At 44.4% G+C, this 121,562-nt stretch overlaps 1 protein-coding gene across 1 annotated transcript; it reads left to right on the top strand.

The window, feature by feature from the left end:
• The first annotated feature begins 3,341 nt into the window (after nucleotides 1-3,341).
• On the top strand, nucleotides 3,342-102,125 carry LOC124007735 (NACHT and WD repeat domain-containing protein 2-like). Its single transcript, XM_046318466.1, is given in 8 exon segments — nucleotides 3,342-3,498; nucleotides 35,499-35,587; nucleotides 67,091-67,207; nucleotides 81,316-81,519; nucleotides 83,976-84,126; nucleotides 91,239-91,828; nucleotides 97,319-99,436; nucleotides 99,438-102,125. Coding segments are annotated over 8 exon segments (5,202 nt in total). The 5' UTR covers nucleotides 3,342-3,347; the 3' UTR covers nucleotides 101,220-102,125.
• Nucleotides 102,126-121,562: the final 19,437 nt, after the last annotated feature.

Consider the following 121,562-nt stretch of genomic DNA (forward strand, 5'->3'; position numbering starts at 1 on the left):
TCACTGTTGACGTTGAGACTGGTGTTTTGCGGGTACTATTTAATGAAGCCAGTTGAGGACTTGTGAGTCATCTGTTTCTCAAACTAGTGTCGTGGAAATTTCCTGTATTACCATATCTTGACAGAGCAAACCACACACAAGTCAGAGTTATCATAAAGTCCATCTTTAATGAGCTGAAATAAAAGATCACAGAGATTTGACATTTTACAAAACTTATTTTGCAAAAATATTGCGTACAAATGTATTTTTATCTGTCTTGTAAGCATTTCTGTTGAGCAAAACGTAATGTATCGTATCAAAATGTGAAATGTAAAGCACCAGTCAAAAGTTTGGACACACCTACTAATTCCAGAGTTTTTTTTATTTTTACTATTTTGTACATTGTATTTTAAATTTGAGATTCTTTAAAGTAACCACCCTTTGCCTTGCTGACACCGTTGCACACTCTTGGTATAGTCAAAATAAAGAAAAACCCTTGAATGAGTAGGTGTGTCCAAACTATTGACTGGTACTGTATGTATATATATATATGTATCGATTTTTATTTGTATTTGTTTTTACACATATTTAACCTGTTATCTTTGTTGGCACAAAACTGCTTCCATAATTTCATTCATTTGAATGGGTTACCTTCAGATGAGTCCCATGACACTTGAAGAACACCATTGTGTTCGTGAGAGTCTCCCCTTTGTAGTTTTGAGATGTCTCATGGTTTGACAAAAACTGCTGTAGCTCGGCCACCTTCCACCGCAGATGCGAAAGGGTAACATAAGCGGATGCCATGGATTAAGATGCAGCCCATTCAAACTGATATGTCTAGATTAAACAGACATATTTGTGACTTAGATTGAAGTACGGATGCAGCTACAACATGCATGGTCGTTTTGTCAGATAAATTCCTTCTTTATATCCCAAAAAGTCTGTTTAGTCGGCGCCGTCGATTTGAGTAATCCACTCATTCAACCTGCAGAGAAAGGAATCCAAAAAGCTACCACTAAACTTTGTTTCAACAAGTCAAACTGCGTTTTTATCTAGTCCTCAGATACCCTAAAATGTAATTAAACTAGAATATTTCATACGGAAAGAAGTATGTTCAATAGAAAAGTAAAATTAGCAAGTGCGCATCCTCGTTGTCGCACGCGCACACAGACTGATTTCCAACTGAGTCCCAGTACCAAAACTCAAAATGTGTACTCGTTTGGGAAGAAACAAGCTTTTCTGTGGATTTTCTCCTACCATATCAATTGTTTTGTAGTCTCATACATTACTTTAACATTTCTACAGACTTCAAAGTGTTTTCAATCCAATGGTACCAATTATATGCATATCCTGGCTTCTGGGCCTGAGTAACAGGCAGTTTACTTTGGGCATGTCAGTCAGACAAACGGAAGGCTCTTGGTGCAAGCCGAGGGGCCCCAGGAATAGACACACACTGGCATAAATTCACACCAATGATCCTCGAGAGCAGTAGGCCTGAATCTGAAAACATGATGTGTGTTGAATTATTGATTTTAAATAATGTGATTAATGCAATGACTGTATTCCTAAATATCATGGTTAGTCTACATATTAATTTCATAAATATGTGTACAAAAAGTGCACCTATCAATTACTTATGAAGTTCTAATAGTGGTGTTGTTATATTTAAAGGTGTTAATTTCTAATTAATTGGAATTAATTCAAGGAAATTGTTGCTTTTTCTTTAAACTCTGGGATTTAAAGATATATGGCAGAACAGCACTGTAATCATTTAGGCTATACACTCTGGCCTGCTCGTCTCCCTACCACTGAGGAAGTACAGTTCCCGCTCAGCCCAGTCAAAACTGTTCGCTGCTCTGGCTCCCCAATGGTGGAACAAACTCCCTCACGACGCCAGGACAGCGGAGTCAATCACCACCTTCCGGAGACACCTGAAACCCCACCTCTTTAAGGAATACTTAGGATAGGATAAAGTAATCCTTCTCACCCCCCCTCCCCCTCTTAAAATATTTAGATTCACTATTGTAAAGTGGCTGTTCCACTGGATGTCATAAGGTGAATGCACCAATTTGTAAGTCGCTCTGGATAAGAGCGTCTGCTAAATGACTTAAATGTAAATGTTAAATGTATATTTAGGAGAAATCAAATGCACTTAACTTCCAGAGCAAATAACAGGGGGCTGCAGAAGAGAGGTACATTTATCGATAAAATAAATAATACCAACTAAATTCCTCCTCCCGTGAAACGTTCAAATCGACTGGCTCCTCCAATACAGAGAAAAGGAGTGAAACACCTATGTCACACACTCACTCATTGACCAAGCGGTACATAGACATTTGTATAATTCTTTCCGGATAGTGAACGGTGAGGACCACTGAAGGAACCGGAAGAGAGAGAGGGAAAGAGCGAGATAAAGAAAGAGAAAGATGAACAGACGGTATTTGGAAAACTCTCCAGCCCATACTGACCCCAGAATGCCAAGAAAACCAGTGCTCGCTCGCAATGAGATGCTGAGCGCCGCTCTTTGCATACCGGCTGCTGTTTCTCCAGGGGCAGACTCTCGGTGAAGAAAACTCTAGATGGGCGTTTTTACCGTCTCTGTTGATTCTCAAGAATCCACGGCTCGATTTTTTCGAAATGAAGAGAATGAAAAATGTGAGGATCGAGAAGTGTTGTAGTGTGTATCCGCAGCCTCCTCACCCGCAACAGTCAAGTCCACTGAACGCAGTGATTCAGTGATTGAGTATGTATTTTCATGATAAATACGAAAAAGGATTTACATTTTGATATTAGGACTTCCCAACTTTGCCGTGTTTCGTTGTCTGTTTTGCAGTCTCTGTCTGTGAGACACAGATCTCAGGATACATCAACTCCGTGGAAAAAGCGACTTGAGATATTCCCCAGACTGAACAACAATTTACTGCTGTTTCACCCCCCGCACACACCTCTCTCCCTCTACAAGCATCTCCTCTGGGTGGGATTGCTCCCGATGCTTGTCCATTGTTTGCTTTTTGTTCTGTCTTGTCATTTGTTTGTGTGTTTCACATTATGGTATGATGATTAACATGCTTAGCTATAATAGCCAAGGAAATTATTTTAAATTGTGCATGTACACGTGACAATAATGCGTTTTGTAATGCAACATTCCTATGACTGAATGAAAAAGCAAGCATGGGATTATTATATGGGTCTTTTTTGGGGTTGCCTTTTTCTACGACTTGGCAGATCCATCCCAACTTGATTTGTGTGTGCATACGTGTGTGTGTGCATGCATTCTTGTCTGTGTGTGGCCACTGATAACCCCTTTAGAAGGCACTAAAGACCTGTCTGTGTGTACCTGGTTTCAGTTACGCTGGAAGTCGCCACCCATGTGGCGCTCGGGAGTGGGGAGCAGGCAGCCCTGTCCGCGGGAATCGGCGCTCCGCAGGGCAGCCATCAGTGGCAATGTCCTCGCACTGCCGCAGCACCATGTCCCCACTGGCAGGAGTGTCCGGGTTTTCATCTGCGCCAACCCCGACGGTAAGACGGTTCTGGCCAGGGAACAAATGTGCGAGTCCTTGGATGACTCATGGAGTAACTTTTAAATTGATGACCCAATCTGCAGAAAAGTGGGTTGCTGCGTATTTTAGGCCTATATTCCTATATTACGCACAAGCAATGATAGGCCTAACCAAATCAGTGCAATTACAGACATACAGATTGATGTAGATTTCACACCGCTCATAAGAACATTTTATTCATCTAATTTCAAAGATTATGTCAGATCTTTCCAGTTCTAGAGAAAAAAAGGTGCATTGAACAAGGGGATATGTAGGTCTGTAATTTGTTTCCCCAATTGTAAGAGTCCATACAAATGACAGGACAGTAGAGTGACATATAACAATGCTCTACCAGCCCTATCCTTGACTAATGTATTGAGGAAAGCACAGGGTGTGATACGGAATGGTCCCCGGTTCAACTATCACAATAGCCTTGTTCAATTCACTTAGGATGCGCACCAGAGCAGTAGACAGTCACAAGCCACTCAACCAAAGAGGGTAGACCAAGATTATGCTTGTAGTATTCTAGGTGGTCTACCATTCAGTCAATGATGGTCATAATGGGTCAATAGTCAATTATAATACGTCACTTTGTTTTGAAGTGCTATTTTAATTGTTATTCAGGTTAGTCTCAAGCAATGTCAGAGACTTTGAGGTAGGGATACTCCATAAGGTGTGTGAGAAAACATCAATGATGCACTAGGCTATGGGGTGGATAGGTGGGTTGTGACAGCATTGTACAACACAGAAGTAAGACTCTGGGCCATCAACCTGGTCTCAGAGCATTTCATATTATTCTGCATGTAAATCTGAGACACTCCATTTAGTATGATATGTCCCAGATATGGTATGTATTCATTTGTGGATGTCCATCACCCATTTGGTATGATATGTTATGAATTGCTATTCCTATTATATGTTACAAATTTGCAAAATATACAATATATGAATATTTGCACAATATACAATATATCATGAATTTTCTAAACATATATTATGTGATGAATTAGGTGGCTGACGTTAGCTAGCTGGATAACGTTAGCTAGGCTAGGGGTTAGGGTTAAGTTTAGGAGTTGGGTTATAGGGTTAGGGGAAGGGTTAGCTAAAATGGTTAAGGTTGGGAGAAGGGTTAGCTGACATGCTAAGTAGTTGAAAAGTTGCTAATTAGCTAAAATGCTAAAGTTGTCAGTGATGAGATTCGAACCTGCAACTTTTGGGTTGCTAGATGTTCGTGTTATACGTCAACCATCCAGCCCGACCAACCGCCTTACTTTAAGTAAACATCTGTCTTATGTAACCTTATCATTGGTAACATACACTATATATACAAAATCATGTAAACACCCCTTCAGTGGATTTGGCTATTTCAGGCACGCCCGTTGCTGACTGGTTTATAAAATCGAGCACACAGCCATGCAATCTCCATAGACAAACATTGGCGGTCGAATGGCCTTAGAACTCAGTGACTTTCAACGTTGCACCGTCTTAGGATGCCACCTTTCCAACAAGTCAATGTTGGCTAGAGTGATGTAAAGCTCGCCACCATTGGACTCTGGAGCAGTCGAAACGCATTCTCTGGAGCGATAAATTCACCAATTGGCAGTCCGACGGACCAATCTGGATTTGGAGGATGCTAAGAGAATGCTACCTGCCCCCATTGCATAGTGCCAACTGTAAAGTTAGGTGGAAGAGGAATAATGGTCTGGGGCTGTTTTTCATGGTTCGGGCTAGGCCCCTTAGTTCCAGTGAAGGAAAATCTTAACGCTACAATATTCAATGACATTCTAGACAATTCTGTGCCTCCAACTTTGAGGCAACAGTTTGGAAACTGCCGTTTCCTGTTTCAGCATGACAATGCCCCCATGCACAAAGCGAGTCCAAACAGAAATGGTTTGTTGAGATCGGTGTTGAAGAACCTGACTGGCATGCACAGAACCATGACCTCAACCCCATCGAACACCTTTGAGATGAATTGGAATGTTGACTGCGAGCCAGGATTAAGTGCCTGACCTCACTAATTCTCTTGTGGCTGATTGGAAATGTTCCAACAGCAATGTTCCAACATCTAGTGGAAAGCTTTCCCAGAAGAGTGGAGGCTCTATTAGCAGCAAAGGGGAGACCAACTCCATATTAATGCCCATGATTTTGGAATGAGATGTTTGATGAGCAGGTGTCCACATACTTATGGCCATGTAGTGTATCATACTAAGTTCAGTGTCCCAGATTTACATTTACAACGTTATGTCTAGTCTATGAGACCAGGCTGAGGCTACAGGACTGCTGAAGGCAGTTTAAGTCTACAGCCACCCTGGTGCACATAATCCTCAGTCTTCTTGAACCTACAAAATAATTACTCCAGTCAAAAGCAACGGATTGTTATGCTGGAGTCAAAGTGTTCTGCAGTGCGTTGCAGTAGGTCGAGAAGCTGAGGTGTGACAGCGAGTTTGAAGCCATTTGGGAACAGTACAGTGCCAGCTGGCACTGAAGCACCACCAGCTCCCAGAAAACAACGACCTTATGGAAGTACAAATCTCCAGCAATACCTGGTGAACAGTACAGTAGGTCAGCAGGACAGAGGTGAAGACACTGAGTGTAGATTTCGCGCAAACCTGCCACTTCTTGGTCAAAAGCACTTGGTATTTGAACTTTATGTTTATTGTGGTATAGCGTGATTTAAATCAGAATTCAATATAATTCCAATGAAAGAACCCCCCAAAATTGTGCCCGCTCACCGATTTCAACTAACCCCTTAGTCACTTTATCCTGGCAACAGGTCGAGAGGTGCAGGCATTCTCTTGCAGAGTTGCTCTGTTTGAATACAGTCTAGGGGAGGGGGATAAAAATAGGCAAGAGGTGTAGTGTAAGACACAAACACAGAGAGGGCAAAGATGGAGGGTGGGATTAAGGGAAAGCGGGAGAGAGGGAGGATGGCACACCCATAGACAAAAACAGAACCAATCATGCATGATTCCCCTGAAAATACAATAAATGTCAATAGAGTGATCAAATGACCTAAAATTCCTCTTATTTTGTACCGGTTTTATCCATATCCAATGGCACACATAGTAGACTTAATTTGCCACATTGCTCATAGAATCATTAGTTGTGGGCAACATGCAAATGTTACTAGGAAGAGCATGTACAGTATCTCTAAAGATGCTTAGGAATCAGAGGTCCAATATGAATGGATGGAAAATTATGTCTTTGTATGGCTGTACATTTGACACTGTTTAAGGAAAGATATTGACACACTGTTGACAAACTGTTACCCTACAACCAAATAGTTATATCACGTTACAGCATACAGAACTAGACACTTTATTGTGAATTCCTGATACGGCTGCATGGATCTAGCCTCCACATTGAAATAAAAGAAAAGAAAGAAAGTTCTTCAGGCCTTCTGATTCTGAATTAACACCTTCAGTATCTGTGACCAGCACCAAATGAACAGCACCTCTTATGGACTGGAAAGTGCTGTTCCACTATGGGCTCTAGAGGGCGCAATTAATGCACTACATTGAGTTACAGTGGTTTGTCATAACCATGGCAAAGCTGGAATAAATATATGATTGCCTACACCTGGGTACCACCAGGTGTTTTTAATATCAGGTGTCCAAACATAACTAGATGAGCTTTTGTTGTTGTCTCATACCCATTCAATTATTTTAATATTCAGACAATTAGGCTACACACTTTCTCTTGACACTTGAACCCTTCATGCAATATGACATATTATAATTTTGTTAACCTGACATGTTACAACTCTTAATTACATCTACTATGTCAGCCTTATGACTGATTACCTAGGTCTTATGACATATGGCTTAAGTAGTGTTGCCACCTCGGACCTCAGGGAAAAGTGATCTTAAAAGATCAGGCACACTAGGGAAACAAAATCTCTTCAGATATAGTGTTGTAACGGTTTTGACTTGAGGTTATTATTTATAGGGGTGCCAGGTAGGTTGTGCCTACCAGAGAAAACATTGGTTTCTCCTTTTAGTTTGGGTGGGAATGAGTCCCATCTGGTCCGTCAAGTCTACACCAATACAAAGGACTTATGTAAAAGTCAGGATGGAAATAAACTTTTCATAAACCCTTAAAACATTGGAAAGAACTTCAAAAACAACTATACTCTTTTGCGTGGGTTGTATTAACAACATCAATGATTACACACACATATAATAATATAACACAATGAGTTCTGGTTCCTCCAGAAATGTCCTGTACCTCGGGCCTAAAAAGAGTCCTGCCCGGTAGAGTTCAGGGAACTCAAGTGACTTCTGTCACGCAATGTTTGTCCGTTCATTCCGTGTAGCATAAACCCAGTATTAATCATACAATCAATAAAACAATAAGTTTACCACAGAACTTTAAAGCGTATCAACTCTTAATAAGTCCTCAACTACAACTTAACTACATAAATCACAGTATACATCACATCAAAACAAATGAAATACCGTATACAAAAAGGTGGTAGTCAGTCGGTCAGACAGACAATCTAGGTCTCCCGCAGAGAAAGGCCACGAAGAACGGAGAGGTGTAGTCCAGGGACGCAAAGAGTGGATCCGATCCTGGGTAAACTCTATTAGGCAACAAAACACACGTTTAACGGCAACATAACAACGGAATAGAGAAGCTTCGGGAACTGAGGGTTGAACACATCCTCAGTCACGTCTCCATCACAACCCCACTTTCGTGCAGCTGATGCTGGCTATTTAATTGGGAATTAAAGGGAAAGCGCCCTATTGGAAGGAGCTGCACTGAGACGGTTCAGAAAAATTCAGGGCCGTCACACACCCCCTCCCCTGGAAAAAGCCGACCATTGCCCTGGAAGGCACATCTTGGTCGGGGAAACCGAGAAAGGTCTCATCGCTTTCCTCTACAAAAATATTCATGACTTTTTGGAGCTCACGCTCCTCAGCTGAGGGGTCACAGGCCTTAAGGTGTGAGACTTCTGGGTCTGGGAATCCGTGAAAAGTCTCCTCACTTTCCTCTTCAAAGATATCCAGGACCTTGCGGCGCTCAATCGCCTCCAATTCCTCAGCCGAGGGGTAACAGGCCTTAAGGCGTGAGACATGGACAACGCGCATATCTTCACCTGTGTCCTCTTTCACCACTCGGTAGTTCAAAGGGCCCATCTGCTCCACAATCCTATATGGTCCTTGCCATTTAGGAGCGAGCTTGGCCGAGAAGAATTGTTCAGATTTCGAGTAAGGATGAGAGCGAAGCCACACCCGATCACGAAGCTGGAACTGCATGTCTCGTCTGTTCTTATCATAATTTCTCTTCTGCTTGAGTCGAGCCTGGATCATGTTCTTTGAGACAAGAGCTCTCAAGTCATGGAGATGGCCTACCTGATCATAGCAAACAGAGTCTGGAGTAAGCTGCTGGGGCTGTAGCACCTTATCCAAGGGTCCTCGGAGAGGACGACTTAGGTTCAGCTCTGCAGGTGTGACTCCAGTGGACTCTTGCACAGCAGAATTCAGGGCAAATCGAAACTCGTGAAGGTGCTTGTCCCAGTGTTTGTGCTGGGTCCCTACATAGGAAGCAATCATTGTCTTCAAGGTTCGATTTACTCTCTCAGTGAGATTGGTCTGTGGGTGATAGGCCGTGGTCAACTTCTGTCTCAGGTTCCATCTTTGGCAGGTGTCCTCAAAGAGATCAGAGACAAATTGGGAACCTCGATCAGACAGGATGTAATCAGGCACTCCCCAGCGAGTCAGGATCTCTTCCGTAAGGATGTGAGAGACGGTCCTTGCTGTGGCCTGACGCAGGGAAAAGAGCTCCACCCACTTTGAATAATAATCAACAAAAACAAGCATGTACACATTCTGATTGGAGCTTCTAGGAAATGGACCCATCAAATCCACTCCTAACATTTCCCAAGGTCGGGTAACCACCGTTTGCTGTAACTTGCCAGCAGGCTTTCTACCTTCTGGTTTGTACATTTGACAAACCTGACAGTTTCGGATGTGTGACTTCACATCCATGCTCAGATGTGGCCAGTACAGTAACGCTTGCAACCGCTTGTAGGTTTTGAACCTGCCCAAATGACCAGCTAATGGGTCTTCATGGAAATGTTGAAGCAGTTGAAGGCGTAGAGTTTCAGGTATGTACATTTGGTAGAGTGTTCTGTGAGGTAGTTGTACAACTCGGTAGACTTTGTCTTCCATGATGGTCAGCTTTGTGGTAGGATTGACCATCTTTTCTCCATCTTCCAGGATAGTCTGGTACAAAGCCTGTACTCCTGGATCATCCTGTTGGGCTTTCCATATGGCCTCATCAGAGATGGGAAAGTCCGTTTTGGGCGAGTCTCGACTGCTTGACAGGACAGTAGCACATGTAAGATGAGGGCCACCGTTATCACAAGCAGGAGCTCTGGACAAGGCATCTGGAACAGTGTTGTATTTTCCTTTCCTGTATTCCACTGCAAAGGTGAACTCTTGCAACCGTAGAGCCCATCTTATGAGTCTGGTGCTTGGTTTGTTGGTCTTGAACACCCACACAAGGGAGGAATGGTCAGTGACCACAGTGAAGTGTCTACCCTCCAAGTAGTACCTCCACTTTTCCAAAGCCCAGACAACTGCAAGGCACTCTTGCTCGGTTGTGGAGTAGTTCCGTTCTGCTCCATTCAATGTCCGACTGGCGAACGCTAGCACTTCTTCAGTGCCAAGTCCAGTCTGTTGGACTAGGACAGCACCAAGTCCAACATCACTTGCATCAGTGTAAACAACAAAAGGGCAATCAAAGTTGGGATGACCTAAAATGGGAGGTGTGACGAGATGTCGTTTCAGGGTTTCAAAGGAGGTCTGGCACTCTGCCGTCCATTGGAATTTCGCTCCTTTTCGCTTCAACGCGTTGAGGGGTTCTGCCACCTGGGAGAAGTTCGACACAAACCGATGGTACCATCCAGCCATACCAAGGAACCGTTGAAGGGCCTTGAGTGTGGTTGGCACAGGGAAGTCTTGTACAGCCTTTGTCTTTTCAGAATCCACATGAATGCCGTCGAAAGACACAATATGGCCAAGGAACTTCAGGGAGGTTTGGCAGAAGTTGCTCTTCTTCATATTCAAGGTCAGACCAGCTTCTCGTAGCTTGTCCAACACTGCTTGAAGATCTTGAAAGTGTCTTTCTCTGTTCTGAGAGTAGATAATTATATCGTCCAGGTAGACGAAACAGATCTTCCCTTTGAGCTCACCTAACGCAATCTCCATGAGTCTTTGGAAAGTGGCAGGGGCATTCTTTAATCCAAAGGGCATCACCTTAAAGGAAAACAAGCCCTCAGCACAGACAAAAGCAGTCTTGTCCTTGCTTTCCTGGTCCATCTCAACCTGCCAATAACCACTATTGAGGTCAAGGGTAGTGAACACAACAGCGCCAGACAATGACTCCAGGATCTCATGGATGGTAGGAAGAGGATAGGCATCAGTCTGAGAAACATTGGTCTTCCTATAGTCCACACAAAATCTAAGACCACCAGTCTTTTTTGGGATGAGGACAACAGGAGCAGCCCAGGGAGAGGAGGAACGTTCTATTATATCTTGTGCTAACATATCATTTATGAGTCCCTTTTGGATGATTAGCTTCACTGGGGACAAACGATATGGCTTTTGCTTGATCGGCATTTCCTGTGTAAGGAATATTTTGTGCTTCAGGAGCCCGGTGCGTCCTAGCTTTGAAGTACATACATCAGCATTATTCTGCAGCTGTTCCAACAGCCGTAACTCCTCTGGCTGTTCCAGCTGAGCTCTTCTCACAGCCTGTAAAAGGAGATCGTCAGAAGGATTATCAAGGGTTAGTGGTACCGGAGCAACGGCAGAGAAGAGTGCCACATTTGAACCCCAATCATGTAACTTTTTAGCTTCTGATTGGTGCGGTATTAACTGAAAGGAAGGGGATGTCGATGGGAGGGCGTAGGCAGTGACTCTTGGGGTTTCAGCTCTGGTTAAAGCACCCAGAGAAGGATGGTCATTGCTGCGAAGAGAGTTAGGTGTGTTGGCCTGTTGTGATTTGTGGTTTCTGGAAGGGTTTACTTGATACGGTCTTGGACATGTAGCTGAAGAATGTCCCTTTTGGCTACATCTCCAACAGAACATGAGAGAGGTCTTGGCTGGAGACTCTGGCTGTTGTTGATGGTCTGTCTTGGGCAACTGTTTGGGTGTCTGTTTCTTTCTCTGGTCATATTGCTGTTGGCATTCTCTGTCCTTCTCAAACTGCTGTCCCAAGCGAACCAGTCCATCGACAGTGATGACTGTAGCATGGCCTTTTCTTGGCTGTTCAGAGGTGCCAGCTTGGCCCTCAGTGGTCTGAACAGAAGTGGACACCAGAGAAACTCTGTGTAAGGAGTTGTGCCTAATGGAGGCCATGTCCACAGACACGTCATCCAACATTTTAACACAATTAGAGAGTTCTCTCTGCAAGTGGCCTACAGTGTTAACCATGGGAGAAAAAACAGAATTAACGTCCTTGAGGACCTCAGTGTGGTGATGTTGCAGGCGCCATTGGAGAGTGGCAGTGAGTTGGTTTCGTTGGTAGTCAAACTGCCTGTCCAGGGCACCAGTAATTTCCCGTCTTCCACTCTCACTGAGCTCTGTCAGCATGTGGGTTAGAGTGCTCAGTGAGTTTCTGAATTCCATTGTACTCTGTTGTTGCTCTTCCCTCAGACATTTGAAATTATGGTGGATAAGAGTTTGGAGATGTTGTTGAGTCCGACGAATATCAAGGATGTCACCTTGAAGTTGTAAGACTACAACCTCTGGAGATAAACCAGACAATGGAGGAAGGTTGGGTGTCAGAGGGAGGGCTAGCTCAGTACTTCCACACAGATCCATGTCAATAAGTGAGTAACTGGTTAGACCTCCTGTGGCCTGTGGCTCAGGCCGAGCATTCAGATTCCCAGGGCTCTGGCCCAAATCAACTCCATTATCTCCATTCACATTATGATTTGTATTGTCAGCTTGATGGTCAGAATGGCCCTGTGTATTCCCATTGACAGGTATGACATGGATGAGCACATTATCTTGGGGTGAATCCATTGTTTTAATTCCACACAAAATATTTGCTTTGGTTAGTTCTCAATGTTGAGCTGTCCCATCTGGGGTGCCATTTTTTATGTAACGGTTTTGACTTGAGGTTATTATTTATAGGGGTGCCAGGTAGGTTGTGCCTACCAGAGAAAACATTGGTTTCTCCTTTTAGTTTGGGTGGGAATGAGTCCCATCTGGTCCGTCAAGTCTACACCATTACAAAGGACTTATGTAAAAGTCAGGATGGAAATAAACTTTTCATAAACCCTTAAAACATTGGAAAGAACTTCAAAAACAACTATACTCTTTTGCGTGGGTTGTATTAACAACATCAATGATTACACACACATATAATAATATAACACAATGAGTTCTGGTTCCTCCAGAAATGTCCTGTACCTCGGGCCTAAAATGAGTCCTGCCCGGTAGAGTTCAGGGAACTCAAGTGACTTCTGTCACGCAATGTTTGTCCGTTCATTCCGTGTAGCATAAACCCAGTATTAATCATACAATCAATAGAACAATAAGTTTACCACAGAACTTTAAAGCGTATCAACTCTTAATAAGTCCTCAACTACAACTTAACTACATAAATCACAGTATACATCACATCAAAACAAATGAAATACCGTATACAAAAAGGTGGTAGTCAGTCGGTCAGACAGACAATCTAGGTCTCCCGCAGAGAAAGGCCACGAAGAACGGAGAGGTGTAGTCCAGGGACGCAAAGAGTGGATCCGATCCTGGGTAAACTCTATTAGGCAACAAAACACACCTTTAACGGCAACATAACAACGGAATAGAGAAGCTTCGGGAACTGAGGGTTGAACACATCCTCAGTCACGTCTCCATCACAACCCCACTTTCGTGCAGCTGATGCTGGCTATTTAATTGGGAATTAAAGGGAAAGCGCCCTATTGGAAGGAGCTGCACTGAGACGGTTCAGAAAAATTCAGGGCCGTCACAGTGTGCACTAAGGAAGATATGATCTTTTAAATATGGTGTGCCTCATACTTTCCCAGAGATAAGTACAGTATCATAACAGTTTCACTGCGTTTTTTACTGTGTCTGGGCTTCACAGGTTTATGTGCTCTCTGTCTGGTTGTGGCTGTAGCCTATAATGCACCATACTGTCACTGCCGAGACTAGTATATCCAAAGATCATAGACCATCTTCTCACTCTCTTATTGATGATTCTGCCTTTAAGAAGTCTCTTACCGACCACTGCAACAATGTGTCTGCCACTACTTCAAGGGGCAATCTGGGATTCAGGAGTTTAAGAATCAATGGTTAAATCATTAATTTCAAAGTAGAAAAATGTATGTACCTTTTAAAATGTCCCTTTAAAAGGACTCATTGTATGTAGCAGTGGAGGCTGCTGAGGGGAGGACGGCTCATAATATGGATGAACACATAAAAAAACTGTTTTTGATACCATTCCATTTACTCAATTCCAGCCATTGTTATTAGCCATTCTCCCCTCAGCAGCCTCCACTGGTATTTAGGGTGCACATTAAAATATTGAAGCCGAGATGAGTTTGCTGAAAGACAAAATTCAAATTGTGGTGAACAGAGTTTTGTCACAATCTTACAATCTTGCTAATGAATCATTCGGACTTCAGGCTGGGCATTCATTTTTATTTTCAGAGCAGTGCACTGCTCAACCTGTGTGTGTGTGTGCGTGCCTGTGTGTGTGTGTGTGCACGTGTGTGTGCGCATGTGGGTGTGTGTTTGCATAATCTGCCATGGCTACTTTTCCTGATCAATTAAAAACGCCCCCTTATCGCTCCGTCACTTCCCAGACAGCTGTATGCCGAAGAAAAGGCTATGGCAATTAATCTTATTCCCAATATCTATAGCCATTAGACGTTGTGTGTGTGCGGGTATAGGTGTTGCTACGTGTGCATGTGTATGCGAGTTTTTACTCAATAAACCTATCTACAGTTTTTAGCTCCATATTATCTCCATAGACGATGCCTTGGGTGTCTTAAAGCATTGGTGGCGTGTATGCAAGCTTGAGGGTGGTTCCCCTTGGGATACAATGCATAAAGTGATCTATTCCTCCACATACACACTATATCTATATCCATTTAAACCTGGATTTCATTTTTTTGTAGTTTAAACATGCTTTTTAGTTAGACTATTCAAGGTCTTGTCATGTTTGTCATTTATTATCATGTCTTGTCCCTGTGCTCCCCATGCTGTTCGTTTCCCTCTGCTGGTCTTATTGGGTTCTTTCCCTCTTTCTATCCCTCTCTCTCCCCCTCCCCCTCTCACTCTCTCGCTCTCTCTTCTCTCTATCGTTCCGTTCCTGCTCCCAGCTGTTCCTATTCCCCTAATCATCATTTAGTCTTCCCACACCTGTTCCCGATCCTTTCCCCTGATTAGAGTCCCTATTTATTCCTTTGTGTTCCGTTCCTGTCCCGTCGGTTCCTTGTTTTGTATTCACCATGCTGTGATTGTGTTTCGCCCTGTCCTGTCGTGTTTTTGCCTTCATCAGATGCTGCGTGTGAGCAGGTGTCTCGGTCCACTACGGCCTGCGCCTACCCGAAGCGACCTGCAGTCTGTGGCCGCTTCTCCAGTTATTCCCCTCTACAGACTAGAGGATTTCTGTTATTCCCTGTTTGGACATAAATAAACTCTGTTTCTGTTAAGTCGCTTTTGGGTCCTCTTTCACCTGCATGACAGAAGGAACCGACCAAGGAATGGACCCAGCGACTTCAGACGCTCGTAACACTGCCGTCGAGATCCAAGGAGCCATGCTCGGCAGACACGAGCAGGAATTGTCTGCTGCTCGCCATGCCGTGGAGAACCTGGCCGCTCAGGTTTCCGACCTCTCTGGACAGTTCCAGAGTCTACGTCTCGTGCCACCTGTTACTTCCTGGCCTGCCGAGTCTCCAGAACCTAGGGTTAATAACCCACCTTGCTACTCCGGGCAGCCCACTGAGTGCCGCTCCTTTCTCACGCAGTGTGAGATTGTGTTCTCTCTCCAACCCAACACATACTCTAGAGAGAGAGCTCGGGTTGCTTACGTCATTTCACTCCTTACTGGCCGGGCTCGAGAATGGGGCACAGCTATCTGGGAGACAAGGGCTGATTGCTCTAACAAGTTCCAGAACTTTAAAGAGGAGATGATTCGGGTTTTTGACCGTTCAGTTTTTGGTAGGGAGGCTTCTAGGGCCCTGGCTTCCTTATGCCAAGGTGAACGGTCCATAACGGATTATTCTATTGAGTTTCGCACTCTTGCTGCCTCTAGTGAGTGGAACGAGCCGGCGCTGCTCGCTCGTTTTCTGGAGGGACTCCACGCAGTGGTTAAGGATGAGATTCTCTCCCGGGAGGTTCCATCAGATGTGGACTCTTTGATTGCTCTCGCCATCCGCATAGAACGACGGGTAGATCTTCGTCACCGGGCTCGTGGAAGAGAGCTCGCATCAACGGTGTTTCCCTGCTCCGCATCGCAACCATCTCCTCCTCTGGCTTTGAGACTGAGCCCATGCAGCTGGGAGGGATTCGCATCTCGACTAAGGAGAGGGAACGGAGGATCACCAACCGCCTGTGCCTCTATTGCGGAGTTGCTGGACATTTTGTTAATTCATGTCCAGTAAGAGGCCAGAGCCCATCAGTAAGCGGAGGGCTACTGGTGAGCGCTACTACTCAGGTCCCTTCATCTAGATCTTGTACTACTATGTCGGTCCATCTACGCTGGACCGGTTCGGGTGCTACATGCAGTGCCTTGATTGACTCTGGGGCTGAGGGTTGTTTCATGGACGAAGCATGGGTTCGGAAACATAACATTCCTTTCAGACCGTTAGACAGGCCTACGCCCATGTTTGCCTTAGATGGTAGTCATCTTCCCAGTATCAAGTTTGAGACACTACCTTTAACTCTCACAGTATCTGGTAACCACAGTGAGACTATTTCTTTTTTGATTTTCCGTTCACCGTTTACACCTGTTGTTTTGGGTCATCCCTGGCTAGTATGTCATAATCCTTCTATTAATTGGTCTAGTAATTCTATCCTATCCTGGAACGTTTCTTGTCATGTGAAGTGTTTAATGTCTGCCATCCCTCCCGTTTCTTCTGTCCCTACTTCTCAGGAGGAACCTGGCGATTTGACAGGAGTGCCGGAGGAATATCATGATCTGCGCACGGTCTTCAGTCGGTCCCGAGCCAACTCCCTTCCTCCTCACCGGTCGTATGATTGTAGTATTGATCTCCTTCCGGGGACCACTCCTCCTCGAGGTAGACTATACTCTCTGTCGGCTCCCGAACGTAAGGCTCTCGAGGATTATTTGTCTGTGTCTCTTGACGCCGGTACCATAGTGCCTTCTTCTTCTCCGGCCGGGGCGGGGTTCTTTTTGTTAAGAAGAAGGACGGTACTCTGCGCCCCTGCGTGGATATCGAGGGCTGAATGACATAACGGTTAAGAATCGTTATCCGCTTCCCCTTATGTCATCAGCCTTCGAGATTCTGCAGGGAGCCAGGTGCTTTACTAAGTTGGACCTTCGTAACGCTTACCATCTCGTGCGCATCAGAGAGGGGGACGAGTGGAAAACGGCGTTTAACACTCCGTTAGGGCATTTTGAGTACCGGGTTCTGCCGTTCGGTCTCGCCAATGCGCCAGCTGTTTTTCAGGCATTAGTTAATGATGTTCTGAGAGACATGCTGAACATTTTTGTTTTTGTCTATCTTGACGATATCCTGATTTTTTCTCCGTCACTCGAGATTCATGTTCAGCACGTTCGACGTGTTCTACAGCGCCTTTTAGAGAATTGTCTCTACGTAAAGGCTGAGAAGTGCTCTTTTCATGTCTCCTCCGTTACTTTTCTCGGTTCCGTTATTTCCGCTGAAGGCATTCAGATGGATTCCGCTAAGGTCCAAGCTGTCAGTGATTGGCCCGTTCCAAGGTCACGTGTCGAGTTGCAGCGCTTTTTAGGTTTCGCTAATTTCTATCGGCGTTTCATTCGTAATTTCGGTCAAGTTGCTGCCCCTCTCACAGCTCTTACTTCTGTCAAGACGTGTTTTAAGTGGTCCGGTTCCGCCCAGGGAGCTTTTGATCTTCTAAAAGAACGTTTTACGTCCGCTCCTATCCTCGTTACTCCTGACGTCACTAGACAATTCATTGTCGAGGTTGACGCTTCAGAGGTAGGCGTGGGAGCCATTCTATCCCAGCGCTTCCAGTCTGACGATAAGGTTCATCCTTGCGCTTATTTTTCTCATCGCCTGTCGCCATCTGAGCGCAACTATGATGTGGGTAACCGTGAACTGCTCGCCATCCGCTTAGCCCTAGGCGAATGGCGACAGTGGTTGGAGGGGGCGACCGTTCCTTTTGTCGTTTGGACAGACCATAAGAACCTTGAGTACATCCGTTCTGCCAAACGACTTAATGCCCGTCAAGCTCGTTGGGCGTTGTTTTTCGCTCGTTTCGAGTTTGTGATTTCTTACCGTCCGGGTAGCAAGAACACCAAGCCTGATGCCTTATCCCGTCTGTTTAGTTCTTCTGTGGCTTCTACTGATCCCGAGGGGATTCTTCCTTATGGGCGTGTTGTCGGGTTAACAGTCTGGGGAATTGAAAGACAGGTTAAGCAAGCACTCACGCACACTGCGTCGCCGCGCGCTTGTCCTAGTAACCTCCTTTTCGTTCCTGTTTCCACTCGTCTGGCTGTTCTTCAGTGGGCTCACTCTGCCAAGTTAGCTGGTCATCCCGGTGTTCGAGGCACTCTTGCGTCTATTCGCCAGCGCTTTTGGTGGCCGACTCAGGAGCGTGACACGCGCCGTTTCGTGGCTGCTTGTTCGGACTGCGCGCAGACTAAGTCGGGTAACTCTCCTCCTGCCGGTCGTCTCAGACCGCTCCCCATTCCTTCTCGACCATGGTCTCACATTGCCTTAGACTTCATTACCGGTCTGCCTTTGTCTGCGGGGAAGACTGTGATTCTGACGGTTGTCGATAGGTTCTCTAAGGCGGCACATTTCATTCCCCTCGCTAAACTTCCTTCCGCTAAGGAGACGGCACAAATCATTATTGAGAATGTATTCAGAATTCATGGCCTCCCGTTAGACGCCGTTTCAGACAGAGGCCCGCAATTCACGTCACAGTTTTGGAGGGAGTTCTGTCGTTTGATTGTTGCGTCCGTCAGTCTCTCTTCCGGGTTTCATCCCCAGTCTAACGGTCAAGCAGAGAGGGCCAATCAGACGATTGGTCGCATACTACGCAGCCTTTCTTTCAGAAACCCTGCGTCTTGGGCAGAACAGCTCCCCTGGGCAGAATACGCTCACAATTCGCTTCCTTCGTCTGCTACCGGGTTATCTCCGTTTCAGAGTAGTCTGGGTTACCAGCCTCCTCTGTTCTCATCCCAGCTTGCCGAGTCCAGCGTTCCCTCCGCTCAAGCGTTTGTCCAACGTTGTGAGCGCACCTGGAGGAGGGTGAGGTCTGCACTTTGCCGTTACAGGGCACAGACGGTGAGAGCCGCCAATAAACGCAGGATTAAGAGTCCAAGGTATTGTTGCGGCCAGAGAGTGTGGCTTTCCACTCGCAACCTTCCTCTTACGACAGCTTCTCGTAAGTTGACTCCGCGGTTCATTGGTCCGTTCCGTGTCTCCCAGGTCGTCAATCCTGTCGCTGTGCGACTGCTTCTTCCGCGACATCTTCGTCGCGTCCATCCTGTCTTCCATGTCTCCTGTGTTAAGCCCTTTCTTCGCACCCCCGTTCGTCTTCCCTCCCCCCTCCCGTCCTTGTCGAGAGCGCACCTATTTACAAGGTACATAAGATCATGGACATGCGTTCTCGGGGACGGGGTCACCAATACCTAGTGGATTGGGAGGGTTACGGTCCTGAGGAGAGGAGTTGGGTTCCGTCTCGGGACGTGCTGGACCGTTCACTCATCGATGATTTCCTCCGTTGCCGCCAGGATTCCTCCTCGAGTGCGCCAGGAGGCGCTCGGTGAGTGGGGGTACTGTCATGTTTGTCATTTATTATCATGTCTTGTCCCTGTGCTCCCCATGCTGTTCGTTTCCCTCTGCTGGTCTTATTGGGTTCTTTCCCTCTTTCTATCCCTCTCTCTCCCCCTCCCCTCTCACTCTCTCGCTCTCTCTTCTCTCTATCGTTCCGTTCCTGCTCCCAGCTGTTCCTATTCCCCTAATCATCATTTAGTCTTCCCACACCTGTTCCCGATCCTTTCCCCTGATTAGAGTCCCTATTTATTCCTTTGTGTTCCGTTCCTGTCCCGTCGGTTCCTTGTTTTGTATTCACCATGCTGTGATTGTGTTTCGCCCTGTCCTGTCGTGTTTTTTGCCTTCATCAGATGCTGCGTGTGAGCAGGTGTCTCGGTCCACTACGGCCTGCGCCTACCCGAAGCGACCTGCAGTCTGTGGCCGCTTCTCCAGTTATTCCCCTCTACAGACTAGAGGATTTCTGTTATTCCCTGTTTGGACATAAATAAACTCTGTTTCTGTTAAGTCGCTTTTGGGTCCTCTTTCACCTGCATGACAGGTCTCGAACTTTCCTCTCTGTATATATATTTTCTCTTTCACTGTCACTTTCTCTGGTTTAGATTCTCTGTTCAATCCTCTCTTCGTCTTTCCTCTGTCTCTCTCTCTGTCTATCTAGCCTTCACTTCCCTCTCATTCTCCCTCCATCCTTTCTTTTTCTCTTCCTCCTTCAGATCTGGCTATCATCGTCAATCATGTCAGAGGTTTAACTGTGAAATCTATAAAGCCAGTGAGAATGTTACAGCCTGGGCCATTTCAGGATCCAATCTTATTTAATATCTCTCTCTCTCGCTCTCTGGTGTGCACTAGGGCGTCCTTTTCTCCCACCTCTCCTGAAGCCTGGTGCTAAGCCCAATACCAGTGAGACTCTTCTCAGGCGATTTTGGCACCTTGCTGCCACTTAACTGATCTACTGTTACCGAGGGACAAATTTTCTGAGCGTAAATGAACCTGTAGACCTATCTACCTGTATCTTTCCAGAGGTAATTAAAGCATAGATACAATGAGGACCAAGATACCTTGTTTTGGTGTTGTGATTTTATGACTAGCATTAGAGTTTAAAGTGTGCTACTTTCCCTGTTGTGTTATCATGAAAGGAAAAGGCACAGGTCTCGCTTTTCCAAAGAATTTATATTTTGGCCATGTTGACCTTTTATATGACAGCAAAACAAACTGCATACAATCAATTAGAAATTAGCATCAGATGCTGTTATGTGGCAAGTATATTTTGGCAGTGTGTATTTGTCACATGCTCCAAATACAACAATTGTAAACCTTACTGTGAAATGCTTACTTACAAGCCCTTAAACAACAATGCAGTTCAAGTTGATAAACGTGAACTGCATTTAATAAAATATTTACTAAATAAACTAAATGTAAAAAAAATCCAATCAATTAAAAAGTAACAAGAAATGTACATAACCATAATGAGGCTATATACACTGCTCAAAAAAGCAGGGAACACTAAAATTACACATCCTAGATCTGAATGAATGAAATATTCTTATTAAATACTTTTTTCTTTACATAGTTGAATGTGCTGACAACAAAATCACACAAATTATCAATGGAAATCAAATTTATCAACCCATGGAGGTCTGGATTTGGAGTCACACTCAAAATGAAAGTGGAAAACCACACTACAGGCTGATCCAACTTTGATGTAATGTCCTTAAAACAAGTCAAAATGAGGCTCAGTAGTGTGTGTGGCCTCCATGTACCTGTATGACCTCCCTACACTGCCTGGGCATGCTCCTGATGAGGTGCCGGATGGTTTCCTGAGGGATCTCCTCCAAGACCTGGACTAAAGCATCTGCCAACTCCTGGACAGTCTATGGTGCAACGTGGCTTTGGTGGATGGAGCGAAACATGGTGTCCCAGATGTGCTCAATTGGATTCAGCTCTGGGGAATGGGCGGGCCAGTCCATAGCATCAATGCCTTCCTCTTGCAGGAACTGCTGACACACTCCAGCCACATGAGGTCTAGCATTGTCTTGCATTAGGAGGAACCTAGGGCCAACCGCAACCGCATATGGTCTCACAAGGGGTCTGAGGATCTCATCTCGGTACCTAATGGCAGTCAGGCTACCTCTGGCGAGCACATGGAGGGCTGTGCGGCCCCCCAAAGAAATGCCACCCCACACCATGACTGACCCACCGCCAAACCGGTCATGCTGGAGGCTGTTGCAGGCAGCAGGCAGCAGGACGTTCTCTACGGCGTCTCCAGACTCTGTCACGTCTATCACATGTGCTCAGTGTGAACCTGCTTTCATCTGTGAAGAGCACAGGGCGCCAGTGGCGAATTTGCCAATCTTGGTGTTCTCTGGAAAATGAAAAACGTCCTGCACGGTGTTGGGCTGTAAGCACAACCCCCACCTGTGGACGTCGGGCCCTCATAGCACCCTTATGGAGTCTGTTTCTGACCGTTTGAGCAGACACATGCACATTTGAGGCCTGCTGGCTCTGGCAGTGCTCCTCCTGCTCCTCCTTGCACAAAGGCGGTGGTAGCGCTCCTGCTGCTGGGTTGTTGCCCTCCTACAGCCTCCCCCACGTCTCCTGATGTACTGGCCTGTCTCCTGGTAGCGCCTCCATGCTCTGGACACTATGCTGACAGACACAGCAAACCTTCTTGCCAAATTGATGTGCCATCCTGGATGAGCTGCACTACCTGAGCCACTTGTGTAGGTTGTAGACTCCATCTCATGCTACCACTAGAGTGAAAGCACCGCCAGCATTCAAAAGTGACCAAAACATCAGCCAGGAAGCATAGGAACTGAGAAGTGGTCTGTGGTCACCACCTGCAGAACCACTCCTTTATTGGGGGTGTCTTGCTAATTGCCTATAATTTCCACCTGTTGTCTATTCCATTTGCACAACAGCATGAGAAATGTAATTGTCAATCAGTGGTGCTTCCTAAGTGGACAGTTTGATTTCACAGAAGTGTGATTGACTTGGAGTTATATTGTGTTGTTTAAGTGTTCCCTTTATTTTTTTGAGCAGTGTATATTGTCAGGTCGCAGTTGCAAATGAGAACTTGTTCTCAACTAGCCTACTCATTAAATAAAGTTGAAATTATTGTTTTGTTTTTTAAATACAGGGGGTACCGGTACTGAGTCAATGTGCAGCGGTACAAATTAGTCAAGGTAATTTATGAAGTGACTGTGCATAGATAAAACAGTGAGTAGCAGCAGTGTGAAAACAAAGGGGTGGGGGGGGGTCAATCTAAGTCCGGGTGGCCATTTGATTAGTTGTTCAGAAGTCTTATGGCTTGGGAGTAGATGCTATTAAGGAGCCTTTTGGTCCTAGACTTGGCGGTCCTGTACCGCTTGCCGGGCGGTAGCAGAGAGAACAGTCTGGACTTGGGTGACTGGACAATTTTTTGGGCCTTCCTCTGAAATGTCTAGTATATAGTTCCTGGATGTCAGGAAGCTTGGCCCCAGTGATGTACTGGGCCGGACGCACTACCCTCTGTAGCGCCTTACGGTCAGATGTCGAGCAGTTGCCATACCAGGCGGTGATGCAACCGGTCAGAATACTCTCGATGGTGCAGCTGTAGAATTCTTTGAGGATCTGAGGACCTGTGGCAAATTTTTTAAGTCTCCTTAAAAAGTATTTCCGTCTTCACAACTGTCTTGGTGTGTTCGGACCATAAATAGTTTGTTGGTCATGAGGCCACCAAGGAACTTGAAACTCTCTACCCTATCCACTTCAGTCCCGTCAATGTTAATGGAAGCCTGTTTGGCCCTCCATTTTCTATAGTCCACAATCAGCTCCTTCGTCTTGCTCATACTGAGAGAGAGGTTGTTATCCTGGCACTATACTACCAGGTCTCTGACCTCCTCCCTATAGGCTGTCTCATTGTTGTCGGTGATCAGACCAACCACTGTTGTGTCACCAGCAAACTTAATTATGGTGTTGGAGTCATGCTTGGCCATGCAGTCGTGGGTGTCCAGGGCGTACAGGAGTGTTCCGGTTCCGGTTGGAGCGAGTGGTCGCATCTGCACGTCGCTCCAACGGGTAGTATAACTTTTTCATTATATTTCATTATATCACAACGGTTTGATTTGTCTTATCTTAGCAATTTCTTCTCAGCTAGCTACATAGCCGTCTTTGTATCAAAGATAATTGCGTAATTATCGTATTTCGCCGTCCTAACGTAGTCTTCACTAGCCAGCTAGCTAACGTCCACTGATTAGCTGCACTGAGAAACTATTACTATTACACTCAACTGAACGACTTGATTAGTTTAGTGTTAGCTACCTACATAGCTGTCTTTGCTGTCTTCGTATCATCGTATCATCGTATCCAAGATAATTGTGTTGTTTAGGTTTAGAGTGTGTAGTCTTAGAGTGATTATCTTAATTTACCGAGGTTAGCTAGCCAGCTATTTGTCGTCCTTAACGTAGGTGACTCTGCTAGCTAGCCAACAGCTAGCCAACGCTAGCCAACGTCTTCTGTATAGAACTCAACTACCCGGTCGCATTCACAGGTTGTATCACTTTTTCACTTCATTTCACTACAGTACAACGGTTTGATTTGTTTGATCGTAGCTAGCTACTTAGCTAGCTACATAGCCGTCTTTGTATCAAAGATAATTGTGTAGTCTAGAGCGATTTTCTAGGTTCGCTAGCCATCTATTGTCGTTCTTTTAACGCAACGTAACGTAAACAACACTGCTAGCTAGCCTGCTAGCCCCCGAATAGCAACACTGCAGAAACTATTACACTCAACGGAACGACTTGATTAGTGTAGTGTCAACAACGCACCCACTGCCAGCTGGCCTACTTCAGCAGTACTGTATCATTTTAATCATTTTAGTCAATAAGATTCTTGCTACGTAGCTTAACTTTCTGAACATTCGAGACGTGTAGTCCACTTGTCATTCCAATCTCCTTTGCATTAGCGTAGCCTCTTCTGTAGCCTGTCAACTATGTGTCTGTTTATCCCTGTTCTCTCCTCTCTGCACAGACCATACAAACGCTCCACACCGCGTGGCCGCGGCCACCCTACTCTGGTGGTCCCAGCGCGCACGACCCACGTGGAGTTCCAGGTCTCCGGTAGCCTCTGGAACTGCCAATCTGCGGTCAACAAGGCAGAGTTCATCTCAGCCTATGCCTCCCTCCAGTCCCTCGACTTCTTGGCACTGACGGAAACATGGATCACCACAGACAACACTGCTACTCCTACTGCTCTCTCTTCGTCCGCCCACGTGTTCTCGCCCACCCCGAGAGCGTCTGGTCAGCGGGGTGGTGGCACCGGGATCCTCATCTCTCCCAAGTGGTCATTCTCTCTTTCTCCCCTTACCCATCTGTCTATCGCCTCCTTTGAATTCCATGCTGTCACAGTTACTAGCCCTTTCAAGCTTAACATCCTTATCATTTATCGCCCTCCAGGTTCCCTCGGAGAGTTCATCAATGAGCTTGATGCCTTGATAAGCTCCTTTCCTGAGGACGGCTCACCTCTCACAGTTCTGGGCGACTTTAACCTCCCCACGTCTACCTTTGACTCTTTCCTCTCTGCCTCCTTCTTTCCACTCCTCTCCTCTTTTGACCTCACCCTCTCACCTTCCCCCTACTCACAAGGCAGGCAATACGCTCGACCTCATCTTTACTAGATGCTGTTCTTCCACTAACCTCACTGCAACTCCCCTCCAAGTCTCCGACCACTGCCTTGTATCCTTTTCCCTCTCGCTCTCATCCAACACCTCCCACACTGCCCCTACTCGGATGGTATCGCGCCGTCCCAACCTTCGCTCTCTCTCCCCCGCTACTCTCTCCTCTTCCATCCTATCATCTCTTCCCTCCGCTCAAACCTTCTCCCACCTATCTCCTGATTCTGCCTCCTCAACCCTCCTCTCCTCCCTCTCTGCATCCCTTGACTCTCTATGTCCCCTATCCTCCAGGCCGGCTCGGTCCTCCCCCCCGCTCCGTGGCTCGATGACTCATTGCGAGCTCACAGAACAGGGCTCCGGGCAGCTGAGCGGAAATGGAGGAAAACTCGCCTCCCTGCGGACCTGGCATCCTTTCACTCCCTCCTCTCTACATTTTCCTCCTCTGTCTCTGCTGCTAAAGCCACTTTCTACCACGCTAAATTCCAAGCATCTGCCTCTAACCCTAGGAAGCTCTTTGCCACCTTCTCCTCCCTCCTGAATCCTCCGCCACCTCCCCCCTCCTCCCTCTCTGCAGATGACTTCGTCAACCATTTTGAAAAGAAGGTCGACGACATCCGATCCTCGTTTGCTAAGTCAAACGACACCGCTGGTTCTGCTCACACTGCCCTACCCTGTGCTCTGACCTCTTTCTCCCCTCTCTCTCCAGATGAAATCTCGCGTCTTGTGACGGCCGGCCGCCCAACAACCTGCCCGCTTGACCCTATCCCCTCCTCTCTTCTCCAGACCATTTCCGGAGACCTTCTCCCTTACCTCACCTCGCTCATCAACTCATCCCTGACCGTTGGCTACGTCCCTTCCGTCTTCAAGAGAGCGAGAGTTGCACCCCTTCTGAAAAAACCTACACTCGATCCCTCCGATGTCAACAATTACAGACCAGTATCCCTTCTTTCTTTTCTCTCCAAAACTCTTGAACGTGCCGTCCTTGGCCAGCTCTCCCGCTATCTCTCTCTGAATGACCTTCTTGATCCAAATCAGTCAGGTTTCAAGACTAGTCATTCAACTGAGACTGCTCTCCTCTGTATCACGGAGGCGCTCCGCACTGCTAAAGCTAACTCTCTCTCCTCTGCTCTCATCCTTCTAGATCTATCGGCTGCCTTCGATACTGTGAACCATCAGATCCTCCTCTCCACCCTCTCCGAGTTGGGCATCTCCGGCGCGGCCCACGCTTGGATTGCGTCCTACCTGACAGGTCGCTCCTACCAGGTGGCGTGGCGAGAATCTGTCTCCTCACCACGCGCTCTCACCACTGGTGTCCCCCAGGGCTCTGTTCTTGGCCCTCTCCTATTCTCGCTATACACCAAGTCACTTGGCTCTGTCATAACCTCACATGGTCTCTCTTATCATTGCTATGCAGACGACACACAATTAATCTTCTCCTTTCCCCCTTCTGATGACCAGGTGGCGAATCGCATCTCTGCATGTCTGGCAGACATATCAGTGTGGATGACGGATCACCACCTCAAGCTGAACCTCGGCAAGACGGAGCTGCTCTTCCTCCCGGGGAAGGACTGCCCGTTCCATGATCTCGCCATCACGGTCGACAACTCCATTGTGTCCTCCTCCCAGAGCGCCAAGAACCTTGGCGTGATCCTGGACAACACCCTGTCGTTCTCAACTAACATCAAGGCGGTGGCCCGTTCCTGTAGGTTCATGCTCTACAACATCCGCAGAGTACGACCCTGCCTCACACAGGAAGCGGCGCAGGTCCTAATCCAGGCACTTGTCATCTCCCGTCTGGATTACTGCAACTCGCTGTTGGCTGGGCTCCCTGCCTGTGCCATTAAACCCCTTCAACTCATCCAGAACGCCGCAGCCCGTCTGGTGTTCAACCTTCCCAAGTTCTCTCACGTCACCCCGCTCCTCCGTTCTCTCCACTGGCTTCCAGTTGAAGCTCGCATCCGCTACAAGACCATGGTGCTTGCCTACGGAGCTGTGAGGGGAACGGCACCTCAGTACCTCCAGGCTCTGATCAGGCCCTACACCCAAACAAGGGCACTGCGTTCATCCACCTCTGGCCTGCTCGCCTCCCTACCACTGAGGAAGTACAGCTCCCGCTCAGCCCAGTCAAAACTGTTCGCTGCCCTGGCCCCCCAATGGTGGAACAAACTCCCTCACGACGCCAGGACAGCGGAGTCAATCACCACCTTCCGGAGACACCTGAAACCCCACCTCTTTAAGGAATACCTAGGATAGGTTAAGTAATCCCTCTCACCCCACCCCCCCTAAGTTTTAGATGCACTATTGTTAAGTGACTGTCCCACTGGATGTCATAAGGTGAATGCACCAATTTGTAAGTCGCTCTGGATAAGAGCGTCTGCTAAATGACTTAAATGTAAATGTAAATGACTAAGCATGCACCCCTGAGGGTCCCAAATGTTGAGGATCAGTGTGGCAGATGTGTTGTTGCCTACCCTTGCCATCTGGGGCGGCCTGTCAGGAAGTCTAGGATCCAGTTGCATAGGAAGGTGTTTTTTCCCAGGGTCCTTAGCTGACCGATGAGCTTTGTCGGCATTATGTTGTTGATTGCTGAGCTGTAGCCAATTAACAGCATTCTCACATAGGTGTTCCTTTTTGTCCAGGTGGGAAAGGGCAGTGTGGAGTGATTGAGATTGCGTCATCTGTGGATCTGTTGGGCGGTATGCGAATTAGAGTGGGTCTGGGATGATGGTGTTGGTGGGAGCCATAACCAGCCTTTCAAAGCATTTCATAGCTACAGATGTGGTGGTCTGATCAAAACATGTAGCTTTTACAGACTGGGTCAGAGAAAGGTTGAACATGTCAGTGAAGACACTTGCCAGCGCATGCCCTGAGTACGCATCCCAGTAATCCATCTGGCCCTGTGGCCTTGTAAAAGTTAGCCTGTGTAAATGTCTTGCTCACATCGGCTACGGGTAGCATGATCACAGTTGTCTTAAACAACTGGTTCTCCCATTCATGGTTCAGTGTTGCTTGCCTCAAAGCGAGCACAGAAGGCATTTAGCTCGTCTATAGTCTCACGTCAGATAACTTGAGTGTGCAGAACTATTCACCCACCCCCAAAGTCAATACTTTGTAGAGCCACCTTTTGCAGCAATTACAGCTGCAAGTCTCTTGGGGTATGTCTCTATAAATCTCATTTTGGATAGCCCCCTTTTTTTCAATTTTCACCTAAACGACATATCCAAATCTAACTGCCTGTAGCTCAGGCCTTGAAGCAAGGATATGCATATTATTGCTACCATTTGAAAGGAAACACTTTGAAGTGTGTGTAAATGGGAATGTAATGTAGGATAATATAACAATAGATCTGGTAGACCATCAATCAAATGCAACAGAAAGGTCACAAATCTAGCCATCACTCTGGTTGTAATTCCGATGGTGCCCACAAGATGGCAGCAGTGTATGTGCAAAGTAATAACTTGAAGTATGAGCAAACTACATGACAGTTAGTGTGAAGTCACCCAGGTACATTTGGGTAAATGGTGAAGGAGACGTTTACATTCACATTACATTTTTCTGCAAGAATATCGTCACATCTGTATACTTGGACTTTGATTTAGCTTTCCAAGTATTAGTGGCATATTATAAGTTCAACATTAGCAAAACACCCAGTTTTCATAACTTCATAACTTTCCATAGTCTTATAATTGTTGTCAAAAAGGAAAAGGCTTGCTGTCGCACAAGGTTAGCAGCAACATTTTACTGTAAATTGGACAGTGCAGTTATATTACCAAGAATTTAAGCTTTTAGCCGATATAAGACACTTATATGTACCGACATTTGTTGTTTCTCTAAAATCTTAGATCGTGACACACAGCGCTGCATGAATTACAACTGCTCCACATCTGTCAAGTAGGATGGGTTGCGCTGGTATACAGGAATCTTTAAATCATGCCACAGATTCTCAATTGGATTGAGGTCTGGGCTTTGACTAGGCCAGTCCAAGATATTTAAATGTTTTGCCTTAAACCACTTGAGTGTTGCTTTAGGAGTATGCTTAGAGTCATTGTCCTGCTGGAAGGTAAACCTCCGTTCCAGTCTCAAATCTCTGGAAATTCCCTCAAGAATTTCCCTGTATTTAGCGCCATCCATCATTCCTTCAATTCTGACCATTTTCCAATATATTTTTTCTGGCCACTCGTAAAACCCAGCTTTGTAGAGTGTATGGCTTAAAGTGGTCCTAAGGACAAATACTCCCATTTCCGCTGTTGAGCTTTGTAGCTCCATCAGGGTTATCTTTGATCTCTTTGAAGCCTCTCTGATTAATGCCCTCCTTGCCTGGTTCGTGAGTTTTGGTGGGCGGCCCTCTCTTGGCCGATTTGTTGCGGTGACATGTTCTTTCAATTTTCCAATAATGGATTTAATGGTGCTCTGTGGGATGTTCAATTTTGAAATATTTTTTTAGAACCCAACCTTGATCTGTACTTATCCACAACTTTGTCCCTGACCCGTTTGGAGAGCTCCTTGGTCTTCATGGTGCCGCTTGCTTATTGGTGTTACAGACTCTGGGGCCTTTCAGAACAGGTATATATATATATACACTGAGATCATGTAACAGTTTATTTGACACAGATTGCACACAGGTGGATTTTATTTACCTAATTATGTGACTTCTGAAGTTAATTGGTTTGCACCAGATCTTATTTAGGGGCTTCGTTGCAAAGGGGGTGAATACATATGAACACAACACTTTTCCAATTGATTCTTTTAATTGTTTTATTTCGCTTCAACAATTTGCGCTATTTTATGTATGTCCATTACATGAAATCCAAATAAAAATCTATTTAAATTACTGGTTGTAAATGCAACAATATAGAAAGAACGCCAAGGGAGATGAATACTTTAGCAAGACACTATCAAAAGTAAATGTTATTGGTCTATACTTAAGTACCCAAAGTCAAAGTGTATATAATTTCACATTCCTTATACTAAGCAAATCAGACAACATGATAATTTATTATTTAAGGTTAGCTAGGGGCACACTGAAATACCTAGATATAATTTACAAACGAAACATTTGTGTTTAGTGAGTCCACCAGATCAGAGACAGTAGGGATGACCATGTGTGTGAATATGACAATTTTCCTGTCTTGCACTTTCGAAATGTAACACGTACTTCTGAGTGTCAGGGGAAATGCATGGAGTAAAAAGTACATTCATTAAAAGTAAAAGTTGACAAAAATATAAATAGTCATTTAATGTACAGATAGCCCAAAAAACTACTTAAATAGTACTGTAAAGTATTTATACTTAAAGTATATATACTGCTCAGGACATATTGCAACACATGGTGACACGTACAGCATATTGCCCGTCGCATGTTTCTTTCACTCCTTTGTAGCAGTACATTTACTATGCTGTACATTCACTATATGTGATTCTACCCTATAGAATGTGCCAGTGTGAATGACAGTGTCCCATGACTAATATTCTTTGCTGAAACATTGGGTTTATGAACTGGGCCACTGGCTAAGAATGTTTAAAATGTAAAAATAAATAAACACTCAAGGATATGCTGTACACTGAGTTCTGAATTTTTTTCAGCACTGTTTGGCATTATATCCTCACAAACACTTCCATGCAGCAAAGCTTTTTGCTTAGTTGACAATGTCCTGTATATGGTTTTCAACATGTGTCTTACACAGTACTCTTGCATTTTACCATTATTTAACCTCAAATTGGTCAAATTGTTGTGTGTGCTACTTTAGCCCTGGTTATCCTGAAAAGAAAATGGTAAAATGCTTAATTGTGAGGCTAAATATACAGGCTGGACATGCAAATAAATGAAAATCTTGGGATCTCGGGACTGCTAGGATTAACTAACTGACACTAATACACTGTACATGGCTGTAGACAGACAGGCTTCTCACATACACACTGTGTGCTGTGATTGTCACGGATCCCGCCGGTATTGATGCTCATTCTGTTCACCAGTTCCGGAAGTCTACGTCACTGGCTTTCTAGGCTTCACAGATCCACCGGATTCATTATCATCAACCACGGACTGTCTTGTCTGATTACACACACACACACCCACCTGGTTCCCATTTCACCTGATACATGTGCCCTCTGTTCCCTCTGTCTTTGTCGGTTATTGTTCCCATGTCCATATATGGGACGATACCCATAATACACACACATATATATATATATATATGTATGTGTATGTGTGTGTGTGTATTATGGGTATCGTCCCATGTCATTCAATGAGGTTTACCCTCTTTTGTTTGGGTAAAGCCCAGTGTTTTTTAATACGTGTTTGCTTTGGGTGTATTAAAAACCCTTATTGTGTATTCCTGCGCCTGTCTTTAAAAAATCCTTTATACCAGCGTGACAGGGATGTCGTTGATATTGACCATGGCCTCATTGTCACATTGCTGTCGGCCATGCTGAGAGACTTGGTTTATCGGACACATCCTCTCTCTCATATGGATGATAGGCCATGGGCTCAGGTGGTTGATGTCCTTGCTGATCTTTTTGGCCTTTCTGTGACATCGGGTGCTGTAGGTGTCCTGGAGGACAGGTAGTTTTCCTCCAGTGATGTGTTGAGCAGACTGCACCACCCTCTGGAGCCCTGCGGTTGTATGCAGTGCAGGCAGTGATACAGCCTGACAGGATGCTTAGGGGCCAAGCCAAATTAGGGGCCAAGCCAAATTTCTTCAGCCCCCTTCACCACACTGTCTGTGTGGGTGGACCATTTCAGATCATCAGTGACGTGTACGCTGAGGAACTTGAAGCTTTCCACCTTCTCCACTGCGGTCGTGTCGATGTGGATAGGAGGGTGCTCCCTCTGCTGTTTCCTGAAATCCATGATCAGCTCCTCTGTTTTGTTGTCGTTGAGTGAGAGGTTATTTTTCCGGCACCACTCTCCCAGGGCCCTCACCTTCTCCTTTTAGGCTGTCATTGTTGATAATCAGGCCTACTACTGTTGTGCCATCTACAAACTTGATGATTGAGTCGGAGGCGTGCGTGGCCATGCGGTCATGGGTGAACAGGGAGTACATTAGGGGGCTGAGCACACAACCTTGTGGGAACACTGTGTTGAGGATCAGCGAAGTAGAGGTGTTGTTTCCTACCTTCACCACCTGTGGGCGGCCAGTCAGGAAGTCCAGGACCCAGCTGCACAGGGCGGGGTACAGACCCAGGTCCCCGAGCTTAATGATGAGCTTGGAGGGGGGGGGGTGCTACGATGTTGAATGCTGAGCTATATTCAATGACCAGCATTCCTACATAGGTATTCATCTTGTCCAGATGGGTGCAGTGTGATGGCGATTGCATCGTCAGTGGATCTATTGAGGCGGTAAGCAAATTGAAGTGGGTCTAGGGTGTCAGGTAAGATAGACATGATTTGATTCTAAACTAGCTTCTCAAAGCACTTTATGATGACAGAAGTGAGTGCTATGGGGTGATAGTCAAATAGTTCAGCTACCTTCAGTTCAGTTACCAGTTAGCTTTCTTTGGTACTGGAACAATGGTGGATATTTTGAAGCAAGTGGGGACAGCAGACTGGGATAGGGAGAGATTGAATTCTGTAAACACTCCAGCCAGCTGGTCTGCTTATGCTCTGACGACGTGGCTAGGGATGCCTTCTGGGCAGGCAGCCTTGAGAGGGTTAACATGCTTAAATGTCTTATTCACGTTGGCCACGGAGAAAGAGAGCCCACAGTCGTCGGTAGAGGGCCGTGTCGGTGGCACTGTGTTATCCTCAAAGCAGACGAAGAAGGTGTTTAGGTTGTCCGGAAGCAAGACGTCTGTGTCCGCGATGTGGCTAGTTTTCCCTTTGTAGTCCGTAGACCCTGCCACCCTGTCTAAGCCGTTAAATTGCAACTCCACTTTGTCTCTGTACTGAAGTTTGACCTGTTTGATTGCCTTACAGAGGGATTAACTACACTATTTGTATTTGGCCATATTCCCAGTCACCTTGACATGGTTAAATGCGGTGGTTCGCGCTTTCAAGTTTTGCACAAATGCTGCCATCTATCCACGGTTTCTGATTTGGGTAGGTTTTAATAGTCACAGTGGGAACAACATCTCCTATATGTTTCCTGATGAACTCAGTCACCATATCCGTGTATTCGTCAATGTTATTCTCAGAGGCTACCCAGAAGATATACAATTCCGTGTGATCAAAACAATCTTGAAGCATGGATTCCAATTGGTCAGTCCAGCATTGAATAGACCTTAGCACGGGTACTTCCTGTTTGAGAGCCTGCCTATAGGAAGGGAGGAGCAAAATAGAGTCGTGATCAGATTTGCAGAAGGGAGGGCCTTGTAGCCATTTAGAAAAGTTGAGTAGCAGTGGTCTAATGTTTTCCCTGCACGAGTACTACAGTCTATGTTGGTAGAACTTCGGTACCGTTTCCTCAGATTTGCATTGTTAAAATTCCCAGCTACAATAAATTAGGCCTCAGGATATGTGGTTTCCAGTTTGCATAAAGTCCAGTGTAGTTCTTTGAGGGCCGTCGTGTCATCGGCTTGAGGGGGAATATACATGGCTGTGAGTATAACCGAAAACAATTCTCTTGGGAGGTAATACGTTGGCATTTGCTTTGTTAGGTATTCTAGGTTGGGTGAACAAAAGGACTTCTGTATGTTATCACAGTCATACCTTGAGTAGTTAATCATGAAACAAACACCCCCTCCTTTCTTCTTGCCGGAGAGTTCATTATTCCTGTCTGCACAATGTACTGAGAACCCAGCTGGCTGAATGGATGGGGACAGTATAACCCAAGAGAGCCATGTTTCCGTGAAACAGAGTATGTTACAATCCCTGATATCTCTCTGGAAGGAGATTCTTGCCCTGAGCTCATCTACTTTATTATCCAGAGACTGAACATTAGCGACTAATGTGCTTGGAAGTGGTGGATGGTGTGCACGCCTCCTGAGTCGGACTAGAAGTGTTTTGGAGTAGCCTCTGGAATAAGTTCAATTTCCCTGGGGGGTATGAACAAATAATCCAATTCGGGAAAGTCGTATTGCTGGTCGCAATGCTGGTGAATTACGATCACTCTGATATCCAAAAGTTCTTTCCGGCTGTATGTAATAACACAAAACATTTTCTGTGCTAATAATGTAAGAAATAACATACAAAAAATACTGCAAAGTTTCTTAGAAGCAGAGCTACCATATCTGTCGGCACCATCGCTCTCTCTCTCTCTTTCTCAGAAATGATGGCAGAGTGAGAGGAGTAGCTGTCAGTAAGACCTGTGGCATGGAATTAAAGAGAGAGACTGTGTGTGTGTGTGTGTGTGTGTGTGTGTGTGTGTGTGTGTGTGTGTGTGTGTGTGTGTGTGTGTGTGTGTGTGTGTGTGTGTGTGTGTGTGTGTGTGTGTGTGTGTGTGTGTGTGTGTGTGTGTGTGTGTGTGTGTGTGTGTGTGTGTGTGTGTGTGTGTGTGTGTGTGTGTGTGTGTGTGTGTGTGTGTAAGTCGCTCTGGATAAGAGCGTCTGCTAAATGACTTAAATGTAATGTAAATGTGTGTGTGTGTGTCGCCGAGATAACAGGCGCTTCTGCTCTGCCATACACACTTTACACATGCATCTCTGTGCCCTGCCGACGTCAACATGCATAACCTCATCATTTCTGGTTAGAGAGCTGTGGTTTCCATACAGTTCAGCTGGGCCAAGCAAGGAAGAGATGAATAACAAGAAAAGAAGCCTGTGTCATCCAAATACAAACAAAATTATCTAACCGTAAAAATTGTGCCCTAGTTTTGTAGCATGACACAGTCTTGAGTGGAGGACACATTTGAGTGTGACACATTTATTTTGATGATGTGTTCCATCATCAAAGGGACTGTGGCTCTCCTGGGTATGTTCTGTTTTGAACTGTCTGTCCATCAGACCTATCCCCCTGGAGTTGTGGGGGATGGTCCCTGTCCTCTCCAATTATTGTAACCCAAGGGAGGGCAGTGGAAAGGAGAGAAAGGAATTAAAGTAGGACAGAACAATGACCCATAGGCCCTCACTAGTATGAGACACCCCACAGACCCTAACTATGCCATGACATGTAAATATCCTATAACAACCCCATTAACCTAATCTGTTAACACTGCCATTGTCGACCCTTCTCAAATTATGCCCTCCATTATAACATAATAATAGCCTTTTAGAAGACGCTTCTATCCAAAACAACTTACAGTCATGCATTTTTTTTAAATGGATGGTCCCAGGAATATAACCCACTTCCTGGCGTTGCAAGCACCATGCTCTACCAACTAAGCTAAAGAGGACCATGTTGCTCATATTTGGAAGTCTGTTATAATGGTATCAATGAATCTTTATACAAATCAATGTGTTCACTTTGTCATTTTGTTTCCAGACACAGAAGCAGAGAGGAATGCACTGAAAGAGCATGTATATCCCAAACTACGAGACTTCTGCAGAGAGAACTATGGGATTGAGTTCCAGGTAATACAACATTTACAATCTTTCTCTTTTGCAGTCTTTCAGTGCAAGAAAGTTGTTTTTAACATATCCCCCAAAGGTTTCCATTATTGATCAAAGAGGTTTCAAATTATTTCAAATACAACTAACAGTGAAATGCTTACTTGCGGGCCTTTCCCAACAATGCAGAGAGAAAGAAAATAGAGAAATATCAGAAAAGTAAAACACATAATAATAATAAAAGTAATAATAAATACACAATGAGTAACGATAACTTGGCTATATAGAGTCAATTTGAAGGGGTAGCTTTGCACATATAACTAGGAATAAAGTGACAGATAATAACAGTAGCAGCAGAGTAAATAACGAGTCAAAAAAAGTTAGTGCAAAAAGGGTCGATGTAGATAGTTAAATAGTTCACCAGTTAATCTGGTTCAGGTTATTAATCAACCTACCTGTGTTTACAAACACTACATGAACAAGATCATCCACATGTATTGATAAAATATTTACCAATACTAAACTCAGCAAAAATTGAATCCTCTATTTTTCAGGACCCTGTATTTCAAAGATAATTCGTAAAAATCTAAATAACTTCACAGATCTTCATTGTAAAGTGTTTAAACACTGTTTCCCATGCTTGTTCAATGAACCATAAACAATTAATGAACATGCACCTGTGGAACGGTCGTTAAGACACTAACAGCTTACAGACGATAGGCAATGAAGGTCACAGTTATGAAAACTTAGGCCTCTTTAGTGCCCTTTCTGACTCTGAAAAACACCTAAAGAAAGATGCCCCGGGTCCCTGCTCATCTGTGTGAACGTGCCTTAGGCATGCTGCAAGGAGGTATGAGGACTGCAGATGTGGCCAGGGCAAAAAATTGCAATGTCCATACTGTGAGGCGCCTAAACAGCGCTACAGGGAGACAGGACAGACAGCTGATCGTCCTCGCAGTGGCAGACCACATGTAACACCTGCACAGGATCGGTACATCCGAACATCACGCCTGTAGGACAGGTACAGGATGGCCACAACAACCGCCCGAGTTACACCAGGAACACACAATCCCTCCATCAGTTTTTAGACTGTCCGCAAAAGGATGAGAGAGGCTGGACTGAGGGCTTGTAGGCCTGTTGTAAGGCAGTTCCTCACCGGAAACAACGTCACCTATGGCCACAAACCAACCGTTGCTGGACCAGACAGGACTGGCAAAAAGTGCTCTTCACTGACAAGTTGTGGGTTTTGTCTCACCAGGGGTGGTGGTCAGATTCATGTTTATCATCGAAGGAATGAGCGTTACACCAAGGCCTGTACTCTGGAGCGGGATCAATTTGGAGGTGGAGTGTCCGTCATGGTCTGAGGCGGTGTGTCACAGCATCATCGGACTGAGCTTGTTGTCATTGCAGGTAATCTCCACGCTGTGCATTACAGGGAAGACATCCTCCTCTCTCATGTGGTACCCTTCCTGCAGGCTCATCCTGACATGACCCTCCAGCATGATAATGCCACTAGCCATACTGCTCGTTCTGTGTGTGATTTCCTGAAAGACAGGAATATCAGAGTTCTGCCATGACCAGGGAAGAGGACGGATCTCAATCTCATTGAGTACGCCTGGGACCTGTTGGATCGGAGGGTGAGGGCTAGAGCCATTCCCCCCAGAAATGTCGGGGAACTTGCAGGTGCCTTGGTGGAATAGTGGGGTAACATCTCACAGCAAGAACTGGGAAATCTGGTGCAGTCCATGAAGAGGAGAAGCACTGCAGTACTTAATGCAGCGAGTGTCCACGCCAGATACTGACTGTTACTTTTGATTTTGTCTCCGGCCCTTTGTTCAGGGACACATTATTCAATTTCTGTTAGTCACATTCTGTGGAACTTGTTCAGTTTATGTCTCAGTTGTTGAATCTTGTTATGTTTATACAAATATTTGCACATGTTAGGTTGGCTGAAAATAAACGCAGTTGCCAATGAGAGGAAGTTTATTTTTTTGCTGAGTTTATATAACTTTCTTCTAAAGCTGTATCCATACCCATTGGATGTACTGATCACAATATAGTGGCTATATCCAGGAAAGTTCCAATAGCTGGGCCTAAAATAGTGTATAAGAGATCATACAAACTATTTTGTTGTGACTCTTATGTGGATGATGCTAAAACAATATTTGTTGGTCGGATGTGATTAATATGGAGCATCCAAATGCTGTACTTGATACATTTATGAAATTGCTGTTCGAACTGTTAAGGCTCCTTGGATTGATGAGGAATTTAAAAACTGTGTGTCCATGTATGCTGATGATTCAACCATATTCACCTCAGCAACCACAGATAATGAAGTCACTGAAAAGCTTAACAAAGAGTTGCAGTCTGTTTTGAAATGGGTGGGCAGTAATAAATTGGTCCTGGACATCTGTAAAACTAAGAGCATTGTATTTGGTATGAATCATTCCCTAAATTCTAGACCTCAGCTGAATCTGGTAAAGGCATGGTGTGGCTGTTGAACAAGTTGAGGAGACTAAATTACTTGGTGTTACCTTAGATTGTAAACTGTCATGATCAAAACATATAGATTCAATGGTTGTAAAGATGGGGAGAGGTCTGTCTGTAATAAAGAGTTACTCTGCTTTTTTGACACCACACTCCAAAAAGCAAGTCCTGCAGGCTCCAGCTTGATCTTATCTTGATTATTGTCCAGTCATATGGTCAAGTGCTACAAAGAAATACCTAGTTAAGCTGCAGCTGCTCCAGAACGGAGTGGCACATCTTGCTCTTCATTGTAATCAGAGGGCTGATTTTAATATTATTCCTACGTCTCTCTTGGCTAAGAGTTGAGGAAAGACTGACTGTGTCACTTCTTGTTTTTATAAGAAACAATGTTGGAAATTCCTAATTGTTTGCATAGTCAACTTACACACAGCACTGACAGAAGTACTCATCCCAACAGACATGCCACCGGGGGTCTTTTCACAGTCCCCAGGTCCAGAAGAAATTCAAGGAAACGTACAGTATTATACATGCTTCTACACCTGCATTGCTTGCCGTTTGTGGTTTTAGGCTGGGTTTCTGTACAGCACTTTTGAGATATCACCTGATGTACTATTGCACTATTGTAAAGTGACTGTTCCACTGGATGTCATAAGGTGAATGCACCAATTTGTAAGTCGCTCTGGATAAGAGCGTCTGCTAAATGACTTAAATGTAAATGTAAATGTATGTAAGAAGGGCTTTATAAATACATTTGATTTGATATACAGAGTCATGCATGAGAGAGTGCATGGAACTCCCTCTCCTCCACGTGACCTACATTTTGTGTGTATGTACTTACGTGTGTGTAACTGATATGCACATACAGTACATGTTCATGTTTTTAAATGTATGTAAATTGTAAAGTCTTTTCTCTGCAATGTATTTTATATGTCAGACCCCAGTAAGACTAGCTGTCGCCATTGGCATCGGCTAATGGGAATTTTAATAAATCAAAAACCAAATAACTTAAAGCACTGAAGCGAGAGAGCGAGAGAGAGAAGAAAAATAAGTGGTGGTAGTTACTCAAGACTGGAAGTATCTCAATCCCTCCATCTGTTCCACGAATTGGTTTGTAAATTAGACTAACAAAAAGCTTCACAACAATGTTGCTAATACTCCATGAGAGCCATGCTTAAGGTTGTTGTCCTGTTGGAAGGTGAACCTTCGTCCCCCGCCTGAGGTGGTGGGCACTCTGGAGCAGGTTTTCATCAAGGATCTCTCCGTACTTTGCTGCGTTCATCTTTCCCTCGATCCTGAATATTCTCCCAGTCCCTGCCGCTGAAAAACATGCTGCCACCATCATGCTTCACCATGAGGATGGTGCCAGGTTTCCTCCAGACGTGCCACATGGCATTCAGGGCAAGAGTTCAATCTTGGTTTCATCAGACCAGAGAATCATGGTTTCATCAGACCATTTCTCATGGTCTGAGAGTCTTTTGTGCCTTTTACTGAGTGGTTTCCGCTTGACCACTCAACCTTAAAGGACTGATTGGAGGAGTGCTGCAGAAATGGTTGTCCTTCTGGAAGATTCTTCCATAGGGTTCTTGGTCACCTCCCTGACTAAGGCCCTTCTCCCCTGATTGCTCAGCTTTGCCGGGCGGCCAGCTCTAGAAAGAGTCTTGGTGGTTCCACACTTCTTCCATTTAAGAATGATGGAGGCCACTGTGTTCTTGGGGACCTGCAATGCAGCAGAAATATTTTGGCACCCTTCCACAGATCTATGCCTTGACACAATCCTGTCCCGGAGCTCTACGGACAATTCCTTCAACCTCATGGCTTGGTTTTTGTTCAGACATGCATTGTCAACTGTGGGACCTTACATAGACAGGTATGTGCCTTTCCAAATCATGTCCAGTCAATTGAATTTACCACAGGTGGCCTCCAATCAAGTTGTAGAAACGCCTCCGCCTCAAGGATGATTAATGGGAATGGAAGCAGGATGCACCTGTGCTCAATTTCGAGTCTCATAGGGTCTGCATACATGTATATAAGGTATTTTAGTTTTTTTTAAATACATTTGCAAAAAAAATATTCAACCTGTTTTCGTTTTGTCATTATGGGGTATTGTGTGTAGTAGATTGCTTTTTATATTATCAATTTTAGAAAAAAAGATTTGTAATGTAACAAAATGTGGAACAATTCAAGAGGTCTGAGTACTTTCCGATGGCACTGTATAGAAACATATCAATTATGTAGTAAAATAGACAAATCATGCACAAAGTAGCCTACACAATCGCAAAGCACGTGAAATATATCCACTTGCCCGCCACAGACATAGCCTAGTTTCAGCAGAATATCATCTACAAGCAGCAAGAGTGTTCAGCTCTCAACTGGAAAGACATTGGTAGCCGGTAGGGTAGGAAAGATGTTTCAACAACCAGTAAATGCTAACTAAGGAAACAATGGGTATGCAAACAGGTAGTGAAACAAGTATTGTCGGTAGGGTAGGTTATTTGTGATTCGCAATTGTCATCATGCGCTGATAGGCCCATCCAATCAGATTGATGTGGTTTAAGCATTGTTGTGGACATAGACAATCACTTGTCTTTTTTTGTATAAAAAAAAGTGAGAGACACATGAAACGAGGGGTTAATACGATAGTAAGGGGGAGAAGTAACCATAAACACACCTCGTTTATTCTTCTCAGGACTTTAAATGGCCCCACAAACCGCGTGCCCAGCTTCTGGCAGGGCAGGCGGAGGGGCAGGTATGGGGTCAAGAGCCAGACCCTGTCCCACTGTCCGAACACGGGGGCCTCACTACGGTGGCGGTCAGCGCTCACCTTCTGTCGCCCACTGGCCCGTTTCAGGCTTTCCTGGACGGCTCTCCAGGTCTCCTTTGAGCGCGCACCCAATCCTCCACTGCAGGAGCTTCGGTCTGACGCTGATGCCACGGGACCAGGACCGGCTGATTGCCCAACACGCACTGAAACGGCGACAGGTCCGTGGAGGAGTGGGGAAGTGAATTCTGGGTCATCTCGGCCCATGAGACGAACCTTGCCCACTCTCCGGGCCGGTCCTGGCAATATGGCAGCAGAAACCTGCTCACATCCTGGTTCACTCTCTCCACCTGCCCATTACTCTCGTGGTGAAAACCAGAGGTCAGGCAGATCGAGACCCCCAGACGCTCCATGAATGCCCTCCAAACCTGGGAAGTGAACTGGGGACTCCGATCAGAAACGATGTCCTCAGGCACCACGTAGTGCCAGGAGACGTGTGTAAACAGGGCCTTCTGTAGCTCAGTTGGTAGAGCATGGCGCTTGTAACGCCAGGGTAGTGGGTTCGATCCCCAGGACCACCCATACGTAGAATGTATGCACACATGACTGTAAGTCGCTTTGGATAAAAGCGTCTGCTAAATGGCATATATATATATATATATATATACATATATATATATATATATATATATATAGGGCCTCCACAGTCTTCGGGGGCATGCCTGAGCGCTGTGATAGCACGGCTTCAACACCAGCCTCGGACGCTTCCACCTGCACTATGAATGCCAATGAGGGGTCCGGATGCGCCAATACGGTAGCATCGGTAAACAACGCCTTCAGATGACCAAAAGCTCTGTCCACCTCCGCCGACCACCGCAAACGCACCGGCCCCCCCTTCAGCAGTGAGGTAATGGGAGCAGCCACCTGCCCAACGCCCCGGATAAATCTCCGGTAGTAATTGGCAAACCCTAAAAACCGCTGCACCTCCTTTACTGTGGTCGGAGTCGGCCAATTACACACGGCCGCAATGCGGTCACACTCCATCACGACCCCAGATGCGAAACCCCAGGAAAGAGACGGCTTGCTTGGAGAACACACATTTCTCGGCCTTGACGTACAGGTCATGCTCCAGCAGTCGCCCAAGTACCTTGCGCACAAGAGACACAAGCACGGTGCATGTAGCGGAATAGATCAGTATGTCATCGATATAAACTACCACACCCTGCCCGTGCAGGTCCCTGAGAATCTCGTCAACAAAGGATTGGAAAACGGCTGGAGCATTTTTCAACCCATACGGCATGACAAGGTACTCATAATGGCCAGATGTGGTACTAAACGCGGTCTTCATCTCATCTCCCTCCCGGATTCGCACCAAGTTATACACGCTCCTGAAATCCAGTTTTGTGAAGAAGTGTGCTCCGTGGAATGACTCCACCGCTGTGGCGATGATAGGTAGCGGGTAACTGAACCCAACTGTGATGGAATTTAGACCTCTATAGTCAATGCACAGACGCAGATCTCCCTCCTTCTTCACAAAAAATAAACTTGAGGAGGCAGGTGACGTGGAGGACCGAATGTACCCCTGTCCCAGAGATTCGGTGGTATTTGTCTCCATAGGTTTATCGCACAATCCCCTCATCGATGAGGTGGTAATTTGGTCGCCCTCTTTTTACAGAAGGTGATTGCCAAATCGGCATATTCGGGGGAATGCGCACAGTGGAGACTTGGTCTGGACTCTCCACCGTCGTCGCAAAGATGGAAACTCCCACGCACCTACCTGACCACCCCTTAACCTCTTGCTCCTACCTGACACGCAGGCGTCCCATCTAGACATCGAAAAGCACGTTCTGTTATAGTCACAGCCGTGATTTAACCAGTTTTATAAATGTCTGAGTGTTTTCTATCCACACATACTAATCATATGCATATACTATATTCCTGGCATGAGCAGCAGGGCGCTGAAATGTTGCATGATTTTTAACAGAATGTTCGAAAAAGTAGGGGGTAGGAGTAACAGGTTAAGAGCCTCCTGTTTCCACGAAATGTTATGATTGTGATAAACCAACCAGGGAATTCCCAGCACCACTGGAAACGCAGGATAATCTATGAGGAAGAGACTAATCTGCTCCTCATTAAACCCCTGCGTCATCATGTCCAGAGGAATCGTGGCCTCCCTGATCAGCCCTGACCCTAACAACCAACTATCTAGGGCGTGCACGGGGAAGGGTTGGTCCATCTGAACCAAGGGAATCCCTAACCTAAACGTGAAACCGCGGTCCATAAAACTCCCCGCTGCGCCTGAATCAACTAGCACCTTATGCTGGGAATGAGGGGAAAACTCAGGAAAGGAAATCAACACATACATATGACCAACAGGCGGCTCTGGGTGGGCTGAGTGCTGACTCACCTGAGGTGTTCGAGCTGTGCTCTGCCTGCCCTCTCTACTCCCAGACGAGCTCCTCCAGCACCGATCAGCAGTGTGTCCTCACCGACCACAACTGGTGCAGGAGGAGGCTCCTCCTCCAGTTGCCCTATCACCAACACCCCCTAACTCCATGGGTGTCGGAGCAGGAGCGCTGGGAACTGGAACAAACAGGACCCGATCTGGATACCCATTGTCCAGCCTGATGGACATGTCAATTAGCTGGTCCAGAGTGAGGGTGGTGTCTCGACAGGCTAGCTCCCGGCGGATGTCCTCCCGCAGGCTACACCTATATTGGTCCGTCAGGGCCCTGTCATTCAACACCGCGCCGGCGGCCAGGGTCCGGAACTACAGCGCGAAATCCTGTGCGCTCCTCGTCTCCTGCCTTAGATGAAACAGCCGTTCATCTAAGGCACACTGGGTAATGGTCCTTCGCTGAGTCTGGGCCCTCCCAGACCGCGTTGGCCCATTTCATGGCTTTACCTGAAAGGCAGGAGACAAGGACGCTGACACTCTCCTCCCCCGAGGGAGTCGGGCGAACAGTCGCCACGTAAAGCTCCAGCTGGAGCAGGAACCCCTTGCACCCGGCAGCCATCCCATTGTACTCCCTCGGGAGTGCGAGCCGAATCCCGCTGGGGCCGGACGTCGCCGGAGAAGGTGGTGGTGCAGGCTGGAGAGTGGCTGAAGACGGGGTACGGAGGCCGCTCCTCTCCCATCTCTCCATTGTCGCAAATCACCTGATCCATGGCCGTCCCAAAATGGTGTAGTACAGCTGAATGCTGGAGAACACGCTCCTCCAGGGACAGGGCGGGGGACAGGGGTGGGAGATGTGGGTGTGGAGTCAGGCGCAGGAGAAAGCAAGTTTCGAAAAGGGCTTTTAATTAACAAGGTCCAAATTACAGGAAAAACAGGACTACAACAGTAGCCTCAACCACCCAGACACCGTCCGGGGGGAAAAACACCTTTTCAACAGAACCCCAAAAACGCAACCCAAAACTGAATGACGGCAAACAAAACAATCCAGCACAAAACCCAGAGGAAATGGCAAGATTTAAATACCCCCCTAATTACCCAAATAGAATACAGGTGAAACACAAGACAGACATAACTAAATGAAAAGGAAAAAAATATCGGTGGCAGCTAGTAGACCGGCGACGTCGACCGCCAAGCACCACCCGAACAGGGAAAGGAGCCACGTTCGGTGGAAGTCGTGAAAATGGGGCCGACCAATCACCTGCTTGGGGGAATTCAGGAAGCTATCCTGAAACACATACATACAAATACACAAACCACAACACAGAAACTGGGGAACGTAACACCAGGTACCACTACCTCATGAAGCTGGTTGAGAGAATGCCAAGAGTGTGCAAAGCTGTCATCAAGGCAAATATTATTTGATTTGTTCAACACTTTTTTGGTTACTACATGATTCCATATGTGTTATTTCATAGTGTTGATGTCTTCGCTATTATTCTACAATGTAGAAAATAGTACAAATAAAGAAAAACCCTGTGGCTTTTACAGATCTGGTATCATTTGCAACCTTCTCCATTTCTCATATCAACCTCGTCTGCTTCTGAGAGGAATCCTGCCATTGGCTGGTGTGCTGCTGTGAGGATATATTTTATCGAAAGATATTTGCGAAACAGATCCAGGAGAGCCCTTGGAGTGAAGTCAATCAGGATTTTCTGATTTGTTTGGAGGATTTGTCAAGCTTTTAGCTTTGATATCCGACGTGATGCTTTGTCGGGCTGAGCGACCTCGGGAATTGGTGATTTTGAAGTATAGTAACAGGATCCATTAAAATTGCTCTCCAAACCAGAGGGGGTGCTACTATGGTAGTATGCTACTCTGCCATTGCATGGAATCAAGCTGCAGTGATTTTTGGGTGGCCACATGCCTGGCTGGTGAGTCATGGGCCTGCCATGGTTACAGCTGATATGATATGTGGAGTGCCTCGGAGACTAAGAGTCAGTCACCATCATGCAGGATCTTGTGTGGCTGTTTAAAGTAGACGGTGGATGTGGTTATTTGGAGATGCTGTTGTGGACCATTTTGGAGGTTTTGATACTAGGATATTGATAAGATTATAATTTGACTGTGTGTGTACGTGCACGCATGTGTGCGTGATTCGGCTCAGTTTACTGTATATTTATATCTGAGAAATGGCAGTCCTTTCTCACTAGTCTGGAAAGTCATTTGTCTTTCTAAGCCATCACAATTGAGTTCATGCTATATAGAGATAGTCCTTCTGTGCAACACTTCATTGTAATTTGACACAATTTTGATACAGTAAAATAACTATTACAGTTTTGTTTTGATAATGGGGTACCAGTGAGAAAGTAAATACTTTATTATGGTTGGCAAAACATGGCTGCCATTCTCTGAGCTGAACTCAGTCATAGACACTCCCATCATAAACACACACACACACACACACACACACACACACACACACACACACACACACACACACACACACACACACACACACACACACACACACACACACACACACACACACACACACACACACACACACACACACACACACACACACACCCATCAAACACACACACACCCGTCACCACCAGAGATGAATTACAATAGCAGCTTTCCCCCTGCAGTTGACCGGATATTGTTTAATGGCTGTCTGTCAAACGTCTCTACAGCTGCCTAACAATACCAGCTACTGAGGAGAGAGACAGACGAGAGATGAAACTCGATTTCAGTTTTTATTTTACTATTTACGCACTCTATAACGCCATGGTTTGAAGTCGATCCACACAAAGCGACAGCTTCAAAAACACTCTCAAAGCTATGTTTCCGTAATTATTTATGAAGAAGAAAACACGTCATCAATGTATTTTTCTCAAACCTGCTAAGTTGTAGACTTGATATGCATACCTGGTTTGTTATTCTGAGGAGTGCTTTAAGTAAAATTATTTTATTGCTTTGAAACCACAACACAAACACAGTTCTAGTATCAAACGGTGTAAGACAGAAGGGAGAGTTTAGATGTTTTTCATGTGTTCATTAGCATGCCCAAGTTTACCAACTTTACCAACTGAGCTCCTCTAAGAGAGTGGGTGAAAACTGAAATTGAGCATTGGCAGGACAGCAACAATGTGGTTGTCATGCATATTGTCTGCCTTTCTCTCTCTGTCTCTCTTTCTCTCCTAGGTATCGGGGTTTGACATAATTCACTATTCTAACATTAATTTATGATGGATATCCGGATATTCGAAATACATGTGCTTTTTTAAAGTTCTATTTTTAACCTGAGCACTGCTGCAGCAGGTTGAAGCTGGCGCTCTATTGCTGCAGCTGCCTGAAAAGGTTATAAATTGTTGGTGTGTGTAGCGAGCAGACGGAAGGAAAGAGAGACGCTGAGGAAATTTGGCTACAGCCAAAATTAGCTAACTTGTAGCAGCCACAATATTATTTATCATCCCATATAACAGTGCCTGTCTTGACTGGAGTAGGCTAAAGAAGCTAGCTAGCTAGGCTAATTAAGGTCACATGCTGTGCTTTATCCCCAACCCCATTAAGATGAAACAGTAGCTTACCTGTTGGTTGCTCGTTGTAGCTTACTCGTTCTCATTTCAATAACTTTAAATTCTGTAATTTTATTCAATCTTGCCTTACATTAGTGAACTCTCACTTCACTTGCTACAAATTGAGCCTCTTTGCCACTTTGATTGGCTAACATAAACAACAAGCCACACATGTGAAGGCTACCAGTCAGCTACCAGTTTTTTTATGGGGCGCACCGTGCACCTCATAACAACTACATTGAAAAGTTTGTTGTTTTATTACATTTACAATTTGGAATGTCATGGTATATCCTTTAATGTAACACTGTAATTTAATTTAGAAATAGCCTTTTCAGTGTTAATATCAGATTAAGTCAAATAGGCCAAATATTATTTTTTTTATTGTGCAAAAAATGCTCACACAAGTATTCAAAAACAAACCTCCGTTTGTGTATTCGTATATTCAAATAACGGTGCTCATCCCTACTCCCTCACTCCACTCCTGCCATTGGTCCAGCATCTCCATTCACTGTCCTGGTCTCCCTCCCTGGCTGCTACACAGAGGTCAGATAGGTGAGCCCTCTCCTCTCCCCTGTCCTCCACTAAAAACTAAGATAAGTAAGAGCAGTAGCGATGATTGCCCTCATACGGTAACACAATTATTCAGCCGCTCAGCACCCAGAGAAGTCAAAACCAACCCCAAGAGGATTTTCTTTTTCCGCCTTCTGAGTTCAGAAACAGTGTCATTATAATCCAGTCAAACCATGTCATTCCTGCACTCACTTCTTCATTATGGACCTTTAACATGGTGAACTTCACCCGTGGGTGAACCAACATGTCAGGGGTTTATCTCTAATTGGCCCTAAGTGACATTTTGGATCTAGTGAGCCATTCACATCTGTAGTGGCACGACATGAGCATGAGCAGTCCCACTGTGCCCCATCAGTGTATAGCTAGATAGAGAGCTAGCTAGTCACAAGAGCTCTCAATCCATTTCGGTGACTCAAGAGCATTTCATTAGATCTGCAAACTGTCCATGAAATTTCAGCAATATGATTTGCTGAAACAAACTGGATATTTTGCAGATCCAATGAAAAGGTATTGAGAGCTTTGTGTCAGTGAATCATATCACTAAAATTGGAAGACGAATGGTGGGATTTACTAACACAACAACACATCCGAAGTAAGTTTATCTGCAAATGGCAAACCAACAGGAAATAACATGTAGAATAATGTTAGCGAGTTAGAATGAGTTAAACTAAACGGCATGTAGTTATTAAGTTGAAAAAGTAATTGCGTTCAAAGTGTACGTGAAAGAGAATGTATTGTGTTATGTGCTGCAAAGTAAGCTTTATAATTAAAAAAAAAGTTAGTTAGCTAACTGAGATTCTATTAAAAAAAATGCCATTTTGATACAGTTACAACTGGAAGGGACTTTTTCCATAGCAGATTGGGAGAACCTACTCAGCAGGTTAGGAGAATTAGCGTGGCAAGTTTTAAAAAATGGTTAACATTAGGAAAAGGGCTAGGGTTAGCAAAAGTGCTCCCTTAACCTGCTATGAAAAACTGTATCAAAGTGGCATGTTTTAGGGAGTCCTCATCCCTCCATCCCTCCATCCCTCCCCTTATTTGCTCAGACCAACGGGGATGTAGGTCAGGGGTGGAAATGGAATTTACGTGACGACTTCCCCCGCGGCGCTGGGTGAGAGATTGTAGCGGTATTTATTAGAGAGGGGTAAAGAAAGATTTTGTTCGAGTGCCAGGCAGGTGTTGACCATGCCGAAAGGAAAAGAGTAGAATAGAGAGAGTACCACTACCAGACCCACACACATCAGCAGAAGAGACTGCCTAGAGGGTAGCCTGTTTACCAGATAGCCAGTGGAGAGAAAAGAGAATACACACCATATAAAACCCACATCACAACACAGGGGATAACTTCCTTCAGATAAGAACACACTCCATTCACAACAGAGGCTGACTCCTCTGCTCTCTGTTTTTATTCCTCCTCAAGATAGATTATGACTTGATGATGGTTAGTTTCCATTTGTGTTTTGAACCGGTGCAGTTTTCCTTGAACATCCTGCATCAGAGAATCTTGTAATTATTTCTGTCTCTGAACAATTTGTTGTTGGTTTTCCTCCATTTGACAGGGAAGGTAATCCAACCTGCGCTGCACATCTGTCTGATGAGCCTCCACACATTCACTGAGTTTGTGATTGGCGTTCTCCTGCATTGTCAAACTATGATTGATGTGTGTCCATTGATGTTCCAGTTTTCCAGGGATCACAGAGACACCTCTTCCAGTCTCTCTGGACAGGGTAACCGGAAGGGTTTGAGGGGAGGGTAATGGTGGAGATGTTATAGGTGAGCCAGAAACCTGGGGATTAGGGTCAGTGCTATCCAACTCCATTAGTTCATCAAGTCCTTCCACAATGAAAGAACCCCGAACATGATTACTATCAAGTGTGTCCACATTGACACAGTATGGGGTTCCAACAAAATACATGATTCAACCTTGTGTGAATGGTATCATGGGTGTTTCTCTTCAAGTCCCTGTTCGGGCGTCAATTCTGTAGCGGTATTTATTAGAGAGGGGTAAAGAATGATTTTGTTCGGGCGCCAGGCAGGTATTAACCATGCCGAAAGGAAAAGAGTAGAATAGAGAGAGTACCACTACCAGACCCACACACATCAGCAGAAGAGACTGCCTAGAGTGTAGCCTGTTTACCAGATAGCCAGTGGAGAGAAAAAAGAATACACACCATATAAAACCCACATCACAGCACAGGGGTAACCCCAACAAGAATACCTCATACAATAATAATAATACTAATAATGGCAGAGCAATTTAACAGCAACTTCATACAAGAAAGAACCCAGTCATCAACAGAGGATTTGCAATAATATGTATTATCGTCCAGTGGAGGAGTGCAGAGGGTATGAATGTGGGGGGTGTTCATAGACACAACAAAGGCCTTAAAAATGTCCACAATCTTCTCGGCCACATGTCATTAGTTCACCTCAATACAGTTCACATAACAATACACAACTTGCAAGGAACCTCCCTTTTAACTAAAATGTCCAAATACTTCTGGCAGGGCAATAATAGTCCAGCTCTAATGAACTTCAGTGGGAAGTGCATTGGAAAAATAGAGAGTCTGTTGCAGGGTAAAGCACTGGAACGATAGAGGGAAGAGAAAAAGAGAAAGAGATCAAGAGGGATCTTAGCTGAAGTCTTCAGGCGTGCAGGTGTACTGTCTGACTGTCCGATGGTTTATTGGTTTGTATGTTAGCTTCGCAACAATGTTGCTACTATAATCCATGCGATCCATAACGGCGCGGTCCCAAACGAAAACAACCATGACCTAGAGCGATTACACCAATGATTGAGTTAAATACTTTATAAACTACACACGCTGAAAACAAACAAAACTTCTGCAGCACAGCGCACACACAATCAAACTGTCGCGCCACCAAAGAGCTCCTACCCAAAGAGCTGAATGAGCTCTCTTTATTTCCTCCTTCCTTACTGCTCATGCGCTCTTAAAGTGGCAGTGCACGGTGAAGGCTCCGTGCAGATTTTGCCACAAGATGACTAATGTCTTCATTTGAGTTTTAATTACTGGGTCTCCACCAAGACTTCCAGCGCTGACAGAGATGGCCGCCTAACTTCGCATTCCTAGGAAAATATGCAGTATTTTTGTTTTTTTACGTGTTATTTCTTACATTGGTACCCCAGGTAATCTTAGATTCCATTACATACAGTCGGGAGGACCTACTGAATATAAGAGCAACGTCAACTCACCATCATTACGACCAGGAATATGACTCTACCGAAGCGGATCCTGTGTTTTGCCTTCCCAGGACAATGGATCGGATCCCAGCCGGCGACCCAAAACAACGACGCCGAAAAAGGTGGTTTCTTCACGCATTGCGCCAACAGAAACAAGCATCTCTCTGGTAAGAAGAGGGGTGGGGGTGTATGCCTTATGATTAACGAGATGTGGTGTGATCATAACAACATACAGGAACTCCAGTCCTTCTGTTCACCTGAATTCCTCACGATCAAATGTCGACCGCATTATCTACGAAGGGAATTCTCTTCGATTATAATCACAGCCGTATATATTCCCCCCCAAGCAGACACATCGATGGCCCTGAACAAACTTTATTTGACTCTATGCAAACTGGAAACCACATATCTTGAGGCTGCATTCATTGTAGCTGGGGATTTTAACAAGGCTAATCTGAAAACAAGATTCCCTAAACTCTATCAGCATATCAATTGTGCTACCAGGGCTGGTAAAACCCTGGATCATTGTTATTCTAACTTCCATGACGCATATAAGGCCCTCCCCCGCCCTTCTTTCAGAAAAGCTGACCACGACTCCATTTTGTTGCTTCCAACTTACAGACAGAGACTAAAACAGGAAGCTCCCAAGCTCAGGTCTGTTCAACACTGGTCCGACCAATCTGATACCACTCTTCAAGACTGCTTCGATGTAACGTTCCTCTTCGTCTGATGATGCGTAGTCAAGATCGGACCAAAACGCAGCGTGATAAGTGTCCATGTTAATATTTATTTTAATAAACTGAACACTGAATACAAACTAACAAAAGAATAAAGGAAAACCGAAACAGTCCCGTATGGTGAAAACACTGAAACGGAAAAGAATCACCCACAACTCAAAATGGGAAAACAGGCTACCTAAGTATGGCTCTCAATCAGAGACAACAATAGACAGCTGCCTCTGATTGAGAACCATACCGCAACCAAAACATGCAGACTCTCCTTCACTGCAGCCGAGGTGAGTAAAACATTTAAACGTGTTAACCCTCGCAAAGCTGCAGGCCCAGACGGCATCCACAGCTGCGTCCTCAGAGCATGCGCAGACCAGCTGGCTGGTGTGTTTAAGGACATATTCAATCAATCGTTATCCCAGTCTGCTGTTCCAGACCCTAGGTCTCGACCCCACCCTGTGCAACTGGGTCCTGGAATTCCTGACGGGCCGCCCCCAGGTGGTGAGGGTAGGTAACAAGATATCCAGTGAAAATAGAGGGCACCAAATTCAAACCACAGAAATCTCATAATTACAATTCCTAAAACATGTGTCCCATATCATTAAAAAGCTATTCTCGTTGTTAATCCCACCAAAGTGTCCAATTTCAAATAGGCTTTTCAGCGAAAGTACTACAAACGATTATGTTAGGTCTCCACCAAACCACACCAAGCACAGCCATTTTCCAGCAAAATATAGCATTCACAAAAACCAGAAATAAAGCTAAAATGAATCACTAACCTTGAATTATCTTCATCAGATGACACTCAGAGGACTTCATGTTACACAATAAATGCATGTTTTGTTTGATAAAGTTCATATTTATATTTTAAAAATCAGAGTTTACATTGGCTCGTTAGATTCACTAGTTTCAAAACATCAAGTGATTTTGCATAGCCACATCGTTTCAACAGAAATACTCATCATAAATGTAGATGACAATACAAGTTATACACATGGAATTAGATTTCAAAAATGTTTATGGAAAAAGCAACCCATGCAATAATCTGTGACGGCACTCAGAACATTAGCCAAATTAGCCTCCATGTTTGATTAAACAGAAACCAGAAAAAACATGAGTTCCGTAACAGTCAGTAGAAACATGTCAAACGATGTACTGAATCAATCTTTAGGATGTTATTTACATATATCTTGAATAACGTTCCAACCGGAGAATTAGAATGACTTCAGATGAGCAATGGAACGCAGGTCCTTCATCTGTGTACGCGCCTGGTGAAAGCATGATCCACTCATGGCTGTGGTGATTATTTCCTGTGTCAATCGACCCCCCTTCACATTAGAGTCATCAGACAAAGTTATATTGACTGCTGACATCTAGTGGAAGGCGTAGGAAGTGAAAACTCATCCATATCTCGCTGTAATTTCAATGCCACCTCCAGTAAATAAAACAGGAAGTGGAATTTCTCTGGTTTTTGCCTGCAATATGAATTCTGTTATACTCACAGACATAATTCAAACAGTTTTAGAAACTTCAGAGTGTTTTCTATCCAATACTAATAATAATATGCAAATATTAGCAACTATGACTGAGGAGCAGGCCGTTGGATATGGGCACCTTTCATCCAAGCTACTCAATACTGCCCCTGCAGCCATAAAAAGTTAAACAATGCCACTTAATATAATGTTTACATACCCTACATTACTCATCTCTTATGTATATACTGTACTCTATACCATCTATTGCATCTTGCCTATGACGTTCTGTACCATCACTATATTTATGTACATATTCTTATCCCTTTACACTTGTGTGTATAAGGTAGTAGTTGTGGTATTCTTAGGTTAAATTACTCGTTGGTTATTACTGCATTGTCGGAACTAGAAGCACAAGCATTTCGCATTAACATTTGCTAACCATGTGTATGTGACAAATAAAATGTAATTTGATTTGACATCCCCCACCTGCCTGCTGTACTGACAGAGAGGTAAACTCTTTATTATGACACACAATGTTCTGTTACACCTCTCTATTCTCCATTCAACACATGGGTGATATGAGCTTATGGCCCCCAGTGCAACTAATCATGACATACAGTGCCTTGCGAAATTATTCGGCCCCCTTGAACTTTGCGACCTTTTGCCACATTTCAGGCTTCAAACATAAAGATATAAAACTGTATTTTTTTGTGAAGAATCAACAACAAGTGGGACACAATCATGAAGTGGAACAACATTTATTGGATATTTCAAACTTTTTTAACAAATCAAAAACTGAAAAATTGGGCGTGCAAAATTATTCAGCCCCCTTAAGTTAATACTTTGTAGCGCCACCTTTTGCTGCGATTACAGCTGTAAGTCGCTTGGGGTATGTCTCTATCAGTTTTGCACATCGAGAGACTGACATTTTTTCCCATTCCTCCTTGCAAAACAGCTCGAACTCAGTGAGGTTGGATGGAGAGCATTTGTGAACAGCAGTTTTCAGTTCTTTCCACAGATTCTCAATTGGATTCAGGTCTGGACTTTGGCTTGGCCATTCTAACACCTGGATATGTTTATTTTTTAACCATTCCATTGTAGATTTTGCTTTATGTTTTGGATCATTGTCTTGTTGGAAGACAAATCTCCGTCCCAGTCTCAGGTCTTTTGCAGACTCTATCAGGTTTTCTTCCAGAATGGTCCTGTATTTGGCTCCATCCATCTTCCCATCAATTTTAACCATCTTCCCTGTCCCTGCTGAAGAAAAGCAGGCCCAAACCATGATGCTGCCACCACCATGTTTGACAGTGGGTATGGTGTGTTCAGGGTGATAAGCTGTGTTGCTTTTACGCCAAACATAACGTTTTGCATTGTTGCCAAAAAGTTCAATTTTGGTTTCATCTGACCAGAGCACCTTCTTCCACATGTTTGTTGTGTCTCCCAGGTGGCTTGTGGCAAACTTTAAACGACACTTTTTATGGATATCTTTAAGAAAGAAAGGCCAGATTTGTGCAATATACGACTGATTGTTGTCCTATGGACAGAGTCTCCCACCTCAGCTGTAGATCTCTGCATTTCATCCAGAGTGATCATGGGCCTCTTGGCTGCATCTCTGATCAGTCTTCTCCTTGTATGAGCTGAAAGTTTAGAGGGACGGCCAGGTCTTGGTAGATTTGCAGTGGTCTGATACTCCTTCCATTTCAATATTATCGCTTGCACAGCGCTCCTTGGGATGTTTAAAGCTTGGGAAATCTTTTTGTATCCAAATCCGGCTTTAAACTTCTTCACAACAGTATCTCGGACCTGCCTGGTGTGTTCCTTGTTCTTCATGATGCTCTCTGCGCTTTTAACGGACCTCTGAGACTATCACAGTGCAGGTGCATTTATACGGAGACATGATTACACACAGGTGGATTGTATTTATCATCATTAGTCATTTAGGTCAACATTGGATCATTCAGAGATCCTCACTGAACTTCTGGAGAGAGTTTGCTGCACTGAAAGTAAAGGTACTGAATAATTTTGCACACCCAATTTTTCCGTTTTTGATATGTTAAAAAAGTTTGAAATATCCAATAAATGTTGTTCCACTTCATGATTGTGTCCCACTTGTTGTTGATTCTTCACAAAAAAAATACAGTTTTATATCTTTATGTTTGAAGCCTGAAATGTGGCAAAAGGTTGCAAAGTTCAAGGGGGCCGAATACTTTCGCAAGTCACTGTATAAGGAATCGGCGGCCATTGTTGAGTTGGTGCTGAGGGGCGTCATGATATTAGGTTATGAAGTTTTTTTATGTACCTAATGAGTCTTGATTGATTGATTTTGTCACATTTGGGTTGATTGTGCTGTTTATTGTATTACATTTTTTTTGATTGTATGATTTGTCTTCATTATGTGACTGTTACACTGCTATTGACCCTATTGGCCACCCACCCCAAATTATTTTACTGAAAAAACATGCCATCAGATTACAAAGACAGTTGGACTATAGCATGAAATTGAATGCAACTAGATGAATCATGATGACATATAAAGTTGTTGAAAGCCTGGGCATAGGCTAAGTGCAGGCAATGGCAAATATTTTTTAAGATTCCTTTCTGGTGGGGAGGAGCAGAACAGGTGTGTGTGTGTGTATCTGTGTCTGTCTGTGTGGTGCGCACATGATGGAGCAGTGACTATTTGATGAAGAAAGGGTTGTCTTACGGTATGTGGGGAGTGAGGTTATAGGCCTACATCATGGGCTGGATAGAAGCAGTCTACCATCTTCAAAACTGAATAATAATTGCTTTATTTGCCTCATCAATAATAGTAAACTAAAAAGTATCTCTCATAAAGCTGTAATTGAGAATAGCTTAGGCTATAGACTTTCATTCTTGTTATTTTTGAAAGCCTCAACAACTTTAGGACAACACCTTTATAGAATTGAATATTTGGGAAATAAGCTTCTGTTCATAACTTTAACTAGTCTTAATAATTTTATGATAGGTCTAGTAGGAGGATAGGTTTGGTTTTCAACCTCTCATGGAGGGATTTTCTAATCACGCATGGATCATATCCTTCTTAATCGAATCACGACGCGGCATAGTATGTCAACAGTGACAACGATTGGATGCTCTTTAACTTATAGTTTGACTGTGAAGTCCATGTATTGGTGTGTGGCCAGCGACTTTTATAGAGAGACCACCCCTGAGTGTCCGTGTCATTTCCTTGGCAATTTACAGTGCAGACACCTTGACTTTAAAATAATAATAATTACGTTACAGCCTTATTCTGAAATGTATTAAATTGTTTGTTTTTTCTCATCAATCTACATACAATACCCCATTATGATGAAGCAAAAACAGGTTGCAAATGTATGCTGCCACCACCATGCTTCACCGTAGGGATGGTGCCAGGTTTCTTCATTTCATCAGACCAGATAATCTTGTATTGTCATGGGGTATTGTGTGTAAATGTAATGCACTGCAATTTACTCCCAACAGTACAAAACCAAATATATTGATTTGTTTTAAGCAATCAATCTTATGTCATCATGATGACTGTAAACCTTTATACTAACATCATCAATATCACATTTTGTTTTTCACATGCACCGAATACAACAGGTGTGAAATGCTTACTTTACAAGCCCTTAACTATCTATACATTTTGAATAAAATAAGTACTAAATAAACTAATGTACAAAGAAGTAACACGTAACAAGGCTATATACATGGGGTACCGGTACTGAGTCAATTTGCGGGGGTATAGGTTAGTTGAGGTGAGTGAAGTAATATGTGCATATATGCATAGATAATAAACAGCGAGTAGCAGCAGTAGAACAAAGGGGGGAGGGCAGTGCAAAATACAGTCCTGGTGGCCATTTGATTAATTCTTCAGCAGTCTTATGGCTTGGGGGTAGAGGCCACTTGCCGTGCGGTAACAAAGAAAACAGTCTATGGCTTGAGTAGCTGGAGTCTGACAATTTTTTGGGCCTTCCTTTGACACCACCTAGTATAGAAGTTCTGGATGCAGGAAGCTTGCCCCCCAGTGATACCTTCCGAATGCACTGTATATTGGCATGGGTGTTGTTAGGTCTCCTTCGAGGACCTTCACTTTTATACAATGGGTTACCTACATATTAAAATAATGATTTACATATTTTCATAATTTTTTTTATTTTGATTATATTAGTCATACTATATAGTCCTGACACAAATCTAGGAGTGGTACCCAAGCCGGCTGGTCGTTCGTTCTATCGGTTTGGTTGCAAGAGACTCGACCCAGTGGTCCGTTCGAAATGTTCCATTGGCAACATTTTTATCCATTGCTTGCTAGCTAGCCAACTATTACTAATTTACAGTCATGTCAAAAAGTGCAGCCAGAATAACAGTAAAGTAGCTGCATTTGCAGTTGTTGAAACTGTTTTCTAGTGACACTTATTTGGAGACATACATAACAATGAGCTAATGACAAACTGCCTGGCATAGAAAATGTGCTCACTCGTCAGGACACCGTTGTTCAGAGGAGCTAGTCAACAACACAGCTAACACAATCACTTCAAACTGAAGCTGGAAAGACTGCAAACTAGCTGCAGTTTGTTTCGTTTGACCTTTTTTCAATTGACATTTCTTTGTTTATATCCATAGAAATTATGTCAGCTGATTCATTTTGATTGGCCGAGAAACGCTGCCTGCTTGACTGTCTCATCCCGACTCGTTCATTACTATGGGACAGTTGGAGATCAAATTTGAATATTGAAACAATGTTGCAAATGTCAGAGTGACAGACAGCAAGGTTTTTAAAAATCTCTGCTGTTGAAAACTAAATGTTAGTCTAAAAGAAATGTGAGATAATGTCTAGATGCTTTTTATAGTGAAGACCACATTTATAAATTGCTTGACTGGGCTGATATGACAATGGATTGCGCAGGCAGATGGAACAGAGTAATTAGGCATTTTAACTCCATAGATTTAGCCAGTGGTAACTTGTGGAATAGACACTAGCTGGAATGTTGTTTTAACTAATCAGCATTCAGGATTATGCCCACCCGTTGTATAATGTACAATAATCGATAAATACATTGGAATTGGAGCCAACATTATTGACATTTTAGGGCGATTATAAACAATAAACAACAAATTCTTAACTGAAAACACCAAACCTAAAACACATTAAAGAAAGATCTGTTTGACTTGACCATATACAACAATGGATGGCATGAAAGTCAGAAGAAATAAGGTAATGATACTAATTTAAATTAATCTTACAGGAACAAGTCAGGAGGAACAATCTCTTCTGCTGAGAGATGAGATTAAATTTGTTTGTCATACAGGTGTAGTAAAATAAAATACAACACTACAATACAGTCACATAAAGGCAAGTAAAATACTATTATGCAAAAGAGCAAATAAAGTAACTGGGTAGTGCTGTGTGTTGATTGCAACCTGGTGTTGTTGAAGGCCCGGATGGTAGTGGGCAGCAAGGATGTTATTGATGTGAATGTTCCATGAGGTGACTGGACTTGAATTCTTCACTTTGTTGACTATCGTTGGGACCAGTCATAAAATAATAATTGATAAGGGTAATTCAGAGCATATTGGCAACTTTGCTCATAGTGATAACTAATCCGCTGAATCAAAAGCGAATAGATATCAGTCAGCTTCAAAGATGAGACGTTTTGATGACTGATTAGAAAGAGGGAAGCACCTTCTCCCCTGTGCACCTGTTCACACCCATTCAAAGATTTCAAAGCAGTGGATTGCTGTAACTGTATTGGTAGACAATTCATCTACACCTGTCCAATGCTTTTACAAATTTGAGGGGGAAATAAGACAAGTGGCCATGGGCATAGCAAGAAATGGGATGCGGCTCAAAATGACACGGTGAATGACAGCAAGATGCCTATCGCTTCCAACAAGTTTAAGATAGGATATTGTTTGATTGCTATTTAAAATCCAAATAAATCTGAACTGCTGAAATTACTGCAATTACTGTAAATATAATTTGATTACTTTTCATGTCATTTTGGCCAGCTAATAACCTATGTTCAAGCAACCTTACATTGCGGAAAAGTGTGAACCTTGTTATGAATGGACTAATGTTAATGTTCGCTCTGTTACTTTTTGACAAAATAAAAATCAGACCACTACATTGTTGATTGTAAATGACAACTATATACTACAGCATTACTAACTAGCAAGCTAATTGAAAGCAATAATAATGTAATCTTTTTGTAGGCAGTAACTCTGCCATGGCTCATTGGCCAAAGCAAAAGTTTTTTTTATTGAAAAAAAGGTCTTTAGTTAACATAGGTTTATTACATGGGGCAGCAGGGTAGCCTAGTGGTTAGAGTGTTGAAATAGCAGCTGAAAAGTAGCAAGTTCAAATCCCTGACCTGACAAGGTACAATCTGTCGTTCTGCCCCTGAACAAGCAGTTAACCCACTGTTCCTAGGCCATCATTGAAAATAAGAATTTGTTCTGAACTGACTTGCCTAATTAAATAAAGGTTAAAAAAAAGATCTTAAACATTTTTGTTCAATAAGATCATCTTCATCAGCTACCGTCACATTTATTTTTTGCATTTCTGTATTCAAACAAGCACATAAAAGGCTTCATTATTCAGAGGTCATGTTAACTGACTGATATTATCTCATAGAACAAAACGTGTAAGATATCCTTGGCCTGTGTTAACCTCAGAACTTATTTTTACTGTTTTCCCCAAAAGTCCTTTCTTTTTCCATTAATTTCCCTCATAGGAATGGCTGAACTAACCAAAGGTTTCATTTTCCGTTATTTAGGACTACAAACTGGCGAGCTCTATTGGGAATGTCAAGAACCTTGGAAATGAACTGTTTTCCTTTCGCAATCATACAATAATTTTTAATTTCACTAAAGTACAGCTTTAACTTATCTAAAAACCACTCAAATCTAAATTTCCACCGAATTTTATTTTAGTTGAATATCCGACAATTCTTGTAGGCAGCCATACTTTACTGCTCTGTGCCAGTGAGCCCTGGCCCAGCTCTCCAGGTGATAGCACTGATAGAAGATAAAGCAAGACACAGTCAATGAACTATGTAGACCAGACCCAGCTACTAACATACTGGGACAGGTTTCCTCATAATGATGGAACTTGGGCTTACGAGTGTTTTAGTGATGCATCTTTCCTACAACGGCCGAAGATGTAACATGTGTTTTCTAAAACATCACAGAGAGAGAGCGGTTGCTAAATGCATCAGAGTATGGTTCAATACGGAAAAGATGGAAGGAAAGGGAGCGCTGCTCTCAGATCAGTTTCTCCATTCAAATCTTACCTTACCATTAGAATCATTCCACAATACTGATGAGCAGAGCAGCTCCTAGAGAGATATTACCACCTACGGCTGCAAATATTGATGTGGCTTGTTCTAAACAACGATTTAGCATATCCTTGCGCACATGTTAGGCTACACATCATTAAATATATTGAGACAAATTACAGACAGTAGCCTACCAGCAGCAAAGTCAAATTCAATTGATTGACCATTAAATGTTTTTCTATATGATTGAAATTGGCCTATAGCCTACTGTGTATATTTTAAGGAGGTCATCTCGGCATCTTTTTATACGCCACTTTTTTGTGTCAATTGCAAAGACATTGGCTAGTTTGTATTTGTAGTCAACTTCATTCTGAAGTCATCAGCCATCACAGAGCGATAGATAAATCTTGTGATTCTGTTTAATGGAGTTCTTCTGTGTATTAAGTGATGCGGTGGGGGAAAAAGCATCTAACAACGCACTTAGCTAAAAGTGGTCTGAGGCAGGTGTTAGATTACGAGCATTTTCAAGTGCAACATTAATAACGTTGGTTTTGGAAAAGAGCTCAGAAATGTAACTATGATCCTATGAAGTGATGAACTTAGCCTTAAGATGCTTTTGGGAAACCAGGCCCTGGTGTCTATTGGAGAGCCACCCCCTTAAGCAGACCGGAACTGACAATGTTTTTCAGTGGTAAACGGTCTAAGTGAACTATCTTCATTTATCCACCATCTTTGCTGATAGCACCAACCACTAGCCTGCCAGTCCACAACTACCCACCCATTGAACACGGGCAGGCTCCAGCCCTTCCTTGCACTCCACTTGGAGGATAGCTCCCCAGAGGGCTGTAAGTCAAACAGATGGCCCCACCCACACTCTGTTTGCAGTGAATAGTTGCTATTTGCAGTGTACAATTATTTGGCCTGTCGGTTCTGTTATGTTCACTGCCAATGTGTCAGTCAAAGTGAGAGACTTTCCTTGGCTTTCTGACAAGCCAACGGACCATGGACTGCTAAATCATTCTGGCCCCTCCACCCTGTGACACCTTCAACAAGTACTCAACACTAAGATGAAATTGAAGGTCAATTTGAAAGCACCTAAGAACTCACATCCTTTTTACTCTCCAACCTATTTCCTTGCCTTGACATGCCAATCACAAGCCCCCCTCTGTGGGGTTAGTAACAACATCCGGATTTTAGAGGAAATGGAAAGAGAATCTGTGATGCGACTTCCGCTTTCGAACGTTTCCCCCATAGGAATTGCTCCATCTTAACTCTTCCTCTACATTTACTGGATTGGTTTAACAGTAGCAGAAGAGAACCGCTCCGGAGTGTGTGTGTGTGTGTGTGTGTGTGTGTGTGTGTGTGTGTGTGTGTGTGTGTGTGTGTGTGTGTGTGTGTGTGTGTGTGTGTGTGTGTGTGTGTGTGTGTGTGTGTGTGTGTATATATATATATATATATATATATATATATATATATATATATATATGAGAGAGAGAGAGAGTCTCTCTTTCTGACTCTGTAAAGCCAGTTGGGTTATCAGTACATTGCACTGACTGGAACAAACTTCTCTCCGGGAAGAAGCAGAAGCGTGGAGGTATATGTTTTATGATTAACGATTTATGATGTAACTGATAACATACAGGAACTCAAGTCCTTCTGTTCACCCGACCGAGAATATCTCACAATCAAATTCCGACCGTACTATTTCCCGAGATAATTTTCGTCAATAATAGCCACAGTGGTCTATATACCACATATCCTGAGATTACATTTATTGTAGCTGGGGATTTTAATAAAGCAAATTTGAGGAAAAGGCTCCCGAAATTCTATCAACATATTGATTGTTGTACTCGCGCTGCTAAAACTCTCCACCATTGTTATTCTACCTTCCAGAATGCATATATGGCCCTCCCCTACCCTCCAATTGGCAAATTGGACCACAATTCCATCTTGCTCCTCCCCTCCTATAGACAGACTCTCAAACAGGAAGCACCCGTGGTGAGGACTATTCAACACAGGTCTGACCAATCAGAATCCACGCTTCAAGATTGTTTTGAGCACACAGACTGGGATATACTCATATCTCCCTCACTAGCTTTAAGCACCAGCTGTCAGAGCAGGTCACAGATCACTGCAGCTGTACATAGCCCACCTGTAAACAGCTCATCTGTAAACAACCCATCTATCTACCTCATCCCCATACTGTATTTATTTTTTATCTTGCTCCTTTGCACCGCAGGATCTCTACTTGCACATTCATCTTCTGCACATCACCATTCCAGTGTTTAATTGCTATATTGTAATTACTTCGCTACTATGGCCTATTTATTGCCTTAACTCCCTTATCTTACCTCATTTGCACTCACTGTATATAGACTTTTTGTTTTCTTTTTTTCTACTGTATTATTGACTGAATGTTTTGTTTATTCCATGTGTAACTCTGTGTTGTATGTGTCGAATTGCTATGTTTTATCTTGGCCAGGTTGCAGTTGCAAATGAGAACTTGTTCTCAACTAGCCTATTAAATAAAGGTGAAATAACATTTAAAAAAATACAAAAATGTTCAGAGTAGCTTCAGAAAATAATATTGTCTATGTGTCTATATTGTCTACGTGTCTATGCTAAGTCCTCCTGGGGATCTGCCTTTTTACTGAAGTGGCTGGGAAATGACTGACAACACAGCTCTTAGCTCCCTCAGTAGATGCCTACTGGAGAACTTATTTGTATTGCTTTTAATCTTTTTAAATGAATTTATCTTATTAACACTTTGTTCTAGCTAGCTATTTGTGTAGGTAGCTATCAAGTAAACGCAATGATCAGTAGGTGAATAAGTTTATCAGGATGTGCATAGAATATGTTGTACCCACTGTGACTATTAAAACCTACCCCAACCAGAAACTATGGATAGATGGGAGCATTCACGCAAACTGAAAGTGCGACGCACCGCATTTAACCAGGGCAAGAAGACTAGGAATATGGAAGAATACAAACAGTGTAGTTATTCCCTCCGCAAAGCAATCAAGCAGGCTAAACATCGGTATAGGGACAAAGTTGAGTCCCAGTTCAACAGCTCAGACAAGAGAAGTATGTGGCAGGGTCTGCAGACAGTCATGGATTATAAAAGGAAAACCAGCCACGTCTTGCTTCCGGACAGGGTGAACACCATCTTAACTCGCTTTGAGGATAATACACAGCTACTGACGCAACCCGCTATCAAGGACTGTGGGCTCTCCTTCTCTGTGGCCAACTTGAGTAAAACATTTCAGTGTGTTAACCCTACCAAGGCTGCAGGCCCAAATGGTATAGCTAGCCGCGTCCTCAGAGCATGCGCAGACCAGCTGGCTGGTGTGTTTGCAGATATATTCAATCTCTCCCTATCCCAGTCTGTTATCCCCACATGCTTCAAGATGACCACCATTGTCCCTATACCTTAGAAAGCAAAGGTAATTGAACTAAATGACTACCTCTGTCATCATGAAGTGCTTTGAGAGACGAGATAAGGAGCATATCACATCCATCTTACCTGCCACCCTAGACCCACTTCAATTTGCTTACCGCCCCAATAGATCCACAGATGATGCAATCGCCACCACACTGCACACTGCCATGTCCCATCTGGACAAGAGGCATACATACAGTTGAAGTCAGAAGTTTGATACACCTTAGCCAAATACATTCAAACTCAGTTTTTCACAATTCCTGACATTTAATCCTAGTAAAAATTCCCTGTCTTAGGTCAGTTAGGATCACCACACTCAGAATAATAGTAGAGAACATCTTGGCCATGTTCAGTTATAATCTCCACCTGGCACAGCCAGAAGAGGACTTGCCACCCCTCAAAGCCTGGTTCCTCTCTAGGTTTTTTCCTAGGTTCTGGCCTTTAGGGAGTATTTCCTAGCCACCGTGCCTCTACACCTGCATTGCTTCCTGTTTGGGGTTTTAGGCTGGGTTTCTGTACAGCACTTTGTGACATCAGGTGGGCTTTATAAAAAAAAATCATTGAAATTTGATTGATATAGAGAATTATTTATTTCAGCTATTATTGCTTTCATCACATTCCCAGTGGGTCAGAAGTTCACACACTCAATTAGTATTTGGTTGCATTGCCTTTAAATTATTTAACTTGGGTCATCGTTTCAGGTAGCCTTCCACAAGCTTCCCACAATACGTTGGGAAACTTCCTGACAGAGCTGGTGTAACTGAGTCAGGTTTGTAGGCCTCCTTGCTCGCACATGCTTTTTCAGTTCTGTCCACCAATTTTCTATAGGATTGAGGTCAGAGCTTTGTGATGGCCACTCCAATATCTTGACTTTGTTGTCCTTTAGCCATTTTGCCACAATTTTGGAAGTATGTTTGGGGTCATTGTCCATTTGGAAGACACATTTGCGACTAAGCTTAAACTTCCTGACTGATGTTTTGAGATGTTACTTCAATATATCCACATAATTTTCCATTCTCATGATGCCATCTATTTTGTGAAGAGCACCAGTCTCTCCTGCAGCAAAGCACCCCCGAAACATGATGCTGCCACCCCCGGACTTCACGGTTGAGATGGTGTTCTTCGGCTTACAAGCCTCCCTCTTTTTCCTCCAAACATAACAATGGTCATTATGGCCAAAATGTTCTATTTTTGTTTCATCAGACCAGAGGACATTTCCCCAAAAAGTACAATATTTGTCCCCATGTGCAGATGCAAACCGTAGTATGGCTTTTTTAATAGCGGTTATGGAACAGTGGCTGATTTCTTTTGATTTTCCCATGATGTCAAGCAAAGAGGCACTGAGTTTGAAGGTAGGCCTTGAAATTCATCCACAGGTACACCTCCAATTGACTCAAATGATGTCAAATTGCCTATCAGAAACTTCTAAAGCCATTATGTCATTTTCTGGAATTTTTCAAGCTGTTTAAAAGCACAGTCAAACTTCTGACCCATTGGAATTGTGATGCAGTGAAATAAAGTGAAATAACAATTGTTGGAAAATTACTTGTCATGCACAAAGTAGTGATCCTAGCCGATTTGCCAAAACTATAATTTTTTCACAAGAAATGTATGGAGTGGTTGAAAAATTAGTTTTATTGACTCCAACCTAAGTGTCTGTAAACTTCGGACTTCAACTGTATATATGCAGTATTCTTAATCCATTCCTCACTTAGATTTACGTGTATTTTGGGTATATGTCCTGCAAATGTTAGATATTACTTGTTAGATATTACTGCACTGTCGGAGGTAGAATCACTAGCATTTCGCTACACCCTCAATAACATCTGCTAAACACGTGTATGTGACCAATACATTTGATTTGATTTGATTAATCATGAGCGAACAACCCTCATACCTCTTACTCATTGTTAAGTGCAAAGTACATGGTGTGCCCATACTGCCCTATGAATGCATGCCAACAGAGGGAACCCTGTGAAATGTAGGCCAACAAGAAGGAACCCAGTGTCAAATGAGGGCATCATGGGAAATATAGGCCACAGACAGAACACAGTGTCAAAAGATGGTACCATAGGAAATGTAGGCCAACAGGGAAAAAAGACGGCACCAAGGGAAATTTAGACCAACAGTGGAAACCCAGGGCCAAAAGCGGGCACCAGGGGGAATGTAAGCAAACAGAGGGATCCCAGGAAGTCCAGCAGGCTCTCAGAGACTGGGTTTGTACTGCTTCTAACATGCTGACCACACATACATGTTATTCAAACATTGCACCCACACTACTCACTCACCTCAACGCGCTGCAAAGTCCGGCCTCTTCCATCTATTCATTGTTTTTTAAGAGCATTTACCCACGTCCCATCTCCTGTTTAGGAGCATATACCCACATGGGTGATTGAAAGATGAACTGACATCCACACTCCAGTCGGTTGTAGTAATGCACCGTAAAGTTGGTTGCTAACCACCATATAAAGTCCAAAGAAGTAAAAAAGAAGCCAGAGGAAGGAGCAGAGATGACAAGAAAGGAATTCGGTTTACCGATTTATCTGTGGATTAATTGTCAGAGTAGAGGACCTTGTGCATTTCAGGTAAAATAACAACACAATGTTTATATCCCAGGACAAATTAGCTAGCAACAGCAAGCTAGCTAGCTTTTCAACCTGTCACCAAATTAATATAATTTGTTCCGAGGTTTTGATATTTCAACTTGCATGTCCTGATCGTGTCTGTTGTGGGGGTACAAAATCTGCATGCGCACTCAGGCACATGCACGTGTCTGGTTTGGTCAGCATGTAAGTGGCGGCAACAGCTTGGCCACAATCGTTTATGTGGTCCTCCCTCGTTCTCTCCATCCAGAGGAGATTTCCCCCGTTGCGTGTTTGCACTCAGAATTCTCTGCGCCGGCGACACTGATTTTTACAAATCTGTCTTGGGAGATTGCCCATGGCAGAGCACACACACACAGAGACATACACACACCCTTGAGCACACACACCGTAGTGGGTTTCGGATGCCTTCTGTCAGCTTTCCATTCCGCATGCCCTCCTGGGTGACAGAGTTCAATCTACGGCATGGGGAGAGTATTTGAGAGCCAATTGGGCGCTGTTCTGTTTGTGTGTGTATGTGTATGTGTATGTGCGTGTGTACGTGTATGTGAGTATGTATGTATGTGTCAGAGGCCCTAATCAGTTCAGGAGTAATTTACGAATCCTCTGGTGTGACACAAATAGTGGCTAACAGATCTCTGTCAGGTTTTGAGTGGTGAACCTCCTGCTTTTTCTTTGCTCTAACTCTACTGTTCTCTATGTCTCACATCAACATAGGAGATTAGCAACCTTTGCACTCAATGTTCACGATGGAGTGGAAACACCTAGCTATTCTTTTCACTCTTCTTCTATTGGCCTGTTCATGTGCAATATGATGGTCTGAATCTGATTGTGAGCTGCATGTCTATGTGAACCTGATCTACACTATAACTGTGGTGAAAACAAAGCAAAACCCCGGTCCAAATGATTACTGGTACTTGCCAAAGACACGGGACACTGAATTCATACTGTATATGTAATGTACAGATTATTTATGTCATGTATTACAATCTCTCCTCTGCAGGTGGTAGACCTGTACTGGGGGGTGGACCCAGAGGAGTGGGACAGTCCGGACCTGCAGCGTCTGAGGATGAAGCTACTAGAGGAGTGCCTCCAGACCTCTGCAGGTCCATGTTTTGTTGTGGGTATAATAAGCATGTTATAAGCCTTTATAAACCATCATATAACAGGACTGTCCATTACACCCTGCTGAGAATTCAATTGTACTATTGTCGTGACGTGACATTAATGTGAGGACTGTTATTTATCGAATAATTACCTACTATGTTTACTTGTTATTAGATTAAATTAATCATGTAGCAATTAACTCATTAGGAATTTGTGGCACAACGGGAGAAGTTATTTAACGAGTTACCATCTCCCAAATTAACTCAAGAATATATACAGCTGAAGTCGGAACTTTACATAAACCTTAGCCAAATACATTTAAACTCGGTTTTTCACAATTCCTGATATTTAATCCTAGTAAAAATTCCCTGTCTTAGGTCAGTTAGATTCACCACTTTATTTTAAGAATGTATAATGTCAGATATAAAAGGGAATCATTTATATATTTATTTCAGCTTTTATTTCACATTCCTAGTGGGTCAGAAGGTTACATACACTCAATTAGTATTTGGTAGCATTGCCTTTAAATTGTTTAACTTGGGTCAAACGTTTCAGGTAGCCTTCCACAAGCTTCCCACAATATGCCGGGTGAATTTTGACCCATTCCTCCTGATAGAGCTGGTGTAACCGAGTCAGGTTTGTAGGCCTCCTCACTTGCACATGCTTTTTCAGTTCTGCCCACAAATGTTCTATAGGATTGAGGTCAGGGCTTTGTGATGGTAACTCCAATACCTTGACTTTGTTGTCCTTAAGCCATTTTGTCACAACTTTGGAAGTATGCTTGGGGTCATTGTCCATTTGGAAGACCCATTTGCGACCCAGCTTTAACTTCCTGACTGATGTCTTGGGGTGTTGCTTCAATAAATCCACGTAATCTTCCACATAATTTTCCTCATGATGCCATCTATTTTGTGAAGAGCACCAGTCCCTCCTGCAGCAAAGCAAACCCACACATGATGCTGCCACCCCCGTGCATCATGGTTGGGATGGTGTTCTTCGGCTTGCAAGCCCCCTCCTTTTCCTCCAAACATAACGATGGTCATTATGGCCAAACAGTTCTATTTTTGTTTCATCAGACCAGAGGACATTTCTCCAAAAAGTACGCTCTTTGTCCCCATGTGCAGTTGCAAACCGTTGTATGGCTTTTTTATGGCGGTTTTGGAGCAGTGGCTTCTTCCTTGCTGAGCGGCCTTTCAGGTTATGTGAATATAGGACTGGTTTTACTGTGGATATGGATACTTTTGTACCTGTTTATCCCAGCATCTTCACAATGTCCTTTGCTGTTGTTCTCGGATTGATTTGCTCTTTTTGCACCAAAGTACGTTCATCTCTAGGAGACAGAACGTGTCTCCTTCCTGAGCGGTATGACGGCTGCGTGGCCAATGGTATTTATACTTGCGTACTATTGTTTGTACAGTTGAACGTGGTACCTTCAGGCATGTGGAAATTGCTCCCAAGGATGAACCAGACCTGTGGAGGTCTGCAATTTTTTTTTCTGAGGTCTTGGCTTATTTATTTTGATTTTCCCATGATGTCACGCAAAGGCACTGAGTTTGAAGGTAGGCCTTGAAATACATCCACAGATTCACCTCAAATTGACTCAAATGATGTCAAGTTGCCTATTAGAAGCTTCTAAAGCCATGACATAATTTTGGGGAATTTTCCAAGCTGTTTAAAGGCAGTCAACTTAGTGCATGTAAACTTCTGACCCACTGGAATTGTGATACAGTGAATAATAAGTGAAATAATATGTCTGGAAACAATTGTTGGAAAATTTACTTGTGTCATGCACATAGTAGATGTCCTAATCGACTTGCCAAAACTATAGTTTGTTAATTAACAATACATTTGTGGAGTGGTTGGAAAACGAGTTTTAATGACTCCAATCTAAGTGTATGTAAACTTCTAACTTCAACAGTAAATGTGAGTAAGTCATTTTGATGGGAGGGATGAGATTGTAATTAGGGTCAAAGATCAGAGAGAGAGAGGTGGTAGGATAGTGGATAGGGGCCTTGCCCCAGCGGCTCTTTCTGTCTACCTTTTTACCCCTTCTATTTTAATTTACATATCTCATATCTTCATCTCTCTGCCTCTACAACCACTCTGTCTCTATCCTTTTCCCCTTTCCCTCATCTATCTCTCTCTCTTTCTGTTCTCTCTATTTCTCTCTCTCCATCTCCTTGCCCCTCTCCATCTCTCTATCACTTCATCTCTGCTTTCTTCCATCTTCCCCTCTCTGTTTGATATGTTTCCCTCTGCCCCCTCTCAAATTGTAATAGCCACCAAGGTAAGGGGTTGAGATGATGCTTTTACCAGAGATGAGTCTCTTCTTCAGAAATTAAAAGTCCTGTGTGGCTCTCTGCATGCATTAATATCAACCCAGGAGGATCTGTTTAACCACTTTATCCCTGGCTGAACCTGACCAATAACAGACACACACACTCATGAATACACACAGTGGAGTGTATGCACACACGGAAACACACACATGTGCATGCGCATGCATGCATGCACACATACGCACACAAGGTCAGACACACACATAGCATCCCTAGGAAGCCCAGTCATAAGATAAGGAGTGTGTGGGTGGAAGGGAATATAAAAAGGCCTCTCTGCATGTGCTGGAGAGGGGGCTTTGTGTGCGCTGGAGAGGAGGCCTTTAATCAGAGGATAGAATAGATACACAGCTCACACACACATACTTTTGACAGCTTGCCCTGTGGACGTGCTATTGCAATCACCCAACTTTTAGTGAAAATTACAGTTATTTCTTAGCTCTGGTTTTTCGCGGGTGGCTCAATAACTGTGTTGAGAGGCCTAACTTCTTAGCTTGAAGAAGTACTGTGTACACATAAAGCACTCACACACACCAGCAGTGTGTAACACACACACATATACACACACACACACACATACACACACACACACGCGCATGCACCTACACGCAATCTGCCTCTCTGCAGTTGAATTTTTTAGGATGTATTAGAACCCTCTCTCAGTTAACGGTTTATCATCACGAGTGGGAATACCAATTTAGATCAGTGTGTCTACTCTAAGGACCCAGCCCTGCCCTAGCTTCTACTTTCACACACACAAACACACTTTCTTTCTCACTCACACAAACTGAGGTGTCCAAATCCCGCCACAAAAGGACAACCAGAACAGAGACACATCTAACCCTCCACTGTCTCCCAGCTCCATGACTCACAGATCCACGCCCCACCTCCTTCCCCAGTCTTTCCCACTGCCTCCCTCCCAGGCTGAGCTGTGGTGTCCCCCAGTGACCCTGTTAGCCAGCACAGCCCCGCAGGTCTCCCTCCTGCCTGTCCACATGGCGGTGGGAGTCACTTCAAAGCCTGTACTCTAACTGTTACTGCACTGTCACAGCTCAGAGGAGGGATGATGGAATTGGGGGATACATAGAGAGGAAAGAAAGGGGGGATGGGGATACTTGAAGGATGTTACAGAGGCTCCTTGGTGACATGGTTGAGAGAGAGAGAGAGACTTTTGACTTTCTTTACTAAAACTTTCTCATTTCATTTTTTAAAAACTCACCCACACCTTAAAAATAAAACACCAAAATATATCCTGTACTGCATTCATGTACCATACTCACCTTTCCATGTACCACATGATACAAAACAATATCACAATACCCAAAACAACCGTATATCCAAAGCATCTTCCCCAGCTATTCAGACAGTCCCCCCAACACACCATTTTTTTCCTGAAACATCTCCATACTTTTTATCATTCTATAGTACTCAAACTAAACCCTAAGGCGCGCAGAGACCACCCCATTAAACAATTGTAAAGGGTCTGTTATCCCCCACCTTTGACCCTGTTCCTCCTCGTTAGCCAAATAGCCAACTTCGCCTGAGCAAATTTGAAAATTCAACCAAACACATTTGGCCTTCTCTTTAATCGAATACCTGTTTCCCATTATAAACAGCCCAACAGTAAAAACCATCCCCAACCTCCCACACAGACATTCCAAAAGAGACATTAATGGCATTAACCTGGTGCACACAGAAAACACATGAATCACAGTTTCTTTCATGACACAGAAAGGACACCCCTGCCCGATTTCCGGTTCAACCCGTGCCAACCAGCTGTTAGTGCCCAGGGCTCCATGAAGAACCCTCCACTGAAGGTCCCCTGACTTCTTTGGTACTGGGGGTTTGTAGAGCCGCATCCATCTAAAACACACCATACTCTCCGCCCCCTATACCTCCAGCCACTGACGTGCCTTCACTCTTGTTAGGCTCCTAAAGTTCCTAACCTTAACGCAGAGGTTGTAGAGGGCTTTACCTCCCACCCCTTCAAACTCCCCCAGGTTCGGAGTGTTAAAATCTAACAAGTCCTCCAGACCCTCTTGCCAGTCTCCAGTCTCTGCCGTCACTTGTAGTGGCGGAAACATTGGTGGCCCCTCCCCCTTTGGCCGCTCAAACACCCCCTTACCGGCTCAGACAGCCCCCTTACCAGCAGCCTAAGAGACATTATTCCTGTTTGTTGTGCCAAGACTTCCGGGGTTTTCCACCCATCCTCTCCCAGCAGTCTCAGGTCACCCAGCCTTTGTAAGCCCGCCGCCATCAGATGCCTCTGCAGGGTGGCCGACTGAACCGATCTCAAAGGGATGGCTGGGTTGTTGAAGATAGGCTCCTCCCACACCCACAGCCCAGGCTCCACACCCCCTTCTCGTGTGGGCCTTAGCAGCTGCCAGGTCCTCAGCACTGCAGAGTAAAAATCTGAGAGACCTGCTGTACTCAGCCTCTCCAGCTTCATGAGGAACAGCTGCCGGTCCAACCCTAATCCACCAGCTCTCCTCAGCAACGCGCATGCTGGTTCCATCCAGCCACCATCAGTATGGTACAGCAGTCTCTGCACCGCCTTTAGTCGGAAAGCAGCCATCCTGCTCTCCGGTTCCACCAGGCCCTGTCCTCCTTTGTGGACGGTCATGTACAACACTGCCGCCGTCAGCCAGTGATGCCCCTACCAAAAGAAGTCCACCAGCTTGCGTTGCCGGTCTGCGAGCAGACGGGGGGTTGAGGACAGCCAGTTTATGCCAGAGAGAAGATGTCACCAGGTTCATGACTCTCCAGCACACTCCCTGCAGTCTCCTGTGTAGCATCCTTGTCTAATGCCCTGTCTCACCCAGACTGGCCTACTGAGCCCCCCTCCCTCCTTAACCATACATGATGCCCAAGCATACAACAGTTTCACACAGGTCAAAAAACTCTTCCCAATACCCCATATACTCATAAACAGATCAATATTGTTTACAAGTTTATAATACCCTTATTCTCGCTGCCATAATTCCCTCCAGCATTTCCACCACATCCACAGACCCCTGCCCCCGAATACTGTTCTTTCGGGTCTTTCATATTGCTAATTTTGCTGCCCCTAACACAAAATTAAGCAACACAACTACACCCGTTTGACTAAACCTGCACTTTGGCCCAAATATATACAGTTGGGAAGAGAAAACCTCTCCCAATGCTGAGAACCAATTAGTGATCAGGTCAATCATCCCAACCAACCTGGGACACTGTAAAAACAAATGTGTCAGAGTTTCAGACTCAGCAGAGGATGGACACCCCTCCCCAACAGTAGGATCCAGGTGTACCAGATATATTGGTGGATATAGCTCAATGTATTATCCTCCATTGGAGGTCAGCCGTCCTCTTATCAATAGGCAGTTTGTATAATAATCGCCAACAGCTTTTTGGGGAGGCACCTGGACCAAGCACACCCGCCCACCTTGCCAATTTTACCCCTTCCAGGGAAGAGGCATGGGAGACCTTTACACATATTCTGTACATGGCCTTCTTTCCCACCTCCTTGAACTCCCCCAGCTCCGGGGTATCGAAAGCAGCATAAGCACATCCTTCTCGAATGTCCCCGCTGTAGCACTAACAATCAGTGCAGGGAACACATAATCCAGACCCTCCTTCCACCGATCAGAATTGGAAGTATCAGTCGCATACTGCAGATGAAGCACTGGCAAGGAGTCACAGACCTCAGCAACGACCTTCCTCAGTAGGCGAGATGATCGGATCCCGGTCTTTCTCCCAGCTCCTCCAACGATCTATTCCTGTTCCGCATCAGATGACCCAGCTTGGTACACTCCACACCTAATGGGCATGAACGTAGGCTAGCTGAACCCAGAACACGGGACTGGATGGCAGTGTTGTGAAAAAGAGGCTCTTCAAAAAGCCACATCCCTGGTGATGTGCAGGCCTTACGGGACTTGACAAGAACTCTCCAAGCCTGCATAACAGACTCATAAAATGGCAAATCACCCCCCTCCAGCTTTAAAAGGTGCTTGTCTGTGCTGCTTGAAGCCGGAAAGCCATGATCCTAGAGGAAATTCCACCAGGCCTTGCCCACACTCATGCAGTGGCAGGTACAGGGCTGCAGCTTTAATCCAGTGTTGTCCAGACCAGAAGAAACTGGTGTTTGGTATTTTAACTTCTCTAGGGTAGGGGGCAGCATTCGGAATTTTGGATGAAAAGCATGCCCAAATTAAACTGCCTGCTAATCGGGCCCAGAAGATATTATATGCGTATAACTGGTAGATTTGGATAGAAAACACTATAAAATTTCAAAAAACTGTTAAAATAGTATCTGTGAGTATAACAGAACTGATTTGGCAGGAGAAAACCTGTGAAAAGTGGACCCTGCAGTGTCACAGAGCTTTTTCATGCGTGCGACCAGAGAGAGTGCCTTTCTTGTTTACCTTTTATATTGACAAGGTTATTGTCCGGTTAAAATATTATAGATAATTTCAGCTAAAACAACCTGAGGATTGAATATAAACATCGTTTGACACGTTTCTATGAACTTTACGGATACAATTAGGATTTTGTCTGGCTGTTTTGACTGTTGTGGATTACTGAAGAAAATGCACAAACAAAACGGAGGTTTTTGGATATAAAGAGACTTTATCGAACAAAAGGAACATTTATTGTGTAAATGAATGTCTTCTGAGTGCACCCATATGAAGATCATCAAAGGTAGGTGATTAATTTAATCTCTCTTTCTGACTTGTGTAACTCTTCTACTTGGCTGGTTACTGTTTGTAATGATTTGTCTGCTGGGCTATGTTTACATTTACATTTTACATTTAAGTCATTTAGCAGACGCTCTTATCCAGAGCGACTTACAAATTGGTGCATTCACCTTATGACATCCAGTGGAACAGCCACTTTACAATAGTGCATCTAAATCTTTTAAGGGGGGGGTGAGAAGGATTACTTTATCCTATCCTAGGTATTCCTTAAAGAGGTGGGGTTTCAGGTGTCTCCGGAAGGTGGTGATTGACTCCGCTGTCCTGGCGTCGTGAGGGAGTTTGTTCCACCATTGGGGGGCCAGAGCAGCGAACAGTTTTGACTGGGCTCAGCGGGAACTGTACTTCCTCAGTGGTAGGGAGGCGAGCAGGCCAGAGGTGGATGAACGCAGTGCCCTTGTTTGGGTGTAGGGCCTGATCAGAGCCTGGAGGTACTGAGGTGCCGTTCCCCTCACAGCTCCGTAGGCAAGTACCATGGTCTTGTAGCGGATGCGAGCTTCAACTGGAAGCCAGTGGAGAGAGCGGAGGAGCGGGGTGACGTGAGAGAACTTGGGAAGGTTGAACACCAGACGGGCTGCGGCGTTCTGGATGAGTTGTAGGGGTTTAATGGCACAGGCAGGGAGCCCAGCCAACAGCGAGTTGCAGTAATCCAGACGGGAGATGACAAGTGCCTGGATTAGGACCTGCGCCGCTTCCTGTGTGAGGCAGGGTCGTATTCTGCGGATGTTGTAGAGCATGAACCTACAGGAACGGGCCACCGCCTTGATGTTAGTTGAGAACGACAGGGTGTTGTCCTATGTTCTCAAATAATTGTAAGGTATGCTTTCGCCGTAAAGCATTTTTTAAATCTGACATTGTGGTTGGAAGTTAATCTTTAAACCTATGTAAAATACTTGTATGTTTTCAAGGGGGGGAGGCTAGGCTCCCAGGTAGTGGAGGAGATGCCCACTACGACTAATGGGGTTCAGGTGGGGCTAGTTTTCTAGGTAGTGGAGGAGATGCCTGGTAGGAGTGATGGGGTGCAAGTGGGGAGTGTTGAAAGGGATGTGGTAGAGGGAATCAGGGGTTTGTGGCCTCAGTTGAGGAGGAGCAGGAGAAGGATATGGATATCTCTTTTGATATGATAGCAGCTTGTGAGGAGTCAATTTACGATCTAGAGGAGGTAAATGGGTTTCTTGATCAAATTTTGGGGAAATCTGTCAAATTGGCAGATTATTTTGATGTTGATACATTTGTAAGGTCAGCTGTGATGTTACAGAAGACATTGGTGTTAGATCAGCTGAGTGAGAAGAAGAGCTTTTGCTTGAGGAAATGTGTTACTGCTGTTGCAGCAGCTAAGGGTGGTGGGAAACATGGTCAGGTTAAGAGAAAAATAAAACAATGATGATGATCATGCCTCATAGGGTGTCTTTTTTCTCTTTGGTTTCTCTGTGGTTTCTTCTGCTTTCCTTTCTCTTTTCTATATGGAGGTACTAAGGGTAGGTTCTCTCAATATTAATGGGGGAAGGGACAGGAATAAGAGGGCTTGGGTATTAGAAGTAATAAAACAAAAAAGGCTTAATGTAGTTTTCCTACAGGAGACACAGTGAAGAGGAAAATGAGGTTAACTGGGTGGCAATCTTGTTTTCCTCAGACTTAGGGAGGACTGTGGTATCTACAACAAATATTGTCAAGGGACGGGTTTTATTGGTCAAGGCGGATGTTATGTTTTTAACATAATTTTTTATGTTTATGCTCCTAATGAGGGTACAGAACATATTGTTGGTTTTGATAAAATAAAGGAAACCTTAAGACAGTGTGACCAAGAGGGATGTATGGTTTTAGGGGGGGGACTGGAACTGTTTAGTGGATTTTACTGTTGATCGCACCATTGAAGAACCTTACCTTACCTGCGGTCAGCCACTTGCCTGATGCTAATATGAAGAATGGCATCAAAGTGGTTGTCATCAAACGTTCAACGTTATATAGATTTCTACCACTCTCTATGAAGTAGCACTTTATTGTGATTCTTCTGATAGATTCTTCTAGTTCCATGACATCTTGATTCAGATTTTCCATGTATGCATTTGTTATCCTGTATTCCAATAGCACCAATTTATTTGTTACCCCTCACAATGCAAAGTGCAGCACAATGGAAAAGTTTGATAGAAATAGAATTTATGTGTCTCCTATAACAGTCTATCTTTTTCAGTCTGTACTCCACACCTCAAATGCCAGAGTACATATAGACTGGAGTGAAACCCTCCCATGCATGTGAGGGAAGAGCAGTGTAGCTAAAAATCACTTTTTTTATCCCATTCTATGTCACTTTACAGAGTTAAGCTGGCTGTTAAGTGCAAGGAGACAAAGCTCTCCTTCCCAAACCTTTGGGCCACCTTCTTGCTCCTTTCTCCCCCTCTTCCGTTCTACTCCATCCCTCCCTCCCTCCAACCCTCCTTCCCTCCATAAAAACACCAAAGGCTTCAGTCTGTCCACCTTGGAGCATTAATCTACAGTAGTTGTTGAGGTTCCAAACACGTAATGGTCTCATGATAAGGCAGGCAGGCTGGGTGATAAAGTTATCCAGAGAAACTGTAGCCAGGGACAGCAGGAGGGAGAGCTTTTAATTGTCATTTTTATTTAGCTGTTATTTAAAAGTCAGTTAAGAACAAATTCTTATTTACAATGACGGCATAGGAACAGTGGGTTAACTGCCTTGTTCAGGGGCAGAATTACAGATTTTTACATTTCAGCTCGGTGATCTAGCAACCTTTCAGTTACTGGACAAACACACTAACCACTAGGCTACCTGCCACCCATAGGAAGAAGATGGAGAAAGAGGGATGAGTGAGAAAGAGGGGAAGAGAGGGAAGGCTGTAGGAGAGAGTAAGGGAGAACATACAGTGCCTTCAGAAAGTATTCATACCCCTGGAATTATTCCACATTTTGTTGTGTTACAGGCTGAATTCTACATAGATTAAATATATATTTTTTCTCATATTTTTTTCTCATCTACACACCATACCCCATAATGATAAAGTAAAAAGCATACTTTCAGAAATATTTGCACATTTATTGAAAATTAAATACAGAGATAGCTCATGTACAGACAGTAAGTATTCACACCACTGAGTTAATACTTTGTTTCTGTGTATGTCCAAAATTCTTCAAGCTCTGTCATAATTGTTCTTGATCATTGCTTGACAACCATTTTCAGGTCTTGCCATAGACTTGCCAAGAAGATTTAAGTCAAAACTGTAACTCAGTCACTCAGGAACATTTGCTGTCTTCTTGGTGAGCAACTCCAGCGTGGATTTGGCCTTCTGTTTAAGGTTATTGTCCTGCTGAAAGATTAATTGATCTCCCATTTTCTGGTTTTCCTCTAGGATTTTGCCTATGATTAGCTCCATTCCATTTCTATTTTTATCCTGAAAAATTCCTCATTTACAAATATACCCATAACATGATGCAACCACCACTATGCTTGAAAATATGGAGAGTGGTACTCAATAATGTGTTGTTTTGGATTTCCCCCAAACATAAAACTTAGTATTCAGGACAAAAAGTACATTTCTTTGCCACATTTTTGCAGTATTACTTTAGTGCCTTGTTGCAAACAAAGATTCATTTTAGAATATATTTTATTCTGTACAGGTGTCACGTTCTGATCTTAGTTCTTTTATTTATGTCTTTGTTTTAGTATGGTCAGGGCGTAAGTTGGGTGGGTTGTCTATGTTCCGTTTTCTATGTTGTATTTGCGTTTGGCCTGGTATGGTTCTCAATCAGAGGCAGGTGTCTGATTGAGAATCATATTTAGGTAGCCTTTTCCCACTTGTGTTTCGTGGGTGTTTTTATTTTCTGTTCTGTTTTATTTCACCGTTCAGGACTGTTCGTTTGTCGTTTTATTGTTTTTTGTTTCAGTGTTCACTATTCATATTAAAAATAAAGATGAACACTTACCACACTGCACTTTGGTCCTCTCCTTCATTCGACGACCGTTACAACAGGCTTCCTTCTTTTCACTCTGTCAATTATGTTGGTATTGTGGAGTAACTACAATGTTGTTTATCCATCTTCAGTTTTATCCTATCACAGCCATTAAACTCTGTAACTCTTTAAAGTCACCATTGGCCTCATGGTGAAATCCCCTGATTGGTTTCCTTCCTCTCTGGCAACTGAGTTAGGAAGGACGCCTTTATCTTGGTAGTGACTGGGAGTATTTATACACCATCCAAAGTGTAATAAATAACTTCACCATGCTCAAACGGATATTCAACGTCTGCTTTTTGCCAATAGTTGCCCTTTGCGAGGCATTGGAAAAACACCTTTGGTCTTAGTCATTGAAAAATCATGTTAAATACTGGTATTGTACTGTGAGTCCATGCAACTTGTTATGTGACTTGTAAAGCACATTTTTACTCCTTAAGTTATTTAGGCTTTCCACAACAACGGGGTTGAATACTTATTGACTCAAGACATTTCAGCTTTTCATTTTTAAATTATGCGTTGCATATTTTTAAAATTATACAAATTTTGACATTATGGAGTATTTTGTGAAGGCCGGTGACATGTTTTCTTCTTTAATTTAATTCATTTTAAATTCAGGCTGTAGCACAACGAAATGTGGAAAAAAATCAAGGGTGTGAATACTTTCTAAAGCCAATGTACATAGAGATAGGTACAAATGAGAGACAGCGAGGGAAGAGAGAGGGGGTCGGAGAAAGGGAGAGGGGATTGCATCTGGCATCTGTGCAAGTGTGTGTGTGTCAGGACAGTACGTACATAAAGGGCCAACCCACATGAAAAAAATACTATGGTATTCACTGTAGTGTTTGTGCGGACTTTGCTGTAGTTTTCACTGTAGTGTTTTTTTTCAGACTTAACTGTAGTATTCACTGTTGTTTTTGAGGACTAGAGTCTGCAAAAACACTACAGCAAATACCATAGTATATACTGTAGTGTACTGTAGTATTTATTTATAGCAAAAAATACTGTAGTAACATATTAAATACTATAGTAATTAATGTAGTGTTTTTGCAGATTGCAGTATACTGTAGTTTTTATTGTAGTGTTTTTGTGGACTGTAATATATTGTAATATTTGCTGTAGTGTTTTTGCTGACATTGTATGTGTAAACTTGCTCTAATCTCTCTCACACACCAATCCACCCACACACCAATGACACAGACACACAATTGCAGTCACTCACCCATCCTGTCCTTTCCTGCTGTCCCTGCAAGGCAAGCTGACAGAGACTTTGTCAGCAGCTCAGAGAATGACTCTCCCCCTCCTTCTATCTCAATCTCTCTCTTTCAATCTCTCTCACTCTGTCTAAGCTTAGTTCAGCTCTTTCCCAGATGTCTCCATCCCCCAATGACAAACTGATCTGCAGTTCCCACAAAAAGCTCTGCCGTAGTCTGGCTCTGTTAAAGAAAACAGCTGATGGAGGGTTTTGATTGGAACTGTCATTAGTTCCTAATAAGGAGAATGTATCTCATCTCACTCTGTTTTTTTGAAACTTTCCATTCCCTTTATGTCAGGGAGGTTGTTGTGATCTCGGTCAGCGTCTATGTACGACTGTCACTTTTTTTCATGTCTTGAAACAGCTGACATAACTCATCTCTCTCCCTCAGATCTCTTGCCAAGCAATTTCAGGGGAACTGCCTCCATTTTGTTCAGCAGGCCCCGAATCGAAATTGGTTTGGGTAGAAAAAATAGCTAGCAAACCCTATTCATTTGTCTTTTGCTGTACCTCCAACTTTTCCCAAAGAAAAGACAGGACACAAACCCAAATACGGTACAAGCCACTAATTTGATCTTCGTCAGTTTTTTTCATCAAAAATACTTGATTGTACGATAAGTCACATATATTATAGACAACAAATAGAAAAGCCACTAATTTGATATCGATTTGTTTTTTTCTTCAAAAAGGCATTTGTCAGAGATAGAGCTGATCTTACACTATGCCAGGATCGCAAAGTCGCGTTCTGGCATTGATGTGCCTTTGCCGACGGCAGACTGACATCCTTTTTGCTTGAGAGAGTTCACAGTCATCCCTTCTCTCTACCCCGCAGGTATCAGTGTGTGGTTCCTACTCATGTCATAGTACTGTAGTAGGGATCAGCTGGATATTTACTATGCTTTCCAGTGATGCTCTGCTTTTGCTCACATTCTCCTCACATGCATGTGATTCTGCACATCAAGCCTCGACTGGTAATTGTTCCTAATAATGGTAATGGTAATGAATTGGTCGTTTCTCAAAAGCATATTGAGAAGTGTGCCTCTGTGTGCTAAGAAAGAGAATGAGCTTGTGCAGATTCTTTCAGTGTGATAGGCAAAGAAAGTAAGATGTGTGAGCAGTGTGGCTTTATATAATTTTGTATCCCTGGCCATACTATTATAGGGAGACCGTGGTGATCATCGTGATAATGGCGGTGTTGCTGTTGAAGATGATAATGATGAAGATTATGCTATTCATGACAACAGTACACCTTTATTCTTTGGTTACTGGCCCAATGCTCTTAATCACCAAGCTGTCTTCCACTCTGTACCAACAGACATATCCATACTCCATTATTCCATTGCATACAATTATTTTACATTCAAAGCAGCTAACCACACACTGACAAAGACCACAGACAAATTAATTGCAAATAAAATACATTTCTGATACACTCAGCACTTCGCCATGACCATTTACTTTGCCCAGTTGTTTGCCTTTCAGTCTAGCCGTGTACTGTGAATTCACATTCTAAAAGGAAGAAAAGAAAACAGAAAAAATTATGAACTCTAAGCCTCGGGTGACAGGCAGACCGGTACACACAAGACACACTAATGAAATGCTGTCATTGTCTCCCTGTTTGCCTGGATGCCTTCCCGGAATAAGCACTTCAAGGCAAACGGCTGTGCAGAAAGTCATAATCATACACTCAATCTCGGAGTATATTTGAGACTAACTATGAACCTTGAAACCTATGATAATAGAAAGTCAAGTGGTGATGATGATGACCGTTCTACCTCTCTCCATCTTTCTTTCCTCCTACTCTCATTCCTTGTTCTTTCCTTGCTCATAGGGGCTGGTGGGGGAGAAGTATGGCAGTATCCGCGTTCCAGGGGAAGTGGAAGCTCCAGAGTTTGAGAGGATCCTGGACGCGGCGGTGGAGGTGGGGCTAGACACACACATCCTGGAGGAGTGGTACTGCCGAGACGAGAATGCCGTGCCACCAGCCTACTACCTCAAACCCAAAGCCCAGATGTTGAAGAACTACCAGAACTCAGTAAAATATGAACCATTCTACCTCAAATCCTGCCACACCAAACTCTACTACTTTAAACCCAAAGCCCAAACTACAAAAACTCAGTAAGATGAACCCTGAACCCTTCAGCCTTAAACCAATAGAACGTTATGCCAAGATCATAACCCAGTTAGTTCTGGAAAGGTAGTTGAGTGGGCTGTGGCCAGTTTTCTCTTGGATCATGGCAAAGACTAAATGAGTAGGTTTCAGTTAGACTTACCCAAGATACTGAAACATCCTTACGGAGAGCCAAAACTTTCTTCAGCATCATGTTCACATTGGAATAGAGAACTTTTCTGCTGTGTTTTTGTCTAAGCCAACTGTTATGCTTGAACACATGTCCTTGGGTTTACAGTCACAAAAAGCTTTTTAAAGCAGCAGTAAAATTAGCTAGTAAAAGTCATTTGTCAACAACTCTCAAACCTTCTTTTATACAAAACTTTTAAACTTCAACTTTCTGCCCCCATTAAAATTTGTTGGCCTCGTGGAAAGTTTATGAGAGATAAAGATGTACCCTTTATTTTCTTAAAAGACTCAAAAGCTTGGTAATCTTACTGTGAGTTGGGACTAGCAGTAAACATATCTGCAGATATCCTCCTATACATTTAACTACAGTGCTAGGCAAGTTAGTTTTAAGGTAAGCATATTACATATGCTGTAGTGGCTAGCTAAACATTTGTGTATACCTGTGTAACAGTCAACATGTAACTACAGCTGCTTTGTCTACCTAAATGTTAGTGCCTGTGTCACTGTGTGCTAGGTTAGCATGCCGTGAAATCTAGCTAAACATTAGTGCTTTGTCACGCAATGCAGCTCTTCCACTTGGATGGAGGTCGGAGGGAAATTAGAAAAACAGCAGGGTTTGCATTCTGTAATCTTCTCTCATGAATATCATTGACTTCCTCTCTCAAGGGATGTCTACTGTAGCTCTAGGGTATTAGACACAAAAACAAACACAGTAGGATCAGCAGGTATAGATTGCATTTCCACTATAGTGTTTCTCTGTGGTCCAGTTCAGCTTGTGGAGATAATGCACTATATTGCATCGGTTTGCCTTTGACCTAAACAACTCCAACAGTTTCCACTATTTACCAACTCAACTTTCTTCCTTTTGCCAACTTCTGTAGGTCTCTGGCTTTGTTAAGACTACCATCCAAAACCAACATCAATAGCTTACCAATTGAGATAGCTATGTATTCTTTAATTTCTACATAACAAGGAGTATGTGGACACCTGCACGTCGAACACCTCATTCCAAATGTATGGGAATTAATATGGAGTTAGTCCCCCTTTGCTGCTATAACAGCCTTGACTCTTCTGGGAAGGCATTCCACTATTGCATTCCAACATTGCTGCGGGGACTTGCTTCTATTCAGCCACAAGTGCATTAGTGAGGTCAGGCACTGATGTTGACTTTCCAATTCATCCCAAAGGTGTTCTATGGAGTTGAGGTCAGGGCTCCGTGCAGGCCAGTCAAGTTCTTCCACACCGATCTCAACAACCTGTTTCTGTATGGACTTCACTTTGTGCACGGGGGCATTGTCATGCTGAAACGAGACAGGGCTTTCCCCAAACTTTTGCCACAAAGTTGGAAGCACAGAATCATCTAAAATGTCATTGTATGCTGGAGTGTTAAGATTTCCCTTCACTGGAACTAAGGGGCCTAGCCGAACCACAAAAAAAACAGCCCCAGACCATGATTCCTCCTCCACCAAACTTTCAGTTGGAACTATGGATTCAGGCAAGTAGCCGTTCTCCTGGCATCTGACAAACCCAGATTTGTCCGTCGGACTGCCAGATGGTGAAGCGTGATTCATCACTCCAGAGAACACATTTCCACTGCTTCAGAGTCAGCTTGCTTTACACCACTCTAGCCAACACTTTGCATTGCACATGGTGATATAAGGCTTGTGTGTGGCTGCTAGGCCATGGAAACCCTTTTCATGAAGGTCCCAACGACCAGTTCTTGTTATGACGTTGCTTCAATAGGCAGTTTGGAACTCAGTAGTGAATGTGGCAACCGAGGACAGAGGATGACTACGCACTTCAGTACACGGCAATCCTGTTCTGTGAGCTTGTGTGGCCTACCACTTCGCAGCTGAGCCATTTTGTTCCTAGACGTCTCCAATTCTCAATAACAGCACATAAAGTTGACCGGGGCAGCTCTAACAGGGCCGAAATTTGATGAACTGTCTTGATGGAAAGGTGGAAGCTTATTATATTGTCATGTTGAAAGTCACTGAGCTCTTCAGTAAGGCCATTCTGCTGCCAACGTTTGTCTATAGAGATTGCATGGCTGTGTGTAATGAATGTGGCTGAAATAGCCGAATCCACTAATTTGAAGATGTGTCCATATACTTCTGTATAGTGTATGTTCAAAAAAGCGGAACTGTGTGCCAATTTCAATATTATAAACTCCCTTACTCTCTCTTCTACAGATGGAGTCGAGTAGTGCAGCCAAGATGAAGAACGACAAGGCGTGGAGGAACGTGTCTGAGGAGATCAAGAGGATCTTCCGTAGGTCTGTCCTGCAGCTCCAGGAGAAGGGCACCATGAAGCCCCCTCAAGCCAATAAATTCCTCTGCTCTGGTATGTAGGCTACTCCTGTCTTCTTTTCTTCTCCTTCTTCTGTGTTTATTCAATGTTCTTCTTCATCTGTTTTCTTCTTAGCTTTTTTCCTTCTTCTTCTACTAGGGTGTTGTATCTTGTGTTATTCAGTTCTGTGATGTTCTCTTATTTACATAATAATGTTTATTGAGCTATACTGTATAACCAATATATGTTTGTTGGGTCCATTAATTGTGCCAAGAACATTTAACTGGGGGAGTAGTTCTCAGGCTTTAGTTAAATCAGTTAAGTAATTATTATGATTATTTTATGGTAGTAATCAGTTTTCCTCATGAGCCAATGTGAATGTACCATCAGAGCATCTTCGGTTTAAAGAAAAATACAGATAAGCCTTCTCATACAGCCCAGATATAACAATAAACAGATTTATCTAAATATTCATTGTCATTGTTCATTGTTCATTACAATTTAAAGCATGTATAGTCTAGAGTGCTCCAAAAGTCTTCCAAATTGGGTCTAATTGGACTAAAAGTCACTATATTTGGGCTAATCTAATAAGCACTGATCTATTTGGGCACTATCATTTTGGGGGGCTCCCGAGTGGCACAGCGGTATAAGGCACTGCATCTCAGTGCTTGATGCGTCACTACAGACCCTGGTTTGATTCCAGGCTGTATCACAACCGGCCGTGATTGGGAGTCCCATAGGGCGGTGCACAATTGGCCCAGCATCTTCCGGCGGGGGTAGGCCGTCATTGTAAATAAGAAATTGTTCTTTAACTGACTTTCCTAGTTAAATAAAACTTAAAAATTTTACTTTTAAAAATATCATCCATTCTGAGGATGAGAGAAAAATAAGTATATTCCTGGTATCTGCAATTCTTTGTAGGCCAGGAATTTGTAATTTGTAAGTCGCTCTGGATAAGAGCGTCTGCTAAATGACTTAAATGTAAATGTAAATTTGTACCTAGAGAGAAAGCAGCAACACACTTCGTGGCAGTCTAATTTTTTATAAATAAATGGGGAGTTTCGAAGTTGTTTCTAACTATTTTCCCCTGCTGAGCTATATACGCTGTGGACATTATAAATTCACACAAAGTCATTTCACCAAATCAAATCTTATTTTTCACATGAATACAACAGGTGTCGATCTTACAGTGAAATGCTTACTTACAAGCACTTAACCAACAATGCTTTAAGAAGTTAAGAAGAAAAACATGCTAAGGAAAAATTGAGAAGAAAAACAAATTATAATAATTAAACAGCAGCAGTAAAATAACAATAGCGAGGCTATATACAGTCGTGGCCGAAAGTTTTGAGATTGACACAAATATTCATTTCCACAAAGTTTGCTGCTTCAGTGTCTTTAGATATTTTTTGTCAGATGTTACTATGGAATACTGAAGTATAATTACAAGCATTTCATAAGTGTCAAAGGCTTTTATTGACAATTACATGAAGTTGATACAAAGAGTCAATATTTGCGGTGTTGACACTTCTTTTTCAAGACCTCTGCAATCCGCCCTGGCATGCTGTCAATTAAATTCTGGGCCAAATCCTGACTGATGGAAGCCCATTCTTGCGTAATCAATGCTTGGAGTTTGTCAGAATTTGTGGGTTTTTGTTTGTCCACCCGCCTCTTGAGGATTGACCACAACTTCTCAATTGGGATTAAGATCTGGGGAGTTTCCTGGCAATGGACCCAAAATATCAATGTTTTGTTCCCCGAGCCAATTAGTTATCACTTTTGCCTTATGGCAAGGTGCTCCATCAAGCTGGAAAAGGCATTGTTCGTCATCAAACTGTTCCTGGATGGTTGGGAGAAGTTGCTCTCGGAAGATGTGTTGGTACCATTCTTTATTCATGGCTGTGTTCTTAGGAAAAATTGTGACTGAGCCCACTCCCTTCGCTGAGAAGCAACCCCACACATGAATGGTCTCAGGATGCTTTACTGTTGGCATGACACAGGACTGATGCTAGTGCTCACCTTGTCTTCTCCGGACAAGCTTTTTTTCCGGATGCCCCAAACAATTGGAAAGGGGATTCATCAGAGAAAATGACTCTACCCCAGCCCTCAGCAGTCCAATCCCTGTGCCTTTTGCAGAATATCAGTCTGCCCCTGATGTTTTTCCTGGAGATAATTGGCTTCTTTGCTGTCCTCCTAGAAACCAGATCGTCCTCCAAAAGTCTTCACCTCACTGTGTGTGCAGATGTACTCACACCTGCCTGCTGCCATTCCTGAACAACTCTGTACTGGTGGTGCCCTGGTCCCGCAGCTGAATCAACTTTAGGAGATGGTCCTGGCACTTGCTAGACTTTCTTGGGTACCCTGAAGCCTTCTTCACAACAACTGAAACTCTCTCTTTGAAATTCTTGATGATCCGATAAATGGTTGATTTAGGTGCAATCTTACTGGCAGCAATATCCTTGCATGTGAAGCCCCTTTGTGCAAAGCAATGATGATGGCATGTGTTTCCTTGCAGGCAACCATGGTTCACAGAGGAAGAACAATGATTCCAAGCACCACCCTCCTTTTGAAGCTTCCAGTCTGTTTTTCGAACTCAATCAGCTTGACATAGTGTTCTCCAGCCTTGTCCTCGTCAACACTCACTGTGCTAACGAAAGAATCACTGACATGATGTCAGCTGGTCCTTTTGTGGCAGGGCTGAAATACAGTGGACATGTTTTTTGGGAATTCAGTTATTTGCATGGCAAAAAGGGACAGTGCAATTAATTCCAATTCATCCGATCACTCTTCATAACATTCTGGAGTATATGCGAATTGCCATAATACTAACTGAGGCAGCAGACTTTGTGAAAATTAATATTTGTGTCATTCTCAAAACTTTTGGCCAAGAAGGTACCAGTACAGAGTCAATGTGCCGGGGCACCGGTTAGTTGAGGTATTTGAGGTAATTATGTACATGTAGGTAGAGTTAAAGTGACCATGCATAGATAATAAACAGAGAGAAGAGGCAGCATAAAAGAGGGGTCTGGATAGCCTTTTGATTAGCTGTTCATTAGTCTTATGACTTGGGGGAGGAAGCTGTTAAGAAGCCTTTTGGATCTAGATTTGGCACTCCGGTACCGCTTGCCATGTGGTAGCAGAGAGAGCAGTCTATGACTAGGGTGGCTGGAGTCTTTGACAATTTTTAGTGCCTTCCTCTGACACCGCCTGTTATAGAGGTCCTGGATGGCGGGAAGCTTGGCCCCAGTGATGTACTGGACCGTACACACTGCCCTCTGTAGGGCCTTGCGGTCTGGGGTCGAGCAGTTTCCATACCAGGCAGTGATGCAACCAGTCAGATGCTCTCGATGGTGCAGCTGTAGAAGCTTTTGAGGATCTGAGGATCCATGCCAAATCTTTTCAGTCTCCTGATGGGGGATTTGTCGTGCCCTCTTCACGGCTATCTTAGTGTGTTTGGACCATGACAGTTTGTTGGTGATGTGGACATCAAGGAACTTGAAGTTCTCAACCTGCTCCACTTCAGCCCGGTCGATGTGAATGGGGGCATGCTCGGTCCTCCTTTTCCTGCAGACCACAATCATTTAGTTTGTCTTGATCACGTTGAAGGAGAGGTTTTTGTCCTGGCACAACACAGCCAGGTCTCTGACCTCCTCCCTATAGGCTGTCTCATCGTTGTTGGTGATCAGGCCTACCTTTGTTGTGTCATTGGCAAACTTGATGATGGTGTTGGATTCGTGCCTGGTCACGCAGTCATGAGTGAACAGGGAGTACAGGAGGGACTGAGCACACACCACAGGGGCCCCCGTTTTGAGGATCAGTGTGGCAGATGTGTTGTTACCTACCCTTACCACCTGGGGGTTGTAACGGCGTTCTTCGTTTGTCGAAAGAGAGTCGGACCGAAATGCAGCGTAGTTGTTACTCATGATCTTTAATGAAGGATTGTGATACATGAACATAACTTATACAAATACAAAAACAACAAAACGGAACGTGAAACCTAATACAGCCTATCTGGTGAACACTACACAGAGACAGGAACAATCACCCACGAAATACAAAGCGAAACCCAGGCTACCTAAATACGGTTCCCAATCAGAGACAACGAGAATCACCTGACTCTGATTGAGAACCGCCTCAGGCAGCCAAGCCCATACAACACCCCTACTCAGCCGCAATCCCAATAACCACAAAACCCCAATACGAAATACAACAAAACAAACCCATGTCACACCCTGGCCTGACCAAACAATCAATGAAAACACAAAACACTAAGACCAAGGCGTGACAGGGTTGGCCCATCAGGATGTCCAGGATCCATTTGCAGAGGGAGGTGTTTAGTCCAAGGTTCTTTAGCTTAGTGATGAGCTTTGAGGGCACTATGGTGTTGAACACTGAGCTATAATCAATGAATAGCATTCTCACATACAGTAAGTGTTCCTCTTGTCCAGGTAGGAAAGGGCAGTGTTGAGTGCAATAGAGATTGCATCATCTGTGTATCTGTATGTATCTGTATGGGTGGTATGCAAATTGGAGTGGGTCTAGGGTTTCTGGGTTAATGGTGTTTATGTGAGCCATGACCAGTCTTTCAAACCACTTCATGTGGTCAGTAGTGATTTAGGCAGGTTACCTTAGTGTTCTTGGGCACGGGGACTATGGTGGTCAGTTTGATACATGTTGGTATTACAGACTCAGTCAGGGACAGGTTGAAAATGTCAGTGAAGACGCTTGCCAGTTGGTCAGCGCATGCTCGGAATACACGTCCTGGTAATCCGTCTGGCCCTGCAGCCTTGTAAATGTTGACCTGTTTAAAGGTCTTACTCACATGCGTGAGCGTGATCACACAGTCATCCAGAGCAACTGATGCTCTCATGCGTGCTTCAGTGTTACTTGCCTCAAAATGAGCATAGGAGTAATTTAGCTTGTCTGGTAGCCTCGTGTCACTGGTCAGCTCATGGCTGTGCTTCCCTTTGTAGTCTGTAATAGTGTGCAAGCCCTGCCACATCCAACGAGCGTCAGAGCCGGTGTAGTATGATTGAATCTTCGTCCTGTATTGATGCTTTGCCTGTTTGATGGATCGTCGGAGGACATAAGGGGATTTCTTATAAGCTTCCGGGTTAGAGTCCCGCTCCTTTAACGCGGCAGCTCTACCCTTTAGCTCAGTGCGATGTTGACTGTAATTCATGGCTTCAGGTTGTGGTATGTACGTACGGTCACTGTGGGGATGACGTCATCGATGCACTTATTGATGAAGCCAGTGACTGATGTGGTGTACTCCTCAATGCCATCGTAAGAATCGCGGAACATATTTCAGTCTGTGCTAGCAAAACAGTCCTGTAGTTTAGTATCTGCTTCATCTCACCACTTTCTTATTGACCCAGTCACTGATGCTTCCTGCTTAGTTTTTGTTTGTAAGTAGGAATCAGGAGGATAGAATTATGGTCAGATTTGAAAAATGGAGGGCAAGGAAGAGCTTTGTACACGTCTCTGTGTGTGGACTAAAGGTGGTCTAGAGGTTTTGTCCCTCTGGTTGCACATTTAACATGTTAGTAGAAATTATGAAAAACTGATTTGAGTTTTCCTGCATTAATGTCCCCGGCCACTAGGATTGCCGCCTCTGAATGAGCATTTTCCTGTTTACTTATTTCCGTATACAGCTCATTGAGTGCGCTCTTAGTGCCAGCATCGGTTTGTGGGGGTATGTAGACAGCTACGAAAAATACAGATGAAAACTCTCTTGGTAAATATTGTGGTCTAGAGCTTATCATGAGATACTCTATCTCAGGTGAGCAAAACCTTGAGACTTCCTTAGATATCATGCAGCAGCTGCTGTTTACAAATATACATAGACCTCCACCCCTTGTCTTACCAAAGGCCGCTGTTCTATCCTGCCGAAAAAGCTTAAAACCCGCCAGCTGTATGTTATTCATGTCATTGTTCAGTCATTACTTGGTGAAACATAAAATATTACAGTTTTTAATGTTTCATTGGTAGGATATATGTGATCGTAGTTCGTCTATTTTATTATCGATTGATTGTAAGTTGGCTAATATGTCCGATGGTAAAGGTAGATTACCCTCTCTGTGACTTATCCTATCAATGCACCCGGATCTTTGTCCACGATACCTCAGTCTCTTTCTCCTGCGAATGACAGGGATGAGGGCCTTGCCGGGCGTCTTAAGTAAATCCTTCCCGTCCAACTCGTGGAAAAAAAAGAATCTCCAGTAGGCAGATTTTGTTCTATGTTTGATTCGTTCAAAGGAATAGCCAAGGCTTTTATGTAGCCTAAGTAAAAATACATTCAGTATGCCAGTTATTGACTAAACCAAGCTTCAAACAGCATTTCCATGCACTCACTTCTCTTCCTCTCCAGCCGCTCTCCCCTTCTTTTCTCTCCATTGCTTCTATAGCACGCTGCAGTGTGTTCAATACCACACAGAAGATGCTGGCAGAGTTTCAGTACACTAATAGAAAAAAGGGTTCCAAAACGGTTATTCGGATGTCCCCATAGGATAACCCTTTTAGGATCGAACCATTTTTAGTTTTAGGTAGAACCCTTTTGGATTTCATGTATATGGAACCCAAAAGGGTTCTATTTGGAAGCGTAAGGGTTCTTCAAAGGCTTCTCCTATGGGGACAGCCAAAGAACCCTTTAAGGTTCTAGATAACAAGTTTTCTCAGTGTAGAGCTGGCTCTTTAGGGGTCTGTGATAAGGCAGCAATGCTGATTTATGTGATTGTATCAACCATGTTTCTCCTTAAACAAGGCATAGTGGAAACTAACTAAATCTAATCACAGACTAAAGACAGGCTAAAAAGGACTGCCAGAATCTGTGCAGCTTTACTAAAAGATTTGCAAACCTCAAAATGTGTCTGTTTTGAAGACAAGCGTCGGAGCACACAACAGCACCCAGTGCTTACATTTTCAAGTTACTTTGAAAAGGGGTAGGCATATTAGTAGCCTGGCTACTTCAGGGACACATTTTCAAATAACTTTGACCAATATTAGGACTCCAAATTATCGGTGGGTTTTATATAATGGCATTGGAAGCGCAAGGTTAGCCTAACTCCTCAGAAACATTATATAGCAAATGTCTTTATGGACAAAACTTTCAAACTTTGGATTGATTGATTGATTGATTGTATGTTTGTTTTTCTCCCATTTTTCAGCCTTGGAGGATGAACTGGACTTCGCCTTGGGTAAACAAACGCCAGCCTTCCTCAAGAAGTGTGTCTGCTACATCCGCAAGATCTCCAACTTCGACCGACATGCCAAGCTCCCGGAGATGGCCAAGTACATGGACATCGTCGTCGCTGAGGACCGCGTCATGCGTAACCAGGAAGCCTACAAACGTCTCTTAAATGTGCGGGATGAGTTTATCCCAACAGTAGTGGCCTCGTCAAACCTCCGTGTCTACTCCTCTGTGACGCACTGCGATATGAAGCTAGGCTACTCCCAAGAGGTGGAGAGCCACTACGTTGAAGGCTTGTGTAAACAGTTCTACGAGGATATGGTGGACATCATCCAGGCCACGGTCCAGCAGAACTTTGACACAGAGACGGACCCCCTGTACGATGAGATCCTCCAGCACCTGTCCCTGTGTAAGAACTTCTCTTCGTTCTACGATTATAAGAGCGAGACACTGGACCTGGTGCAGGAGTATCTGCTACCGTCTAAGGAGAGTAGGATGAATCCTCTGGTTGTTTACGGTGGGCCATGCACGGGGAAGACACTGCTGCTAGCAGAGGTGGCCAAACAGGTGAGAGTCATGCCAATGTACCGTGGGGAGTGGACTTTTGGTCTTTCGGACTTAATGGGACTTCCTGGTTTAGATAAATGTTGATTGAAAAAATAAAACGATGGCTTTAGCTAGCACAACAGACATTCATTCTCTCTGTGTTTGTCTGTGTGAGTGTGTCCATCTGTGTGTATGCCTCCTGTGTGCGAGAGTATGCAAGTGTGTGCGTGTGCTCGCTACACATGCATTATCCATCTGTATGTGTTTGTTTGCTACATGTGAGTCCTATGTTTGTGTATGCATGGATGTGTGCCTGTATCGCTGTGTGCCCATACATGTGTGTGTCTCAAGTAAGTGTTCACTCTCTGGCCTGTCTGTTGCTGGGCCATCTGGCTGCTCAGCCAGTCGGGCCCATTATGGTCATGTTGCAGGGAGCCCACAGTGCAGTCACCCGGGGCGGCTCTACCCTGCTTCTCTCTTCAACCTTTATAATGGATGCCATGAAATTGCCTTTTTGTAAGATAAAGTGATTTACTTTATGAAATACGGGTACGGAACAAAGCTTGACTAAGCCACACATATTTGGGCACAAAGCCAAACTCTCACAGTGTCATTCTGCTGCTCCATTGTGTTAAATATTTCCCTCCTAATTCACTGAAAGGCAGGCAAGATGAGTGCTGAGGAGACAGGGATGAAACATGCTGTTTATAGATTAAGACAGAACAACGGTGGAAAGGAGAGGGATGATAGGAGTTAGAGAAGGACTGTGGTAGGCTACACTATCATAGTTGTGTACACAGACACAGTAAGATTATTTCACCTCTAATATATCACGGTTGACACATAATTTATCACAGGTGAAATAGACTGTTCAGATCGTTGCTTCAAATACATAACTCCAGCAGTTGTCGCAGAGATCAGTGATAGACATTAAAGTGGGATGCCCCTGTTTTTCTTGATTTGCTTTGTCTTGCTTCTGCTTCTGTGGCCTTCAGGAGTTGTACATGGCCAGGATGAGTGGGGAGGTGGTCTGTGTTTTTGGATAAGAGGAGTGATGGGGGAATGGAGGGAGGTATGGAATGATGGATCTGTTGACACAGCCTATCGCCCGGAGCAGACTCACAGACTTTTGTCACTACCGCTAATTCTGTCATCAGAATTCTGCCCAAAGTGCTGTACAGAAACTCAGCCTAAAACCCCAAACAGCAAGCAATGCAGGTGTAGAAGCACGGTGGCTAGGAAAAACTCCCTCGAAAGGCCAAAACCTAGGAAGAAACCTAGAGAGGAACCAGGCTATGTGGGGTGGCCAGTCCTCTTCTGGCTGTGCCGGGTGGAGATTACGACGCCAGGACAGCGGAGTCAATCACCACCTTCCGGAGACACCTGAAACCCCACCTCTTTAAGGAATACCTAGGATAGGTTAAGTAATCCCTCTCACCCCACCCCCCCTAAGTTTTAGATGCACTATTGTTAAGTGACTGTCCCACTGGATGTCATAAGGTGAATGCACCAATTTGTAAGTCGCTCTGGATAAGAGCGTCTGCTAAATGACTTAAATGTTAAATGTTAAATTATAACTGAACATGGCCAAGATGTTAAAATGTTCATAAATGACCAGCATGGTCAAATAATAATAATCACAGTAGTTGTCGAGGGTACAGCACCTCAGGAGTAAATGTCAGTTAGCCTTTCATAGCCGATCATTAAGAGTATCTCTACCACTCCTGCTGTCTCTAGAGAGTTGAAAACAGCAGGTCTGGGACAGGTAGCACGTCCGGTGAACAGGTCAGGATTCCATAGCCGCAGGCAGAAGAGTTGAAACTGGAGCAGCAGCACGGCCAGGTGGACTGGGGACAGCAAGGAGTCATCATACCAGGTAGTCCTGAGGCATGGTCCTAGGGCTCAGGTCTTCCGAGAGAAAGAGAGAAAGAGAGAATTAGAGAGAGCATACTTAAATTCACACAGGACACCGGATAAGACAGGAGAAGTACTCCAGATATAACAAACTGACCCTAGCCCCCCGACACATAAACTACTGCAGCATAAATACTGGAGGCTGAGACAGGAGGGATCAGGAGACACTGTGGCCCCATCCGATGATACCCACGGACAGGGCCAAACAGGAAGGATATAACCCCACCCACTTTGCCAAAGCACAGCCCCCACACTACTAGAGGGATATCTTCAACCACCAACTTACCATCCTGAGACAAGGCCGAGTATAGCCCAGAAAGATCTCCTCCACGGCACAACCCAAGGGATGGGCGCCAACCCAGACAGGAAGATCACGTCATGAGACCAGCCGTACACTCCTTGGAGTTGCCATGCACTCCACACACACACACACGTGCTCACATATTTTCTCACACACGTCACACACACCGAGATACACAAACCAACTCACATATGCACATACATATTTGTACCACATATAGGCACACACACACAGATGCACACATTGGCTCTCTCACAAACTCTCACACACCCACACTTCTGTAGCTTATCTCAGAGCCTCAAGAACTTCTCCGAAAGTGTCAAATTATGTTTAATGATTCTAGGAATCACAGCAGGGGGCCTTCGTTAATTTCTGGAATTAAACTATGAATATGGATGAAACAGAGAGTAGCGCTGATTCATAAAATCTCTTTCATTATGGGAAAGTCATTGGGTGTTTTTATCTTAGCCTGGTTGCCAGTCGTTTTCTGCTCTCTTGCCAACTCCTTATGGAATTGTCATGCGAAACATGTTTGGCTTGACAATGACAATGGAGTAGGCAAAAGCACAAACAGATCTGGGAGCAGGCTGCTTCTATCTTACTCTTGAGTAATGTTTTCATTTTCACTGTTTAGCTCATGGCCTTGGCAAAGCTTAAAATGTTCACAGGATTGAATCTCTTGAATAATGTATTAGTTCTACAAACTGAGTTCAGCCCCCTTTCTAATGTTCTCTGGTTTTTCATATTTTTGATACTGAATGTTATCAGATTTTAAACAACTTATTATTGTAATTTTGTTTTACCTTTATTTAACTAGGGAAGTCAGTTAAGAACAATTTATTATATACAATGATGACCTGCCAAAAGGCAAAAGGCCTCCTGCGGGGACGGAGGGGCTGGAATTAAAAATAACAATGTAGGGCAAAACATACATTATGACAAGAGAGACAAGACAACACTACAGAAAGAGAGACCTAAGACAAAATTACAGCATGGCATCAACACATGACAACACAGCATGGTAGGAACACAACATGACAACAACACGGTAGCAACACAATATGCCAGCAGCACAACATGGTAGCACCACAAACATGGTACAAACATTGTTGGGCACAGATAACAGCACAAAGGGCAAAACGAGAGAGACAATAATGCATCCCCAGAAGCAGTCACAAGTGTCAGTAGGAGTGTGATTGAGTCTCTGAATGTAGAGATGAAGGTAAAACTGTCCAGTTTGATAGTTTTTTGCAGCTTGTTCTAGTTCCTAGCTGCAGCGAACTGAAAGGAGGAGCAACCCAGGAATGTGTGTGCTTTGGAGCCCTTTAACAGAATGCGACTGGCAGAACTGGTGTTGTATGTGGAGGATGAGGGCTGCAATCGGTATCTCAGATAGGGGTAGAGTGAGGCCAAAGAGGGTTTTATAAATAACCATCAACCAGTGGGTCTTGTGTCGGGTATACAGAGATGGCCAGTTTACAGAGGAGTATAGAGTGCATTGTTGTGTCCTATAAGGAGCATTGGTGGCAAATTTGATGGACAAATGGTATTGGACATTTAGATGCTCAAGAGCACCCTTATTGTACCTGTCGATCTATAAATTACATCTCCGTAATCTAGCATAGGTAGAACGGAACACAACATGACAACAACACGGTAGCAACACAATATGGCAGCAGCACAACATGGTAGCACCACAAACATGGTACAAACCACAAACATGGTACAAGACCCACTGGTTGAAGCTTATCATCTGAATCAGGGTTAGTTTGACAGCTGGGGTGAAAGAGGAGCGATTATGATAGAGGAAACCAAGTCTAGATTTAAATTTAGCCAGCAGCTTTGATATGTGCTGAGAGAAGGACAGTGCACCGTTTAGCCATACTCCCAAGTACTTGTATGAGGTGACTACCTCAAGCTCTAAACCCTCAGTGGTAGTTATCACACCTGTGGGGAAAGGGGCATTCTTCTTACTGAAACACATTACCTTTGTTTTGGAAGTGTTCAGAACAGTGTTAAGGGCAGAGAAAACTTGTTGGACACTAAAAAAGCTTTGTTGTGGAGTGTTTAACACAAAATCCAGGGAGGGGCCAGAAAGGCCAGCTAAGTATAAGACTGTGTCATCTGCATACAAATAGATGAGAGACCTTCCTACTGCCTGAGCTATGTTGTTGATGTAACTTGAGAAGAGTGTGGAGCCTAGGATCGAGACTTGAGGTACTCCCTTGACAGGCAATGGCTGAGACAGCAGATGTTCTGACTTTATACACTGGCCACAGGGGACAAAATACCCAGTACTGAAGCAAATATCTCTCCTCTGTGCACTGCTGTGCTGATGAGGGTGTGCATCTTGTCGGTTCCTACTCTACTTTTCTTTTTATGGCTATTTTTGCATTAATTATTACTTTGTTTGCTCAGATGTGCAATAATTTCCTACGATCGACAAACACTGGATCATGAATTGGAATTATACTTATGCCATTTACTTTATGTTCATATTCTTATCTTTTTTATTTCTTATTGTTCTTATCTTCTTAGGGCTGCAATCCCATTAACGGGATGATAGTGAAAGTGCAGGGCGCCAAATTCAAAACAACAGAAATCTCATAATTAAAATTCCTCAAACATACATGTATCTCATACCGTTTTAAAAGTAATCTTGTTGTTATTCCCACCACAGTGTCCGATTTCAAATAGGCTTTACAGCGAAAGCACCACAAACGATTATGTTAGGTCACCACCAACTCACAGAAAAACCTGACTCATTCAGCTCTTATTCAGTCCCACAACACAGTAGTAGCCTCATTAGTAGAACCTGCAGGTAAACATTTTTTGGGACGGTGTGTACACCGTACATACGGCTAATGAAACTTGAAACTCCAACCATGGCATCATATCACGCCCCATGTCTTCTAAATAGTAATTCCAGCTCCCTCCTCTTTAGTAGAGCTTTATGTTGCCTGCTGATTGTTTATTGTCTCCTGAGTCAGGCAGGGTTATATGGGTTGCATACAGGATAATTATTGAAACTCATTTTAAAGTGTAATGTGTGGGAAATGATTGCAAAAAGCTTGTAAAAAATGACAAAACTAGTTACTCCTAGAAAGATAACCCTTTCCTCAAAATGGAGAGCACTTTGAGATGTTTTGAGACTTTGGAAACGTTTTTTATAAATGCAATCCATTATTGACAACATAGTCTGGTCTCTGTGTGTTGTGTCACAGAGCTCTTTCATGAAAGACATCTAACCTTGAGAATGTTGCAAAATCTATGTTCTCTCTCTTTGTTGTTTCCAGGCCTACACGTGGCTCCAGACAGAGATGGGTCCTGAGACAGACCCGGTTGTCATTGTTCGCTTTGTGGGCTCCTCCGAGTTCGCCACAAACCTGCGCACCCTCCTCCAGAGCATCTGCGAGCAGATAGCCATCAACTACCGTTGCCTGATCCACTTCTTGCCCAACAAGATCCAGGAGATGAGGGAGCTGCTAGTCAACCTGCTGGGGGAGCCCTCTTTCCATCGGCCCCTGGTCATCATCTTGGATGCCCTGGAGCAGCTCTCGGAAGCCGACGAGGCCCGTGAGCTGTGGTGGCTCCCCGCCCACCTGCCTCGCACTGTCCGCATCGTGGTCTCCACTTTACCCAACAAACACGGAATCCTCCAGAAGCTCCGCTGTTTGATTCATGATGAAGGGCGCTACGTAGAGCTGGTGCAGCGGGACCGTAAGGCCTGTAGTCAGATACTGAAGCAGCAGCTGCTGGGGTTGAAGAGAAAGGTGACTTCGGGACAGCAGATCTACGTCAATGAAGCGCTGGCCAAGTGTACGCTTCCCATGTTTGTCAACCTCATTTACCAGGAGGTGGTGCATTGGCGCTCGCACAAGGATGTGGATGACAAGTCACTGTGCTCCACCGTGCACGAGAGCATCGAGCAGCTCTTCTACTCTGTGGAGAACAAGCTGGGGCAGCGGTTTGTATTCAGGTCACTGGGATACATCACCATGGCCAATGTGGGGTTAACGGAGGTAGAGCTGGAAGATATTCTGTCATTGGATAACAGTGTGTTGGGAGATATCATGGTGAGTTCAAATCTAAAAAACCCACTGAGGATCTCTTATGACCTGGTTGCGAGACTGAAAGAGGAACTGGAGGGTTACCTGCTGGAAAGGCAGGTGCATAATGTTACCCTGATGATGTGGGCCAACAGACACCTGCAACTCATCGCCCAGAAGTTGTATCTTAGCAACGAGGAGGATGTACACCAGATGCACAGCCTCCTAGCCGAATACTTCCTGGGGGCATGGTCGGGAGGCAGGAAAAAGATCTTCCACTGTGACAACAACCACTTTGCCTCGCTTAACATCTCCCAACACAAGAATCCACACTCCCAGCAGCCGTCCCACAAAGAAGCATCCACCGAGAAGTACTCCTATGACAGGCAGACCCCCGAGCAGCCCTGGGTGTTCCAGTGCAACCTTCTGGAGCCTGATATCTTCTTTGTCAACCACAGGAAGATGACGGAGCTCCTCTACCATCTAACTCGGAGCGGCCGCATGGACGACCTCATGTACGGGGTTATCATGAACTTTAGCTGGCTCTACACCATGATCAAGATAGGGCAGTTTGAGAAGGCACTGACCGACATAGATGTAGCTTACAACTACTCCCAGGAGAAAGAACTCAAGTTTTTGGCCACCACGCTGCGCAGCATCAAGATCAAAGTGATGAAGAACCCGGCATCCCTGTCCGCAGAGCTGCAGCAGAGGCTCCTCCCTGTGGTCACCTCTTTACCCAAGCTCCAACACCTCCTCCTGGAATGCGACAAGGACGGCCCCAAATACTGCTCCATTGTGCCCCTCCACTCCTCCATGGATGTCACCTACAGCCCTGAAAGGCTGCCGCTGTGCTCCAGCTACATGCAGATCGTGGAGATCCTGCCCACCCTAGCCCCCAACATCGTACTTGTGGCCCTGGAGGATGGGTCTGTGAGCACATGGGATGTGGAGAGCAGGCAGCTCCTCCGGCAGATAGACACGGCCCATTCGGTTGTCCTGGGAATCAGGCTAACCAGCGACGAGAAGTACCTGGTTGTGGCAACCACCAAGAACACGCTACTCATATATGACAACCATAAGTCTTGCTTGCTGTCCGAAGTGGACATTAAGAACTCCAAGCACTGTGGTATCACAGGAGGGGTGGCCTTCATTAATGGGTTCACCCTGTCCAGCCATCATGCCTTGGCCTGGCTAGAGGCCAGTAAAGATGTCAATGTCATCGATCTGCTTTACGGCTGGCCCCTCTACCTGTTCCACTGCTGGTATGAGGTCACCTGCGTCCAATGCTCCCCGGATGGAATGTACGCCTTCTGTGGTCAGTACCTCAACACCACGTCCATCTTCCACCTGGGGACTGGGGAACAAGCTAGCTACGGTCACGTCGCAGTTCTCCGGGGGATTTGTCAAGTCCATCTTGGTCCTGGACACCATTCACCAGATGGTGATGATCGATAATGAGGGGAGCCTGTCGGTGTGGAACACCAAAGAGATCACCAACCCCAGACTGATGGAAGATTATGACTGCCGGGGGGATGAGAACGAGGTCGTAGGCATTGAGCTGTCAGAAGACCAGCGCTCCATCCTCATCTGCAAAGACAAGAGCATTGAGGTCCTGGACACCAAGTTGTGGAAGATGGCAGAGAAGTTCAAGGCCAAGCACGCTGAGCGATTCGTGGCTGCAGTCCTCTCAAAAAATGGCCAAAGTATTGTGGCCTCCATGGAGAACACGTCATCCATATTTGTGTGGAGGAGAGACAGTGGGCAGTGCATGGCCAGCCTGATTGAGATCTCTGGGGCCATTGTCAAACTCATCAAGTCCATCCACCACAACCTGCTCCTGTCTGTGGCCAGCAGTGGAGTGCTATCAGTCTGGGACATTGACATCATTACAGCCATGTCCAACATTGACAAAACAGGCAAGAAGATTCAGAGCTTACAGCTTTCTGGCAGGGAGGACTTTGTGTTCACCATGGACGGCTCTGAAGCCATCCACAAGTGGAACTTCAGCACAGGCTTCATAGAGACTGTCTTCAAGCATGAGGGCTTGGTGGAAAACTGTGTCCTGACATCCTCTGGGGAACTCATGGTGACGTCGGATGACAAGTGCAGCCAGTACATCTGGCACACGGCCACTGGCGAAAACATCTTTCGCATCAACGGACAGAAGATATCTCAGCTCCTGATGACCCACAATGACCAGTTTGTGGTTTCCCTCTGCGAACAGAACTGCTCCCGAGTCTGGAGGCTGGCCACTGGACACAAGGTGTGCAACATCCTGGTGACCCTACAGAATGCACTGATCACCACCGCAAACACCTTCCTAGTGGGGATCACAAAAAACAAGCTGCTCGCTGTTAGCCTCTGGTCAGGCAGTATTTCCAAGAAGTTTGTCTGTGACGATGGCATTAGCATTATCAACTTCAAACTCATTCCTGACTGCCCAGACTTTGTTGTCTTCATCACATCTACAGAGACTGTGTTTATATGGAGTGTGGCAGATGAGTCTGTCTGCAGACGGGTCCAGCTGCCTACTAACTTCCTAAAAAATCTGGAGGAGTTCCAAATTTCACCAAATGGGAAACTGGGAATCATCTCCAAAGGTGACGAGAACATTAACGTGTTGGATCTTCATAGCGGCAAGCTGAGACTTGTCCACGCCGCCGGTATCATCTGGCGGCAGAAGCTGTCGAGGGACGGGCGCTACCTGGTCTATGTCTGCTTCCGGAACAGTAATGAGGATGACGAGGTGGGCGTGGTGTCCAACCTGATCGTGATGCGTCTGGCAGATGGAAAGAGCATCGGGACATGCTCCCTCTACAAGACGCCCACCTTCCTCTGCCTGTGCCAGCGAGCGCTCAACATCATCATTGGCTTCGAGGATGGCAGTATTGGCACCTATACGGTGGTGGACAGGGTGGATGCCGCGCTCAAGATCAAGATTGCCACATCCAACAGTCGGCAGATCGTCAACAATGCCTCACAAAAGATAAGGCCCAAGTGTGGCAACCACGCCTTCAAGACCATTGCAGACTGCTTGTGGAGGGAGTCCACCGAGGTCTTCTCCAGGGATAGCCCCATCAATGTGTCTGACTCTGGAGAGGCTGAGACCACCATCCCCACCAAAAAGAACGAACTATTGCAGTGAAAGTGGGAGAGTGGAGCAATGGGCGAAGATTCTAGGTAGGTGGGATTGAGGTGGATGTATGAGGTTTCTCGGGGGAATGCAGTTTACTCTTGTTTACAGCCACCTGAATTAGCTGCAGATGTCAGTCTCCTGGGTACAAACTGACTACTACTATAATACTGCACTCAAGTCATGTATGACAACCTTTATGGTATCGTTTTAGTTTTTTTCTTCACATGATGAAGTTGTTTTTTATGGTTTGAAAACTAGAATAAATATATAGAAAATATATATTTAATCTATTGTTTTGCCATTGTGTCCTTTTGCATTTGAAGAACAAAGTTGATATTTACATTTCTCTGTTTTACATATCCAAAGCCATTCCAGTGAGCTTGAATACTCTTCCTTATACATGCTTTTCTTAAGAAATATCTATGTTTGTTTTATTTACATCTACTGGTACTGTAGAAAAAAAAAGAACTATAAATCTCTTTTGGCTTGCTGCAATTTGTGCAACTCCTTAAAAAAATTATGTTTTTCTTAATGCAATCAAAGTGAGTACCTGGATATTAAAATGTATTTCATTTTCATGCAGACTACTGAGAATTACGAAGACGCAGGGAATTTGTAAACACAGTATATGCGGAGATACATATACTAGCATACATAATCAATTTTATTGATTGAAATTATCAAAGAAGAACAATTATTGAGAGTTAAGGTACTTTAGTGGCAGTGTTGAATTTGAGGAGGATATTTATAAACAGGTATAAACATCTATTAACAGCTGGTCTAAGTCTTCTGGTTCATGGATTATTTGTTTTTAAGCGGACACCGCTATTGAGCATAATGTTGCATCTTGCTATATGCATCCATGCCTTACAAAGTCTTCTATTTTACAGCTTATACACACACACACACAGAGAGAGAGAGAGAGAGAGAGAGAGAGAGAGAGAGAGAGAGAGAGAGAGAGAGAGAGAGAGAGAGAGAGAGAGAGAGAGAGAGAGAGAGAGAGAGAGAGAGAGAGAGGTGTGTGAAATTAAAAGATATCATCAGTCAAGGATGACTCATCAGCACCCTAACATTTTTGTTTTCCATAAAACCTTTTAAGGGCTATTCTGTCAAATTGTATGTTAACTTTTTTTCAGCAGTTGAGACGCTGGCCCAAAGGTAAATTAAAGTAGCAGTATTAAGTATTTTAAGCAGTATTAAGCTGTAACATATTTCATTGCTCTCAAGGAAACATTGACAATGGTCCAAACATTGACAATGGTCCATTTTGTAAGGCTTATATAACTTACATCATGACCGAATTGTTTGAGTGCTTTACTGTGATTATGTTGAAGAATTATAGAGAAAATGTATTATCTTTACTAATGAAGACGTATAAGTCCACTTATAATATATTGCCAGGTTAAGAGTATATTTGAATGTGTCCATATGGAAGCCAGTATATGCTATTATTGTATGTCATGTAACTTGAATTACTTTTAAAAACGTACATGTTGGCGACACAATTGACATACTGGTAATGAATGTTTCTACTGTATTCTTTTTATGGTCAGGACTGACTTACCTGTTTAGAGATATTTATATTTTCATAAATGTTGTACTTGCATTTTGTTACAGAGTTGTTTAACTGGAGTTATTCTAACAGAAAAATATAAACTTATATCTGAAGCAATATGAAATAGTGTGTATGCATTGTTTGTACGGAACATTTTAATGTAATAAAATGGTTAACTTTTCGCCTCCAGACCTTTGTCATGCTTCTCATTGCAGCAGTCTGAGGTTGTTACTGATCATCTAGATCAGTGGGCCTCACACTGTGGGCCTCAAACTCAGTCTGGCTTTCAACTTACTCTTGAAGGTTGTAATAGTAGAATGCACAAGGTGCAATTTCGAAATTGGGTAGTGCATCATCAATTTTCATCTTGTCATGTCAGTCATTGCATACCTTTGAGAGCTATTTATAACTTGTCAGAAACGTCTAGCTCAACGCCACTTGATGTTCCCCAATGCTGGACTGTGGGCCTGAGTGAAAAAGTTCCCGTCTAGACAACCTGAAATAGTGGGTTTTCCCCTCTGGTTAAAACTTGTTAGGAACTAGCTCCCGCTGTGGGGATCAAATCAGCGGAAATTTCAAGTGCGCCACGTATAGTTTTTGATAAAACTCAAACTTTCATTAAAATACACATACAAGGTACTGAATTAAAGCTACACTCGTTGTGAATCTAGCTACCGAGTCAGATTTGTAAAATGCTTTTTCGGCGAAAGCATGAGAAGCTATTAACTGATAGCATGTACCCCCAAAATACTGCAACGTCACCTAACACGACAGATTTTGTGGTAGCTGGCGCTACCCAAAACGCAGAAGTAAAATATAAAACATTCATTACCTTTGACGAGCTTCTTTCTTGGCACTCCTAGATGTCCCATAAATATCACTATATGGACCGATTAAATTGGTCCATATATAGTCTAGATATCGATCTATGAAGACTGTGTAATCAAGGAAAAAACTGAGTTTGATAACGCAACGTCATTTTTTTAACTTAAAAAAGTCGACGATAAACTTTCACAAAACACTTTGAAATACTGCAACGTAACGTAATCATCACTGCTAGCTAGCCAGCTAGCCCCCGAAAAGCAGCACTGTCGAAACTATTACACTCAACGGAACGACTTGATTAGTGTAGTGTCAACAACGCAGCCACTGCCAGCTAGCCTACAAAGTCAACAACGCAGCCACTGCCAGCTAGCCTACTTCAGCAGTACTGTATCATTTTAATAATTTTAGTCAATAAGATTCTTGCTACGTAAGCTTAACTTTCTGAACATTCGAGACGTGTAGTCCACTTGTCATTCCAATCTCCTTTGCATTAGCGTAGCCTCTTCTGTAGCCTGTCAACTATGTGTCTCTCTATCCCTGTTCTCTCCTCTCTGCACAGACCATACAAACACTCCACACCGCGTGGCCGCGGCCACCCTAATCTGGTGGTCCCAGCGCGCACGACCCACGTGGAGTTCCAGGTCTCCGGTAGCCTCTGGAACTGCCGATCTGCGGCCAACAAGGCAGAGTTCATCTCAGCCTATGCCTCCCTCCAGTCCCTCGACTTCTTGGCACTGACGGAAACATGGATCACCACAGACAACACTGCTACTCCTACTGCTCTCTCTTCGTCCGCCCACGTGTTCTCGCACACCCCGAGAGCTTCTGGTCAGCGGGGTGGTGGCACCGGGATCCTCATCTCTCCCAAGTGGTCATTCTCTCTTTCTCCCCTTACCCATCTGTCTATCGCCTCCTTTGAATTCCATGCTGTCACAGTTACCAGCCCTTTCAAGCTTAACATCCTTATCATTTATCGCCCTCCAGGTTCCCTCGGAGAGTTCATCAATGAGCTTGATGCCTTGATAAGCTCCTTTCCTGAGGACCTCTCACAGTTCTGGGCGACTTTAACCTCCCCACGTCTACCTTTGACTCATTCCTCTCTGCCTCCTTCTTTCCACTCCTCTCCTCTTTTGACCTCACCCTCTCACCTTCCCCCCCTACTCACAAGGCAGGCAATACGCTCGACCTCATCTTTACTAGATGCTGTTCTTCCACTAACCTCATTGCAACTCCCCTCCAAGTCTCCGACCACTACCTTGTATCCTTTTCCCTCTCGCTCTCATCCAACACTTCCCACACTGCCCCTACTCGGATGGTATCGCGCCGTCCCAACCTTCGCTCTCTCTCCCCCGCTACTCTCTCCTCTTCCATCCTATCATCTCTTCCCTCTGCTCAAACCTTCTCCAACCTATCTCCTGATTCTGCCTCCTCAACCCTCCTCTCCTCCCTCTCTGCATCCTTTGACTCTCTATGTCCCTTATCCTCCAGGCTGGCTCGGTCCTCCCCTCCCGCTCCGTGGCTCGACGACTCATTGCGAGCTCACAGAACAGGGCTCCGGGCAGCCGAGCGGAAATGGAGGAAAACTTGCCTCCCTGCAGACCTGGCATCCTTTCACTCCCTCCTCTCTACATTTTCCTCCTCTGTCTCTGCTGCTAAAGCCACTTTCTACCACTCTAAATTCCAAGCATCTGCCTCTAACCCTAGGAAGCTCTTTGCCACCTTCTCCTCCCTCCTGAATCCTCCTCCCCCCCCCTCCCTCACGGCAGATGACTTCGTCAACCATTTTGAAAAGAAGGTCGACGACATCCGATCCTCGTTTGCTAAGTCAAACGGCACCGCTGGTTCTGCTCACACTGCCCTACCCTGTGCTCTGACCTCTTTCTCCCCTCTCTCTCCAGATGAAATCTCGCGTCTTGTGACGGCCGGCCGCCCAACAACCTGCCCACTTGACCCTATCCCCTCCTCTCTTCTCCAGACCATTTCCGGAGACCTTCTCCCTTACCTCACCTCGCTCATCAACTCATCCCTGACCGCTGGCTACGTCCCTTCCGTCTTCAAGAGAGCGAGAGTTGCACCCCTTCTGAAAAAACCTACACTCGATCCCTCCGATGTCAACAACTACAGACCAGTATCCCTTCTTTCTTTTCTCTCCAAAACTCTTGAACGTGCCGTCCTTGGCCAGCTCTCCCGCTATCTCTCTCTGAATGACCTTCTTGATCCAAATCAGTCAGGTTTCAAGACTAGTCATTCAACTGAGACTGCTCTCCTCTGTATCACGGAGGCGCTCCGCACTGCTAAAGCTAACTCTCTCTCCTCTGCTCTCATCCTTCTAGACCTATCGGCTGCCTTCGATACTGTGAACCATCAGATCCTCCTCTCCACCCTCTCCGAGTTGGGCATCTCCGTCGCGGCCCACGCTTGGATTGCGTCCTACCTGACAGGTCGCTCCTACCAGGTGGCGTGGCGAGAATCTGTCTCCTCACCACACGCTCTCACCACTGGTGTCCCCCAGGGCTCTGTTCTAGGCCCTCTCCTATTCTCGCTATACACCAAGTCACTTGGCTCTGTCATAACCTCACATGGTCTCTCCTATCATTGCTATGCAGACGACACACAATTAATCTTCTCCTTTCCCCTTCTGATGACCAGGTGGCGAATCGCATCTCTGCATGTCTGGCAGACATATCAGTGTGGATGACGGATCACCACCTCAAGCTGAACCTCGGCAAGACGGAGCTGCTCTTCCTCCCGGGGAAGGACTGCCCGTTCCATGATCTCGCCATCACGGTTGACAACTCCATTGTGTCCTCCTCCCAGAGCGCTAAGAACCTTGGCGTGATCCTGGACAACACCCTGTCGTTCTCAACTAACATCAAGGTGGTGGCCTGTTCCTGTAGGTTCATGCTCTACAACATCCGCAGAGTACGACCCTGCCTCACACAGGAAGCGGCGCAGGTCCTAATCCAGGCACTTGTCATCTCCCGTCTGGATTGCTGCAACTCGCTGTTGGCTGGGCTCCCTGCCTGTGCCATTAAACCCCTACAACTCATCCAGAACGCCGCAGCCCGTCTGGTGTTCAACCTTCCCAAGTTCTCTCACGTCACCCCGCTCCTCCGTTCTCTCCACTGGCTTCCAGTTGAAGCTTGCATCCGCTACAAGACCATGGTGCTTGCCTACGGAGCTGTGAGGGGAAAGGCACCTCAGTACCTCCAGGCTCTGATCAGGCCCTACACCCAAACAAGGGCACTGCGTTCATCCACCTCTGGCCTGCTCGCCTCCCTACCACTGAGGAAGTACAGTTCCCGCTCAGCCCAGTCAAAACTGTTCGCTGCTCTGGCCCCCCAATGGTGGAACAAACTCCCTCACGACGCCAGGACAGCGGAGTCAATCACCACCTTCCGGAGACACCTGAAACCCCACCTCTTTAAGGAATACCTAGGATAGGATAAGTATTCCTCTCACCCCCCCCCTTTAAGATTTAGATGCACTATTGTAAAGTGACTGTTCCACTGGATGTCATAAGGTGAATGCACCAATTTGTAAGTCGCTCTGGATAAGAGCGTCTGCTAAATGACTTAAATGTAAATGTAAATGTACTTTTGTAATGCAACTTTAGGTATTAGTAAACGTTAATAATCTATCAAAATGATCACGGGGCGATGTATATTCAATAGCTCCACGTCCTGATATCGTGTCCAAATATTCCTCAACCAAAACATCCGGTCGGAGACCGGACAAAATGCACTGCCTTGTTTCGGTTTGACCAAGAAACAAATCCGAGACAAATGACAAGACTGTTGACATCGTGTGGAAGCTGTAGGTATTGCAACCTCGGCCCCATTTAATGTGGTTCACGTTTAACAATTGGTTGAAGTGGCGCATGGATATATTTTCCCATTTTCAGTGATCAGATTTTCCTGCACTTTTCGATGAAACGCACGTTCTGTTATAGTCACAGCCGTGATTTAACCAGTTTTATAAACGTCTGAGTGTTTTCTATCCACACATACTAATCATATGTATATACTATATTCCTGGCATGAGTAGCAGGGTGCTGAAATGTTGCGCGATTTTTAACAAAAAGCTGCGAAAATTCGCATGAGCCCACCTCACCTGGTTCAACAGGTTTTAAGAATGTTTTTTCTTGCTGTTCTTGGCTCCAAACAGCCACACACAGGTGCATTATATGTACTCATTGAACATGAACTGATACTCCCCTTCTCTCTCTTTCTCTCATTTGGATAAACATTACACACACACACAAGCAGAAATGTAGCATTAGTTGATGGGTAAAGTAATTGCCCTGCCCATTCTGCGCTCAGCTCCAGACAAGCATGCTGTTGGACAGCGTCATTATCATTAGGTTATGTACAGAGCACCTGGAGCTCTCTGCCACTGCCCTGCAGCTGCAGCCACACACACACACACAGACACACACACACACACACGCAGATCATGTGATTGGACGGCTGAAGCTTTTTGCTTTGGGCTACCAACTTAATTCTCTGAGGCCGGTGTCTGATCTGCTGTGTGCCAAGTGAGCAAGTGGCCATGCCTTCCATTGTAATGACGGAGGGTGAGCTCATGTCTTATGGTGTCCACGATAAATCCCTCTGAAAACAGAATGAGCTGGCTGCAGCAAGCACATTACTCATACACCAAAGACAGCAGCAGACTCCTCCACACACAAACACACAATAATTACAGTTTTTCAAACCGGGAGGGCTCGCAAGACCACAAATCTAACCTGTGTGTGTCTTTACAGTAGGCTATGCACAGTATGACATTATCTGTATTTACTCAGCCCTAACTCAGCCCTAACTGCCTTATTGTGTAGTCATATTGACACTTGAGCATAGGGGCCTTCTTTTGTCATCACCCTCTTTTTCCATCTTTCATTATACAACCTGTGATCAGAAGGGTTTTAATTTGACTCACCCTCACCACCTCATCTCTCTATCTCTCTTCTTACCTCTCTCTCTGTCAAGTACTAAAAGATTAAACCACCCAAGACTACATACAATATATTAATCATGAGGTGGGCCAAAATTTTTATCAAAGCTCTTCACTCCCTAGCTAGCCGCTTCGCTGTTGGGAAAAACAATCCCCTACATCCTTCTATAGATACAGCAAATCAGAGCCACCCATATAAAAAATACTATATTATACTTGTTATGCAGGTGAATGAGGACCCAAAAGCGACTTAGCGAAAACAGAGTCTTTATTCCAGTAAAACTCAAGACGAAAACAAAACATGAAAAAACTTAATTCCACTCGTAGTGACGAGGACAGACTGGAGACTCGAGCATTGACTGCAGGTTGCCTCGGGAAGGCACCGACCGTAGCAGACTAAGGCACCTGCTACACGCAGCATCTGAAGGAGACAAGACACGACAGGGCGAGACAATGACACAGCACAGCGAACAACATACAAGGATCCGACAGGACAGAAACGGAAAACAAGGGGAGAAATAGGGACTCTAATCAGAGGACAAGATAGGGGACAGGTGTGAAAAGACTAAATGAGTGAGTTAGGAGAATGAGGAACAGCTGGGAGCAGGAACGGAACGATAGAGAGAGGAGAGAGAGGGAGGGGGAGAGAGAGGGATAGAAAAAGGGAACGAACCTAATAAGACCAGCAGGGGGAAACGAACAGAAGGGAAAGCATAATGACAAGACAATATAAGACAAAACATGACAATACTATGTATTTACAATTGTATTCTACAGTATAGTACAACATTCTATATCAATCAATCAATCAATCAATCAAATGTATTCATAAAGCCCTTACTGCTCTTTAAATATGTTTGATATGTTCGTCAAAAGAAAGATCAGGGTCCAGATTAGCAGAGGTCATTCACAGTTTAATTTGAGACGACTGTACATCCCATCGTGTTTTCCGAATGACATCATCTAAAGGTAGCATATATAGTGAAAAAAATAGTGGTCCTAGAACGGAACCTTGAGAAACACCAAAACTTACCGCGTAGACCAATTACAGTTTCCAATCTCTCCAAAAGAATGTGGTGATCAATGGTGTCAAAAGCGGCACGAAGGACTAGGAACACGAAAATAGACGCAGAGCCTTGGTCTGACACCATTAAAAGGTAATTTATCACATTCACGAGTGCGGTCTCGGTACTATGATCGGGTCTAAAACCAGACTGGAGCATTTCGTATACATTATTTGTCTTCAGGAAGGCAGTGAGTTGCTGAGGAACAGCTTTTTCCATAAAAACGAGAGGAATGGGTGCTTTATCAGGAGAGGCTTTAATACTGCTACTTTTAATGAGTTTGGTACACATCCAGAGCCGTTTAGGGAGCGGTTTATTATGTTCAACAAGCACAGGAAGAAGCTTTTTCAGTATAGTTGGAATAGGGGGGGACCTTTTTGGCCATCTAAAGCACATTTCCTGCATTTCTACACAATCCAATGTGTCTATTTAGAAGCAAAGAAACCCACAGTCATCAAGCTAATTAATCATCATTAAATATGTTTAAGTGATTGATGAGACTGAACTAGATCAAATGTAATTAAATAATCAATATTGTGTGGCACCTTTAACCAATAGCCTAACAAATTAACAACTCTTAACAAAGTACAAAGACTTTTAATTGTCTTTATTAAGACATCCTCCATGTCAAATTACAGCCAGACTGCCCAGCCTAGAATAAAACTCAACTTTCTCCCAAAACAATCTGCATCCCACATTTCCCTTGGACTCAGCAAAATCTTTGAAATTGTTGCATGTTGCAATTATATTTTGTTCAGTATAATTCATATCATAGGCCTAGTAGTACTGTAGAGCACTTTTTACTTGCACACAATATAGCTGGATCGCCCCATCCTGTCCCTAGGGATCCACGCCCTGTAGCGCTCCAAACCAACACACCCCACTCAGCTTGAGGATCTTCGTGAAACATTCATTATTGGTTTTGGGGTTTGTTAGGCTACGGCCAGGGTGACATCCCATAAGACGACAGACCTCCAGGGTCAGGACTGAGCAGCCGAGCAGATGTCTCCCCTGACACGGGCATGTTTTCAATACAGACTCCTTTTGTTGTAGTGTTTCCATATAAGGCATTCAGACCTAATGAAAGCTACCCTGTAAACCCTTAATCTTGAAAAAAATGCAATCTTTGTAAATTATATCATAAATAGGACTGATGGAGTTATGTCACACATGCAGCTAACTCAAATATATGGAAAAGTCTGCTCTTCCCAAAATTACAACCAACTAATTGCAGCATTACCGCAAAAATGGAAGAGGCAAGTGGAAGGGGGATAAGTAAGGAACTTGTCTGCTGGCCCTGCATTAAAAACCAACATTGATTAAAGCAAATTTTGATAATTAAAAATATATAGCAGCTTCATATTAAGGACCAAAAAATTGACAACTGTGCCATATAGATTGCAAGATAGTTGGGAAGAGATTTTCAGTATACCAATTCCATGGCACATAGTTTATGAATTGACACGCAATATGACACCGGATTCAAAACTTTGATTTTTTCCATTTAAATTATTGTACAATATTCTTGCAACCAATAGAATGTTATGTATATGGGGGAAACAACCTTCCCAGCTCTGCAGATTTGCTGCGAGGAGGCAGAGTCATTTGATTATTTATTTGGGTGCTGTCCATATGTAGCTTGTTTTTGGTCACAGGTCCAGGAATGGCTGAAGATTTGCAACATTTACCTGGCGACAACGCTGCAGATAGCAATACTGGGTGATTTGAAAAGTCCTAGTCAATCGATCAATAATATAATAATACGTTTATCAAAAATGTTTATCTTTAATTTACAATCTGTAGAAACTATGAGAATAGAAAGGTTCAGAACTTATGTGAAGCATCACAGCACAGATGAAAAATATATGGCAAATAGAAATTCAATATGGCAGGTGTTAAAGAAGAAGTTTACAGGTCTGTGAGAGCCAGAAATCTTGCTTGTTTGTAGGTGACCAAATACTTATTTTCCACCCTAATTTGCAAATAAATTCATAAAAAATCCTACAATGTGATTTTCTGGATTTTTTTTCTAATTTTCTCCGTCATAGTTGAAGTGTACCTATGATGGAAATTACAGGCCTCTCTCATCTTTTTAAGTGGGAGAACTTGCACTATTGGTGGCGGACTAAATACTTTTTTGCTCCACTGTATATAATACGTATAAACTGGAAGTATATAAGCCTAAGTGTTATTGTTTGTTAGTTTACTCCAACTAGGGGAGGGGTGGTAGGGTTTGCAGGAAATATATTTTATATTTTCAAAAGAAATCTATATGTAAATATATATGTGTGTATATGTATGAGTGTTTGTATGTATGTTTATGTATGTGTCGATGTATGAGTGTTTATATATACAGTTGAAGTCGGAAGTTTACATACACTTAGGTTGGAGTCATTAAATCTTGTTTTTCAACCACTCCACAAATGTCTTGTTAACAAACTATAGTTTTGGCAACTACTACTACTAAAACTTCTACTTTCTGCATGAAACAAGTAATTTTCCCAACAATTGTTTACAGACAGATTATTTCACTGTATCACAATTGCAGTGGGTCAGAAGATTACATACACTAAGTTGACTGTGCCTTTAAACATTTTGGAAAATTCCAGAAAATTATGTAATGGCTGTAGAAGCCTCTGATAGGCATCATTGACATAATTTGAGTCAATTGGAGTTGTCCCTATGGATATCTTTCAAGGAGTATCTTCAAACTCAGTGCCTGTTTGCTTGACATCATGGGAAAATCAAAAGAAATCAGCAAAGACCTCAGAAAAAAATGTAGACCTCCACAGGTCTGGTTCATCCTTGAGAGCAATTTCCAAACATCTGAAGGTACCACGTCCATCTGTACAAGCAATAGTACGCAAGTAAAACACCATTGGACCACGCAGCAATCATACCGCTCAGGAAGGAAACCATCTCCTAGAGATGAATGTACTTTGGTGCGTGAGTTACTGGCTTACTAGGGCTCTTTCATACCGTCCCTAGGAAGGGTGCGTCACTTGAGTGGGTTGAGTCACTGATGTGATCTTCCTGTCTGGGTTGGCGCCCCCCCTTGGGTTGTGCCGTGGCGGAGAACTTTGTGGGCTATACTCGGCCTTGCCTCAGGACGGTAAGTTGGTGGTTGAAGATATCCCTCTAGTGGTGTGGGGGCTATGCTTAGGCAAAGTGGGTGGGGTTATATTCTTCCTGTTTGGCCCTATCTGGGGGTGTCCTCGGATGGAGCCACAGTGTCTCCTGACCCCTCCTGTCTCAGCCTCCAGTATTCATGCTGCAATAGTTTGTGTCGGGGGGCTAGGGTCAGTTTGTTATATCTGGAGTACTTCTCATGTCCTATCCGGTGTCCTGTGTGAATTTAAGTATGCTCTCTCTAATTCTATCTTTCTTTCTCTCTTTCTCGGAGGACCTGAGCCCTAGGACCATGCCTCAGGACTACCTGACATGATGACTCCTTGCTGTCCCCAGTCCACCTGGCCGTGCTGCTGCTCCAGTTTCGACCATGCTGGTCATTTATGAACATTTGAACAGCTTGGCCATGTTCTGTTACAATCTCCACCCGGCACAGCCAGAAGAGGACTGGCCACCCCACATAGCCTGGTTCCTCTCTAGATTTCTTCCTAGGTTTTGGCCTTTCTATGGAGTTTTTCCTAGCCACCGTGCTTCTACACCTGCATTGCTTTCTGTTTGGGGTTTTAGGCTGGGTTTCTGTACAGCACTTTGAGATATCAGCTGATGTACGAAGGGCTATATAAATACATTTGATTTGATTTGAAAGGGATATCAACCAGATTCCTTTTTCTATGGCTTCCCTACTGTGTCTACAGCCAATAGACACAGTTTCAGACTTTTATTTTGAAAAATGAGCGTGAACGACAACATTGCATCAGTGGTCAGGTGGTGGCTCTCAGAGTGATTTGTGCGTAATAGACAAAGAAGGCCATTGTTCCTCTCGCTATCCTACTGAAAAGCCAATTGTCCCGGTTGATAAATTATCTAATAGATATTTGAAAAACACCTTGAGGATTGATTATAAAATACGTTTGCCATGTTTCTGTCTATATTATGAATCTAATTTCCGCATTGTCGTGGCCGCAATTTCCGGTGGATTTCTCAACAAAATGTGGACAAGAAACTGAGGTATTTCGGCTATAAAAATAATCTTTATGGAACAAAAGGAACATTTGCTGTCTAACTGGGAGTCTCGTGAGTGAAAACATCCGAAGCTATGCTAGGCTATCGATAAACTTCGATAAACTTACACAAACGCTTGTCTTGCTTTGGCAGTAAAGCATAATTTCAAAATCTGAGATGACAGGGTGATAAACAAAAGGCTGTGTTTCACTATATTTCACTTGTGATTTCATGAATATTAATATTTTCTAGTAATATTTTTTGACCGTTGCGTAATGCTAATTAGTGTAGTTGATGACAATTCTCCCGGATCTGGGTTAACAAGGCTAATCTGAAAACAAGACTCCCTAAATTGTATCAGGATATCAATTGCGCAACCAGGGCTGGTAAAATCCTAGATCATTGTTATTCTAACTTCCGCGACGCATATAAGGCCCTCCCCCACCCTCCTTTCGGAAAAGCTGACCAAGACTCCATTTTGTTGCTCCCAGCCTACAGACAGAAACTAAAACAAGAAGCTCCCGCGCTCAGGTCTGTTCAACGCTGGTCCGACCAATCTGATTCCACGCTTCAAGACTGCTTCGATCACGTGGATTGGGATATGTTCCGCATTGCGTCCAACAACAACATTGACGAATACGCTGATTTGTTGAGCGAGTTCATTAGACAGTGCATTGACGATGTAGTACCCATAGCAACGATTAAAACATTCCCAAACCAGAAACCGTGGATTGATGACAGCATTCGCGTGAAACTGAAAGTGTGAACCACTATTTTTAACCAGGGCAAGGTGACCGGAAACAAGACCAAATACAAACAGTGTAGCTATTCCCTCCGTAAGGCAATCAAACAAGCTAAGTGTCCGTATAGAGACAAAGTAGAGTCGCAATTCAACGGCTCAGACACAAGAGGTATGTGGCAGGGTCTACAGTCAATCACGGATTACAAAAAGAAAACCAGCCCAGTCGCGGACCAGGGTGTCTTGCTCCCAGATAAACTAAATAACTTTTTTGACCGCTTTGAGGACAATACAGTGCACTGACACGACCCGCTACCAAAACCTGCGGACTCTCCTTCACTGCAGCCGACGTGAGTAAAACTGTCATGTTTTATCATTTATTATCTTGTCTTGTCCCTGTGCTTCCCATTCTATTCGTTTCCCTCTGCTGGTCTTATTAGGTTCTTTCCCTCTTTCTATCCCTCTCTCTCCCCCTCCCTCTCTCACTCTCTCGCTCTCTCTTCTCTCTATCGTTCCGTTCCTGCTCCCAGCTGTTCCTATTCCCCTAATCATCATTTAGTCTTCCCACACCTGTGCCCGATCCTTTTCCCTGATTAGAGTCCCTATTTCTCTCCTTGTTATTCGTTTCTGCCCTGTCGGTTCCTTGTCTAGAATTCACCGTGCTGTGTTTGTGTATCGCCCTGTCGTGTCGTGTTTTCCTCAGATGCTGCGTGGTGAGCAGGTGTCTGAGTCTGTCTGGTTCAAGTGCCTTCCCGAGGCAACCTGCTGTTCACCTGCTGTTCAAGATCGAGTCTCCAGTTTGTCCTCGTCATTTCGAGTGAAAGTTGTGTTTTTTGATTGTATTTACTTTACTGGATTAAAGACTCTGTTTTTGCCAAGTCGCTTTTGGGTCCTCTTTCACCTGCATGACAGAAGGAACCGACCAAGGAATGGACCCAGCGACTTCAGACGCTCGTTACACTGCCGTCGAGATCCAAGGAGCCATGCTCGGCAGACACGAGCAGGAATTGTCTGCTGCTCGCCATGCCGTGGAGAACCTGGCCGCTCAGGTTTCCGACCTCTCTGGACAGTTCCAGAGTCTACGTCTCGTGCCACCTGTTACTTCCTGGCCTGCCGAGCCTCCAGAACCTAGGGTTAATAACCCACCTTGCTACTCCGGGCAGCCCACTGAGTGCCGCTCCTTTCTCACGCAGTGTGAGATTGTGTTCTCTCTCCAACCCAACACATACTCTAGAGAGAGAGCTCGGGTTGCTTACGTCATTTCACTCCTTACTGGCCGGGCTCGAGAATGGGGCACAGCTATCTGGGAGGCAAGGGCTGATTGCTCTAACAAGTTCCAGAACTTTAAAGAGGAGATGATTCGGGTTTTTGACCGTTCAGTTTTTGGTAGGGAGGCTTCTAGGGCCCTGGCTTCCCTATGCCAAGGTGAACGGTCCATAACGGATTATTCTATTGAGTTTCGCACTCTTGCTGCCTCTAGTGAGTGGAACGAGCCGGCGCTGCTCGCTCGTTTTCTGGAGGGACTCCACGCAGTGGTTAAGGATGAGATTCTCTCCCGGGAGGTTCCTTCAGATGTGGACTCTTGATTGCTCTCGCCATCCGCATAGAACGACGGGTAGATCTTCGTCACCGGGCTCGTGGAAGAGAGCTCGCATCAACGGTGTTTCCCTGCTCCGCATCGCAACCATCTCCTCCTCTGGCTCAGAGACTGAGCCCATGCAGCTGGGAGGGATTCGCATCTCGACTAAGGAGAGGGAACGGAGGATCACCAACCGCCTGTGCCTCTATTGCGGAGTTGCTGGACATTTTGTTAATTCATGTCCAGTAAAAGCCAGAGCTCATCAGTAAGCGGAGGGCTACAGGTGAGCGCAACTACTCAAGTCTCTCCATCAAAATCCTGCACTACTTTGTCGGTCCATCTACGCTGGACCGGTTCGGGTGCTACATGTAGTGCCTTGATAGACTCTGGGGCTGAGGGTTGTTTCATGGACGAAGCATGGGTTCGGAAACATGACATTCCTTTCAGAGAGTTAGAGAAGCCTACGCCCATGTTCGCCTTAGATGGTAGTCATCTTCCCAGTATCAGATTTGAGACACTACCTTTAACCCTCACAGTATCTGGTAACCACAGTGAGACTATTTCTTTTTTGATTTTTCGTTCACCGTTTACACCTGTTGTTTTGGGTCATCCCTGGCTAGTATGTCATAATCCTTCTATTAATTGGTCTAGTAATTCTATCCTATCCTGGAACGTTTCTTGTCATGTGAAGTGTTTAATGTCTGCCATCCCTCCCGTTTCTTCTGTCCCTACTTCTCAGGAGGAACCTGGCGATTTGACAGGAGTGCCGGAGGAATATCATGATCTGCGCACGGTCTTCAGTCGGTCCCGAGCCAACTCCCTTCCTCCTCACCGGTCGTATGATTGTAGTATTGATCTCCTTCCGGGGACTACTCCTCCTCGGGGTAGACTATACTCTCTGTCGGCTCCCGAACGTAAGGCTCTCGAGGATTATTTGTCTGTGTCTCTTGACGCCGGTACCATAGTGCCTTCTTCCTCTCCGGCCGGGGCGGGGTTCTTTTTTGTTAAGAAGAAGGACGGTACTCTGCGCCCCTGCGTGGATTATCGAGGGCTGAATGACATAACGGTTAAGAATCGTTATCCGCTTCCCCTTATGTCATCAGCCTTCGAGATTCTGCAGGGAGCCAGGTGCTTTACTAAGTTGGACCTTCGTAACGCTTACCATCTCGTGCGCATCAGAGAGGGGGACGAGTGGAAAACGGCGTTTAACACTCCGTTAGGGCATTTTGAGTACCGGGTTCTGCCGTTTGGTCTCGCCAATGCGCCAGCTGTTTTTCAGGCATTAGTTAATGATGTTCTGAGAGACATGCTGAACATCTTTGTTTTTGTCTATCTTGACGATATCCTGATTTTTTCTCCGTCACTCGAGATTCATGTTCAGCACGTTCGACGTGTTCTACAGCGCCTTTTAGAGAATTGTCTCTACGTAAAGGCTGAGAAGTGCTCTTTTCATGTCTCCTCCGTTACTTTTCTCGGTTCCGTTATTTCCGCTGAAGGCATTCAGATGGATTCCGCTAAGGTCCAAGCTGTCAGTGATTGGCCCGTTCCAAGGTCACGTGTCGAGTTGCAGCGCTTTTTAGGTTTCGCTAATTTCTATCGGCGTTTCATTCGTAATTTCGGTCAAGTTGCTGCCCCTCTCACAGCTCTTACTTCTGTCAAGACGTGTTTTAAGTGGTCCGGTTCCGCCCAGGGAGCTTTTGATCTTCTAAAAGAACGTTTTACGTCCGCTCCTATCCTCGTTACTCCTGACGTCACTAGACAATTCATTGTCGAGGTTGACGCTTCAGAGGTAGGCGTGGGAGCCATTCTATCCCAGCGCTTCCAGTCTGACGATAAGGTTCATCCTTGCGCTTATTTTTCTCATCGCCTGTCGCCATCTGAGCGCAACTATGATGTGGGTAACCGTGAACTGCTCGCCATCCGCTTAGCCCTAGGCGAATGGCGACAGTGGTTGGAGGGGGCGACCGTTCCTTTTGTCGTTTGGACAGACCATAAGAACCTTGAGTACATCCGTTCTGCCAAACGACTTAATGCCCGTCAAGCTCGTTGGGCGTTGTTTTTCGCTCGTTTCGAGTTTGTATTTCTTACCGTCCGGGTAGCAAGAACACCAAGCCTGATGCCTTATCCCGTCTGTTTAGTTCTTCTGTGGCTTCTACTGATCCCGAGGGGATTCTTCCTTATGGGCGTGTTGTCGGGTTAACAGTCTGGGGAATTGAAAGACAGGTTAAGCAAGCACTCACGCACACTGCGTCGCCGCGCGCTTGTCCTAGTAACCTCCTTTTCGTTCCTGTTTCCACTCGTCTGGCTGTTCTTCAGTGGGCTCACTCTGCCAAGTTAGCTGGTCATCCCGGTGTTCGAGGCACTCTTGCGTCTATTCGCCAGCGCTTTTGGTGGCCGACTCAGGAGCGTGACACGCGCCGTTTCGTGGCTGCTTGTTCGGACTGCGCGCAGACTAAGTCGGGTAACTCTCCTCCTGCCGGTCGTCTCAGACCGCTCCCCATTCCTTCTCGACCATGGTCTCACATCGCCCTAGACTTCATTACCGGTCTGCCTTTGTCTGCGGGGAAGACTGTGATTCTTACGGTTGTCGATAGGTTCTCTAAGGCGGCACATTTCATTCCCCTCGCTAAACTTCCTTCCGCTAAGGAGACGGCACAAATCATTATCGAGAATGTATTCAGAATTCATGGCCTCCCGTTAGACGCCGTTTCAGACAGAGGCCCGCAATTCACGTCACAGTTTTGGAGGGAGTTCTGTCGTTTGATTGGTGCGTCCGTCAGTCTCTCTTCCGGGTTTCATCCCCAGTCTAACGGTCAAGCAGAGAGGGCCAATCAGACGATTGGTCGCATACTACGCAGCCTTTCTTTCAGAAACCCTGCGTCTTGGGCAGAACAGCTCCCTGGGCAGAATACGCTCACAATTCGCTTCCTTCGTCTGCTACCGGGTTATCTCCGTTTCAGAGTAGTCTGGGTTACCAGCCTCCTCTGTTCTCATCCCAGCTTGCCGAGTCCAGCGTTCCCTCCGCTCAAGCGTTTGTCCAACGTTGTGAGCGCACCTGGAGGAGGGTGAGGTCTGCACTTTGCCGTTACAGGGCACAGACTGTGAGAGCCGCCAATAAACGCAGGATTAAGAGTCCAAGGTATTGTTGCGGCCAGAGAGTGTGGCTTTCCACTCGCAACCTTCCTCTTACGACAGCTTCTCGTAAGTTGACTCCGCGGTTCATTGGTCCGTTCCGTGTCTCCCAGGTCGTCAATCCTGTCGCTGTGCGACTGCTTCTTCCGCGACATCTTCGTCGCGTCCATCCTGTCTTCCATGTCTCCTGTGTCAAGCCCTTTCTTCGCACTCCCGTTCGTCTTCCCTCCCCCTCCCGTCCTTGTCGAGAGCGCACCTATTTACAAGGTACATAAGATCATGGACATGCGTTCTCGGGGACGGGGTCACCAATACTTAGTGGATTGGGAGGGTTACGGTCCTGAGGAGAGGAGTTGGGTTCCGTCTCGGGACGTGCTGGACCGTTCACTCATTGATGATTTCCTCCGTTGCCGCCAGGATTCCTCCTCGAGTGCGCCAGGAGGCGCTCGGTGAGTGGGGGGGTACTGTCATGTTTTATCATTTATTATCTTGTCTTGTCCCTGTGCTTCCCATTCTATTCGTTTCCCTCTGCTGGTCTTATTAGGTTCTTTCCCTCTTTCTATCCCTCTCTCTCCCCCTCCCTCTCTCACTCTCTCGCTCTCTCTTCTCTCTATCGTTCCGTTCCTGCTCCCAGCTGTTCCTATTCCCCTAATCATCATTTAGTCTTCCCACACCTGTGCCCGATCCTTTTCCCTGATTAGAGTCCCTATTTCTCTCCTTGTTATTCGTTTCTGCCCTGTCGGTTCCTTGTCTAGAATTCACCGTGCTGTGTTTGTGTATCGCCCTGTCGTGTCGTGTTTTCCTCAGATGCTGCGTGGTGAGCAGGTGTCTGAGTCTGTCTGGTTCAAGTGCCTTCCCGAGGCAACCTGCTGTTCACCTGCTGTTCAAGATCGAGTCTCCAGTTTGTCCTCGTCATTTTGAGTGAAAGTTGTGTTTTTTTGATTGTATTTACTTTACTGGATTAAAGACTCTGTTTTCGCCAAGTCGCTTTTGGGTCCTCTTTCACCTGCATGACAAAAACATTTAAACGTGTTAACCCTCGCAAGGCTGCAGGCCCAGACGGCATCCCCAGCTGCGCCCTCAGAGCATGAGCAGACCAGCTGGCTGGTGTGTTTACGAACATATTCTAATCAATCCCAGTCTGCTGTTCCCACATGCTTCAAGAGGGCCACCATTGTCCCTGTTCCCAAGAAAGCTAAGGTAACTGAGCTAAACGACTACCGCCCCGTAGCACTCACCTGGGTCTCGACCCTGCCCTTGCAACTGTGTACTGGACTTTCTTACGGGCCGCCCCCAGGTGGTGAGGGTAGGTAACAACATCTCCACACTGCTGATCCTCAACACTGGGGCCCCACAAGGGTGCGTTCTGAGCCCTCTCCTGTACTCCCTGTTCACCCACGACTGTGTGGCCATGAACGCCTCCAAATCAATCATCAAGTTTGCGGACGACACTACAGTGGTAGGCTTGATTGTAATAATAATAGACAGTTACCCAATTTGACAGCTTGTAGCTAACGTTACTGGCAACACAGGCAACCCAACTGTCAAATAAGTCTGAGCCTTGCCAGTGTGAGCTCGCTAGGTGTCCATGTGACCTTAGTTTCGCGCACTAGCTTTGATCCTGGCTGTACTGATAGTTTTCTGATATTCTTCTAATTACCTGTAGATAACAACCCTGAATTATTATTAACATTTCATTAATGTATTTTATTGCAATATGAATGGATAATTTGAAGTGGTGGCTGCATGCATGCTATACTGGGTCCGTTTGTAATTCAAGCCTATTTTGTATAAAATTGCTTTATTAATTCCTAGTCCAGATCTCCCCATTTATTGATAACATTTCTTCCTCCATCAAATGTAGGCATATTCCCTTACCCCCATGTGTATTATAGAGAACATAATATTTGATGTATGAATGTAGCCAACTGTTTATTGATGAGTTTGATTCATTTTAAGCAATTTGGCATCACAGCATATTTTAGTAACTTTAAGATTTGCATGATAATTAAAAAATGTTCATGAGTAAAATGTTCACTTCTCCAACGTGTTTTAAAGCATTGTCATGCGACGCAATGTGGATGAATGATTCAGTGATTTACACTGCAAACTCATCTCTTCGGATTTCTCATCTTCTACACATCGCAGTAGAGCGGCCAATTGGTTTATAATTGACACCTGCACTTGTAGGTGCATAAAAAAAAAATATTGCATGACATGAAAGTATTTTACTGTCCGTGCAGAAAGCATGCATTTCGTACTTTCGCCGACGTTCTAAATGGAACACGATCTACTGACGAGATATCGCTATCAGGCCGACGTCGGAGAGATTGTATGTGTGCTGTCTGGATTCTTATTTAAAAAATGGAACTGG

Source organism: Oncorhynchus gorbuscha, linkage group LG21, assembly GCF_021184085.1.
Source record: "Oncorhynchus gorbuscha isolate QuinsamMale2020 ecotype Even-year linkage group LG21, OgorEven_v1.0, whole genome shotgun sequence".
Taxonomy (NCBI): domain Eukaryota; kingdom Metazoa; phylum Chordata; class Actinopteri; order Salmoniformes; family Salmonidae; genus Oncorhynchus; species Oncorhynchus gorbuscha.